At 37.6% G+C, this 108208-nt stretch overlaps 4 protein-coding genes and 1 pseudogene across 8 annotated transcripts; 2 read left to right on the top strand and 3 right to left on the bottom strand.

Annotated features, from left to right (window-relative positions):
* The first annotated feature begins 7883 nt into the window (after window positions 1-7883).
* ankrd1b (ankyrin repeat domain 1b (cardiac muscle)) lies at window positions 7884-13218 on the top strand. 3 transcript variants are annotated; one of them, XM_051667533.1, is made up of 9 exons: window positions 7885-7940; window positions 8853-8987; window positions 9084-9188; window positions 9306-9413; window positions 9502-9600; window positions 11241-11339; window positions 11440-11538; window positions 12099-12197; window positions 13080-13218. In XM_051667533.1, the coding sequence occupies exons 1-9, from the start codon at window positions 7914-7916 to the stop codon at window positions 13149-13151; spliced, it is 843 nt and encodes a 280-aa protein (XP_051523493.1). In that variant the 5' UTR covers window positions 7885-7913; the 3' UTR covers window positions 13152-13218. The 3 variants fall into 3 exon arrangements, with proteins under 3 accessions (XP_051523494.1, XP_051523493.1, XP_051523492.1); XM_051667534.1 differs by lacking the exon at window positions 13080-13218 and having other exon boundaries at window positions 7884-7940; window positions 8860-8987; window positions 12099-12442; XM_051667532.1 differs by lacking the exon at window positions 13080-13218 and having other exon boundaries at window positions 12099-12442.
* A 595-nt stretch (window positions 13219-13813) lies between these two features.
* Window positions 13814-20602, bottom strand: LOC127423331 (ribonuclease P protein subunit p30-like; annotated as a pseudogene).
* Window positions 20603-20770: 168 nt separating this feature from the next.
* kif20bb (kinesin family member 20Bb) lies at window positions 20771-42435 on the top strand. Of its 3 annotated transcripts, none has more exons than XM_051667528.1 (31): window positions 20771-20851; window positions 21085-21193; window positions 21295-21384; window positions 21787-21906; window positions 22011-22149; window positions 23413-23597; window positions 23694-23751; window positions 23856-24053; window positions 24200-24311; window positions 24403-24474; window positions 24555-24704; window positions 25180-25342; window positions 25459-25722; window positions 26807-26943; window positions 27035-27164; window positions 28301-28502; window positions 29595-29656; window positions 29773-29892; window positions 30808-31862; window positions 32013-32151; window positions 32388-32510; window positions 32601-32661; window positions 32770-32892; window positions 33935-34038; window positions 34133-34276; window positions 38222-38386; window positions 38487-38678; window positions 39109-39183; window positions 39306-39444; window positions 39548-39684; window positions 40118-42435. In XM_051667528.1, the coding sequence occupies exons 2-31, from the start codon at window positions 21086-21088 to the stop codon at window positions 40199-40201; spliced, it is 4851 nt and encodes a 1616-aa protein (XP_051523488.1). In that variant the 5' UTR covers window positions 20771-20851; window position 21085; the 3' UTR covers window positions 40202-42435. The 3 variants fall into 3 exon arrangements, with proteins under 3 accessions (XP_051523488.1, XP_051523490.1, XP_051523491.1); XM_051667530.1 differs by having other exon boundaries at window positions 39109-39150; XM_051667531.1 differs by lacking the exon at window positions 39109-39183.
* A 21369-nt stretch (window positions 42436-63804) lies between these two features.
* On the bottom strand, window positions 63805-66956 carry LOC127423258 (5-hydroxytryptamine receptor 7). The gene is made up of 2 exons (XM_051667413.1): window positions 66478-66956; window positions 63805-64558 (listed from the first exon to the last, which is right to left on the bottom strand). The coding sequence occupies exons 1-2, from the start codon at window positions 66954-66956 to the stop codon at window positions 63805-63807; spliced, it is 1233 nt and encodes a 410-aa protein (XP_051523373.1).
* Window positions 66957-76554: 9598 nt separating this feature from the next.
* Window positions 76555-101491, bottom strand: LOC127423273 (pancreatic secretory granule membrane major glycoprotein GP2-like). The gene is made up of 14 exons (XM_051667430.1): window positions 101444-101491; window positions 100867-100950; window positions 91028-91096; window positions 90439-90816; window positions 85857-86261; window positions 85678-85761; window positions 85298-85357; window positions 84013-84132; window positions 83716-83900; window positions 83415-83572; window positions 80819-81064; window positions 80258-80420; window positions 76952-77054; window positions 76555-76851 (listed from the first exon to the last, which is right to left on the bottom strand). The coding sequence occupies exons 2-14, from the start codon at window positions 100913-100915 to the stop codon at window positions 76832-76834; spliced, it is 2040 nt and encodes a 679-aa protein (XP_051523390.1). The 5' UTR covers window positions 100916-100950; window positions 101444-101491; the 3' UTR covers window positions 76555-76831.
* Between the last annotated feature and the right edge of the window lie 6717 nt (window positions 101492-108208).

Genomic DNA, 108208 nt, shown 5'->3' on the forward strand with positions numbered 1-108208 from the left:
GATCATATTTATGGGATGAGTGTAAATGAACACCACAATCCATAAAAATTGGAACACTGAAGGGGGGAGTTGAGTCATATTAGTGACCAGAACAGAGACTTGTGGAGGTGGGCTCTTTTCATTTGGGCCAATAAGCAATCACCCCGGCAACTGCATAGCAATGTGCTGAAACACAGTTAAAGCAACTTTACAACAGCATAGCAACAACCTGACAACCACCTAACACCCTGTAAACTGCAGAGCAATTTGCAAAAAACACAGAAAACAACTTAGCAACAGCATAGTAACAACTTGGCAACCACATACTGTAGCAATGCGCCAAACACACAGCAGAGATCACCTTGACAACTGCATAGCATGCCCTGCATCCATCCAGAACACCCTAGTAAGCACATACTGTAGCATAAATGTGCTACAAAGCAAATATAACACTTTAGCAACCACCAGAAAACTAGTTTTGCTTCAGCAAAGACCATTCATATCTTCATAAAATATAAAAATAAATATTTATGGACATTTTCATGAGAAAATATAAAAATAAATATTGTTGGACATTTTCATGAGTGCTAGTAATTATTCATACACATCATATCTTGTTTAAATGTAAATTGTAAACGCATGTAATTGACTTTTATATGAACAGGTCTCCTGGAAAGGCGGGAGACTGATCACACATAACTTCATTATTTAAAAGCTTTCATAATGTTTAAGCCTAAACTTATCAAATTTATTAGTAAAAAAAAAAAAAAAAAAAAAAAAAAAAAAAATTAACTTACATGAGCAGTTTCTTGTCTTCCCCAGTGGAGACAGACGACAGAACATGTAATCTTGCGTGCGCTTCGCTTGTGATTTTGATTCAGATTTGTGATTCGCAAAATGAATCATTCAGACCGCTGTTTGAATCTTTTTGTTCAGTTCAAAGGAATCAAACTTAAAAGATTCGACTCTTTCCATTTTTTTAACGAATCACACATCACTATCGACGATCTGCATGCATTTTTACACGTACAGCTGTTATTTTTTTTGCTGTGTTCAGTCGCAAAAGTAACGAAAGGGTCTTGAGAAATTAATCGGAGTAAAAGTATCAAATTTATCTTCAAAATGTAGTGAAGTGAAAGTAAAAATCCAAAGAAATATTTATACTCAATAAAGTAAAACAATTTAAAACCTGTACTTAAGTATAGTAACGAAGTATTTGTACTTCGTTACTATACACCTCTGCAAAAAATAGCACTTTGGCTGAATTTGATTTAATCATGGACAGTGAATCCACGTGTTTGAAATGAATTTTCTTAACTTAAAATTACTATGTAATCTCAACACAAACACTTTGTGTAGAAATAACCTAGTTGAATTGGGCAAACCCAACAAAATTAGACATGTCAATGCAACTCAAATAAACCCTTTTGTTTCTTTATGTACTAACTAGTGAATTTAAATGTTAGCATGACAGACTGCAGTTTAGTAATTATAATGTGGTTAGCACAGAATTTACTCAATGATGCGAGCAATCAATTTCAGGTCCAACATCTACCCATACTTATCTTTAGCTTAAGCTCCTCTCTTCACCATAATGGTAACCCCCAAAACTCCAACATAACAGAAACTCTTCTAAATCTTAACATAAAACATTAAACACTTACAAGTATCCCCTTTACATTCATCTTGCACCAAAATACACAAAATAACACTTAATTTCAACAATTACTCTTGCAAAGCATGCTGGAAAAATGGAAATTACTTGCCCGGTTTCATCAATGCTACATTAACACCACAAAAGTATTCATGTAGTCCCAACTCAAATGGATTCAGTAAACTTCCATTTTACAAATTTAAATGGATAGAACGAAATGAAATCACATTGTGACAAAATGTTCTAGAATTGTGTTGCTTTAGTTCATTTTAATTAAGAAAACCGAACAATCAGCAAAAATCATGTTTTTGAGGATACGAGTTAAGTTTATTTTATAGGCCTATATTAATTTTAAAATAAAAGAAATGGCATTTTCTTGTTATGTTTATTGTCTCACCCCATTTGCATTTCATCTTGCTTTAAGCATTCATCTTACAATATTCTAACAAAAATTATAGATTTAACAATTTTCCAAAGGGATGAGACATATACAGGTGCATCTCAATAAATTAGAATGTCATGGAAAAGTTCATTTATTTCAGTAATTCAACTCAAATTGTGAAACTCGTGTATTAAATAAATTCAATACACACAGACTGAGGTAGTTTAAGTCTTTGGTTCTTTTAATTGTGATGATTTTGGCTCACATTTAACAAAAACCCACCAATTCACTATCTCAAAAAATTAGAATACATCATAAGACCAATAAAAAAAACATTTTTAGTGAATTGTTGGCCTTCTGGAAAGTATGTTCATTTACTGTATATGTACTCAATACTTGGTAGGGGCTCCTTTTGCTTTAATTACTGCCTCAATTCGGCGTGGCATGGAGGTGATCAGTTTGTGGCACTGCTGAGGTGGTATGGAAGCCCAGGTTTCTTTGACAGTGGCCTTCAGCTCATCTGCATTTTTTGGTCTCTTGTTTCTCATTTTCCTCTTGACAATACCCCAATGATTCTCTGTGGGGTTCAGGTCTGGTGAGTTTGCTGGCCAGTCAAGCACACCAACACCATGGTCATTTAACCAACTTTTGGTGCTTTTGGCAGTGTGGGCAGGTGCCAAATCCTGCTGGAAAATGAAATCAGCATCTTTAAAAAGCTGGTCAGCAGAAGGAAGCATGAAGTGCTCCAAAATTTCTTGGTAAACGGATGCAGTGACTTTGGTTTTCAAAAAACACAATGGACCAACACCAGCAGATGACATTGCACCCCAAATCATCACAGACTGTGGAAACTTAACACTGAACTTCAAGCAACTTGGGCTATGAGCTTCTCCACCCTTCCTCCAGACTCTAGGACCTTGGTTTCCAAATGAAATACAAAACTTGCTCTCATCTGAAAAGAGGACTTTGGACCACTGGGCAACAGTCCAGTTCTTCTTCTCCTTAGCCCAGGTAAGACGCCTCTGACGTTGTCTGTGGTTCAGGAGTGGCTTAACAAGAGGAATACAACAACTGTAGCCAAATTCCTTGACATGTCTGTGTGTGGTGGCTCTTGATGCCTTGACCCCAGCCTCAGTCCATTCCTTGTGAAGTTCACCCAAATTCTTGAATCGATTTTGCTTGACAATCCTCATAAGGCTGCGGTTCTCTCGGTTGGTTGTGCATCTTATTCTTCCACACTTTTTCCTTCCACTCAACTTTCTGTTAACATGCTTGGATACAGCACTCTGTGAACAGCCAGCTTCTTTGGCAATGAATGTTTGTGGCTTACCCTCCTTGTGAAGGGTGTCAATTATTGTCTTCTGGACAACTGTCAGATCAGCAGTCTTCCCCATGATTGTGTAGCCTAGTGAACCAAACTGAGAGACCATTTTGAAGGCTCAGGAAACCTTTGCAGGTGTTTTGAGTTGATTAGCTGATTGGCATGTCACCATATTCTAATTGGAGATAGTGAATTGGTGGGTTTTTGTTAAATGTGAGCCAAAATCATCACAATTAAAAGAACCAAAGACTTAAACTACTTCAGTCTGTGTGCATTGAATTTATTTAATACACGAGTTTCACAATTTGAGTTGAATTACTGAAATAAATGAACTTTTCCACGACATTCTAATTTATTGAGATGCACCTGTATTTTACTGGAAAACAACACAAAAATATCAGAGGGTCATAGAAAAAAAGGTGACCAAAAAAAAAAAAAAATGGACATGGGTTTGATCTTGCAGGGGTGGTTCACAGTTCAAGGTAAAGTGATTAAAATTCTCTTGTAAAGCCACATATATAATAAAAAGTGGTCTTTTTACTGAAAAAACTGTTTACAGCATTGCCCATGGCAAAATAGGATGTCAGACATTAGGTCATGAAAGAGCAGGTAGGCTTTTATGAGGATCTGGTCCAGAAATGGTGGATAGGTATTCAGGCAGTGTGTTAAGTTACAGCTCATGTTTTACAACCATTTTCAGAACACTCTGAGAATGAAGACAGATAAAAACACAAGCTTCACCACATCTATCAGATATCCTACAGACCTGTGCCCAAAATACATGAACTTTAGATTATGATGTACTGTAGTGTAGATGAAAAAGTCTTTATTTTATCGGATTGGAATGATTTACTTTATTTGACTTGTTCTGCGAGATACATGCAATAAGATTAAATTGTTTAACATACAATCGTAAATAATGCTTGAACTAAGCTGAGGGTGAAAAAAGTTGTAAAAACGCTTTCTTTTTCAGACCCTTCTTAATGATACAACATTTTAAAGCATTCCGATTAAAAGCATGATATTAAGAACTGATCTTTATGGTGCCATCAAAGCTTTTGAACTTTACAATATGAGAATTTGTTATCTGGCTCCTGAATCTTATAGCTGAGAGCCTATACCTCGCGTTTATGGGATGAGACATGTCAAAGTATTTTGATGGGACAAGCACATCATTTCAGTCAGCGTTTGACATAAATAAATAAATAATAAAAAAGGAGCTCTGTAATCGGACAGTGTAAGCATGTAGCATTTCTGCAAAAGTTAAATAATAATTGTAAATGCTTAATAGATATTATATTATATTTTTATTTCAGGTACTCTTTTATATCTATAAGAAAATCTGTTTAGGAAAATTGCATGCTAAACACTTTTCTCATGAATTTTAGTTCAGTTCAATTCAAGGTAACACTTTACAACAATGTTCCATTTGTTAACATTAGTTAATGCATTAATTATTATGAACAAACAATTAACAATATGTTGTTTACAGCATTTATTAATCTTTGTTAATGTTAGTTAACAAATATACAATTGTTCATTGTTAGCTCATGTTAGTTCATAGTGCACTAATGTTAACAAACAACTTTTGATTTTAAACATGTATTACTATATGTTGAATTAACATTAAGATTAATAAATGCTGTAAACATATTGTTCATTGTTAGTGAACGTTAACTCTTATTATTGTTAAATAATGTTAACAAATGGAACCTTATTGTAAAGTGTTACCTAATTCAAATTGAACTCATTTTAAACATATTTTAGTAATGCTAATTACACTCATTATATTCATATTACGGTGGAATTTTACATTGACTAAAGGCCCCCCTTAAGGATTTCGTTCTTTCTGGTCCTAGAGTGTGACTATCAAGAGGATTTTTGAAGTGGTAACGTTTGTTTTGATTGAAAATCATTTAAATCTTAAAGTGGCGTATATGTACTGTATCATGTAAATACACAGTAGTGATGTGATATAGGCAATAGTGATAGAGCAAAATTTGTCACAATTTCTACAAATAGCTACTTTTGAAATAGCAAGATTTATTTTGAGTAAAAATTGAATAAATAAAAAATCCTCAAAATAAACTGTTCAGTAAAGGATGTACCATTTCTAGTTTATTTTAATCATTTTTAGCATTTCATAATATCTCAAGTATTTTATAACAACTTCTATATTATTCAACAAAAAGCTGTAATGCTATTTTTATTGTTAGCTACATACATGTTCAACAATTTAAAAATAATTATGTTAGATCAACCTAAAACAATCAATTATGCAGTGCCTAGGGAAAAACAGGTGTTTAGGAAAGTGTTTTGTGGTGTTTGTTGTTATTAAGGCTTATGGATAAAACAAAATCAAAAGGACCTTTAACCCTTTTGTACCCTATTAATAATATCATTCAGGGCTCAAGAATAATAATTTTTTTCCTGCTTGCCTAGTCAGGCCAGTTGTTCAAATTTGTCCTTGCCTTGCCAATATTTTGGCCCAAAAACTGGCCCATCAATATTTATTTATCATTATTTTATTTTTTTTACAAATGTACAATTATTTATTTGGTTTTAAAGCAATAATAGCTGGAAATGAAACCACTATAATGAGAGCTGTAAACACACTTTTACTGGAAATCTATGGCGTATGGTTTGTTCATGATTTTCAACCTATTCTAACTGGTGCCTTCAAGACTATCACAAATAATTCTCGCAATTTCGACACTTACAGTATTTAGTGAAGTATTTAAATCAGCAGATTTCACAACAAATTACACAAAGCTAAATAAGTTTGCATTGCAAAAACAAAAAACAAAAAAGCATATACATGATTAATGAATGTAAAATAGTAACAACACTGCACTGGCCCAACAGACCAGCAGGCCATCGTTACTGTTGAGCCGAGCCCTTTCATTTCATGCCCAACCTTAATACAGTTATTTAAACAGAAGCAAGATAATGAGACAATGTTCAATAATATGACTATATTAACTATACACAGCATTGCTGAATAGACCGTATTCACAGTAGCATCATATTAAAAAAAAAAATGTTTTTCAGGAATGAAAACAAGGATGTGAGGGATAGATTTCCAGCCTGATAGGTTGAACAGTTGTTTTAAGTGGTGTTATGCAATCGTTCAGCTGCTGAAACATTGAAAATACATCTTTCCTAAAATTTTCAGTAGAAAAACTACTCCAAGTGAAAAAGTCTATCCCTTTCAGCCTAATTTTTATTCCTGTCAAAAATACAGTGCTACTGTAAATAAGGTCTATGATACACAGTTTGTCTTGGCTGACAAAATGTTTTTAGACTAGTTTGCTCCAAGGTAAAAACAAAAACAAAAAATGAGTAATCTTTAGAGTGCTGAATAAAAAGAGTGCTATAGTAGCTACAATGCAATGCCTGTGTTGTGCACTGACCGAGTGGAACCCTGCAGAGACAGCCTACTGAATATCACTTTAAAAACACTTTTGCTTTTAGACACAATATGTGTATTGCAGAAGCAGCACACTTGAACCCTTATGTTGCATTACAGATGTCTCCACTGTAATATTTTGTCCTTGTTAGTGCTGAGACAACAAACAAATATTAGGTATTATGGCTTCTCAGGGCCGTTTCTGATATGGGGGCCCTAAGCGAAATCCTACTTGGAGCCTTACAGCTTTTAGTATATTTAGAAAATAAATAAATAAATAAATAAATAAAAAACAACCTTGCTTTGCAGGGGCCCCTGGTGGCTCGGGGGCCCTAAACGGCCACTAGAAATGGCCCTGTGGCATTCCTGTGTCTAATGCCAGTGGAAAACGCGTATTAAAAAGATGCCTCATGTGGCCTCCCACAGAGCTTTGAAAATGACACTCACTTAGACATGGTACAATGTATATATTGGCCAATATAATTTTTTATGGATAAATTCTTTCTGCATCATTTTGCAGTTTTACAGGACTTGATCATGTGGACATGCTGGTAAAATGACAGCTGTCATGCAAGACGACCACCCATATGACTCATTACTTTGAGTGATTTATGGCCGCCTCAGTGGAAATAGTCACAGGGTGTAACAATTTTACCTGCACTTGTAATAGAAGTAATGCAAGAGATGAAATCCAAGAAGAAATAAACGAAGACATCACCCTTAATATATGAGACAGTCAAAGCTAATTATGATGTTATGTATGTCCTCATATACATGTGGTGTTCTGTATCTTTGGCCCCTGGAGTCAGCTGCTGCATGTACTGTGAGTACAAGAAGGTCCTTTCATGTTCCACTCAGGTTTCAGCTCCATTCCTCCCAATACCTGAGGTATATCACCTCTGAAAATGGTTCTTTTTTTTTTTTTTTTAACTATCAGCCCCCTCCAAAATGCACCTGACTTTGGACTATGCAGAATGACACATGGAGCATGACTCCAATCCTTGCTCAGATGTGGGAGGGGCAGCCTGAACATCAGGGTGGGAGCATGATCTAATTTTTCAACTGTCGCCACAACATATATAAGTGATGCTTGGCTAAGATGCTTCAGAATTAACCTAAAGAAAATTTCTAAGGACAGCTGGACTATCATACAGATTTTAGTAAAGTCATGGGAATCCTACAGGGTGATGAGCTGGTAGGCACTTCAAATGTCTATTTCAAAAGGCAGTTATACTTTTGACTTTCAACATGCAGATCAGTGTTGGGTGTAATGCACTAAGTAAAGGGATTACTCTTCATTTTTCAGTAATTTAATTACAATCACTTCTGAGGTAATTGCATTAAATACGGTACAGACTACAGAACAATTCTATATGAAACAATAGTGAATTTAAAATCAAAATGTAATGTCTAATATTAAAATGTATGTTTTCTAATTCAAGAATATTTTATTTGATTTTATATGATTTATTTGAAAGAATTAAAAGAACAGTTTCATGTCTATACTTGTATTGTTTATCTAGTCGAGGTTGATAGGGGTTTTAGAAAGTAATTAGTAATAAGTAATGCAATTACTTTTCAGACAGCGTAATTAGTACAGTAATCTAATTATGCTCTAAAAGACGTAATTAGTAGTTAGTAATTAATTACTTTTTTAGAGTAACTTACCCAACACTGATGCAGATTGAATATTTTGCCTTTTTGTGAAGATTTCAGCTTGGTTACGTCTTAGATTTAGACTTTAAGGTCCTTATCACTTGTGTTATCTTTTTATTTTTGCTCAGATTTCTTACATTCGAAGAGAATTTTTTTCTGTCAATTCAAAAATATGCACTTTATCCTTGAGTGGTGATTTTAAATGTATTGTTTTATCATTTAAATCTAACAAACGTTTTTGTGAAATGTTTTTGAAATATAACACAAACATTTTTAAGAAAAAACATTTCACAAAAACGTTTGTTTGATTTAAATGATAAAACAATACATTTAAAATGCATTTACATTTAAATACATTTAAAATGTATTGTATATGCCACTTCGATATTGGACAGACAAGTCAATAATCATATTTGTTTCTGCTTTTAATTATATTGTTTTATTCTATTAGGATACAGGCATTACAAATGAAAACAAAAAGCAGGACGACACTCTCACACAGACATATCCAGCTGAAGAATGCAAGAGCTCTTTGGACTACAGGAAACAAGATCATGATGATGATGTTATTCTCACTGGATTTAATGTAAGATATAGATTGGTCAAACATACTGTATACTGCATTGGCATTCCTCAGCCACAGTGTATTTTCTTTTGTTTATTGCAATGGTTTTGCCATTAGACTGAAAACAGCACTGATGATGTTCAAGAGATTCTACAGGAGAGTCCAAAGGCAAAAACAGAAATGACACCAGACTACAAAACACAGACAGAACAAGAGATAGTGGTAAACAACTGTCATGTTTCTGCAAGCATCCACACTGTATTGGGTTTCAAAAACAATCATTATTACTAAGAGAGTGCAAACCCTCAAGTAATCATACTGTATGTTATTTTATCACAGAATGATTTTGTCGATGAGGATGACTTCCTGAAGGCAGCACTGGATAACAAATTGCCAATGATCAAGAGTTACCTCGCCAGGGGTGCAGACCCAAATGCATGTGATAATGTGAGTGCTTATCCAACACACTGAACACGTCAAAACTTTTCACTTGAATCTGAAGGACTAAAAGGCAAAAATTCTTTATTCTTTCTAGTTTAACCGTACAGCTCTACACAGAGCTTGCTCACAAGGCAATGTAGAGATTGTGAAAACGCTGTTGGAGGCTGGCGCTTCAATAGAAAATAAGGACAAGGTATTGGATAATGTCTACATTATTATTTCAATTTCAAGTGGGCCAAAAACGTATTTAACAATTTAACATTCATTAACAACATTAGTTTACATGAACTAACAATGAACAATACTTTTACAGAATTTATTAATCTTGGTTAATGTTAATTACAACATATAGTAATACATTTTTTTAAATCAAAAGGTGTATATGTTAACATTAATGCACTATGAACTAACATGAACTTAGCAATGAACAACTGTATTTTTATTAACTAACATTAACTTAGATTAATAAAAACTGCAAAAAATATATATTTTTTAATGCATTAATGTTAACGAATGGAACCTTATTGTAAAGTGTTCCCAAAATATTAAACCAAGTGCCATTTATCTGAAATAAATATAGCACAAACACAATTTTAAGCAAAACATTTAATATATAAAAAAAATAAATAAATAAAAAAAAACCTTATTAGATTTGAAAAGATAAAGCAATAAATATACTGTTCAGAGTATTTGGATCTTTCTGGTTGTCAGACATAGTGGAACATGTCCATAGTTAATGTGATAAAGTACATCATTGGTTACTCTGCTAGAACGCAAGTGTGAACTTGAGGGGAACTGACTTCATACAAGATAGTTCTGAAAGAAGCATGTAGCATAATTTGTTTGGAGATGTCACTTTGTTTGGTATTTCCTTGTATGCAATGGAATTCATACTAATAAAGGGATTATTATATATGTTATTATATACTTAAAGGGATAGTTCACCCAAAAATGTAAATTCCCATTTACTCACCCTCATGCCATCCCAGATGTGTATGACTTTCTTTCTTCTGCTGAACACAAAGATTTTTTAGAAGAATATCTCAGCTCTTTAGGTCCATACAATGCAATTAAGCCAGAACTTTGAAGGTCCAAAAAGCAGATAAAGACAGCATAAAAGTAATCCATAAGACTCCAGTGGTTCATTGCATATCTTCTGAAGCGATATGATAGGTGTGGGTAAGAAAAAGATAGATATTTAATTATTTTAAATTCTCTTCCCTGCCCAGTAGGTGGCAATATGCATAAAGAATGTGAATAGCCAAAAACAAAAGAAGAAGAATGTGAAAGTGAAAGTGGAGATTTATAGCAAAAAAAGGACTTAAATATTGATCTGTTTTTCCACCCACACTTATCATATTGCTTCTGAAGATATGGATTTAACCACTTGAGTCATATGGATTACTTTCATGCTGCCTTAATGTGCTTTTTTGGATCTTCAAAGTTATAGCCAACACTAAATTGTATTGTATGGCCCATACAGAACCGAGACATTCTTCTAAAAATCTTAATTTATGTTCTGCTGAAGAAAGAAAGTCATACACATCTGGGATGACATAATGGTGAGTAAATGATGAAACATTTTTCATTTTTGCGTGAACTATCCCTTTAAGTGTCCAAACAATTTTGGGGCCACTATATATATCTGCATTTTTTTTTTTTTTTAATTTTATCGTATATGAACACCGAAATGAGTGCATGCCATGTGGACACACAGCCTTCATACATCTATTCTGTAGATTCTAATTTTGAATGATTGGAGCTTTGAATAGTCACATATTATAGTCATTATGAATGGGCCACATTATTCTCATGGTTGTGTTTAACTCCTAGCTTCAAGCAACTGAAGTTCACTGGGCTTGTCGTGGTGGAAGCTTGCCTGTGCTAAAAGTACTACTTAACCATGGGGCAAAACGGGATTCCAGAGACAAGGTAAAAGCAATTATTTTACTTATTTGACAGCAAGCCTTTATAACATCTAGAAGACCATTTTAATTCTGTGACATCTCTTCCGGTCACATGATAACCTCAGCTTCGCAGCACTCCCCTACATGTGGCAGTGAGGACAGGACACTACGAATGTGCTGAATATCTCATACACTGTGGCGCAGACATCAATGCAAAAGACATGGTAAGAAATGAACCATCCATTCCAACACTGTTTAAACTGTTTATTTAATGATTCAAAGTCAGTGTCACATTATCATATGTAAGGAATGCTCACCCAAAAATACAAATTATCATTGTTTACTCACCCTGATATTGTTCCAAACCTGTATAACTTTCTACTGTTGAACACCAAAGGAGAAGTTTAGCAGAATGTCCGAGCTGCTCTCTTCCATACAATGAAAGTGGATGGGGGCCAAGGGCTGTCAATCTTCAAAATGGACACAAAGGCACTATAAAAACATCATAAAAGTTGTCCATTCAAATTGTGGACTAAATTCCAAGCTTTGTGTTAACTAAAATGTCATTATTAAATGGAAGTTTTGCTTGACAGCTGTGGTCACCATTCACTTTCATTGTATGGAAAAGAGAAGCTTAAGACATTCTGCTATAAATAACTCCTTTTCTGTGCCATATAGAAGCAAATAAGTCATATGGTTTTTGAATCCTATCTCACACAGAATTTTGGGTAAACTTGTATTAATGAACACTTCAATGGTTACTCTAAATGTTATTTTGTATCAGGAGAATGACACACCACTGCATGATGCGGTCAGGCTGAATCGCTTCAAATTCATCCAGCTGCTGCTTCTGCATGGAGCCGACTTAAAACTCAAGAATTACGTAAGTACTCTGAACTGTAATGCTCTCATACTTTATCAAGTTGCAGATGCACAGTATTATGTATACATTAATACAGATGTAACTTTAACACGGGCTTTATCAAAGTGTCCTGGTCAACCCCAGTTAAGGTGTGCACAGTGCCATCTTCTGGTGCATATACAGATATTCCTTTTGCTATATAATTTTAATGTAATTAGGCAACAACTCTCCAAAGTCATTTGTAATAGCAGTTAAGATATTCCACAACATTTCAGCAAAGGATCAGGATAGTATTTTTTTTTCAATATATACTGTATATACACTACCGGTCAAAAGTTTTGAAACACTTGACTGAAATGTTTCTCATGATCTTAATCTTTTGATCTGAAGGCGTATGCTTAAATGTTTGAAATTAGTTTTGTAGACAAAAATATAATTGTGCCACCATATTAATTTATTTCATTATAAATCTAAAATGTATTTTTTTTTAAAGTTTTTGAAATTGATGACTTGGACCAAATAATAAAGAAAAGCAGCCAATAAGTGCCCAACATAGATGGGAACTCCTTCAATACTTTTTAAATAAAGTATCCCAGGGTGATACCTCAAGAAGTTGGTTGAGAAAATGTCAAGAGTACATGTCTGCAAATTCTAGGCAAAGGGTGACTACTTGAAGATGCTAAAATATAACACAGTTTTGATTTATTTTGGATTTTGTTTAGTCACAACATAATTCCCATAGTTCCATTTATGTTATTCCATAGTTTTGATGACTTCACTATTATTCTAAAATGTGAAGAAAAAAATTATAATAAAGAATGAGTAAGTGTTTCAAAACTTTTGACCGGTAGTGTATATATATATTTTTTTTTATCACACTCACTGTTGCTTTATCTTCTCAAGGAGGGAAAGTCCCCGATGGACAGTGTTTGTGAGTGGCAGAATGGAGCCAAAACCCTCTTTGACAACCTTTAGGATGGTAACAAATAGAAGCAGTACAAGACACACTTGACAACCACACCTATTTTTAAGAACAGTTTTGAGCATAATACACATAAAGAGCAGAATTTTTAGATTGCCTACATATTTGAATCTGATTTGTTAGGAAGGTGTATTATGGCGCTCCGCATGACTACACCTTTATAAAAGGAAAAGTTATATGAAAGTTTGAGTTTCAGACAAATGAAGCATAGTACAGCTTTTTATTAAATCATGGATAAGGCAGAAAGGAATGAAAAACTTAACTGAATATTGTGCTTTGTCTTTTCACATGAAAATGCTCAAAATAGCTCCACTGCCGAGAATACGTTTGGCTTGGTTTTTGATCATGATGACGATTTAATGGCTTTTCTTTTTATAGTCTTTATGATAATTTTATGTCAGAATGTACTTAGTGAGGCATGGGTAATTTTGTACTTTGTTTAATTTATCTGTCAATTTTGCTTGCTATCCTTTCAAAGGTTAACTAAATAAATGCCATTTTGACCACATCTGTATTTTCTTTCAATTTAAAGTGGATAGCAAGACTTCGAGAATGAATCAAAAGACACTGGATCTGCAAAAAAAAAAAAAAAAAAGAAAGAAAAAGAAAAGAGCCTTCTATGAAACAACACAATGGTTATACATGTATAGTTAAAACCCCTTTCTACTGTAGAATACTGTCTATGCTATTTCTGTTTTGGCCTTTTTAGGTGCTGGACATTCTTCTTCTTGCTCCTTGGTAATTTGTGGTTTCTTCAAGGTGTGAACAACACCAGATGCAGTGGCTCTTGTCTCTGTTATAAAGGAACCACAAAAGCATGACATCATTTTAAACCTATATCCACATCTTATATCCATAAGAAAGACTGAAAATGAATACTACACATCTCACAGTAAATGCATACCCAGCTGAAAACAAGCAGCCTGACTGCAAACAACACCATGTCTCATAGATTTACATATGCCGGTGTACCAAAGAATTGGGAAAATAGTGGAGCCAGTTATTTACCTCCATGCAGAAAGACAGATCGGCAGTTGGAAGAAACTGCAGCTTTAGCATCTCCCTCAGACAGGCTGAACACAAGCCCTCTGTGATCTCAATTAAGTAGCATACCAACACACGTGCAGACAGTGCCTTAAAGATAAAGTGAGTAAATACTGTGCCACTACCAAATGGAATTGCAAAAATAATGATTTTCACGTTCAATAAAGTATAAATCTGGGTTCCAGTGAGGCACGTCCAATGGAAGTGAATGGGGCGAAGCCATTAACATTAAAATACTATTTCAAAAGTATAGCCACAAGACAAACAATACACTATGAGAACCTGCAAAATGATTGACAGGCAGAAAGCGTCAGGGGCCACGGCACGCATACACATTTTTATTTGCTGTTTACAAAGTCTAGAGCTGTCACAGAGACCGATGAGATATCTCATGGCACTTATTTCATTAATATCTTTCAGGGAGTAGGAACATTTTTTGCATAACTTTCCATAAATAAAATCGCTTACAGAACCTTTAATGCATACATTGGGTCATTAGTGATCCGGGACCTCATTCCACTCCTTGTACCTCATCCATTTTTTTGGAGTTGTGCCCACACTTCTTTAGTATTCCTCAATCTCTCTCTTATTGTGTATGGTTTGAGTACCTAAAGTGTATGGGGTCATTAAAGACCTAAGATATGCAAGAGTGTTTTTTTTTTTTTATTTTATTTGCACTTCCAGAAATTATATTTGTATGATTATTTAATATCTATAAGTTTATTATTACAGGATATATATTTATTTGTTTATTAAAATGGAATTGAATACTATATTCATACAAATAAATACTATATCACATTGATTTTCTGTGAAACAATGGCGATTTATCAGTATTCCATATGAGTGTACACATACATAATATACATGCGCTATACATCAAGGTGGTGCTGTTGTTTCAGTGTTTGACTTGATTTACATTTGACATTGCTATTTGATGAAGAAACAACATGGAAGTAAACTATAGCATGTTTAACACATGAACAGTTTGATATGACTATTGTTCTTTGGGTGTATACTAAAATTATGTACGTAAGTTGTGCAACTATTTAGAATCAATAAGTGCCTGATAAACTACTTGTGTATCTTATGTGTTATGTGTAGTTCAATATGAGTTAGACAGCCAGTTACATCTCATGAAATTTCAGTGTGAAAATAATTAATCCTGTTCTAGCTTTGTCCTGATTTGTACCATCTTCTCTTTGATATTTGAAAAATAAAACATCAAAATATACTTATTATTTTATTTTCTAATTGTCTTGAAAATGTGACACTATCTGGGCATATTGTAGATCCATTTGTGATATAAATAAGTGCTGGATCTCTAAAGACCTGAATATGTATGAGTGTTTGATGAAATTACCATGGATTTAAGGGTTAAACAACTGTACGGCTCAAATAATACATGAGTTTTAACAGAAGAATTAATGTAAGTGTTTTTATAAAATTATAAGCTTCACATTTCTGTCTTTAATCCCTCCAAAAATTGTCCCCATTCACTTCCATTGTACGTGTCTCACTGTAACCTCAATTTTTTCTTTTTCTTCTTTTTTTTTATTATAGACAATGAAGGATTACAAATCACAAATTATATTTGTAATTGTACAAATATAATTTTTGGAAGTGCAAAAAAAAAAGAAAAAAAAAAAGACACTTACATACCTAACATTATGCCATAGATGCTGTCGATTGAGCTTAACTTGTATTGAACCCGGAATATAAGCTGGGATAGGATAAATTATTTTAACATCCAAAAATTACACACTTCATCTTTGAAAGTACAATGCAACAAGACAATTTCTTTTCATTTTAAAAAGGATACCAATTGGCAATGTCATATGGGCCTCTTATCTCAAGAGGCTATAGAAAAGAGGAAGAGAAGATGACATGTCATAATGGCCACAAAACTTCAGTTTAAAACCAAAACAATACAATAGCATGCAAAATTAAATTTGCTAAAAAGAAATATTTTTTACCCTCTCGGCTCCACTGAACAATATGATATTCTATTAAATGCAAGAAGAAAATGTAATTGTTGAATCGGCTTAACACATTTCATGGGTGTTTATTCGTGTGTGAAAAGGGATGACATACTTTTTCTTTGCAGACTTCCATGAGGCTGATAGCACTGGCAATGGTGTATCTCCTCATGGTGCAGTCTCTGATGGCTGCTGCATAAGTTATCTCAAAGAACACTCCCCTGTCAATAGCCTGCAGTGACCAACACTGAATAATGACATCAATAATGACACATAGCAACTTAAATGTAGACCCTGTATGTAACTTCAGTTATTTTACAACCAAGCTGTTCTCTAAAAAATAAATGACAGGCTTTAGTTCTGCCATCAAACTTGGATATGGATGTAAAATGCTAATAACTCACCCCATAAACTGAAGGCCTTTTAAAATGGAAGGGCTGTTTTTCAGCCACTGCAATGCAGATAATATCAACATCAAATGTCATGCATGCTGTCTAGATCAGATGCGAGCAGAGAAAAACAAACACACACACACACACACACACACACACAAAGACAAATTTTTACATCACAACAAGTTGGTTGTCATCAAAATGTACAGAAAATAAACTGCAACCAATTCAGAAATCCAGTTACTTGAGAACAAATGATCACAGAATTATAGCGATGCGATATTGTTCTTCCTCACCTATCTGTTAATGACTATGGGTTTGAGGATGATGGCCAAATATCACAAATAGAAGCATTTTAGTTATTTTGTCGAGTCTTTATCCATCAATGGAAGAACCTGAGCAGACTAACCTGAAAAGCTATGTAGCCTATTAGCGCGTTCACAGCTGTCAAGTTGGACATGTTAAAGCATATATTGAGCCTAGTCAGAACCTGAAGAGTTTGTTGTACCAAGATTATTGCAGATACAGGAGAGGTCCAGACAGCAGGTTGCTCATGTATTACATGGCTCAGAGATGAGACTGTCATGCTGCCGTTTTTCAGATAAAATACAATTACTCTGCCTGAGATGAATGTGTAGTAAGCTCAATCTAGCTTGATAATTGTTAGTTTACAAACATAATCTCTGTATCTAAATGCTATAACCTACATGAAATGTTTCAGTGTTGACTGAACAACGGACCCTGTTGATAGATTGAATTTATTGTTCTTGTGTAGGAAATAACGATGTATTAGCATCCACAATAAACTGTACCATACAAAAGAACTACACGAATACAAATAAACATATTTATTTGGACATACATTATAAAAATTGTACACAAAAGTTCAACGTTCTCTGTAAAGCAACTATAAAACAGTATGTATTATTAAAAGCACTGTACAAATACATTTATTTGATACTGAATTAATGTCCACACTGTTTTCCAAACCACCATTTCCCCTTAAGACATGCACATTTTCACTACTCACAGACAGTTCAGGTAAAACACTGTCCATTTTTATACTCAGTAATGCCATTTCATGTGAGGCATTCACAAAAAAAGATGCTAAATAGAAATGAACAAACTCTCAAAATTTCTAATTAATTTTCAGCACACGAACACACACCTGTTATTACAATAATTGTTTATGTACAGTTGAAGTCAGAAGTTTACATACACTTAGGTTGAAGTAATTAAAACTCATTTTTTAACCACTCCACAGATTTAATATTAGCAAACTATAGTTTTGGCAAGTCGTTTAGGACATCTACTTAGTGCGTGACATGAGTAATTTCTCTAACAATTGTTTACAGACAGATTGTTTCACTTTTAATTGACTATAATCACAATTCCAGTGGGTCAGAAGTTTACATACACTAAGTTAACTGTGCCTTTAAGCAGCTTGGAAAATTCCAGAAAATGATGTCATGCCTTTAGAAAATTAGCCAATTAGCTTCTGATAGGAGGTGTACTGAATTGGAGGTGTACCTGTGAATATATTTTAAGGCCTACCTTCAAACTCAGTGCCTCTTTGCTTGACATCATGGAAAAATCAAAAGAAATCAGCCAAGACCTCAGAAAAGAAATTGTGGACCTCCACAAGTCTGGTTCATCCTTGGGAGCAATTTCCAAACGCCTGAAGGTACCACGTTCATCTGTACAAACAATAGTGCGCAAGTATAAACACCATGGGACCACGCAGCCATCATATCGCTCAGGAAGGTACGCACTCTGTCTCCTAGAAATGAACGTAGTTTGGTATGAAAAGTGCAAATCAACCCCAGAACAGCAGCAAAGGACCTTGTGAAGATGCTGGAGGAAACAGGTAGACAAGTATCTATATCCACAGTAAAACGAGTCCTATATCAACAACCTGAAAGGCTGCTCAGCAAGGAAGATGCCAATGCTCCAAAACCGCCATAAAAAAGCCAGACTACAGTTTGCATGTGTGCATGGGGACAAAGATCTTACTTTTTGGAGAAATGTCCTCTGGTCTGATGAAACAAAAATGTTACTGTTTGGCCATAATGACCATCGTTATGTTTGGTGGAAAAAGGGGTGAGGCTTGCAAGCCGAAGAACACCATCCCAACCGTGAAGCATGGGGGTGGCAGCATCATGTTGTGGGGGTGCTTTGCTGCAGGAGGGACTGGTGCACTTCACAAAATAGATGGCATCATGAGGAAGGAAAATTATGTGCATATATTGAAGCAACATCTCAAGACATCAGCCAGGAAGTTAAAGCTCAGTCACAAATGGGTCTTCCATATGGACAATGACCCCAAGCACACCTCCAAAGTTGTGGCTAAATGGCTTAAGGACAACAAAGTCAAGGTATTGGAGTGGCCATCACAAAGCCATGACCTCAATCCTGAAAAAGTGTGAGTAAGGAGGCCTACAAACCTGACTCAGTTACACCAGTTCTGTCTGGAGGAATGGGCCAAAATTCCAGCAACTTATTGTGAGAAGCTTGTGGAAGCCTACCCAAAACATTTTGACCCAAGTACAAACAATTTAAAGGCAATGCTACCAAATACTAACAAAGTGTATGTAAACTTCAGACCCACTGGGAATTCGATTAAAGAAATAAAAGCTGAAATAAATACTTCTCTCTACTGTTATTCTGACATTTCACATTCGTAAAGTTGTGATCCTAACTGACCTAAGACAGGGAATGTTTTCTACGATTAAATGTCAGGAATTGTAAAAAACTGAGTTTAAATGTAGCCGAGCCATAACGGTAGATAATATAAGTAATCCCCGTGGTTGACTTCTTGCCAATAAAGTGAAAAGAGCACACAAACAAATTATTCCAAGCTTTTTCAAACAGATGTTCCTAAGTCAATCATTCTGTAGGCAGCTGATGGAAGCAGCAGCATCTGGGACTGGAGCGCTGTGCTTTGCGAGTGGTTTCTGATCATAACATTTCTGTTTTAGACAAAACTTTAGTTTCGCTTGATTATTAGGATAACCATTAACTGCACACATTGTCTGGGAATTTTTTAAGATATTTTACAACATTTAATCTAACCGCATGACACGCAAGCAAGCAGTGACCCGCTACACACAAAACGCCAAACAATCGCACTTCCTAGCCAACCGGAAATTCCGCCCACCTTGAGAGAGAGACCTTTTTCACACTCGGGGTTTTGGAACTTTTATTTTTATTTTAAACTAATTCCAGGGTGATATAACACAAAGCATAATATTTTAAACTTACACTCAATATTTAAAAATATATATATATAATATAAAAAAATTGCGAGATTTACGTTGATAAATAAGGCGGAAACGCGTCATCACAGTCCGTGAAAAAGAGCTATACAGTGGACTCGCTGAGAAAATTGTGGATAGAGAAGTCCACTTGGGAATGTTTGCTCTGGAAAGATGCCAAGCAAAGTAATTTACCTGAACTACTGGGAATTTCTCATATATGTCTGATACACTCTGTGGCTTAGGAATCCCCTGAAATACATGAAATAAGACCATCAGCAAGTGAAGTTTCTCTCAAAGTTGATAGGTTTGTGTAACTCATTCATATCATACATGTTTCTTCTGCTGTGGTTCAAGAATATAGTTTACTGCGACTGTTGAGTAGCCAACTGAAAAACAATGGGAAGCGTTTCAATGAAAGTACAGCAAATGCAGACATTCGTTTAAAATAACGTTTATTCGTCTTATCAGGTACAGGTAAAACCTTCATAATCAAGAGTGAATAATTAAGGAACACCACATGGATAATTAATCACGTAAATACTGACAGAGACACGCCTTACGGTGAGCAGCTCTCTCTATGATGCTCCTGAGTCTGTATCATGACTGCTGAAGATGTTTAAATCCATAAATACAAACATCTTTCATACACTGACGCCTATCTGCAAAGTCACAGATTTACAGGGCGTTCACTTATTATCGCACAAAAACTTAAACTAATTCACTTAGAGCCGCATGCCATGTACAAACACACACTACCAAATCCTGAAGCATGGACTCCTGGAGAGGAGTTTATGGAGGTTTGTGGGTTTTGTAGTTCATATATCATTTTACTTCCGACAGTTTCTCACTTCTGCAAGCCAACAAAAACTACAATGCGTTTACTTCCGTCTTAGAGGCGGGGCTACGCATGTAGCGAATGCTCCGATTGGTCCGATTTGAACAGAAAACCGCGACAGCACGAACGACGCATGGCGTTGCCTAACCGTAGAAACAAAAGAAAATAATAATAGTAAAGCAGAAAGTAAGTGCAATTACGCAACGGTAATTTTACATTTAATAATGAGTTGTTACTTATTTTGAATGCGATAGCTATCTCAGTTAATGGCTCATTTTTGAAACAGTCAATGAGCAATGATTGTTTTATTTTCCGTTGTAGCTTCGTAAACAAAACGGTATTATCATGTAATAATATTGTTATAGCGTTTGTTATTTCTGCCATTAACTTAACATTACACGTACTTATATTTTCCTCAGAATGATGGAATCGTGTTTAGCATACAAACCTGAGAAAGTTGGCTCAATAACGGTTGAAGACCTCCGGAAGGATCTTTTCTCAGAGTTCTCCAAATTGTCTGAATCAAGGGTATATTATTTCTAGACCTATCTCATGATTAAAGCCATTCAATCTGATGTTGGTTGCAGTCCATCTTTAATGCTGCTGCACTATATTTCTGTTCTCTACAGAACTCAGTATTACCGGAGAAAGAACATTTGCAGGTCTATCTACGTGTACGTCCATTCACTGCTTCAGAGAGAGCAGAAGGAGAATCACAGGTGTTTACAAAGTTCCTAATGCTGTGAATGCTACATTTATGCTGTGACTCCCACACAAGAGTAATGTGGCAGTACCGTGGTACAGTGATGGTAATCCCATGTTACTTTGACAATTACCGTGTTCATGTACCAGGGTATTCACGTGGTATTCCAAGATACTTCAAAGAATACCATAGTAATACTATGTGAAACATTCACAAAACATGTTATTACCATGGTACTTTTGGGAACCCTTTTATTAGTGTCAAAACCTAGTAAGTTTCCTACCTAGATGAGAATTGTGTCCATCATAGACATGTTCCTAATTAGCCTTTGCTGTATGCACCTTTGATGTCTTGTTTATAGACAGCCTGTATGTTCCAAATGCACTTCATTTGTTTTGACCATACTCTCTACATACAGGAGTGCATCTCAATTGAGCCACCAGATACAGTGATTCTGAAGGCACCAAGAGCATCTGTGACAGCCAGACACAGCGAGAGACTCGGACCACAGCTGGCACAGCGATTCCAGTTCTCACAGGTATGACTATAGCCGCAGCCATCTCTGGCGTCACCATTGATTGTGAACAGGCCTTTGTAATGTTGTCATTTGTGTTTGTGTTTTTTTGTCATTTTTATTTTTAGGTATATGGTCCAGAAACATCTCAAAGAAAGATATTTGATGGGACAACAAAAAGCCTTGTGAAAGGAGTCTTGGAGGGAGGGAATTCCTTGATCTTTACTTATGGAGTTACCAATGCTGGGAAGACATTTACATTTCTTGGTAAGGATTTTGTATGAGATGTTTGTATTGACTTAACCCCCAAAAATTGCAAAAAAAAGTTTTGCAAAAAAAAAAAACAATAGGAGATGAATGGGAGAGAATCCGTACAATTTGTCAGGAGTGTTTGTTAAACTCATTTGCATTGTGCAGTTACAGCATTGCACTTGTACACGTTTTCTTGCCTTTCTGCACCCCATTCTATTCTAACTATTGCAATCATGGATGTATGTTATATAGTGGTCGTCGACCAATGTGGGTTTTTCAGTGAATGATGCCAGTACCGATATCTAGAGAGTAGGATGGCCGATATAAATGTCAATAAACATAATGCAATTAAACAACAGAAAATCAGATGTACACAACATTTCTGAAACACTTATTTTGAGCTGACACAAATTTGACACTCTTGTTAATCAGCCAAGCGATCACGGTTATTGGCCGATGCAGATAATCGCAAAATGGCCAAAAATCGTCAGATTAATCAGCCTGGCCGATATATTGGCCTATCACTATTAGTGGTCAACCGATATGGGATTTTCAATTGCCGATACCGGTATCTAGAGAGCGGGATGGCAGATATAAATGCAGATAAACATAATATAATTTAACAACAGCAAATCAAATGTACACAAAATTTCTTAAACGCTTATTTTGAGCTGACACAAAGTTGACACTCTTGTTAATCGCCCAAGCAAACATGGATATTGGCTGATGCGATAATCTCAAAATGGCTAAATATCGACCGATTAATCAACCTGGCAATATATCGGTCTATCACTAATAGTGGTCTACCTATATGGGTTTTTCAATGACCAACACCAATATCTAGAGAGTAGGATGGCCAAAATAAATGCAGATAAACATAATATAATTTAACAACAGCAAATCAGATGTACAAAAAATTTCTAAAACAATCACTTATTCTATGGAAAATTTCTTCAAATTTGCTTAAACTTGAAAAGCAAAAATTTTAAAAACAGAAAGTGTTGACTATCCATTGGCAAATCTATTGGTAGATTTTAAAACTGACCCAAGTGAAAGTTGACACTATTGTTAATCGGGCAAGAGAACACGTTTGTCAGCCAATGCTGAAAATTGCAAAATGGCTTAATATCGGCCTGGCCGATATATCGGTCTGTCACTAATGTTATATACTTGTTGCACTGAAATGTTTTGCACTGTCCAATACACTGTTTAACTGCACTGTATGTATAGTTGTCTATTTGCTCATTTATGTTTGATGTTGCTACTACTATGTTAAAGGCCCTGAGTCAGATGGAGGAATTCTGCCCCGGTCCCTGAATGTGATTTTTAACAGCATAGAGGGCAGAATTTATTCTCAAAACAACATAAAGCCACATCGATGTGTCGACTTTACAAGACTAACTAAAGAGCAGCAGGATGAGGAGGCTACAAATAAGAGAAACCTTCTTCGCAGATTTAAAGATGTAATTTTTTAAACTTTTTTATATAATCATGGTTTTCTAGCTATTAGAAGAATTTTACTAGTACTGACATCATTGCTGTTTCTTTTTCTTTATCAGAGTGACTCCCAGAAAACTCTGTCCAGTATGTCCAGCACCAGTTGCTCATTACTTGAAAGTAAGAATTAACATATGATTGTCATTTTTTTAGCATTTCAGCAATGTAAAGCATCAGCCAATGTGAGTTTCCTCATTTAATGTACATTTATTGTGTCATTCCAGGCTCCACCTCTAGTGACATTGATGGTGACAGTATCTGTTTGGATGAGGCCTCTTATGGTAAATTCTCAGTGTGGGTCTCCTTTTGTGAAATCTACAATGAAAACATCCATGACCTGCTTGATCTTATTTCAAATGGCTCTCACAGAAGAAGTGTTTTGCGGCTAGCCCAAGATATCAAAGGCAATGCTTTTGTCAAAGGTAACCTAAAAAAACAGGTGCAGATATTATTAGCCTAAATTTAGTCACACAGTCATGGTTATATTAAATAGTAAATATACTTTTGTCTGTAATTTCTTTATGAGCATATTATTATCTTTCTCAATTTTTATTTATTAATTTTTCAGATCTGAAATGGGTTCAAGTGAATAGTGCAGATGAGGCACTAAAAGTTATGAAAATTGGAAGGAAAAATCAAAGTTTCTCCTCCACTAAGCTCAACAACATCTCAAGCAGAAGGTACCTCATTTAAATATTTTCAGCATGAATATTTTTAAATTTAACTTACCTTTCTAAATGATCTAAAATATAATGTGTATTTGCTTCATAGCCATAGTATATTTTCTATTCGAATCTTGCGGATTGAAGACGTGGGTGTTCCTCGAGTTCAGACAATAAGCGAGTAGGTGACCTCAATCTCTACATACTACACACTAAGTTTTACATGGATGAATTGGTTTATTTGACACTGTAATTTGATAGGCTTTCATTATGTGATTTGGCTGGATCGGAGCGATGTGCAAAGACTCAGAACAGAGGAGAACGCTTAAAAGAAGCTGGAAACATCAACACTTCCTTGTTAACTCTTGGGAAATGTGTCAACGCTCTGAGACTCAACCAAACACAATCAAAGTGAGTCCGAAATACAATGGGGTCAAAAAAATCTGAAAATAATTTGTATTATCAGCGTAGCAATTAGACTGAAATTTCAACATTTCTTACAACTGGGTATGTCCCCCTTTAATGACAGCATCCACTCAAGCTGGCATGGACTCCACAAGTTTGTGCAAAACTTGATGATCCATGTTATCCAGTATGATTTGAAAATGTTCCAAAGAGCACCTTGTGTGCTTCAATAGAAGCAATGAAATCTTAAAATGTAAAAGTCCTAAAACTTTCTGTTTAATTTACTGGTTTAAATAAGAAAAAAAAAAACTTATTTTCAATGTGGTGTCAGACTTGGATCCCTCTGTATGTCTACTTCTAAACCAACAATGAACTTGTCTAAAAAGCTACCTAGTTTGTATTTGTTTTCTGTTACATCAGTCATTAAAATTTTCAGTTCAAATTTTAATTGTCAGCTAACCTGATATTTAATTTCAAACAGGTTTCATCAGCACATCCCCTTCAGAGAGAGTAAGCTCACACATTATTTGCAGGGTTTCTTCTGTGGCCGTGGAAAAGCCTGCATGATCATTAATATAAACCAGTGTGCTTCCATGTACGATGAAACCCTGAATGTTCTGAAATTCTCAGCGCTGGCTCAGAAGGTCAGTAGGAACCTTTTGGACTTGACAACTACAAATGATCTATAAACAGAACCACTTATCTAAGGCATTTTGTGATTCTTTGCCATTTATTTTGCTTTTTCCATTCACTGCCATAGGTAGTGGTTCTCAATCCAAAACCAGCACCTAGCATTGTGCTCAAAAGATCTGCCAGGGATGTGTCCATGATAATTAATAATGCAGACAAGAAAGACTGGACCAGGAGAAGCTCGGTGATGGGCTGGGAGATGAGCCTAGAGGATGTGCAAGAGGATGAAGATGATGATGAGGAAATAGATGAGGAAGAGGCGGAGACTGATGATGAGAGCATGGAGGAAAACACTGTACTAGATGCTGCAGAAGAAGATCAAGAGCTGCATGAGGTGTTCAAGGTTTCATTTTCTTTCATTCATGCATATTTTGCAGTTTTTTTTCTTTATATCAATATTTTCAGATTTTCGAAATATTTGAAATTGCGATGTATATTTATTTGTTTTGAAATTGGCAGTAACAAATCTAGTTAAAAATAATCAAGGCATGTTTTACACATGATTGAAGAATTATTTGTAATCATCTTCATTTATATGCACTATTATAAAAAATAATAAACTGCAATATTTAACAACTTGTATGTTATCTAAAACATTTGAATATATGAGAAACACCCCACAGATTCATTACTGAACAATTACGAGTGATGATGCAATCAAATCTTTGAATCAGAGTTGTGAATCAATTCCTTGAAATGAACCATATTCAGACTTAACATCTGTAGCCATATATTTACTACGGACGTCACGAGACAAGGAAGGATCGCAAAACTAGTCTAATAAGCGTTTAGGACACTTAATGACCAAATAGAATTTGCATTAAAATGATCATGATGTTGCTTAATTTTACATTGTCCCTAAAATTATTAAATATATCGCCCAGCCCTAATAAATGTCCTTTTAAACTACGTCCACATTAATCCGAATACATTTGAAAATTTCTCAACGTCCACACTGCCGTTTTCAAGCGTTTTTCAAAAGTTCTCATCCACACTGAAATGTATGAAAACTCTTAAATACCCTTACTATGCAATTGTCCTTGTGTTCCATCACCGGACAGCAATTCTGAGTAGATTCCCATCGCCTTTGAAGGAATGCAATGTGAAGGTTGTACAAAGTAACATTTATCTTTAACAACGCTATCACAGTGAATAGCAGGCACAACATCGCCGCCACAACATGTGCTGCCATCTTGATTGTTTTGGGTTGAATGGATCACATGACTGCATCACATGACAACAAATATGTCATCGTTTTCAGATATCTCAGTTTTCCTTCTCAGAATTGATGGAAGGCCATAATGTAGAGAAAAAGATGCATTTTCAAACAAAAACATTTTATTGTGGACATGGCCTAAGTTTTGTTTTGAGTTTTTACATTTTCAATATTATTTTGAACTGTAATGGATCTTCCACAGCTTCAGCTGAAAATTGAAGAGCTCAAAGAGAAGTTGTCCAAAGAAGAATCTGAAAAACTGACTCTAGAATCTCAAATTCGTGAAGAAGTCACTGCAGAGTTTATGGAGCTGTTCTCGAACATGGAAAAAGATTACAAGTAAAGCTAACACTACATTTTACAACAGAACAGTCAGTAAGCTTTTGATTAAAGATGCACTCATTTCTGTTGCTGCTTTTCAATATTTCAGTGAACGTCTCCAAAGAGAGAAGGAAATAGTGGAGGAAAGAGCAGAAAGGAGGCTGGAGATACTGAAGAATCTGGTCAACAGGACTATCCGGGAAATGTCTGTTGTAAGCGCTGATGAGAACGCAGAAAACGTGAGTGCTAATGGTTGCATAGAAGAATGGGGACCAAATCAAGTGCCTTTTGAAAACCTGCACAACTCGCCAATCTTATCACAAATGGGATGTACTCCTGGTAATCATAAGATGTCATTCTAATTTGACAAGGAATATGTTTTATTGCCGCTAAAATGTTCATTATAAAGGAGAAAGCATTTGAATATAAATTGCAGCAGGGCATTATGCATCATATGAACAAGATCAACGATTCTCAGTGCATGAATCGAACTCACTTAGAATGCTTGACAGTTTCCATGCATCATTTTATAATTATATCATTGCATGTGGGCATATATAAATCATATAGAACAGTGAAATCACTCACAGTAACATTAACTTCTTCACTTGGCCTGCCCTGCACTCGACTATAGTATATTACATGAGACGGATCTTGTGTGCTCCAATATCTGCACTCTTATCAGTAGTCGGTGCCTCACACCACTACTCATTTGTGTAAAATTAAACTTCTCAATTTTGCTGCCTCACTGGACATAGCCACAATGCATTGCAAATGGTCTCTAGCACTCATGAGGCCAACTCTCATTGAAAATGATTGACTTCTGGTCGCTTTGTCGCTGCAATGTGCGAACACAACTTAAAGCTTTCTGGTGGTTCTAAGGGAGTGTTTTGTATCCATGTACAGGACTTTATGATTATAGAAATACCTTAATATATTTACTTGATTGCTCTCTGAAATGGAAGGCTTTGTTGTGGAGAATTTAGCATTAGATCCTACTTGCTCTCACTTGCTTCGTTGACGTGCGACCGTTCAATCTAATGCCTCCACCCAATTATGTTTATCTTGACAGCCATGAATGAATGTCTTGAGAACATTGCAATCTGTGCAGTGTTTTTAATCATGGCAAGCAGCCAACATTATGATTAATGAATGAAAAGGAATGGCTGAGATCTAGGAGTGCAATAATGCGCAACAACAAATAGGCTGTTACGTCTTCATCAGCATGCGATAGACTGAAAAAGAGAGTGTTGGGAACCAACAGACCACATCTGTAGATAAGCACAACTTTTTAAATAATGATATACTGGAGCTATTTAAAGCAGAAAAGACTAATAATAGAAAATATAATTTCTTCTCCCTTTCATGATTCTAGGAGTCTAAGATTGAGCTTTTGGACAGCATGATCGAGACAATGCGAGATGATCTGCTGAAGATAAAGGGAGATGCAGAGGCTGTACAGACGTGCCTGACAAACGTCCCTGACTCACTCACAGTCAGTCATCTGAGGACACAGTTAGAGGAGATGACTGAGGAGCTTCACAAAAGCCAACAACTTCTCAGTCTTAAAACTAAGGGTGTGTTCAGTTGCCTTATAAGGGAAAGATTCAGATTATTTTTTCCCCTGCAAATAATCATAATCTATCAATTTGACAGACTAGGTTGTAAATTGTCTGTCATGCTCTTTTGTAATTCATCAATAAAATATCGTAACGCTTTCAATATGACATTGATTATCACAAGAATTTCTGTGGCAAGAACTGTTTTAGTTTTACCAAGCAATGTGTTGTGAATTAATGGCTTTTTCTTTTGCTCTTGCAATGTGAAAAAAACAACAGACTCAGCTGTCTCATCCATCTGATTTAATGAACAATTAATTTTTCTCCCAGGATTCTCACATCTCTGTCCCAATCTATTTTCATGAGGGTGCTATAAAACTTTTTTTTCTCCCCTTTCTTCACTTCTAATCCCTATTAACATCCTTTACTGTAGAAATGTTTATATTTTTTCTTATTTTTTTATCTTTTAAAATTTACGGAAATAATTTTGTATTATCAGTCAGCTTTTTTAAAGGGGTCATGACATGCCTTTTTTTAAATAATTGTAATATGTTCCTTGAGGTTCATTTATAATAGTAAAGTTTTTTTGAACAAATATATTTGTAAAACATGATCATTTTCCACCTTCATTCTGACCCTCTGTCAAAAACGCTCTGTTTTGGTCCTGCTTCTCCTTTAAGACTTGACAGTAAACGGCCACTGTTATGATTGGCTCTCTGCTCTTGGCTGACCTGCTCTCTTCTTGCTATTTCACTGCTCACCGCTGCTGGGCGGGCTACAGAAGTGATTAAAGGTCAAGTAGGCGTTGATGTGTTGTGGAGGCGGTCAGATGCAAATGTCAACCACAGTGTGACATCACAATGTGGAGGAAGTAGTGACATTTTGGCAGCTTGGTTTCAACAAATGCTCTTTTTGCAGTGAGGAGGATTTTTTGAGTTCTGAAACATACAGTATGTTTATAGCACAATGACCTCTTATATGTCAAAAGATCAAGGAAAATGTTATTCTTCATGTCATGACCCCTTACAAATTCTGTAAATGACTTTAAAAATATCTAAATAACACTATCTCTGCATATGAAATGTTTTTTTTTTTTTTTTTTTTTTTCAGAGATCGAAGCAATGTGTGTTCAGACACAGAAATCAGATGAACAGCTTCTGGAGGCAAATAGGGTACAAATGAACTAAAGTTTACCTTTTAACATCTGAAGTTATTGCTAATTGATTTTTGTTTACATGGACTGAATGGTTTCTTGTGTGAGGTAATGTTTGTTTTTTGTTCCTTTTAGAATTCTGAAAACCAAAAAGTGAGATGTCAGGAACTCATGTCAATCTGTCAGGAGAAAGATGACATGATCACCAAGCTGCAAGTTGCTTTGGACCAAAATGTTGAGGCAGCTACTAAAGATGTGAGTTTAGTCTTCATAGTAGAATCTCTGTGTAGCTTTATTAATAAGTTCTTAACAGGAGATGAGTGGCCCCAAAGAGAACTTGGACACTAAAGCCACACAACCATAATTTTCAAGCAAAACATTTAACAAAACAAAGTTTATTAGGTTCCATATGATATAGCAATAGATATTTTGTTCAAAATTAGAACAAAAAGTATTTTGACACTTTCTGGTGTCATTTTTGTGGTTTGAGTTGGTATGTGGAATCTAACTAAACTAATTTAATTTAACATATTATTATTATCTATAGAATTAGTTGTAATATTCTGACTGTACCCACGTTTGATAGATTCCCTCTTATAGATTATTTAATATGAAAGTAGTAAAATTTTTGTCAAAATATCACAGTTACTGTTACTACATTAAAATATTTGTATTTTAGTAAGGGTGATGATATGTATTTTGAAAAACCTTATAATTTATTCTTGTGAAACTAGGCTTCAATCTCGGTGCTCAGATGAGAAGCATATTTACCGCCAAACCCTAAACGAATATCATTACATTTGTTTCAGCGGCCACCCATGCGAAATTTCAGACTGTCGAAAAGCATTTCATTCAGGAACAACCCTGGTGAACTACACTTGTGGTTACTCCGCTAGGGCACCTGTGTGAAGCGAACTGACAATTTACATCCAATAAAAATCATCTCGGGGACAGTTTGTTAAAAATACATGCTAATAGCTAAGAAAAAGTATTTTTTTCTAAGAAAAGGTCTAGCATCTTGTGTTTGCAAATACCACTTGGTTCAATATTATGCATGTAATGCAGTTACATTTAGACATTTTTAGTGTAACAAAAGTGTCCAAGTACATATTTTATTTATTTATTTTTGACTGTAATGACCCAGTTTTTCTTTTCTTTCCACATTTATAGAGGGCCTTAATTAACAGTATCAAAGAGGAAATCCTACATTTCAGAAACAACTGTAAGTGTATGCTGATTGTTGATGGTGTTCCTAGAGTGGAGGAAATTAAATCCCAAGAAATTAAACAGCTCCAGCAAGAGCTGAAAATGAAAGACGATCTACTGAATAAACTTAAAACTGAGCAGTGTTCACTTGAGAAAAACGTGTGTGATCTCTCTGATAGACTGGCAAAGCAGATGCAAACACATGAAACTGTTGTTTCCTCTCTGGTGATGGAGAGAGCAGAGGTCACCAAAGTCACAAATGAGAACAAAGCTCTTGCCAGTGAGCTGCATCAACTTCAGCAAGCAGCCGATAAGACGAGCTCAAAGCTCAAATCTATTCAGATGGAATTGAACAGTCAGACCAAAATGGCCAATGACCTTTCAGAAGAACTTGATGCAGCCAAAACTCTGATTAAGAAACATCAAGAAGAATCCTGCAGTCAGTCCAAAATCATTGAATCCTTACGCCAGGACCTCAGTGCCCACCAGCTCTCACATGACCAAGCAGAGGCTCTCCATCATGATTGCCACATGATGGTGGAGTTATCTCAGGAGAAGAATAGACAGATCAATGACCTAGCACTGGAGGTCAGCCAGACCAGAGAGAAAATGTGCCAACTGGAAGAGTTCTGCAGTGAGCTTAGATGTGAACGAGATGCCCAGGTGAATGAGTACCAGAACCTACTGAGCCGTTATGAAGCTGAGAAGCTCGCCATGGCCCAAATAAGAAGTGACTCTGAGCTGTTGGAAGAGCTGACTGCTCTGAAACAACAGCAGGGGAGGCTGGAAGAACAGGAGCAGGACTCCACAGAGGATTGCTGGAAAACTCTGCTTGACAAACTCATGCAAACACTGAGAAAACTGAACCAGCATGAGGAGGTTCTGAATGTAGTGAGATTGATTGTAGAGAATGAGATCTCTAAGGCAAGAGGTAAAGCTGAGGGGAGAATAAGTGAGATGGAGAAGGATCTCACTCGTAAAGATGCAGATCTTGAGAATAAATCTCAAGAACTTTTGAAGTAGGTCCTCATTTCTTATTTAGACTTTCTGGTAAAGCAAAGCCAGTTTGGTTTTGTAATTACTATAAGTCATAATTAATTAAGTCAATAATTGTAGGATGAAAATCAAGAAATGAGTCTGAATTACTGACTATTTTGGTGTTTTTACAGGTCAACAGAACTTGTTAATGATGGACTCGATAAAATCAAGACATTGAGTTGTGATTTTCAGCAAGTGGAGAGAGAAAGATCAAGTATCAGAGATCAATTATGTGAGGCTAAAGTGCAGAATGAACAGCTACAGAAACAGGTTTGTAAAATTTTTACCGTACTTTCATAGTATGTACTGAACTCAAAGAAATTTGAAACTCAACCTTTGATGAAGTACATTTCTGGACATACTACATCTCGCTTACTGTATCATAAATACTTAGTATTACTTTTTTGTACTGTTTTTTGCATATTTGGACTCAAGGCCACCATTATTAGAGCGCTAACAGTGATTTAAATACGATTTTCAAACAGTGCTTTTTTTTAATTCTTAAGATTTTGAGCTTGAGTGAAGAAAACGAGCTGTTTCAGCAGAGACTATGTAAAGCAGAGGAGATGAGAAATCAGGCTCTACACCATTTGAGCTGTAAAGAGCGAACTATTGATCCACAGCAGACTGTGAGTGCCTCTTTTTCCCTCAACCTTTCTCTATGTGTGATATTATCAGGTATTAGACGGCTGGATTATTCTGTTTCTTTTCACTCACAGGCACAATCCAACCATGTGAAAGAAAAAGAGTATATACAGCTTTGCCAAACAACCTGTGAAGGTAACCAATATGTCTTTTAATTTAAACCCTTTTTTTTCTCACAGTACCATTTGGTGTTAATGAAATCGGCTTACGTTTTGTTCTAAGTAAGATCGATTTTGTTTGCAGATATTGTGCCAGAGCAGAAACTGATTGAGCAGATATGTGCAGACTTAAATAAAGAGTGCTCACAGACAGATCAAGAGGACTTGCTGGAGGCCAAACTGAATGAGATGGAATCTGTAACTGAAGGTGACTGAGTCTGTTTTATTTCTACTTCATGTAAATCTGCCAGTGTTGGGGAGTAAATAACTAAAAGTTTTCCCAACACTGACCTCTACTAGACAATACAATGCAGTTACAATACACTCACATTTACATGCAAATTAAAAGTTAGATTTTACTCAAAAACAAAAGTATTTTTTAAAAATGTAGTGTAAATGCTAATTAGCAGACTTAGATAATGCAAATGTAGCTCAGCTTCGTTCAGCGTGTATTCATGTTAATCGGACCGCAATTGGCTTCCTTGTTCTGTGGATGCTCTGAAAGTGACGAGGTGACATGCATTACCAGTAGAGGTCAACCGATTGTAGATTTTGCCGATACGATAACTAAGGTGGTGGAATAGGCCGATAACCGATTAATCTGCAAATAGATTCATAGAATGTTACAACATTTTCTTAGTCACCAGAATACAAAATAAATAAAATCCCAGATGTAGTTTATTTTTCAACCTAAATCCCGATAATAATCAGGAAAAAAAGAAAATATTGTGCATAACGTGGGACTTTTAACAGTAAACAAGCCTGAAACACACAGAGGACTCTTATTTTGAAATGATAGAGACTTGGCTCTGTTACAATGCTCTATTTTTAATAAGTACCGAATTAAGCTTTTTATAGCCTATATTATTATTCACGATGTATGTGCAGACGAGGGACGTTTCCATATAGCCGTGTTTTTCTTTGCATGCCCACACTTCAATTTAAAATACTTCATTATCAGAGGAACACGTTAAAAAAAAAAAAACTATCGGCAAATATATTTAAAGCAACTATTGGCACCGTTTTAATCAGTAAAAGCGATATATCGGTCTACATCTAATTACCAGCACTTCCTCAGTTGACCTCTTCCAAATATTTGATTATGCATTGTGTCATGTATACTTGGACAGATGAAAACTGTAGCTCTACTAGGCAAAAACCTGCTCGATTATTACTGTGCATGTAAACGTACTAAGTGTCTCACCTGTAATTGAAGCATAACACCACAAACATCTCACTGTTCTTCTCAGATCTTGTAAAACTGCAGGAGATGTGTCAGAAAGGAAGTGTTTGTGTCCATGATGAACCCCTTCAGGAGGAGCAGAAAGCATGCAGACCTGCGGAAAGCACAAAGGTAAGAACCTAGACATCTTTAATCCCTCTGACTTCTACATAAATGTGTGGGATCTGCCGGCAGTAATAGCAAATGGTTTCGTTTGATGTTTCAGCTGCCTAATGAGGTGCAGGCAGATGATAAGCGAGAAAAGAGGCAGGGAAAGGGGCTGGATGGAGCCATGGGAGAAGAGGAGAAAGCGGCCCAGACGACAGGGCGACTAGAGGGCGACCAGCATGGCAGGCTGCATCTGGAGCTGGTAATAGGATCAGCTTTTTCATCTCTTTCCCCGCCTCCTTATTTTCTTTATCGCAGGCTAGAGGGGAGGATTTACGCCAGAGTAGTCATTTATTTACACAGCAGGTTCCTGGGTTAATGTCATTCCTGCTTTTCAAGTGACCTGCAATCAGGAGGAATGACACGACTGCGGCAGAGAATAGCAGGGCAGAAAGAGGTTTTAACTGACTGCAAGCCCGTTAAATAGTGGTCTGCTTTTGAAAGTGATCAGCTCAGTTAATAAACACTCTATTCTTTCTGGACATAAGCCAGACTGTGGTTAAAATGAGTGGTCAACCAATATGTTTTATGGGCAGATATCGATATCCAGAGTGCAGGGTGGCCAATATTATGCCAGTATACAGTGCATCCGGAAAGTATTCACAGCGCTTCACTTTTTTCACATTTTGTTATGTTACAGCCTTATTACAAAATGGATTAAATTCATTATTTTCCTCAAAATTCTACAAACAACACCCCATAATGACAACGTAAAAGAGGTTTGTTTGAAATCTTTGCAAATTTATTAAAAATAAAAAACAAAAAAAATCGCATGTTCATAAGTATTCACAGCCTTTGCCATGACACTCAAAATTGAGCTCAGGTGCATCCTGTTTCCACTGATCATCCTTGAGATGTTTCTACAACTTGATTGGAGTCCACCTGTGGTAAATTCAGTTGATTGGACATGATTTGGAAAGGCACACACCTGTCTATATAAGGTCCCACAGTTAACAGTGCATGTCAGAACACAAACCAAGCCATGAAGTCCAAGGAATTGTCTGTAGACCTCCGAGACAGGATTGTATCGAGGCACAGATCTGGGGAAGGGTACAGAAAAATTTCTGCAACATTGAAGGTCCCAATGAGCACAGTGGCCTCCATCATCCTTAAATGGAAGAAGTTTGGAACCACCAGGACTCTTCCTAGAGCTGTCCGCCTGGCCAACTGAGCAATCGTGGGAGAAGGGCCTTAGTCAGGGAGGTGACCAAGAACCCGATGGTCACACTGACAGAGCTCCAGCATTTCTCAGTGGAGAGAGGAGAACCTTCCAGAAGAACAACCATCTCTGCAGCACTCCACCAATCAGGCCTGTATGGTAGAGTGGCCAGACGAAAGCCACTCCTCAGTAAAAGGCACATGACAGCCCGCCTGGAGTTTGCTGAAAGGCACCTGAAGGACTCTCAGACCATGAGAAACAAAGATTGAACTCTTTGGCCTGAATGGCAAGCGTCATGTCTGGAGGAAACCAGGCACCGCTCATCACCTGGCCAATACCACCCCTACAGTGAAGCATGGTGGTGGCAGCATCATGCTGTGGGGATGTTTTTCAGCAGCAGGAACTGGGAGACTAGTCAGGATCAAGGGAAAGATGAATGCAGCAATGTACAGAGACATCCTTGATGAAAATCTGCTCCAGAGTGCTCTGGACCTCAGACTGGGGTGAAGGTTCATCTTCCAACAGGACAACGACCCTAAGCACACAGCCAAGATAACAAAGGAGTGGCTACGGGACAACTCTGTGAATGTCCTTGAGTGGTCCAGCCAGAGCCCAGACTTGAACCCGATTGAACATCTCTGGAGAGATCTGAAAATGGCTGTGCACCGACGCTCCCATCCATCCTGATGGAGCTTGAGAGGTCCTGCAAAGAAGAATGGGAGAAACTGCCCAAAAATAGGTGTGCCATGCTTGTAGCACCATACTCAAAAAGACTTGAGGCTGTAATTGGTGCCAAAGGTGCTTCAACAAAGTATTGAGCAAAGGCTGTGAATACTTATGTACATGTGATTTTTTTTTTTTTTTTTTTTTTCGTTTTTTATTTTTAATAAATTTGCAAAGATTTCAAACAGACTTCTTTCACGTTGTCATTATGGGGTATTGTTTGTAGAATTTTGAGGAAAATAATGAATTTAATCCATTTTGGAATAAGGCTGTAACATAACAAAATGTGGAAAAAGTGAAGCGCTGTGAATACTTCCCGGATGCACTGTACATAGGGTGGCCAGACGTCCCGTTTCTCCCCAGACAGTCCCGTATTTAAGCACTTTTTCTAGGGTCTCGACTTATTCTGAAAAAATCACGTTTTGTCTCCTATTTCCTCTCGTGGGTATTCTAATCAAAGGTAGCCAAGGCTTGTAAAACCAATAAAATCACACCGTGTAATTTGAAGTACATGATTGGATTAAACTATCCAATCACAATCCCCTATCAATAGACGTCCAGTTAGTGAACTGATTGAAGAGTCAGTTTAAGAACACACGGATGAAATTGTGGCTGGAAAAATGTCAAGGAAGCGTGCATGTACATTTAATGAGGATCTTCAAAAATAGTTTACATTTCTAAAAAAGGAGTCACAGACGGAGCCTAGTAAAGTTAGGTGTGATATTTGTGGAGCTCACTTTTCCATCGCCCATGGAGGCCACACTGACATCGCACAGCATGTTCATACAAAAAAGCATGTGGATGCTGCTAAAACTAAGTGTGCCACACCAAGTGTTAGCAATTATTATTTTATTTTTGGTGAAGCAAAGTTCAGAATCTGACAAGGTGCATGCAGTGAAGGACTTTTTGCTTACAGTATCATTCTGTTGTGCACGGCCATAGTTTTCGGTCGGCTGACTGCGCTGCGAAATTGATCAAGAAATTGTATGATCCGAAATTTTCTTCTGCCTGCACCAAATCTGAAGCTGTCATATGCAACGTACTCGCTTTTGTGCAGCTGGACTATCAGAAATTACTGCAGTACTGCAAAACACGTTTCCTCTCTCTTGGTCCAGCTCTTGAAAGAATACTACACATTTTCAATGGTCAGCGTGCATACTTTCTTTCTCAAGAAAAATGCCCAAAGTTTCTAAGAGACATTTTCAGCGATCCTTGCACTAAACTTTGGATTGGCTTTGCACTCAATTAAACAGCCACTTTTAACCATGCTCTGGAGATAGTAGAGCAAGACCCACCTAAGTATACAGTATAATAGAGGTAGATCGATATATCGGTTTTACCGATTAATCGGTGCAGGGAGTTACATTTTGGAACTATTTGGCAAAAATCTATGCTGATAGTTGCAGATAGTTTTTTATTTGTATTATTTTTTTCTTCTGTGTTCCTCATCAGCCAGCACTAGAGGATTCTACTGTTAGAACGGCTTGGTTCTACAGTGTAACAGTGTCCTTTAGAGGTTAAATAAAAACAATCAAAAATAATAAACCTTTTTCCTCATTAAACCTCATCTGGTGAAATATATAGGTTATAAAAAGCATAATTTGGTAAATAGCCTACTTAACTATAGAGCCTTGTAACAGTGCCCTCTTTTTCAGTTTTGTTTATAGTTATAAAAAGTACCGCATTTTGCATCAGATCTTAATTTTGTTTTCTGTTTATTATTGGGATTTTGGTTGAACAATAAACTGCATCTGGGATTTTATTCATTTTGGACTCTTGTAGCATCTATGTCTGTACCCATTGTTGTAAGGAAAGAATATTATTTATTTTATTTTAACATTCTACAAATCAAGTTTAAAACTATTGGCTGATTAATTGGTGATCTACCTTTTCCTCCACCTTAGTTATAGGTATCTGCAAAATCCACTATATTGGCCAGTTAATTGACCTGACCTACGTATCAGTCTAGCACAAATTAGGATTTTGAATTATTACAATTATTAGGAGTTATTAGGCCATTGCCAAGAATAATATAGTTTACCAGTGGCTAGTCATGGTGAGAGAAACTGAAAAATCTAGCAGGATTAACTAAAGAAGCCCAAAAAATAGAATTAAAATATTAAAATGAAATAACCCAAGTTGCAGTTTGGAATGATGAATGATTCAGGTTAACATGTTTTTGTAGCGGTTTGATATACTGTAGAATTAAAACATTATATTTAACACTTCTTATATTTCTCACTTCCTTATACATGTTGATTACAGGAAATCTTAAAGCAACAGCTGGCTGAGAAGCAAGAATCCATTCTAAAATTACAAAGGGAAAAAGATGATTTGGCTGCTACTCTTAAATCTGAAAGCCAGAAAGACAACAGTCCTTCAAATGTGAAGACAGAGAATGAAGGCGACTCTTTTTGTCCAACACAAGAGGTCAGTAGAGTGATATTAAACAATGCAAAATGCATGAATTGATGTCTGTGGTAATCAGTTGCTGTGCATTCTATACTTGTTGATGATTTACTGTAAGCAGGTGGCAGTACATGACTCATCTGTCCTCTCCACGAAGAGTCTAACAGAAGAACGCTTCCCCAAACCTGAGCTTGAAATCCGTTTCACCCCACTTAAACCTGACCGAATGAATGTAAGAAGACCAGGAGAGGAAGAGTCTGTCACAATCAAACTCAGACGTACAGCCAGAAAGAGAAAAGGCCCAGGGATAGAGGTATACAGAAACCTTCTGTATTCCCACGGTCTTAAAAGTCATTGAAATTTCTATAGTGAATAGATTTGCTCTACTCTCTAAGCTATTTGATGTTTAATTTGTGAGCAAATTGTTCTCTCAAACAGTTCTTGTCAATGAATCAGTCGAACCTGTTCACAAATTGTCTAAATGATTCATTAGCAAATCTTTATAAGCAAAAAATGTTATCATAAATGACTGGAAAAGTCCTGGAAATTCATTGTTTAAAAAAAATTTTGGAACCCTCTGTCGCACTTTATTGGCCGGTTTCCTGAACACAAGTGAAAACAAGAAACTTGTTAGAAAAAATAAGAGTCCTAATATAATTTCTTAACTGTACATTAATCTATAATACTCATAATACATTACTTAAACATAGAACTTGTACTTTCATGAGTGTTTATTGTTTTAGAACTCGGTGGAGTCAGAAAATCGAAAAAACAGACGGCTCAAGGTGAACAACGGGGAGAACGTACAGTCTGTTGAGGTGTCAAGCGCATGACTTTTACTGCCCATTAATGTGCCTGTGATATTAAAAGCCTTTCTTGGTAATGTGTATTCCATAATACACTGAGTTAGTTGTGTTCTATATTTTTTACACCTTACCAGACTCCCACAGTGAAAGGCAAAAAGACGAGTCAATTAAAACAGCAAGACTCTCCAGCCAGCCTGAAAGGTAAAAAAGATGGAGCCCTGCAAAAGATTGGGGACTTTATCCAGAGCTCTCCAACCCTCTTTGGGAGCAAAGGTCAGCACTGCCTCTTCATTTTAGACTCGATTGATTGCAGCTCTCTGCCAAAAGTGTTTCATACTGTATTTCAGCATGACTGAAATTTTAACTCCCTCCTCAGCCAAGAAGATCATGAGCATGGTGAATGTTAAATCCTCCGAACCACAAAATCCTTGTGAGAACAACAAACCCAAGAGATCCAAACGAAAGCTCTTCAAAACCCAGATTTCCTCCCCTTTAGACATCCCCTCTCATCCTGTAAGTAATGTTTCCTGTGCATTAATAATGAAAGAGTGCATTAGAGAAGCATTAGGCATGTATGAAGGAATGAGAAGCATGTTAGAAGATTATGACAACTTGACAAATCAGGTTCAAAATCAATTTGTTTTAAAGGGAAAGTTCACACAAAATGAAACTCTGACATCATTTACTCACCTTGATGTTGTTCTAAACCCGTATGACTTACATTCTTTCATGGAACACAATAGGAGTTTTTTGGTGGAATGGTTGGGAATAATAGCATCAGTCATCATTCGGTGTCTTAGTATCTTTTTTCCAAAAATTAAAGGTGGATGGTAACTAAGACTAAACATTCTATCATCTAAGAAAGTCATATGGGTTTGGCATAACATGGGGGTGAGTAAATGACTTTTTAAGGAGGTTGTATTAAATTCAGTAAATTGTTTTACAGATCATTGGAGGCAGTGAAGATGATAAAGAGAGTGATCATCTGATTATCAAGAGAAAGCTCCGAACAAGAACTGTTAAGATATGATGCAACCCTTTATTTAGATGGCAAGAGTAATTTTTATTTTATTTTATTTTTTTATTCTTTGGTATTGTTTGTTGAATTGTATTTTTGTTTGTAATAACAGTGCAAAATGTTTGTAAATAATTTAAATGTTATTTACAGCAGGTTTTGGAATTTTTGTTTTGACTTTAAGTTCAGATTTTGATTTCCTGTGATTACTGAACAAAATATGACAAAATGCTGCTCATTAAAAATACTTTAAAAAAAAAAAAAAAAAAAAAGAGAGATTTCATTTGGGTTGCATTTCTTGTAAAAAAAAACAAAAAAAAAACATTGCAATTAGTTAACATGAACTAACAATAAATAATACTTTTACAGCATTTATTAATTCTCTGTTTGTTAATTTGACCATATTAGTAGATTTTGTACCTTTTGTGTTCCTGTCAAAAATGACCAGCCCACTAAGATTGGTGTTAATAAATCTCCCATATTGCATATATTACCCCAGGATATTGCATTAGATCTTTTTGTAAACTTTTTTTTCAGTAATTATGACAGGTTTTGTACCTCTTTTTTGAACATATTTTAATACACTGTATATTTTTACTTAAAAAATGATTAATTGAACTGAGCTTATGCCGAGCTAGTGGGGGCTCTCCCTGCAGAAAACATTTAAAATATCAATTATGTAATAAATTAATAACCACTTGCTTGATCTAAACAAAATAGGTGTCACTTTAAAGCTTAGAATCTGGACTTTACAATGCATATAGCTGATCCTACCAATACTTAAATTAATGCTTTTTAATTTGCTGACAAATTAGAACTGTTTTGTTATCATAACAATAATATTTAGAGTTGGTAAAACCATAAAAAAAGATGATAGCTATGTGTTATATAAAATTGGAAAGGTCTCAATTAGTAAAATGAGCAAATTTGTTTCACTCAGAGGCCAAACTGCAGTGAATATTAGTGTATGAAATTCCCATTGACACACATAAATATAATAAACAGGAGTCTTTTTTTTTAGATGTTTTTCCTTATTACTTCCTGAAACATATATAACATTGACAATGACATATCGTAACTTATAGCAGACTATCTTGATTCAAACGAGCCCAAACACAACATAATATGATGCGTAGATCTTGAAATATTCCTCAAAGAGTGTACATGGAAAATCTATGCACAAAAGGGCACGCAACATGTTTTGTGTGTGAGTTGCTTTTTGTGGTTTGAGGACATTTTTTCAGGTTACAAACTAGTAAATATGAGGGTATTATGCTATAAATGTGGTTTATAAGGACACCGCTAGTGTCCCTGTAATTCAAACGGCTTAAAAAACATCCTAAACAATGTTTTTTTGAAAATGTAAAAATGCCAAAAGATTTCTGTGATGTTTAGGGTTAGGGTTGGAGGATAGAATGTATAGTTTGTACAGTATAAAACTCATTATGCCTATGGAGAGTCCTCGTAATTATAAGAGTACCAACGTGTGTGTGTGTGTGTGTGTGTGTGCACGTGTTCAAGGACTTTGTGTGTGCAAACACATCCACATACTGTATGTGCTCATCTAAAGGATTGGGATGCTCCTGAACACTTTATATTTCTTTATGTTGTAGTTTAATCCATTCATTTCCAGTGGCCGGTCATTTTTGACCGGGAACACAACAGGTATAACAAAGTGAAATAAAACCAATAAAATGTATGGAAAATGGTCAATTTTGTGTGTGTGTGTTTTCAGATACCATATGTGAACAAAGTCAAGCAATTGTATTCCAATTGGATTAAGTTAAAAAAAAATTTTTTTTAAAACAAAATCTGGGTCAAAATGGCTGGAACACAATATAAGGGCTTACCAATATAATAAATGCTGTAAAAAAAAAAAAAACATTTGCTCATTTTTAGTTCATGATCCCTAATGCATTAACTTATGTTAACAAAAGCATCTTATTGTAAACTGTTACCAATTTGCGTTATGCATTATTTTTGGTTAATATTGTATTTCACATCATGATATCCTTTAAAAAAGCAGTTCCAAACAAGCAGAGTGGAGGATATACAGAATGTTCCAAATGAAAGTTTGGGGTCAACTTGTTGTATGATGGTCATTTATTACCACTGTCAGTAAATGGAGGGTAGCTGTCATCAGAGAAGAGTAAGTAATATATTTTACCAACACCTCTTGATCTCTACAATAAGACAGGTCACACCTGCACTATACACTCCTCACTTTCTGAGGTTAAATAAATGTGACACTGAAAACATATCCAATTTTGTGTGTATTTGCACGTCTATATACTGTTGCACAATAAAAAATGTGTGTGTTGTTTGCATTTGCATCCCTGCTGCCCCAGAGTTGAAGATGTGGGATCTGGTTTTAAAAGTGTGCTGTCCTTTTCACATTCAATAACAGTTAGATTATACTGTTCCATTAAATCTGGTGTGATGTGAGCTTTAATGTGTTAAAATTGCATTACAGTGCTCCATGATATCTTCATAGTTTTAACAGCCTTAAAATAACCTGGAAGAGCTTTATAATTGGCCATTCTGAGGAGTGCGGAAAGTGCTCTTGTCTTTGGTCTCCATCCGCCACAGTGTGATGAACTGATTGGCATCTTCTCTCTGTCGTGGCCGCTCATTAGTGCGGTCTCTAGGCAGCAAGTGGTCCGTTAAGTGAAAGTGCTTGTGTTTTTGACCACTGCTTGTCCGGATTGCTGAAGTGAGAATGGACAATGCTGCATGGAGCCATTTGCTAATATGGTCATTTGAAAATTGAGGGATAAATTTGGTGACAGCTGGCTCATTTCGATGCAATCTGACCTAATTTTGTTTTATTTTAGTTGGAGACAAATCAGTACAATGCAAACATTTTCTTAATCAATACTTTTGTTTTGTTTTACAGAAAAAATATACTTAATACAAGATTATCGAATGTATCTTGAATTAATATTACCCTACTAGCAGACTATATTTTTCTTGTTTTAAATTAATGCATTTCTACTGACCAAAGATAATTATTTCAGGCAACAGTGTCTATTGTTTAAAGGGATAGTTCACCCAAAAATGAAAATTCTCTCATCATTTACTCACCCTCATGCCATCCCAGATGTGTATGACTTTTTTCTGCTGAACATAAACAAAGATTTTTAGAAGAATATCTCAGCTCTGTAGGTCCACACAATTAAAGGTGCACTTTCATGAAAGTGAAAGTCGAGATCTGTGGTAAAAAAGGACATAAATATTTATGTTTCTCATCATATTGCTTCAGAAGACATGGAAACCACTGGAGTCTTAAGCCCCGTTCACACCGCCAGCGACATCACGTGAGTCAGTGACATGATCCCATTCATTTTCATTGAGAGCACAGCGACTTCTGGCAACACGAGCTGTCGTGGCCGCTGGCAACAGAGATCACTGTGGAGAGCAACAAGACAAGTTGAGAAAATTTCCACTTTATGCAAATGACAAGCGACATTCACGAGCAACTACCATTGAGAGTGAAGACAGCGGAGCTTACTCCATCTGTCTCCTGGCAGACTGGAGACAAGTGCAGGCAAGACAGAGAAGTTTCAGCGTTGTGAGGGATTTTTACAGTTCTATATCATTTGTCTGTAACCACATGCATGGATATAATAAAACAATGATGCATGGAAAAGTGTGTCAGAAACGGTCTGCAGTCCAAGTGAGTTTGATTCATTCATTCATAATAGATTGATCGTCTTTTTAATGATTCATTTTGATAGATTGATCGTCTTGTTAATGATTTAATGCACTGAAACACTGTACACTAAATAATGTGTATTTTTAGAGCCAAGAGAACTGATTCCTTGTCAAATTGTAATGATATCTTAATTTTACCGGTATTAGGTCTCATCCGTGATCAAATTATCAAAAGCTATGGCCAGATTTGCAGTCCTCAATAATGTTACAGCGACAAATAGTAGGAACGCCCACTAGCGACACCTAACCACAGAGTGGCTGGCGGTGTGAACGGGGCTATATGGATTACTTTTATGCTGCCTTTATGAGATTTTTTTTTTTTTTTTTTTTGCTTCAAAGGTCTAGTCACCATTCCCTTGGATTGTATGGACCTACAGAGCTGGGGTATTCTTCTAAAAAATTGTGTTTGTATTCAGCAGAAGAAAGAAAGTCATACACATCTGAGATGGCATGAGGGTGAGTAAATGATGAGAGAATTTTCATTTTTGGGTGAACTATCCCTTTAATGTCTTTGATTGTCTGTGGGTGACAAGGATTAGGTACAAAACATATGGCTATTAATAAAGAGAAATGCTTTTGATTATTGGGACTAAAAGCTCCTCTGCACCAATATAAGCTTGACAGAGGTGAACCAAAGTGTGCTCACAGTGCTTTCATTCACGAAGCACTTTGGAGGCCTAATGTAAACACTGTCAAGATGGCTGGTTTTACAGACTGCAGAGGGCAATATGACTTATGAAAGTGGCATTAAATATTGAAATCAGAGCAAGCATGTCTGCTTTCATTTTCTACTTCATTTGTTTTAGAGTGAAAATCCCCTCCTCCTCTCCCAGCCGCCTTCTGACATTTTTCAGGAGTGCCATATTGAGCTTCATTGCTCCCTTATCAGAAGGGTCACTGCACCAGCCCAACAACTGCACTCATCAATTACCTCATACCAGTGGGATCCTCTGCAAAACAAGCAACTCATCACTCTTGTTGGAAATAGCTTTTTAAATGCAACTGCATATTGAGCATCGTTGCTCTAGTCGCATCTTTTTTCAAGCCATTGTAACCTGTGAATAAATAACAAATCACTGCCATCAATGCAAACATAATCTGCTCAGGAATTTATACAGTAGGGTCCAAAAGTCTTGTGAATTGTTTATATGTTTTGTGTTTTTCTTATTTAATAAATTTGTTCTTATTAAAAATGATACTATGAGCATAAACAATTGAGTGTCATGTTGAATTAAAAAATGTATATGAATTTTGGATATCTTATATATGTTTTGTCCCCTTTTGCTTCAGTGACAGCATGCACTCGAGCTGGCATAGACTCATTATTTGACTCTTTTAAAGAGCATCTTGTGTGCTTCAAAGGAAGCAAGGAAATCTGACCTTTTGTACAAAGGTCAAAGTTGCAAATTTGCATATATTTAAAAAATGACCTTCAAAAAGTGCAGAATCTTAAATATTTCTTCTTAATTTAGCTTCTTAACATTTCTTTGTTGCAAAATCCTAAAACATTGTTTATTTCTGAATTTAAATGAAAAAGAAAATCCCAGATTTTCAATGTTTTATTGAAAATAAATTTTCAGATGTTGTATTCACAGTGCGATCTCAATCCAAACCTTTTAGTTCTACAACAGATCTCTATGTTTTCAAGACATTAAAAACTACTAAACTGACAATGCTTTCTAGTTCTTTAACATTTTAGAATGGAGAGAAGACCTGTTTTAGTGCTGTGAAAAGTAATTTAAAACATGGTGAAAATATTGTGGTGACGCTGACTTTACTGTTATTTACAAAGGCATAGATGAGCACAAGGATGCTCGAAATGTCTTATGAATGTCAATGAGTGGCTCCAACACATATACACTGATCCAGATTGACTTTGTGATATGGCAGGTGCTAAGGGGCTGTTTTAGACCTCTGCTTTAAAAAAACATTTAAAATGATTAGGATCATCTGGAATTAAATTCCTACCGGCTTGATTATTATTAACTGTCATTGGAATTTTCAAGGGCTTGGTTCTGTAATGCATACTGCACATGTACATTATAATCCTCAAGGAGAAAGTATGTTTGGTTCATAACATGTCTTGCACATCAAGTTCTTGGTTGATTTTCTCAGTGATGGCCTTCAAAAATAATTGCTTTTTTAAGTACAAAAATATAAACAGACAGAACAGGCTTTGCTGTATGCTGATAGTGCATTCTTTGTTCTTGTTAGTTTGTTAACTTCTATATTTAATTCTTTGGAACAGCACCGAACTGGTTCAATTAGATGAGGAGACCATGTTCTAATAAGAAATGCTGAAATTGAATTAGTCTGTGGCTGCATACCACACTTTTCTTGTGCATGAACATAAGTATATTTTGAGATTGTGAATTGTGAGTTAGTGTTAGCAACCTCAAATGTCAGCACATAATTAAAAAAAAGCTGAGCCGGCAAGCCGCAGGGATGCTTCTTTTTTATTATTCTAACACACAAAGCTCTCTGCAAAGAAATAGGGTGAATAAGGGATGTGTTTTGCACTTTCAACTTCTGTTATTTACAGTGATGTCACCCAACACTTCAAACCATCAAATGAGATATTGTGGGAATTAAGATATTTTCTTACTGATGGTAACAGGTCAGATTATTTTCTTACTATTTAGAAAGGAAAATATAAAAAGTAGGAACAACATACTGTATTATGCTACTACTTTGTCACCACTTTTAATACGCAAAACCCATTTTTTTGCTTTTCATAATTTGGGACAGTACACTTTGAAATTTGGGACACTTACTAAAGGGATACTTCACCCGAAAATGCAAATTCTGTCACACAATAGGAGATGACAGACAAACAGCCAACCATACCACATCACAAACATCATCTGATTAAAGTTTGGAACATTGTTTTCGTTATGACAGATTTGTGTCTTAATTATCTTTGAAAATCTTTTTTCATTCCTTTTTAAAGGAAACATTAACTCACCTCACCTTAATCACACGACAACTGAGCTAGAATCTGGTGACGTTTACATAGACTTGCTTGTGATATATCAAGAAATGTACACATCAGAGCTTATAGGTCTCCCAATGTCCCAGATTACCCAAATTCACCCCAAGTTTCGGCAGTTTCATTATGTATTCTTTTCAGCTAATTTGAAAAAAGGGGTCTCAGCACATCTAGGTACTTTAATAGAATAGAAACCATTTTGGTTCAGTTCTACATTAATCTCCAGTGCTGTCTCTGCAAGGTCAGTGAACTGATATTAACCCATTTCTTTTCTTTTAATTACTCATACAAATTATACAATTAAAAACCTGCAATAAAGCCTAGGATAAAACAGAGCTTTTCACAAATCATGACACAAATAAATGTAATGAAAAAGTATGTATATAAAACATTTTATATCTGGAAACGCTTAATTTATTTCCTAGACTGCATTAACTTTGAGTCTGCTTTTGCAAGTATGAAGACTGACTTACATAAGCATCTATGAATAATTTTTGAGCATCACTGTAAATGACTGTGCTTCTTACAGTGAGGTCTATTCCATTAAAATGTAAAGTACATCGAGAGAGGATTTTGTGACCCAAAGCCTTGGTCAGGATACTGGATTGGTCCAAAGGGAAATTATATCTGTCCTGCTTGAAACAAGAAGAAATATTTTGCAGATTGCTAACAAGTAAAATCCTGAGAGTGATGTTGAGAGTGTCTTTCAGGGGCATTGCTTGACTTTAGTAATATCCAGGGCTTAGCCCACAGGGCATATTAAAATATAAAAATAAGAAGAATCCTTCCTTCCATGACTTAGAATATGGCCACCCTACCTGTCAAATAACAATTAGGGCCTATATTATGCACACAACACTGACACCTGTTCTGAACTTTATATGAGCAAACGTCAGGCACACAATAAACGGATAAAACACACTTTTAATTAAAATTGCAGATAAAAGCGAAAATTACAACTTGTCGGCTCATTTGTTAATTGTGCAGAAACTAATGCTAACAATAAAATCAAAGTAATTTAACAATTTAAATTTGCAATTATCATTTATCATAATATTTTGAGAATAAAGTAAAAATGATGAGAAGAAATTTGAAGCAATATGAGAATAAAGTTGTAATATTTTGAGAATAAATCGAAAGGAAAGTGATGTGGTGGACAACAGCAAAGTGGAGCATCTGGGTCTTTACATACAACACCACTAACCAGGGAGATAACTTGGCTATGCAAATGAGCTGAATTTGTGGGAAGTTTTTGCAAGCTCTCTGTTCATGAATAAGGTGTGCATTAGCACAGGAGTTTTCAACATGGGCGCCTGTCAAGGGAGGCACGAGATTTAGGCTCACACTCAAGTGAAGCGAAAAATTATTGGAACTGCTGTGAATTATATAGGTCCATTTCAAGCTATTGTATGTGGTAACATCCCACCCTCAGTTACAATATGGTTTAGAGAGGAAAACCCAGCAACAACGCCAAGCGGGACTGCTCGAATCTGTCTGGTTCTTCTTTCTCCTGAATAAATTACATTTCCTACATAACCGCTGCAGAGTCTGGATACTAATAACTCAGTACTGATGAGCCAAAAGACCAAAGGATTCGTTATTGCTCAATCTTAAACTAAAGTAGGCCTATGATTTAACTACATCCTCCACATCCATCTCTTGCATTAATGAAGCTGCAGGCTCGGCATCTGTTCTATCGTTGTGATAATGATGCTCTGTTTATCCTAATATTCAGGTTTTTTCCCCCTCTAATATACTACTTTATTCTCACAATGCAACGACTTTATTCTAATAATTTTTACTTTATTCTCAAAATATTATGACTATAATCTCAAAAAGCTATGACTTTATTCTAATAATTTTGACTTTATTCTCATATGAAATGTAATATCATAATGCTATGATTTTATTATCAAACTATTACGACTGTAATCTCATAATGCTTCAACTTAATTCTCGTAATTTTTACTTTATTCGCAAAATATTAAGACTTTATTGTCAAAATTGTTTTTTTTTTTTTTTTTTTTTTTTTAAACGTGGCAATAAAACGGCATGGTGGGATCACCGAGTTAACTAAAACATAACTTTCTTTTTTTCAAACGCATCTCGAAACACCTCTGTTGGGTTTCATGATTCTAGGTTCTTTTTAACAAAGCAAAGTTTCAACGCTTGATAAACGGTAAGACAGTGTTTCCCCCCCCCTTTTTGCTCTGGTGTGCACTTAAATACAATAAATAGACAAGTTCAATGTCATTTGATTTTAAACCATTTAAAAATCAAGGCACCCCAAAGAGGCTATTTAAACGCAGCAGTTTAATCCACGCACTTGACATGGAAATGTGAACCAGCACGGACAGAGCGCATGTACAGGCAGTGACAGTTTGATCATTTTTGTTTGACTTTAATGTGATTTTTATCATTTTAAAACCTTTGTATTGTGCTATTTATACTTATAGCTCACTGTTCTGATATTTTGAGTTGCGTTTGAGGAAATGCCATTGCAATAAACATTCTTTATGCCTGCATAGCCTACTGACACCCGACTAAACCCGAATAACCAAACAAGTTGACTGGTGCATGCATTAAAATCTACTTGGTGTGTGGATTGTTAAAAGCAAATGAAGATTAGAAATTAGGCTTGTAGATTATATATTTAGAAATAAGGCTTGCGTAATAAAACCTCAGTGCCTCTGATAGAGAAAAGCTGCACCCCTGTGAAAGAAAATAGAAAGCTCCCACTTGAGGCGCTCGTTATGATTCATCTGATGAATTTGAGCACGAACAGCAGGAAAAAGTCAAAGCGCGAATTGTCAATTTATGCATGTTGGGCTCACTGATTGGAATTAATTTACATGTGAAGCCAGAATTGCAGCCTGCCTTGTTGCTTTTGTATGCTGATGTAATGAACATTAAGCCTCACTCTTTTTTTTTTTTTTTTTATCACAAAAAAACATTCAGTGCTATTAATAAAAGATCCGGGGCTTCAGCCCCATCAGCCAGGGTCTAGCTACGCCGCTGGTGTCTTTCATGAGGGAAGGTGAACAATTTCACAAATGTGACCTTACCTTGAAAAGACAAAGTCAAACGTGTCACATTTGATTGCAATTTGCACCCTGTGTTTCTGGCAGCCAACACACATATTCTCACTTCAATCATCAATCTCACACTCACACACAGAAGACCTGCAAGAATAAACTAGAAAGAGTTATAGGGTTCCTCATCTAGTTCCAAAATGCCTCTTAAAGGGATAGTTCACCAAACATTAACATTCTGTCATTATATACTCACCCTCATGATGTTCCAAACCATGGTATAAATTAGTGATGTGCCCGAAGCCGAATGCCTTATTTGTAAAGGCACGAATAATGACTTCAAAATGAATAATGGATTAATCCGAATAATATAAAATATATCGTATGACTGATTATCCAAGAGGCACAAGGATAAAGCGATATTTTAAATAAACAAATGAGGAGAATTTATGAATCTGTGCAGCCAATATTTCTAAAGTGTAAACCTTATTAATGAAAATGTGCACGGTGTGATTTCAGATTGGATGGGCGTGGTCTTGACTCTGTTTGCGGTCTCTGTTAATTGTGCGCATCTGGAGCTTATCAAGTGTAACATTAAGATACAACATCATATACACTTTCCACTTCTTGAAATGTCTTTGTTAAAGGAACGCAAACGATTGATAATTTTTAGAAACAAAACAATAATTATATACTTTTTAACTACAAATGTTCACTTCTGTACATCTCTGTGACGCGTTCATGAGAGGGATGACGTAAGCTTGTTGGTAAGGTCACGCATCACGTGGAGGAGGAGGCAGGAAGAGCATCATTGTTTACAAGAGCAGCAGCGCTGTACAAAGTTTAATTGTCTTCGCTGTCGATTTGTATTTGTACAAGTGTATTGTTCAAAATGGTCGTTTGGTGTGTGTATCCTGGATGCTTCAACCTTCAGAAACCCCAAAGAAAATGCACGCCGGGAAAAATATAAACTTTTCATCAATTGCCTATACATGATCATGAGCGACTGAAGCTCTGGCTTATCGCGCTGAACCTGGATATCAGTACACCCCTACATTCTCTCAAATATTGGAGGGTGTGCAGTGAACATTTTACCCTTGAGGATTTCAGACCATCGAAAGAAACAAAGGGTCGATATCTGAATTCATCGGCTGTGCCCGTGCTGTTATTCCAGCGAACTCAGGTATGTGTGAAAACTTTGTCATTGTTACGCCTCCCTCAGTGCTCCATTCCTCATCGCCTGATTTCTAATTCACCGCACCTGCACTCAATTCACTCGCCCATCACTGCCTGCATAAATAACTCACCTTCACGTCACTTCACTGTCAAGTCTCACACAAAGGCCTCGCAGTGTTTATTAACCTGTCTGTATTTGCTCTTTATCTTCGTCGATATCGGTTTAGTGCTTACCCTGCTGTTTCGCCTGTTACCTCTTCAGTTTGTGAAGCTTCTCTTCTGTGTGATATCACCTGTACCACTGATCTCATTGTGTAAACCCTGTAAATCCTGTGAATCTCAGTAAATGCTCTCGCACTTGGTTTCACTAACTACAACTTGTGTGGCTTGAATTCCTGACAGTCATATAGCCTATATATTTCTGCTAAAGAAAAAGCACAAGTAGATAACGGCATTGCTCCGAAATAAAGGATGGTTATTTACTGCAGTAATGTTTTTTATTATTATTTGGAAAAAAAAATTATATTATTTTATATTGTTTTGAAATTGTTTTGGACTGTTTTGGTTTGTGCTCTGTGCAAGTGTCTCTTGTAAACAATGACGCGCTTCCTGCCTCCTCCTCCACGTGACGCGTGACCTTACCAACGAGCTTACATCATCCCTCTCATGAGTGCACGTCACAGAGATGTACGGAAGCAAACTTTTGTAGTTAAAAAATATATAAGTATTGTTTTGTTTCTAAAAATAATCAATTGTTTGGGTTCAGAAGAACTTTATTTGTCGACTGGAGTCGTGTGGATTATTTTGTTGCACCCTAAATATGTATTTTGAACCGTCAAAAAAATGGAGTACATTCACTTGCATTGTTTAGAGGATGAGGCCTGAAATGAAATCCTAAAAGTCTTAAATTCTGTTTTGATGAAGAAAGAAACTCAGATACTTCTTGGCCTGAGGGTGAGTAAATTATCAGCAAATTTTCATTTTTGGGTGAACTATTCCTTTAATGTATTACACGATTCACACGTGATTCCCATGTATCCCATGTGTAGCCTAAACCTGAGCGTGGTGATACATTTCTGAAGTGATGATTTCACGGCGGAGCCCGACTATTCGTCTCTTAAATTGGACCACATTTATATTCACATCAGTGATTAAGAAAATTATCTGGTTAAGACTTAATTTCTGAAAAAAAAAAAACAACAACAACAACAAAAAAAAGATAAATTGCTCCATATAGTATTCATCTATTCTGAATATTCCTCCTTACGTAAAACGAATAAACTGAAACTCCGTCTTTTTTTCATCTTCTTTAAACTGTGCTACCTCTGGCAAGGCGCTATATAAATTTAACATTATAATTATTTTTATTATTATTATTATTTAACTAAATAATGATTTCTTATCGTAAACATTTATAGACTTACAGGACTTTCACCTGTTTGTAGGATATATTGATTTATTTTACTTTCTTATAATGTTTTAATTTGTATTTATTATTCACTGCAAAATGTGTGCTTGACATTTCACATTTTACTTGACACCTCCTGCCTCCAGAATAATGTTGTTATACATGCACAGACAAATGAAAATTCAGTTTCGTGCAGAAATTAATATCAGAAATACCAGGAGAAACCACAGATAACAACATATTCCACAGTTAATGTAGCCTACAAATTCAGCTTCATCTGGTAAGAAAAAAAAGAATAATGTTTTTTTTAAATAATTGTATAATAATAATAATAATAATTATTATTATTATTATTATTATTAGGCTATTATTATGAAAAAGCATATTCTATTAATAGAAACTATAAATGTAAGAGTAACATTTAAAAATGGGCATTTCATTTAGTTTTGAAGCACTTCAGGTTTAAGCCCCACCCACACTCAGTTATATCCGAATACAGAGACAGAGACAGATAATTCTGTCATAAGAACAGATACAAATACAGATAATGCATTTGCTGCACACCCCTTAGTATAAATAATGGGGCGGTGTCCTTGTTTGTTTTGAATATTGGGGGGATTAACCCCATATTACTTTTTTCCTCGTGGAACACAAAAGGAGATATTAAGAAGAATGTTTAAGCTGCTCTTTTCCATACAATGGAATTGAATGGTGACCACAGCTGTTAAGTAAGATTTGTCTGCCAGTATTTTCCTCACATAATGCTATCATATGTCTTCAGAATACTTGGAATATAGTTCATGAATCATACGGAATGCTTTTACGGTGCTTTTTGTCCTTTTTTGGAGCCCCAGGTCTGCATCCGCTTTCATTATAAGGAACAGGCCAGCATGGAATTTTTTTTAATCTTCTGTATTTGTGTTCCACAGAAGAAAGAAAGTCTGATGGGTTTGGAACAACATGAGGGTGAGTAAACAAGGACAAAATTTTCATTTTTGGGTGAACTGTCCAAACAGTTTGTCAGTGTATAATGTAAGATAAAGTGGAATTTTGTTTCTGTAGTACATCTCAAAGTGTGGAAAAAGTCTAAATCCTCATTTTTTAAGTAAAACCATCTCAATCACAAACATTGAATTCAGAATGTAAAAAGAGAGGAAATAATTTTTTTACATTTTAATATGTTTAATCAACTGGTGTACTGCTATATTATATCTACACATGTAATAATCTAACTGAAAAACATTAATTTGAGATGGAAGTGCTAAAACTTGTTTTGATTTGTTTTACTTAAGGGCTTAATTTCTTATTATAATTTTTACATTGTGACAGTCGAACTCAACAGAAATGTTGCTATTGTTTTTTGTGACCACATAAGAATCACACTAAAATTGATTTGGAAGAAAAGATCATTTATTATGTTATCTAATTTTATTTGACATATATGGAAGCCTCCTAAATTATTAATAGAATATCCTGATTTTATTTAGGACAAATCATTTTTTAATTTAATTGTTACTAAAGAACTTTCCTTAACAATACACCAAATGGTGGTACAAACAATATTTATGATATGATCAATTACAAGAAAAGAGGAAAATCTTTTACCTTGGGAGCCCCTTGCATGAGCCACCATATACAAATGGCAAATATATTAATATATAATAAATTAAGATATAATAATTATCTTAATCAGATTTTTATCCTGTTTTCCTGTATAAATGTCTACACAGCCTTAAAATATACAAGACTGTCTTGGGCATCATTTTCTTTTAAAAAGTGAGGGGGACAGTTGGTGGTTGGGGGGTGGGTGGGGTGGTTACCGGACTGAGCAGAGCATGCGTCAGGGTGCATGAGAGAACATCGCTGCCCACAGTCGCAATAAACACTAATTTACCTATGACAACCTCCAGTGCTGGATTACCACTTATTATAACACACACAAACAAAATGAAAACTCCTGCTGAAGAATTGCATAGTGAGGATTTCTTCAAAAATAACGCCATACAAAGTCCAGTAAACATAAAAAAAAAAAAAAACTCTAAATCAATATTTGGTGTGGCCACCTTTGCCTTTAAAACAGCACTAATTCTCCTAGGGATACCTGGACACAGTTTTTCTTGGTTGTTGGCAGATAGGATGTTCCAGGCTTCTTGAAGAATTCACCACAGTTCTTCTATCTATTTAGGTTGTCTCAGTTGCTTCTGTCTCTTCATGTAATCCCAGACTGACACGATGTTCAGTGGGGGTGTCTGTGGGGCCATGCTATTTGTTGCAGGGCTCCCTGTTCTTCTATTCTAATCTTTTCTATTTGCCAAATTTCATGTTTGGGAGTATAAAATGTATATTTCCTTAAGCTGAAGATATAAATAACTATCTTATGTGCCTAAGACTTTTGCATAGTGCTGCATATAATTTTTGTTATAAGCATAAATCTGACAGTTTATGGTCTAACTGGTTTATGCATAAAACAATAATATTATTTTTTTAACTTAATTCGAGATATATTTTGCGAAATTAAATCTTTTACTAAATTTTTCTTCTCAAGTGTGGAATTATTTTGTTTCAGTCATGTTTGCAAATTTTACTAGAACACAAGATAAAAATATGTATTATTATTATTATTTATTCAACATCTTAAGATGTTTTTGTGTGTGTGTGTGTGTGTGTGTGTGTGTGTGTGTGTGTGTGTGTTTAAAAAAAAATAAATACAAAAAATAACTGACACCCTGAAATAAATTATTTCTGGCAAAAATAAGATTTAAACAAATTATTTAAATTAGATTTATTTAAATATACTTAACTTTGCTAAGTATAAAACGAGTTCAAGAAATGCCCAAAAGAAAAGTGTAGCTGCTTTGCCATTTATCAAACTGTATCATTTAAAACCTATACAATTTATTTACTAAGTTTTTAAAGTACATACTCCTCATTCCTTTTAACTGAATACTTCACATGTGTCATGAATTCATAATATGTACAATATTTCAAGATTACTTAATTCAGTTTTATGAAAATTTGTGATATGTGTAAAATGTAAAAATAGGATAAACATTTTTGAATGTATGGTTTTGTTTTAAAGTTAGTCAGTTTGCTCTACAAAAATGTAAATATATGGTGCATCATGTCAGTTGTGTAAAGAGACCACTATCTCAGATGAACATATAAGCATGTGCGATAGAGCTGTGTTTCAAGGATCAGTGGAGAGTGAGATTAAAGCAATATTGCAGCCAGCCTCTTCACATTAGAACAGGACATCAGCTAGAACTGCTGTGAAGCTGGCCAGTGCTGGGGAACTCCAAAACCAACAAATCAACCTCTTTTAATATCCAGGTCAAGGGGTGATAATCCTATCCACCTACATACTGACAACAACCTAGGTGCTATTTGCCTATTAGCAAATAAGTCTTTCTATAAAATATGACATTTTTCGTCTCCTCCTAAGGGCTATTATAAAACAAAGAATGAGAGAATATCGATGGTCCTCTGCTCCTGCTCAGAGGAGAGCTGTAAAAGCCACATGCAATATACCTTTATTTTGTGAAGATTACAGCTCATTAGATTGGTTCAAAGGGTTCCAGTTCCTATTACAATCAAATTCATTACCATTGGGGACATTTAAGAAACTGTCATTTTGAATAACATCTCCATACAGGCTTAGAACAGCATGAGAGTGAGTAAATGATGACAGTTTTCTTTTCTTTCTTTTTTTGGTGTACAATCCCTTTAATGAGAATACCTTTTTAGTCTGCAAGCCCATTTTGTATGCCATAGCCCTGATGATGTCAGGCTAATAATATCCCCTCCTCTCACTTTCAGTGCTTTTGGGACTGTCCTTCAGGACCGTATGATTTATTAGTCGTGAGACCTCTTTGTTTCAAAGGTAACGCTGTGTGAAGAGCATGTTCACATGGAGCGGCGTATTGTGTGGAATCTGCATGGGGCCACCAGTGTACTAAAGAACAACTGACGGGAGGTTCAAGCTCTAGTCCTCATCTGACAGGGTCATTTTAACTTTCCTTTGTAAGTTTAGGCTGCAATTAAAGTGATGCCAGGTGGAATTAGCGGTATTAAACTTCAAAAGACATTTTGTCAGCCTGATGGAACATTCTACTTTGCTTATGTTGTATTTTATATGAGACACTGGTAACATTTTACAATAAGGTCCCATTCGTTAACATTAGTTAATGCATTAGGTATGACAAACAAACAATGAACAATATATTTTTACAGCATTTGTTGATCTTTGTTAATGTCAGTTCATAAAAAAACAATTGTTCATTGTTAGTTCATGTTCATAGTGCATAACTAATGTTAACATTTACAACTTTGTATTTTTAAAATGTATTACTATATGTTGAAATTAACATTAACCAAGATTAATAAATGTTGTAAAAGTATTGTTCATTGTTTGTTCATGTTAACTAATCTTGTAAACTTATGTTAACAAATGGAACCTTATTGTAAAGTGTCACCAAGACACTTTACAATAAGATTGTATACATAACATTTCCTAAACATACAATTGTCAATACATATACAGCATTTAGCAATCTTAGTTAATTTTTACATATATTTTTAACATCAAAGTTCATACATCATAGTTCACCCAGAAAATGAAAATTGTGTCATCATTTACACACACTCATGTTGTTTCAACCCTGTATGGCTTTCTTTCTTCCATGGAACACTAAAAGAGATGTGAAGCAGAATATTATAGTTTCAGTCACCATTCACTTTCACTGCATATGTTTTTCCATAAAATGAAAGTGGAAGTTGACTGAGGCTAACATTCTGCAGAACATCTCCTTTGTGTTGCATACTAGAAAGTCATATTTTTGCACCAACATGGGGGTGCGTAAATTATGACAAAATTTCTCCTTGATATTCCGGGTTCAATACAAGTTAAGCTCAATCGACAACATTTATGGCATAATGTTGATTACCACAAAAAATGATTTCAATTTCAAAAAAATAAACAAAATAATTTTTGGAGGGTTTAAAGGTGTAAATGTGCAGCTTATAATTTTATAAAAGCACATACATTAATTCTTCCTTTAAAAATCAGTTAAAAAAGTATTATTTAAGCAGTAAAGTTGTTTAAATCACTGTTGTAACTGTCGTTTTAGGGTTTACAGTGTTACGTCGTCATAGCATCAAAGTTGTAAAATTGACTGTAACTTTACACAGATCAGTTTAGTAAGTGATTTTATCACACTAAAATCATGTTTACACGAATATTGTTTACGTCTTGTAGCTATACTTTTGAAACAGTGAGTATTTTAACGTTTACGGATTGGCCCCATTGACTTCCATTGTAAGGAGCTCACTGGAACCCAGATTTCATTTATTTATTTATTTTTTAAGAAAAGGAGGGAGGAGTCAAAATTTATTTTTGTTGTAATCAACATTATACCACAAATGCGGTCAATTGAGCTTAACTTGTATTGAACCTGGGATATTCCTTTAAATTTGTGAACTAATATGCACTATCAATGACCAGCAGTATATTTATAAACTAACATTAATCAAGATTAATAAATTCTGCAAACAATTGTTCATTGTTAGTTCATGATATAACTAAAGCATTAAGTAATGTTGACACATACAAACTTGTTATAAAGTGTTACCAGAAAACTTCAGTTTGACAAGCAAGCTATAACTTTCATAAAGAAGAATATGAAGAAAGTGGCTCTTTGCTCCATCACAGAAATGTGATAGCATACAGAAGATCAGTACTTGAAGACAAACAAGCCTGTAGTTCTTGCTGGAAAACATCACTCTTTCATTTTTTCTAGCTGAAGAACATGTGTCTCTGATTGAAATGATGTATGCTCATTCTTCTTAAACTGCTTTAGATTTAAACATTGCCCTGATTGTGTTTGCAAGCAGCCTCATTAGAAATGCTGTACAAACAGGTGACTAATAAGCATTCTTCATATTCTTAAAAACAAATAATGATGCTCAAACAAACAGAGCAATGTTTTGATAACACAACATAATAGTTGTTTTTGCATATTACACTGGAATAAAGTGTTTGAACATGGAAAAACAATACACACTTCACTTTTAAAGTTGCTATACCTGTCTATGTGTGACAATGAGTGAATCTGGAGCAAGAAAAATCATTTATCAATCTCCTCACAAAATGACACTTAGTACACCATCTTTACTGTGCAAAACAATATATACATTTCTTCAGATTAAAAGATTACATATTGAAATTATACAGTTAGTCAAGCTATTTTAGACTGCATGGTGCATTTGAAACACAACCGTATCAGCAGCAAAAAGGGTAAAGTTAATCAAAGTCCATTCTCAAGTGATCGCTGTCAAATTAACCATTTCACACCATCTACATGTCTAGAATTAATCTACATTATATTAGGATTAAACTCTTTAACCTCAAAATTTACAATATAAAATGTACAGCTATATACAGTAGTACATGTGTATTCTGCATCACAATGAAGGCTAAAAATCTGAAAAAATGTAAAAAGCACATTGAGGGTGCAGCGTGTCACAGCATTCAAAAAGAGATACAATTCATGGAGCAGCCGTTCATGTGCAGTTGAGGTGTAACATGAGAAAAAAACCTCTTGACCAGTCGAGACTCCATGCAAAGCTTTCTTTTTGCTTTTCTTTTCTTTTCTTTTCTGTTTTTTTTTTTTTTTTATGTGACCCAGTCTAACCCATCCTCAGCATATTGCTCTTGGAAGCTAGACATATTCAGCTGATAACATCCCCATTTACTGTATTTCCCCTTCTGTTTATCTGACAAAGGACAATATATGACCTCCATTGGATGCATACAAAGCATTACTCTCAAATGCTTTTAAAATGAAAATCAGGGCAGTAATAAAAGCTGAATGTGGACTTTGATTCATGTAAAATATTATTTAAAAATATTGATGGGCAATCTTCCTATTAAATTCTATTACAATAGCCATCTTACATATGCCACTGTGAATGAGCTTCACATACATTTCACATACAGGCATTCTCGCATAATTTGGCATCTTCTATAAATCCAAACGACAGCTGGTTGATTAGAACGGTTTCATTGCTCTGTGCCTGTTTGGTGCCCCTAGCATCTCAATGATTCACTTCCAATGCTATATTTCCATTTACCACTCATATTTTCGCTTCTCCTCCGGACCTGTAATTCTGTTTAATGATATGCATGCATAACATTATCCTCTGTATCTAGAAGGAATTTTTTTACAGGTCATTGTATACTCTGTTCTACACTGCTTTGCTTTAAAGTTTTGTTCTGGGACAAATTTCCAATTGCATCACATCAGTCTGATTCATGTACAGAATCTGATGGCAATTAGAGTGGTCAGCTATGATATTTCTGAGGTTGTCTGAATGCATTATGTTCTACTGTCTTATCTCCAAACCCCATCTAATCACATTAATGTAGCAACTGATAACTGCCTTCTTCCAAGTTCTCTCCTCAGTGAGCAAAGATCATCCCACACATCTTTCTGTAGTAATGGCTGTTTTACCTAATCACTTTTAATAATCTATTTCAAACTTCATGCAACATTATTTGAAAATTAATTTGCAAAGAGGTTTCATTCTCAACGAATTTGCAGGGGCACTTACTGTTGTGTTGCTATGTTATTTACCATCTGTTGGTCAAGCACGTTGACAGAAATGAAAGGCACCTGCATTATCTTTGCCCTACCCTGCCTTTCTCACAGCTTGAAGACAATAAATGCTTTGCTTCTATTAATAAGACTATTGGTGAGACATGCCCAGTTTGCTGTCACATTATTTGTGCCAAGCAGGTGACTGTTTGGAGGGCAGAACTGACGGGACTTAAAACAAAGACAGATATTACGTACTGTGTACAATATAAACAGCACATACAGTGATGTGAAAAAGTATTCCTGATTTCTTCTATTTTTGTGTATTTTTCATGCTGAATTGTTTTAGATCTTCAAATGAGATACCACATAAAACAAAGGCAACCTGTGACAACCACAAAATACAGTTGTATATATATATATATATATATATATATTTATAAGCAAAAAATGTTATCCAACACCTATAACACCCATGTGAAAAACTAATTGCCCCTTAAACTTAGCTGGTTGTGCCACCTTTAGCAGCAACAACTGCAACCAAACGCTTCTGATAACTAGAGATCAGTCTTTCACAACACTGTGGTGGATTTTTGGCCTCTTCTTTGCAGAACTGCTTTAGTTCAGCCACACTGGAGGGTTTGAGCATAAACTGCCGGTTTAAGGTCCTGCCACAGCATCTCATTCGGGTTCAAGTCAGGACTTTGACTAGGCTACTCCAAATCTTTAATTTTGCTTATTTTGAGCCATTCAGAGGTGGACTTACTTCTATGCTTTAGACTATTGTCTTGCTCCATAATCCAGTTGTGCTTGAGCTTCAACTCACAGACTGATGATCGGACATTCTCCATTTTCTGGTAGAGAGCAGAATTCATGTTTCCCTCAATTATTGCAAGTCGCCCTGACCCTGAAGCAGCAAAGCATCCCTACACCATCACACTACCACCACCATGCTTAACCGTAGGTATGATGATCTTTTTGTGGAATTGTGTGTTTGAATTACGCCACATGTAATGGGACCCCTGTCTTCCAAACAGTTCCACTTTCGACTCATCAGTCCACAGAACATTCTCCAAAAAGGTTTGAGGATCATCAAGATGTGTTTTGGCAAAATTCATACAAGCCTTAATGTTCTTCTGGGTTAGCAGTGGTTTTCGCCTCACCACTCTTCCATAGATGCCATTTTTGGCCAGTGTCTTTCTGATAGCGGAGTCATGAACAGTGAGCTTTATTGATGCAAGAGAGGCCTGCAGTTCATTGGGTGTTGTCCTTGGCTTTTTTGTGACTTCCTGGATGAGTCATCTCTGTGCTCTTGAGGAATTTTGGAAGGCTGGCCACTTCTGGGAAGGTTGACTACTGTGCCAAGCTTTCTCCATTTGGAGACAATGGCTCTCACTGTGGTTGTTTGGAGTTCCAGAGTCTTTTAAATAGCTTTGCAACCCTTCCCAGACTGATGTATTTCAATCACCATTTTCCTCATAATTTCTCCTTGGCATAGTGTGCTACTGGGTGAGACCTTTTAGCCAACTTCATGCTACTGAGAAAGTTCTATTTAGGTTTTGATCTGATTGAACAGTGCTGGTAGTAATAAGGCCTGGGTGTGTCTAGTCCAGCTGAACCCCATTATGAATGCAGTTTCATAAATTTGAGGATTTAGTAACTAAGGGGGGCAAATACTTTTTCACACAGGCCCAGTTGGTATTTGATAACTTTTTTTCTTCAATAAACAACATTATCATTTAAAAACTGTATTTTGTGTTTACTCAGATTGCCTTTGTTTTATGTTAGATTTTGTTTGAATTTTTGAAACAATTTAGTATGAGATATATACAAAAACAGAAGAAATCAGGAACAGCACTGTAAATAAACAACACAGTATTCACCTTATTCAGCCCCGCCTGTTTTCCACGCTCCGCTTGAACACTCACCTGAACAATAACGCTATGGGTGAATGACATGAGAAGATGGTCAGAGGTGTATTACAGACATATTTTTAATGATTTTGTGTTGTCTCTTGGAGTTTCATGAGCATGGAGGCATATCAGTACGTCCACAGGGTGAAGGTAGGATCCTGTGTGATATGAATGAAGTACTCTTTTTTTTTTAAATCTCCATGCTCTGCTTCCAGTTCTTCTGACATTCCCTGAACACTTTAAAATACAACTATACAACCCGTAAATCCACTTCGCTAGCTAATTACACTTTGACATCAACACCATAGATATCTATATAGAACCGCTACAACGGAAGTTCTGAGACAAAATGTTCAAGATGGCTGCGCATTAGTTTCTCTGTTGCATAAGGTGAATACTGTAGGAAAAAGATGAGTATTCAGCTCTCAGTGATAGCTATTACCATTTCCAACTTCAACAAAAATGTTGTAGTGCAATAAGATCTAATTTATAAAGCATTTTATAAAAGATTCTAGAAGTTTTACAACTGTTTCAATTTTACTTAAAAAAATATTCTGGGACGACAGCATTTGTGGCATAATATTGATAGCATAAAAAAATACATTTTGACTTTTCTTTAAAAAAAGCAGAAATCTGGGTTAGAGTGAGTCACTTACAATGGAAGTCAATGGGGCCAATCTGTAAACTTTAAAATACTCACTGTTTCAAAAGTATAGTCTGTTTACAAGACATAAACAATATGCATGTAACATGATTTTAGTGTAATAAAATAACTTACTAACCTCTTCTGCGTAAAGTTATAGCCAATTTTACAACTTTGTTTCCATGACGATGTAATGTCAACAAACCCTAAAACGACAGTTAAAACAGCGATTTAAACAACTTTACAGCTCAAATAACACATGAGTTTTAACACAAGAATTAATGTAAGAACTTTTTTTTAAATTACAAGCTTCACATTTCTGCCTTTAAACTCTCAAAAATTGGCCCCATTCACTTCCATTGTAAGTTGCCTCACTGATTTTTGCTTTTTTTTTTTTTTTTTTAAAGAAAAGGAGGGATGAGTCGAAATAATTTGGTAATCATCATTATGCCACAATCCTGTCAGTTGAGTTTAACTTGTGTTGAACCAGGAATATTCCTTTAAATCGAGGTTACAGTGAGGCACTTACAATGGAAGTGAATGGGGTCAATTTTTGGAGGGTTTAAAGGCAGAAATGTGAAGCTTATAATTTTATAAAAGTTCTTACATTAATTCTTCTGTTAAAACTCATGTATTATTTGAGCTGTAATTTGTTTGAATAATATTTTTTTACGGTCGTTTTAGGGTGTGCGGTGTTACGCCATCATGGCAGAGTTAAATTGGATATAACTTTACACAAAAAAGGTGAGGAAGCAATTTTATTAAATCATGTTAACATGCATATTGTTTACATTTTGTAGCTATACTTTTTAAACAGTGAGTATTTTAACATTTATAGATTGGTCCCATTGACTTCCATTGTAAGTACCTTATTGTAACCCAGATTTTTGCAGTTTTTTTATTAATTTTTTTCAAGAAAAGGACATTATGCCACAAATGCTGTAAATTGAGCTCAACTTGTATTGAACCCAGAATATTTCTTTAACTGAAGCCATTCCAATAGTAACTCATTGAAGTGACTGAAACGCACCACTGTGAGAGCAATGAAGAGTTAATCAAATGTGTCTTGGTAAAACGTTCTCTCAGCTTCAGTGTGATTATAACAGTACCGTCCTCCCTGTCCCAGGACAGACATGAAGGGTAAGAACAGCCTACAGCACTAGGTCAGGTCTTTCAGCTAGCTTCAAAGCCTCCTGCATGCTGGCCGCCGAGAGCTTGCGGTTGATGTTCCGATAACGGCAGCGGATGAGGTTGTGGTAGGTGGTCCTGAGGTCCCGGTTGAAGAACGCATATATGAAGGGGTTGATGAGCGAGTTGGCATAGCCCAGCCACAGCAGGGTCCTCTCCACCCACAAAGGCACACAGCTGCACCTCACCCCACAGATGAACGGACGCGCAGTGGAGAGCACAAAGAAGGGCAGCCAGCACACAGCAAAAGCCCCCACGACGATCCCAAGGGTGGCCGCTGCCTTCTGCTCCCTCTTGAAGATGGAAATATTTTTACGGTCATTTTTGAGGAGGCGAGAAAAGCTCACACACTCCTCCATCTCTCTCTGCAGCTTTAGGACAGCAGTCACACAGTTCACACTGTCCTCATCTTCGGCTTTGGGAAATCCAGCAATAGTGTGTTTGGCGACACTCACCTTTGCCACCCTGTATATCCGGTAGTACATAATGAGCATCACAGACATGGGAATGTAGAAGGCCACGGCAGTGGAGTATATAGTGTAACCCAGGTCCTGGCTGATCAGACACACCTTATCATCGTTGACATTCTGAGCCCATCCGAATAGTGGGGGTAGGGTGATGGAGGCAGAGAGAAGCCAAACAGACAGCACTATTTTGGCCATGCACTTTCCACTCTGTCTCACAGGATACGTCAGTGGCTTAGTGATGCCCAGGTACCTGAGAAAACGGAGGGAAAAATTAAAAAGAACTGTTCAAGCGCATCAGTGTCAAAGAATGCATAAAAAGTGGTCAATTTCACAGTGACTTTCATTATTCTTTGGAATATTACAATCAAAGCTTGAAATAGCCATATATCTTAGTTTTAAAAAAGTGTTAAAGGAATATTCCTGGTTCAGCACAAGTTAAGCTCAATCGACAGCATTTGTGGCATAATGTTGATTACAGTATCACAAAAAAATATTTTGAGTCATCCCTCCTTTTCTTTAAAAAAAAGCAAAAATGTAGGTACAATGGAAGTGAATGGGGCCAATTTTTTGGAGGGTTTAAACAGAATGTAAAGCTCATGGTTTTATAAAAGCACAAATTAATTCTTCTGTTAAAAACTTGTGTATTATTTGGCCTGTAAAGTTGCTTAAATCGTCATTTTAGGGTTTACACAGAGGTGCAAAAACCATATATGCAAGGTATGCAATGCATAGGGGCGCCATGTAAAGGGGGGCACCAGCGGCTCACTAAAGGTGGTGCAATCAGTCTCCTTGACCTCTCCAACAATGCTTATAATGGATGGCACTCCACCCCCTCCTCGCTTGACAGATACATGGGGCACAAAATTTTGTTTTGCATACCCGCTCGGAAATGTGTAGTTGCACCCCTGGGTTTACGCATTATGTCATCATGGCAACAAAGTTGCAAAATTGGATATAACTTTACAGAAAAGATTAGTAAGTGATTTTATCACACTAAAATTATTTTGACAGGCATATAGTTTACATCTTGTTGCTATACTTTTTAAAACATTTATGGATTGGCCCCATTCACTTCTATTGTAAGTGCCTCACTGGAACCCAGATTGCTTTTTTTAAAGAAAAGGAGGGTCAGTGACTCAAGCCAGGTCTCCTAAGCAACCAAATTGGCCCGGTTACTAGGGAGGGTAGAGTCACATGGGGTAACCTCCTCGTGGTCGTGATTAGTGGTTCGCGATCTCAATGGGGTGCATGGTAAGTTGTGCATGGATCGCGGAGAATAGCATGAGCCTCCACATGCTGTGAGTCTCTGTGGTGTCATGCACAACGAGCCGCGTGATAAGATGCGTGGATTGACTGTCTCAGAAGCGGAGGCAACTGGGACTGAGGTGAGTAACCGCGCCACAACGAGGACCAACTAAGTAGTGGGAATTGGGCATTCCAAATTGGGAGAAAAAATAAATAAAAGGAGGCTCAAATCGAAATGTATTTTTGTGGAAATCAACATTATTCCACAAATGCTGTCAATTGAGCTTAACTTGATATGAACCCAGAATATTCCTTTGAACCTATATATCAAACATTAGGCTACTTGTAGTACTATTAGTGTTTGTTGTTATTATTGTAGCGATTGAGATTCTTATTATGATAATGATGAAAAGTATGATTGGATTATGATTTTCTTTTTTTCCGAGAAGAAACTTAATACTCAATAAAAAAAACTATGATCACAAAAAAGTATGTATTCTACATTTATGTTGCACAATGGCAGCTACTTGAAATTTACACTTGGTCACTCTATATCATACACTGTAAAAGTAACCTGCAATTATTGTGTTAAGGAGCTATTTCCACATGACCTAACCTTTAAATTGAGTTTTGTTGGTTTAACCTAATGTATTAAGGTTGATTTAATAATGTTAAATACTATTAAATACTACTTGAATAAAACCACTTAATTTAGATGTTACCACATGAAGCACATTTTTAGGTTTACATTTTTTTCATTATACATCAGTCTCCCTTATTTTACACTCTTGATTCAACTCATCAGCTCATTAAAAGAGGCTCCAAGACCTGAACTGGGTGTGTCAGATAAAGAATCGTGCTGAGGACCTCCAGGATTGAGAGCCACTGGCATACATGAGGCATAATACCATCTGAGAAACCTACCTATCTATACTTATGACACAAAGTGTCATTATTGAAGCGGTACAACACATCACGTCCATAGCGATGAAAACGTTGCAGAAAACACGACCAAAGATCCACTGTCCTCCAATGAGATCAGTGATGCTGACAAAGGGCATTACGACCACTGCCACCGAGAGGTCTGCAACAGCCAGGGATACGATTAAAAAATTTGAAGGTTGCTTGAGTTTCTTGACAAAACACACCGATATGACCACTAACAAATTCCCGCAAATTGTTAGAAAGGTGAGCAAGAGAAGAACCCCTCCGATGAGCACTTTCTCAACATGTCCGTAACTCAAAATCTGCTCTCCGCATCTGGTCTCATTATCCGTAAAACTCGCCGTCGGCAAAGTTGTAGTAGTGTCGTGCATCTGATTACGCAAGCGTACGTCCATCACTTGAGATGTCAAACTAGTCATGAGTTCTTGCACGCGATCCTTCGTCAACGCCGAGATCATGTTTTCTGTTGAGAGCTGTCCTTGGTACTGAAATGATCTTTCTCTCATTATCCATCAGATCTCCAAGTCCCCGTTAAAAAAACTTTATTTTTAATTACACATAAATGATATCTAGAATGTGTTTTCATATATTTTTCTGGCTTATTTGTGGAATAATACCACAGCTACACGCGCTGAGGGCCACTACAGTAAGTTGAGAAGTTAACTCTCACAGAACGAACCGCGCGCTCTTCATGGGTTATATGTGCGTCTAACTTGTGCGTAATGACGTTCAGATGTTGTGGGCGTGGCTGAGTTTATTATACTGTACGAATACAGATTGTGTCTTGTGAGACAAAATAATGTGGTTAATATCAGATATTTGAAGAGAAAACAGAGCAATACCATCTGTTTTAAAAAGAGCAATGATTTTAAATTTTGAAATTAAGTGGTAGACGTAACAGCACATAAACAGCTGATGATTTAAGAATTGTGGGTTGATGTAAGCAAACAAAAAAAGTAGGCTACAATGGTTTTGTGAGTTGGTATTAAAGGGATAGTGTGCCCAAAAATGAAAATTCTCTCATTTAGTCACCCTCATGCCATCCCAGATGTGTATGACTTTCTTTCTTCTACTAAACACAAACAAATATTTTCCGAAGAATATTTCAGCTCTGTAGGTCCATACAATGCAAGAGATTGGTGGCCAGAACTTTGAAGGTCAAAAAAGTACATAAGGACAGCATAAAAGTAATCCATAAGACTCCATTGTGGTTTAATATATGTCTTTAGAAGCGACATGATAGGTGTGGGTAGAAACAGATCAATATTTAAGTCCTTTTTTACTATAAATCTCCACTTTCACTTTCACATTCTGAAAGAGAAAGAAGAGATTTATGGTAAAAAAAAGAAAAAAAGGGATTTAAATATTGATCTGTTTCTCACCCGAAGCGACTGCATTGCTTCAGAAGACATACTGAACCACTGGAGTTGTATGGGTTATTATTATGCTGTCTTTATGTGCTTTTTTGACCTTCAAAGTTCTGGCCACCATTCAATTGCATTGTATGGACCTACAGAGCTGAAATATTCTTCTGAAAATCTTTCTTTGTGTTTAGTAGGAGAAAGAAAGTCATACACATGTGGGATAGCATGAGGGTGACTAAATGAGATAATTTTCATTTTTGGGCACACTATCCTTTTAAAGAGGATTGCTTGCGTCTCTACCACCATCGCATGGCCTTACATAGAATTACACTTGTTACTTAGTTTACACTTGTAGAATTACAAGTTGTTAGTGACCTTAAAGGAAATATTCCGGATTCATTACAACTTAAGCTCAATCGACAGCATTTGTGGCATAATTTTGATTACCACAAAATTTTATTTCTACTTGTCCTTTCTTTTCTTAAATTAAATAATAATAATAATAATAATAATAATAATAATAATAATATGGGTTACAGTGAGGCACTAACAATGGTAGTGAATAAGGCCAGACCGTAAACATTAAAAAACTCACTGTTTCAAAAGTATAAACACAAGACATAAACAAAATATGTTAAACTCAATTTTTGCTTTTTTTTTTTAAAGAACAGATGGGATAAATCAAAATTATTTTTTGTAATATCAACATTATGCTAGAAATCCTGTTGATTGAGCTTAACTTGAACTGAACCCAGAATATTCCTTAAATGGTGTTTATTTTCTCATGAAACTACAGTTTGCTCTGAGATTACAATGATTTATATTATTAATAAAGATAAGACATTGGCTATTGTGTAGGCCAGATGGCATGACATGAAATTGTAACTTATGAAATGCATATGTAAATGAAATCAGTTTCAAACAATTTACACCAAAGTGACCAAATTGCTGTACAATTTTCTCTGATTTTCCCATGTCAAAATCTGAGAATAACTTTTAGAGGTTCTCTTTTAGTTATTTTCCCTGAATCAGCAGGTTGATTAACAAAACAAAGAGTTCACTGTAACACTTTACAATAAGGTTCAATTCATTAACATTATTTAATGCATTAAGTATCATGAATTAACAATAAACAATAAATTTTTTACAGCATTTGTTAATGTTTGTTAATGTTAGTTAATAAAGTACAATTGTTCATTTTAAGTTCATGTTAGATCATTAACCAATGTTAACATATACAACATTTGATTAAAAAATGTATTAATATATGTTTAAATTAATATTAACCAAGATTAATAACTGCTGTAAAAGTAACATTCATTGTTAGTTCATGTTAACTATTGTTGTTAACTAATGTTAACAAATGGAACCTTATTGTAAAGTGTTATCTAGTTCAGAACAGTGTGAAAACTTGAAGATATGAAGAGTGAATTAAACAAAACCTGTAAATTGCAGTGTATAGCATAAAAGATTATTTAAATATAGGATATTTTCCAGTAATGATCTAGATATACACAGATAGCTATTAAGGTACAGTATTTGTGAATAAGGCTCCTAGAACTGGGATAAACACTGAGGCACAGAAACAATGGCTTGATGTAGTATCTGGCTTCTAGTTATCATTTACTCATCGAGCCAGTATATGGAGGTGTGTTCTCCCTCTAGAGAGTGACCCCAGCTAACATTACGATAAGAGAGAGCATAAAAGGATGGTGGTCCCAAAAACCCTGCAGAAGAGAAATAAAAAGGTGAGGTGATGTATTATTCAAGAAGAGCAAAGGAAAAACACTGGAAAGTGGGGAATAGAGCGGACAGGCATGAGAAAGTCACTAGAGAGAAAGGAGAGGAGTTGAGTAAATGGGAGGAAAAAGAGAGTGTCAGGAGAAAGGAGATATATGAATTTAAGGACACAGTTTAAGCATGTTTGTATATTTAAAAGGATAGTTCATCCAAAAATAAAACATTCTCTCATCATTTACTCACTCTCATGCCATCCCAGAGGTGTGACTTTCTTTCTTTTGCTGAACACAAGCAAATATTTTTAGAAGAATATTTCAGCTCTGTCTGTCCTCACAATGCAAGTGAATGGTGACCAAACTTTTGAAGCTTCAAAATACACATAAACGCAGCATAAAAGTAAACCTTTAAGAGGGCACTGTAGAGTCATGATTTATTATGTAATGTCAAACTAACAGATGATTTTTATTAACAGCAGATTGTATAATATTGTGATAAACTATACTTAACCTTGATTACACATTCATCATTCAAAATAATATTTAAAACATCCATAATTTTTCAAAAATAATGTTGTTTTTGTCATGAAAAGACAAGTTAATGAGTATGTAAGAACAATCAACCTTGATTTTAAACACTGCTTTAAAAAAATTATCAGCAAAAAATGGGGGATTATGTCATCTTTTTCTAAAATCAGTTGGATCGGCCAAACTGGTTGGATCGCTTCAGTATTAAACCACTGGAGTCTAATGGATTACTTTTATGCTGCCTTTATGTGCTTTTTGAGCTTCAAAGTTTTGGTCACCATTCACTATGTCCTATTCTCTACTATTCTGTTGTAAGCACAGGGAAGTTTTAAGTGTCTACTAGCTGTTAATATCTGTACTATTTTCAAAGTAAACACATTTTTAACACAAGAGGAGGGTTAAACTGCTAAAAGAAAAATAGAAATGTCTCTCTCTCCAAAGTATAATTAAAGCATAGCGCTTATGGGGCTAAAAGAACAATATGTTTGTCCTATTGACTATACAATAAGAATGAAAGTATTGTTAAGCTGTTTTTTAAAATATTATATATTTATCTCAGTCTTCAAGGTCGCATTAGACATATTCATGAAGATTATTCACAGGTGTAGACCAATGTGTCAACCTCTGTGGCAAACTGGAGACTGTCAACTCACTCAACACAAATATCCACTGTTATACACTGCTCCACTTATACAACTTACACAATTGGGGTGGAAAAACCAGCATGCTGCCTGATCTATGACCCTCGATCAGATTTCAGTGTTGTGAAAACTTTATAATTATAACTAAATGTCTTCTTTGATTAGGGAGACTATCCAGGGGTTGTAAATTATGTGGATTTCCAAAACATTTTAGAGGTGTCCTTGAGCTGGAGCCAATTTGTCAGCTGAATTTATTGAACGTCTTCTCTCCGGAGGATATCTATATGCATGGAAAATGTCTGGGTTTAGAGGTGTTTAAAGAGAAGAAAGGTAGCTTCAGGAGTCTTTTTCTACTGATGAAAACTTTTATTGATTCTGCCTCCCTGTGAAATGTAAATACACAAGAGATTGGGATTCTTTTAAAAATGCAAATGATAGTACTGACAGTGGTTCCTAGATTTATACAGCAGAATGAATTTAATGATAAGAGTCAAGGTCAGGTCTTCTTACAGACACAGCTTTGGACCCTATTTTTATTCCCACCCTATCTCATTCATCCACAGAGTATTCTGCATTGAGTTCTGCTTAAGGACAGGTCAATGCTAGGGAAAGAAAATTATATTGTCACAAACATCCCTCTATTAAACCACATTGGTAATAACTGTGTTCCAAAAACATGGATAGTGACAAAAACATTCAAAATCACAGTACAATAAGAAAATGTAACAGCATTGTAAACCCCAGTTTATGTAGTATGCAATATACTATGTAAAAAGCAAGAAAAGCCAATGAGTAGCATTACATTACATTATCACCAGTTTGACATGGCATAGTTAACTGATCTGCAGATGAATAGATGACTTATAGATACCATATAGGTTTACAGTAATTCTGTCTAATAGCCACTAGATGACGTCGTCCAGACATAAACTCTTAATTTCACTTCATAATTGTTGTTGTGTACGCTTGACTTCATTTAATTGTTTAGCCCTGTTTAAGTTAATTGCTGAAGCCTTTTTTTTTAAATGATAAGTTTGTGCTTGCCTTTAACTTTCTGTGAATTTTTGAAGTTTGGTTCATTTTATTCAGGTGATCATGTACGGCCTGTTCTACACTTAGGTGCACGTTCTTCAGTTCTTCCATAGAGGCTTGGGGTTAGATGCCTAGTTTCTAATTCCAAAGCCTTGAGATCAGTACACCAGAGTAGTGACCTCCTGTTTTGACCTTTATCTTTATTGAGCATTCAGGGGCATAGATTTACACAAATCGAGTTACCAAAGAGGTCTGACCATGTTTGGTACAAGAAAGCATAAACATACACTTGTAAATCTAACACTTTTAATAGAACTTAGATGACACATTATGTACATTTGTGATGCAACATTCAAAAATGGTTACTTCCGGACTGTTTCTGTTGTGATTTGAGATCAAATTAGTGCTGAGCACATTGATTTAATGAAAAACAAAATAAACTGCTTGTCCTATATTTTGATTTCTGCTCAAAGAATGAACTTGACTTCCAGGCAAAAATAATGCAGCTGACTGATTGAAAGAGTTTTCTGGAAATTGGTAATAGGTAAGAGGTTAGGTGTAATAAGCAATGTCTGGCAGTAAAGGTCAAATATAATCAATATGATCAGGCTTTTCATATGTTTTTAAGCAAAACAACTTTGACAACTTTTAAGACTTTCCATCACTTTTTTTTTTTTTTTTTTTACTCCTGGTACATCACATATTTTAAAGGATTCTTATCTTGTCAGTTGTTTTGTTCTCTGTCCATCTGTGTCTTGTTTGTTAAAGGTGCAGTAAGCAACTTTTTAATACCACACATAAAATATCACTATTGCCCCATTTTTTTACCCAATGGCCAATAACAAACACTCGCTGCCAGTGAATCATTTTGTGCGTGCGGAATTACTGACATCAGGTTGGCTGACATGTCTTTGGTAGGTGGAGTTTTGGAGAGAGGGCGTGGTTTAAATTAGCAAAAATCATGAAAGTTGCAAATGTATGAATTATTAACAGCACCATTAAAACCCTTTAAGCTCTGATTGACCTGCCGGCGGGCCTGCACACACAAAAAATAATTATCAAAATATTAATAACTACAGTCTTGACCAACACAAAATATGTATTATTTTAAAGCTTAGAAGCTGTACTTTACAATACATATTACTGTGATCGGTAAAAACATCAGACTGATGAAATAGCCATGTTTCATATGTTGTTGGAAAGCTCTCAAAGAGTTGAATACAACCAGCGTATTTGTTTTACTCACAGACACATATAGCAAGTAATAGCTAAGTATATGTCTTTGATATACAGTACATGTTACATGTAAACAGGTGTTTCTTATCAGGGGCGTAGCAGTCATTTTATAAGTGTGTAAATACAGTGCAGTATTTATATATTACAGAATATATTAATATACATGTCTGATATAAGAATTACATTAATATATATGTATAATATTCTTGTAGTATTTTAAAGATTCAGGTATTGCAAATTAAGTGCTAAATTTAGGTAAATTATCTGCAAAAATAAAGGGCATCTTTTGGAGCACTTGCTTCTGTTTCACACGTGACAATAAAAGACTGAGCACAAGCTGGTCCTGAATAAATTATTAAATCAATTACAATAACGACAATCGTGCATGTGCACAATTTTATTTTTTTACTCTGTGCCTGTGCATTGTGGGATTTAAATTTATCCAAATGGCTTGAGTGTTTTGACTACGTTCACCTAAATTAGTTCAGATCCATTTAATGATTCAGTGACCATTTCTGGTGATGCCACCTGGTGATGTCTTGTGTGAAATGAGTTAGTCACTGAATCAACGATCAAAAGTAAATTTGAATCTGTAAGGGGGTTTAGTGGAAGGGAGGAGGCGAGAACCGGCTTGACAACTTAAATAACAATTTATTAAATTTGCCCTCCTCGGCTCTACACTCCTCCCGGCGTTGCCTCAGGCCGGGGAGCCCCCGGCATGACGTACATCCCCCCCACCCTTCCTCTCCGGGGGGGGGCGTGCCTTACACCCCGACTGCCGGCGGGTCCTCCCCGCCTTCCTCGACCTGGGAGGAGACAGGAGGGGAAAAAAACAACACAAAATGGCGAGGGAAAGGCCAACACGAAGCGACGGAGAGAGAGAGGGGAGAGAGAAAAAGAAACTCACCGGTTCTCTGATGCGCCGTCACGTGGTCCTCGATCACTACTCCACCCTCTCAGGCGGACTGCAGCCGCTCCTCCCCGGGCGGACCGGAGTCAGACCTCCGACCCCCAGTGGACAGAACGCCCCTCTGCGTTCCCGGCATCCCGTGGGGACTCTCCTCCGCCCCTGGCAGCGGCCCTACCACTCCAGGCGGTCGGGGAGTCGCTTCCCTCCTCCCCCCGCGGAGGGCGGTCTTCTCTCGACCCCTCCGCGTTCCCGGGGGACGGCAGGGCACTCCTCCGCCCCCGGCAGCGGCTCCCTCGCTCCAGGCGGTCGGGGAGTCCCGTCCCCACTCGCCTCGCGGACGGCGGCCGTTCCCCGCGTCCGGGTGGTCGGGCTACTCCGTCCCCTGTCGGACGGCAGCGGCGCTCCCCTGGGTGGACGGCAGTGTCGAGGACCCTGCGACGGGAATCCCTCCTCCTTCCCGGGTTTCGGCACCAGTGTAAGGGGGTTTAGTGGAAAGGAGGAGGCGAGAACCGGCTTGACAACTTAAATAACAATTTATTAACCAAAAATCACAACCAAAACACACAACTAAAAACACACAGTACAGTTGCCTGCAATTCTCTCTCTCTCTCGAACTGTCGTCCCCGGCCGCCTTTATCCCTCGCGCGCCCCATCAGGCTGATTGGGGACTGGGTGTGTCTCATTCCAGCCCGGCCCCGCCCTCCTCGGCTCTACAGAATCCTTTAAAATTTTTATGTCTACAGACCTACAAAGAGACATTAGTAGAGGTTTTATGCATTATAAGAACAAAGCAAATCTATCATTTCCCTATAGTTTGTGGGCTGCTCAACATGACTTTTATCAAAAGACAACAATAATAGTCTTATATTATTATGAGTTTCAATAACATCCATATGTTTTCATGTATAAAAAAGCGCATCTACATCTATTGACTTCAGTAAAATGCATGTGTCGTAAGAACACAGCAGATCTATCTTTTTATTACTGTTTGTCGACTGCAAACCAACATAGTTAAAAAAAACAAGAGCTGATATTAAAAATAGCTTTACATTTTTGACACAAATCTAGTAATCTGATTAAATTGGCAAAAAGAACAGATCAAACTACTATATTACCTCACAAACATAATGTAAAAAGCATAACTTAATGAAGACTCAGGTGCTGATATAAACTCCATTTACAATGTGTGCTTAAAAGAAGGATTGTCCTTTGCTTTTGTTTCTGCAGTGCTTTTCATGTAATGCTGCCAATCAAGAACGATATGCCGATAAATAACTTGTGTGTACTTGTGTGTACTTCATCTCTAGATTATTAGTTTAGATCAACAACAACGCCGATAAAAAAACATGGATAAATAAGCATCGTTGAAAGCAACTGGCTGGATGGTTGCTCAATCAGCCCAAAGTAACAAAACGCAAAGAATACTGTATACAAATCCACCATTTGGACTAGGTATGGGTTTAGCTTGGAAAAGTGTGGGGGACCGAATCACATTTTTTAAAGAGTGTGGGGATGTGCCCCCCATGTCCCCCTGGCTGCTACGCCCTTGTAGCTTATAAGCCAGGTTTTCACTTATAGCTTCATGTAAAATACACAGAATGTAAATATAACACAGTGTAATCTGATGCATAGATCATTAGATGTTCCACACAAAGCACAATGTGCACACAGCACATAATGTGCTATCTGGCTAAAAACATGTTAGCTTTCATGGATCAGATGACTTCATCGGAAATGATGTAGTACATTGTTCAGCGTCATGGAACACTAAACCAATCCTATTATGATTCTGATCGCTGCAACCAGAGGTGAAAGTCATCCAAATATGGGCAGAGAGGATCCTTCACGCTAATTACATATGGCTACCAGGAGATGGTGCCAAGTTCATGACACAGATTCAGTGATGGTTCAAAAGACACAGAATGGAACTGAATGAGATCTTGTTACTCATGCCTGCATGCTTTGGTGAGAGAGCTTACCTTTAATCATTGTTGTATTTGCATGTGTAATTAGTTCATGTGTACAATTGTTACGTTTTATTTGTTAAGAGGTCTTTTGGAGACTTGGAGGTGTTTTTGGACACTCGGATAAATTATATTTGTAATGCTATAACTTTTGATTGCTTTGTCATAGCAACACAAACTTTTACTCAGTTACAGGTGACATGACTAGGAACAAGTTTTTCTGAGCTACCTTATTTACACCAGGAGAAATATAATGTAAAATCAGAAAAATAATCAAATAAGTAACTTTTTGGCTCACTTGAACCTGAGGATGCCTAACAAGAAGTGAAGCTGTGCCTTGCAATGCTTTTGCTTAAGCAACTGTTGCTTCCAGCTATATTTAGGGGGCCAAGCAGCGAAGCTGCTGGAACCCTATTGTAATTATACTGATTTTCTTCTTTTTCTTAGGATTCACAGGATCTTTTCTGTCAAATAGTCACGGCTATATTTATACTTGTTTTTCGCTCTTCAATACAACAAACTGAACACACACATACTGTAAACTTTGATCTGACATTTCATGACAGTAGTAAAATATTAGCAAAGGTCTGTTAATATTTTAACTTTCAAAATAAAATGTATAATTTATTTGAATTTATGGCATGTAATAATGAAGAATAATCAAGAATGTCAGATTCAGCAAAAATAAATAAATAATAATAATCACAGTTTAACAATGTCAAGTAATTTTTCAAATAGTGAGGCCTTGTAATTAAACACACTAAGGCCATATAAACATGTACAGTGTATAATTCAATCTGATCTATCTAAAATGTTTCCTAATATTTGTTGAAATATACTAGAAGAGGATCTGGACAGTCAAGAGGTACACAAGCAAAGCCATCAAAGAACCACACAGAACTGAGGCCCTGGATTCCCTCACTTAGTCTGTGGCCCATTTATCTGTGAACAGATATATTGTAATGCAGTGATGTTTAATGTTGATATATAATGAATAAAGATCACATACATATAAGTCATTTTTAAAAGTAAAAATTCTTACCTGTTTTCCTTTTAGTCCTGATCAGAGGACCCACAGATATGGAAGCTGTGTCATGGAAGTCCAAAGATCTGCGTATTCTCCTGTGGTAACCAGGGTCACAGTGCTAAAAGACAATATTTAAGCAAATGTATTTAAAATTTTAAGATGTTTGAAAATGTATAATATTATATTTACAGATTAGTCACAAAATAGCAGACTGAACAAGTATCTTATCAATCTAAAATTGTGCTTTCGACTGTACATGTTGCAAAAGAACGTGACCATCATACTGAAACTCTTGTATTTCTGGCATTTGATTTATCCATCCAATTCTCATGAAATCAACTGCTCACTTTTTTGGTAATCCAAATGTCTATGGGAGGACACCTAGAGTTCAGGGAAATAACCAACGATCTACTGCTTGCCGCTGTCAATGTTATAGCAGCCATTCCAGGTCTCTAAGGTTTAATCTGGAGTCTAAGAATGACTAGAACCCTGATTAATTTGTGGTGTTGTATGGACAAAAGATCCCTGTACCCATCAGCAGAAAAGTTTGTTTTATGCTGTCTTCTTTAAAATAAGTGCCACTTGGTTTGATACTCATAATTTTTTTTAGGTGTGTCTAAACTGATTCCTATTTTGAGGTCAATAATAGGTTAGACTGGCAAGCAAAATAGAACTATAATGTAGGTTATCTTTCTTATGTCTCTAAGATTCTCCGAGAACGAGGAGGGAAAAATGGCGGTGTGAGGTTGATAGCGTGGGTGAATCAGTCCTTGAACATTTGTCTTTTAACTTGTAATTTTAAGTGCATTTCGTTCAATATTATATAATTTTAACTCGGAAGCACTTTCTGGCCACATAGGGGTTCATTTTGGTTCATCTTGTTACTTTTGTACTTTTCATTTTTTGCTTTTCTCAAGTTCATTCACGTGAACTTCTGTTTTATTTAGATTGTTATTAGCTAACACATCTCACTTTCCGTTGTCAGTTTCATCTTTCTCATCAGTGCTGTGATTGAACCCTCTGGAGGGTTTTTGGACTATGACAAAAGATAAGAAGCGCAAATCTAAACCGATGGATTCATCTTTAAATCTCGGTGCCTGTGTTACAGTGCACTTTGACTCAGACTCATCTGCAATCGTTCCACTGCCTGAAACTCCGATAAAGGATACAATGCACAAAAAAGGCAGGAATGATGATTGTGGTGATGAAGATTTACAATCTCCTCTTGCCACTATGATAATAATATCTCTCAAGTCCATCATCAATGAAAGAGCTGACATCCTTGATAAAGGCATCGAAAAATTAAAGATGTTAAGGGAAGGTTGGGCCTGGGTAGCTCAGTGGTAAAGACGCTGGCTACCACCCCTGGAGTTTGCTAGTTCACTAGTTCAAACAAGCCATAGCTATGGCATATCACACCCAGGACATGCCGCCCCCGGTAAGGCTACGAGCCCATTCTACCAGGGGTGTAGCGGCCTCCTGGGCCCTGACCAGGGGTGCCTCTCTAACAGACATTTGCAGAGCAGCAGGCTGGGCAACACCCAACACCTTTACAAGGTTCTACAACCTCCGGGTGGAACCGGTTTTATCCCAGGTAGTGGCACGCAATACAAGCAGATAAGCCCGGGATAGCCGGCCGGGTGTATCGCTAGCACATAGCGCCTTCCACCTCCTTTTGAGCTGAAGACGTGCGCCAATAATTCCCAGTAGTGTTCACAAACTATATTCCCTGGTTGACTTCCTCCGAGCCCTGTGGCAGTCGAGTTTTCAGAGAGACTCGCTGCCGGCCCAGTACACGTGCTAGCTAAGAGTCCTGTTCTGGGGTAGGTGCTCCGCATTTGGCGGTTCCCTGTAAGGCTAACCCCATGCGATATATATCTTCCGCTAGTTCATTTCCCTGTTGGCAAACTGTGTCTTCCTTGGGCAGAGCCCCTCTGCCCCAGTCTCCATGTTTGTAGTAACTCCTCCCCCACTGGGTAGGATCTACCTTGAAGACTCTCCACATGGTCGGAAAGACCATGTGACATATTCTTCCACTTAAATATGCCCCCCCTCTTTGGGCGAGGTGTGGTCTCCACGGTGTCATCCCCTTGGGAGGGACACCCCCCGTCTAGACCTGGCGGCCCAGTCGGATAATCCCCCTTCTTTTTTAGGGAGTGGAAAAAGAGAAGGGGAAAAGAGGCCACGACTGGGTTAGCCTGTCTCTATCTTTTGGGTAGTCGACTTGTCCCCAAAGGGCCGTTCGACACTCATAACTATGTTGGGGGAGGTCATGTGTCGACCTGGTGTGTTGGCTATGAGGCACACAGTAGTCTGCCCACCACACACCGCCAGTTCATGTAACACAGTTCAGCCAGTTGTGGCGTTTCGTATAGGGACTCCTAGTGTCACTACATCAACACAACGTCTCGTTCCCTCCATCAGGGAACGGAGGTTACACAAGTAACCATGACATTTTTTATGCTTGCCTCCTATTTTTGACAACACCAATTTATTTGTTGACCAGTGCCTTTTCAGTAGCATGTCAAATACATTTTTTTTTAAATTCTTAACAGATCTCAGATTTCTCTACCTGCATGTAAGTTTTTGGAATAATAAGTTTAGTGATATAGAATGGGAATATTTCTGGCTTCTACGACAATTTTTTTTTTATCTAATAAAGTTGCTGAAGTCTCTATTAAAATTATACATAATTGTTACCCAGTAAATTATAAACTTGCTAAATGTAATAATAATATTTCCCCCATGTGCTCCTTCTGTCATCAGTTTGAAGAAACAATTATTCATTTGTTTTGGGACTGTACTTATTGCAAAGTATTTTGGGTTGAATTTTCAAATTTTGTTAAAAAGTATTTATCTTCAAACTTCTGTATAAGCCAAAAAAAAACAAACATTTTTGGTGAATCTCTAAAATCAGACCCTTAACATTTTAATTTGATAATTAATTTATTACTATTTCTTGACAAATTTTACTTTCATAAGTGTAAATTTTCAAAGAAAACTCCTTCCTTTTTTATTTTCAAGAAAGATATTGATATATATTTAAATTCTTTAAGGAATTCTAAAAATTCTATTGCATGTAAGACTCTTTTCATAATGTAATGTAACCCTTTAAAAAAAAAAAAAAAAAGATACTCCGAGAACTGTAACAACCTATTTTTTTTTATTATTTATTTATTTTTTCCAAAATAAGTATGTTACATTTTCTAATTTTAGACATATATTCACTATAATTTTGTTGAAAAATGATCTGTTGAAATAATCCCATCTATTAAGAATGAAACATTAAAGACGCAAATTAGAGAAGTTTCACAAACTCACCACTGAGCAGTCATTGTTTTTCAGATGGCAAAGGTGAACGGAACAGTGCAGGAAAACCTTATCAGAGTCTGCAGTGAAGGTAAACATCCTGAAGGAGAAACGACCTGATGTGGACACACCATTCTGCAGCAGATCCACTGTGTCATCTTTTGGATTGGGGCACCTAAGAATATTTGAACAATAATGTTATATATCATTATCATAAATTTCAATAACTATGTGTGGGACACAAATGAATTTGAAGAGTATAATGATGCAAGCTAGTGGAAAAAAAAACAAAAAAAAAAAACAAAACAGAAAAGACAAAGTTTAAATTGGTGCATTTTTGATTGAATTTCCAAGAGCTGGTGGTTTTAAAATATACAATGTTTAGTCCTAATTCAAGCTATATGTTAATCATATCAGCAGAGCATGTTTTTAAAATGTTAAACAGTGTTAAATAAGGATACCTGAATAAAATAAAATATCAAAAGCTTTCATCCCTGAGCTATATTTTCATATGCTCCATACATTTTTTCTGTTACTGGGCAAATAAAATAAAATAAAAGCATAGTCTCTTACTCTCCAACAATGAGGTCCCAGCGGACATCATAATGAGGGTCATTCACAGGTGTTGCCCAACATGCATCTATCAGCATTGCAAACTGTTGGCCGTCAATCCCATCTATGACAACTTCCACAAAAATCGGTTGATCCACCTCCACATTCACACTACCAGTGAAGGGTTGGGAGAACTCAGGATCCTGATATGGAACTATCCTGACCTTATATGTGCCTTGACCAGCAGGAATCTTCCTGTGCAAAACGCTGTAGAAATGTTAAGAGAAAACATTATACAGTTGTTTAACACAAACATAAAAATGTTTATGTAAACCAGTATGTTTTGTGGATAATATTGTTCTGTTCCAATCCCTAGTAAACTGCCTTTAGGCCTACAGGCTGGTTACATATACCTTCTGAAAGCAATATTAAACTTCATGGAAACTCACAAGTTATTGATTTGGAAAGCTCTACAGCAACTCACCACACATAAAACTTCACACAGGAGATCTGACTCAACTTCTATAGAGTTTACGCCAGCATGTTGCTAAGCTAACAATGATATACTATAATAAGCATATAAAATAGATGTGCTACACAACTTTTTGGTAAAATATTCATTTTTAATGACACAACTATTTTTATTGATCATTTTCAGTTTTAAAGGAAATATTTATTTAAGCCTCGTCTGCAGTCTTGAAATGTTATTTGTAGCTTAGCTTGTTGCAGTGCATTCTGAAATAGAGTGGAACAGTGTCCACCCACTTCTTCAGACGTCTTGGTTCCAGTATTGTTTTTCTCATTCATTTTTTCCATAGGGATTTCAGAAAAGAGTTCTAAACCATGAACCAAACCAATCAGCTCAGAGGTGAATCACAACATTACAAACTTTGATTTTAAGCAAAAAGTTATTTGAAAATCTGACAAAAAGACAAAGATACAAGACTGTGTACTAATGTCTTTTTAAGAGGGAATGAACAATCCTATGAAGCAAATTATATAATTGAATATAAAATGATGGAAATACAACCAAGATTTAATTAGGACAATCCATGTCAATTATGCAAAATAATCCTGCGTCATCCAGTGATGTTTGTGGCGAACCTGAAGACATCTAAAGGTATAATTCTTTTTTAAATTCTGACCATATTGAATTATGCACATTCTTTCTTATAAAGCCTATTTGATTAAGTTTAATTCCTAATTCTAATTAATGCATTAACTATAAAACATATACTAACATGGAATTAAGGTGACCGTTATTAATGCATGAATTCATATGACTCATGTTGTAGTTAATGTTAGCTCTTCATTAGTTCCTGATTAGTCCATTCCTTAACTCATCATTCATTTATGCAGAAGTGACTATTAATTCAGGTATTAATTCATGATTATTCATGTACTGTTATCATAAAGTGTTACCTCATTCTCCAATGAAGGAGAAAGGGAGCATCCTATAGCTTTCATATGCAGCTGCAAGTGCATTCAATCCAAACTTCCTATTTAAAGTTCAGTTTCAGGCTGCAGATGATGTTTTGACCACTCAACATGTTTGGCAGACATGGGACAATGATAATCAGTACATAGATTCAGAATTTATTATGTATAATTTTATTTTAACATGATTGGTGGTGATTGGATGACGCTGGCCATTATTTTGAATCAGAATTATTTATGTTAAATTCTGATGTAATTTCTGTAACGCCTCAAAAACATGAATAACCAACACTGCTGGAAACAAACAATTTTATATAAAAAAACATTCTATAGCTTGATATTATTTAAAATTTCACAACTTAGTCCACTGTCCACAATTTTTAGGAATTTTTATTTTTGGTCTAAAAAAAAACATTATTATTATTATTTTATATATATATATATATATATATATATATATATATATATATATATATATATATATATATATATATATATATATTTCTTTTTCTTTCTTTTTTTTTTTTTTTTTTTTTTTTGCATGTTTCTAAGGGGCTACTAGTTACAAATCAAAAGGGGAAATGGAATATGCACACAACAGTCACCCTCAGATCTCAGGAGGTTATATTCATAAAAGGCTGTTCATAACTATATTGCTTTCTCTGTAAAAGATGCATGCGGTGCTACCTTAGAATTTGGGTAAAAACTAAATATATTTTGGGTAAGGAGGCACAGTTATGCAAGGAGCAAAACAAGGTAATAAGGCAGCATAATTACATTTAATTAATTTAGGAACAGCCTAAATTAGCATTGCTAATGTGCCTGTAGCGTGCTGGCACTTCTGGTTGAAAAAAGAAAAAAAATAGTGGAAAAGCTTATAAATTAATTTGATAAATTAATATAAATTAATTACAAACTATATTATCAGCGTAATAATTCATGTTATGTTCAATCATGTTATATTTCGCCTTGGTCAACAGAATCACCACCCGATTTTGGAGTTCCCCCACCTCTAAAATCCCTATTTAACCACTGCTTAAAATGCCTAAAATACTGCCTCCGTAGCCAGTTCACATGGTTTGGCACAGAGCATATGTATGTTTTGACCAGTAATAGTTATAGTAAACAGACCAGCTGTATGTATGAAGTATGTGAGCAGTCAGTCCCAAGTTAGTCCTACCTTTCCAGAGGGTTGATGTGCACGTTCATGGAAAATGTTTGGCTTTGAGAATATATGCAGGAGAAAGGCAACTTCAGATGACTCTTCCTACTAATGACTTGAGTTGATTCCACCTCCCCCAAAATAACATTCTCATAGATAAAGTGCGTGCCATTAGCCTGTATAGTAGTGAAGATATATATGAAAAATTCAGCATACTGGTCATTTGAATCTGAGTGGTGTTCTTACCAGAATTATTCTTTGAATTTTGTGAAAAGACATGAGAGACTGTTATACTGTATGGAAATTGAATATAGCCTACCATAAAATTTGTACCACAGAGGTGGTCATTTCTATCAAAATGGAACTCCACTCTGCCATTCTGGACAGTTCCTTTGCAGTTAGAATCACTGAGGTGTAGTTTTTCAGCAGGAAAACCATCCTCAAAAAGCTGACAGCGGGACAGAGAGAGGAAACCAGAGCTGCTTTCACAAATTTCAAAGGAATCTGAGAAAAAAAGAAGATACAAAATAGATTGCTTGAAAACCTTATGAGAAACAAAGTACTAAATAAGAGTGCAGAAAAGGTATTCTAATATTTATTGTAGAGCGAATCCAACCATAAATGTTGCAGTTGGGTCGGAGATGGTTCTCGTTACATAAACAACCATAGATTCCATCTTTCTCTCCACACCTTTCGCCATCAGTACAATTCAGCTCAACACATGGGTCTGTTACGGCTAAGGTGCAGTGGTGAGATTCATGATAATAATGAATTAATTTATGCTTTATATAATATATATATATATATATATATATATATATATATATATATATATATATACATATATATATACATACACTACCGGTCAAAAGTTTTGAAACACTTGAATGAAATGTTTCTCATGATCTTAAAAATCTTTTGATCTGAAGGCGTATGCTTAAATGTTTGAAATTAGTTTTGTTGACAAAAATATAATTGTGCCACCATATTAATTTATTTCATTATAAAACTAAAATTTAATTTAAATGTTTTTTTTTTTTAAATTGATGACTTAATAAAGAAAAGCAGCCAATAAGTGCCCAACATAGATGGGAACTCCTTCAATACTGTTTAAAAAGCATCCCAGGGTGATACCTCAAAAAGTTGGTTGAGAAAATGTCAAGAGTACATGTCTGCAAATTCTAGGCGAAGGGTGACTACTTTGAAGATGCTAAAATAAAACACAGTTTTGATTTATTTTGGATTTTGTTAGTCACAACATAATTCCCATTGTTCCATTTATGTTATTCCATAGTTTTGATGACTTTACTATTATTCTAAAATGTGAAGAACATTTTTTTATAATAAAGAATAAGTGTTTCAAAACTTTTGACCGGTAGTGTGTATATACGTATATATATACCTGTAGTATACATCACTGAGCACTTTATTAGGAACACCTGTACACCTACTTATTCATGCGATTATCGAATCAGCCATTTGTATGGCAGCAGTGCAATGCATAAAATCATGCAGATACAGATCAGGAGCTTCAGTTAATGTTCACATCAACCATCAGAATGGGGAAAAATTTGATCTCGATGATTTAGACTGTGGCATGATTGTTGGTGCCAGACGGGCTGGTTTGAGTATTTCTGTAACTGCTGATCTCCTGGGATTTTCACACACAACAGTGTCTAGAGTTTACTCAGAATGGTGCCAAAAACAAAAATGCACATCTCAGAATGCACATCGAACATTGAGGCGGATGGACTACAACAGCAGAAGGCCATGTCGGGCACTTTATTAGGACCACAGTGTTCCTAATAAAGTGCTCAGTGAGTGAATACTATATATGTATTATATAGTATATATATATATAAACATGCTTATGAGCATTCTAATATCAAGGAGTTCTTTACCCGTGGTTGTGATGGACATTGGCATTGTCTCTGTTGTTGTAGTTGTTGAGCTTAGGACCTCTGACAAGAGGGGAACATTTTATAATACCATGAGTCACATACAAATTGGAAATTCAGTCATTTTACATGAGTAAGTGTAAGCCTTTGAATAAATTTCACAATTATTTTATTTTTACATTTCCAAATGTAAAAAACTTTGGAGTACTCCATTTGTGTAGTAGTAAAATGATTTGTAAAAATGAATTAATGAAAATGTGTTTCAGGGAAAAATAAATAAATTATAGAGAGAGAGAGAGAGAGAGAGAGAGAGAGAGAGAGAGAGAGAGAGAGAGAGAGAAAGAGCACTAATGCCAGATTAAGTAATTAGCCAACTACTTTACCAGTGGTTGTGATGGGCAATGATGTAGTGGACTCTGTGATTTTCGTTGTCTCTGTTGTTGTTGAGGTGTTTAGGCTTCTAACTTCTGAAAAGGGGAGCATTATATATTTACCATCAGTCAACTTCAAATACAAACCAGATCAATCAAGCAAGACATTTTGTATGAGTAAATGTGTCTACCTGTACAGTAGGCCGAACAGAGTGTTGGACTAACAAACTCATAGACATAGTAATTTCCAGGACAGGCTTTCACTTGTATGGGATAGGACCTGTAACCACAACAGTCACTCCAAGAATAAGCACAGACTTGCCTTGTGACCACTCCATCTTCCAACTGTGGGTGAAGGCCATTGAGCCACAGTGGGTGATAAGTGCCACATGAGCCATAATTTACACATGACTCAGGCATCTGTGCACTCTGACCCTGATTGAAAAGTCTGTACCAGCCATTCCAATTGACATTATAATCACACACTGAATAGTAATAGTTGTAATAAAAGGACAAAGTATTGCTGGTGGATCTCCAAGGCTCGTCCAGACTGGTATAGCTGTCACAAGGGTCAACAGTTGGACTGTAGAAAGTGACTGTTACGAAAAAAAAAACAATTTGTTGTTAAAAAATAAAAAGCATTTTTTCCCTCATAAATTACTGAGTCAAGAGATAGCTGAAAATGAAAATGTTCCTTTGCTGTTACTGGGTCTGTTCCAAAACCTATGAGTTGCCCCGCTGCCTACATTGGCAGCTGCCTTCTACTGCATCATGTGAAATGGAGACCAATGTGGAACGCTCAACATATGCAGCAACTCTGCGCACCATACAAATAGCACTCCTCAAGTGCATCGCAGGAGAGACCCGACTCACAATTGCTTTTAAAGCTACACTATGTAAGATGTTTTTGTTAGAAATGAACAACGTTTTATTAAATACATCAATAATCCGTCTTCCAAAATATGTTTTTGCCTTACGTCGATGCGTGTTCACGTCACGTCCGTTAATAAAGAAAATAGGGTCCAGCTACGACAGCGCATGCATATGTGCGGTGATAGGTGTGTTAGTAGCTTGAACAAATGAGCGACATTGACCATGGATCATTCAAAAAGGCAAACCTCTGGGGGATCACCCATTTTCAAAATAAAGAAACCTTGAACTGAGAAGAGTCTGCAAACAAAAAGGGAAAGCGACAGAGTCCCTAAAAAAACACAAAACAACATCGGATTGGCTTTTCAGAGGTGGCAACAACTCCGATATCTTAAAGGATTTAAAACCGACCCAGAGATGGAGTTTTTCTTGCTGGACAGCTAAGATATATTATTGAACCAATAGTTAGCCAGGTAGCTCTCTTAGCGCAGTGAGCTTAGCTGCAGTGATTTCAATTTAATTTTCGAGGAAGGAAGGACAATGGAAAAAATTTAACTTTTATGCTGGTAACAATGCCAATCTCTAAACTAGTTACTACCTTGGTCTTTTTGCCTGCTAGCTAAGTTATAATGGTTTCCACTGTTTTTATTTTATCTGACTAGCAATCGTCATGTCTAATGTCACTGTTGCCTAACTTTTGTAACACTATTTATTTTAAAACAACTGTTTTCGATAAGTCAAAACAACAGAGGAAAATATGTTACTTATCTGCTCATAAGACATATTTTCAGTTATCTGTCTTTTTCTTCCTTTCTTTCTTTTTTTAGGGGAGGGGCGAGTTTTGTTGTTGTGAGTGACATTCACTCTGATAAGATGATCACCTGTAATCATGGTTACACTGGTGGTATTCAAACCATCAGATTAATCCACGCAGAAGAGCAGAGTCGAAGCCCAACTCGCGTAATTACCAAAACAATGTTGCTTCGCAAGTAACTTGCAATTTTATGCTTCAACCGCTAGGGGGCCAAAAATGACATTGTGTAGCAATACGAAATATATCCACCTATATTTGTGTGTGGGTTCTTTTGGGGAGATAGTATGGATACATAAATAAACACATTGACACTCACGAGTTCTTTCTTACTACTTTGCTCAATGGGTGGCGCTAGGTGTGGGCTACCTGGGCTTAAGCCCTGAATGTTTTCAGTAAAGCCCCATATGTTTTTATCATCTTGTATTGATATAAAAAATACTAGTGCTTCGGTATCAAATTGATTGTACTTTGTTCGTTACGGGTGCATTTCTTAGTGTTTGGGGTCAAATTTGACCAGAAACAATAAACGTGTAATTTTGTAACATAATCATGTTTTTTTTTTTTTTTAAACAAATGTAATAATACTTGGGGTTTGGGGTTGTGGTATTTTTTTTTTTTACCTTCTTAACCTCTAAATTACTAAACTACACCATTCATTTTCATATAAAATAAGATTAAATTACCTTAAATTACAACTATAACCAGTAGATTGCAGCAAGGTTCACTCATTTGCCTGGTTGTAGCAAACTGTAGCAAACTTATCACAAGTTATGCATTTGGATATATATTTAGACATTATCAAAGACATTAAAAAATCACTATTTTTGTCTAAGTTTAGCATTTTTGGTTTGAGGTGTTTTGAAGTGTCAGTTTTTGCAATGATGCCACATTATGATAACCGATCATAGTGTTACAAAGAGAAGACTTAAAATGAATATGTTTTATTATTAAGTAATGTGCATATAAGTTAATGATACCGGTCCTTCTACTGCATAATACCGAAAAAAGTCACAATTCAGTACACGCACTTACTATGTCCGAAATCTCACCACTCATATTTCCTATATAGTGGATGTCAGTGTGCACTTAATAAAGCAAAGAGTGATAATAAAAGTCCTTTCAGAAACATCATGAAACCCATTACTCAAATACAAAATAAATGAGTTTTTTATTTAACATAAATTCAGAAATATTTTCTCAGCATACAAATATAAAAATATCTTAATATATTAATATTGTTCAATACAGATGATGCGAGAGGAAAGACGTGATTCTCTAATGAGCAATAGTCCCGCAAAGTAGCTGTTATTAAGGTTAGGGTTAGATGAAGTGGTAGGTGTGGTGTTTCTGTGGGAAAATAAATGTTTAAAAAACAATAAACTCAGTGAATTAATTACACATGTGACTCTCACAAAACTATCCCCAGCCAGATGGTTACGTTCTAGACACGACCAGGAAGATACATACTATGTTACCTTAGAATTTGGTCAAAATGAAGCATCATACACTCACTGAGCACTTTATTAGGAAGATCTGTACACCTAATTATTCGTGCGATTATCTAATCAGCTAATCGTGTGGCAGCAGTGCAGTGCATAAAATCATGCAGATACGGGTCATGAGCTTCAACTAATGTTCACATTAATCATCAGAATGTGGAAAAATATGATCTCAGTGATTTCGACCGTGGTATGATTGTTGGTGCCAGACGCTGTCACAGTTATTCACCATTCTGTTCCTTGGACTCTTATTTTGATATGGTTTTTGTGTCATCCTTAGTTTCCCCTGGACTACACTTCCCATAATGCACTGCCTCATCACTGCCATCTGTTCCCAATCTTCCTCACCTGTCCTCCATTTCCATCAGCACCTGTGTGTATAAATACCCTCCAGTTTTATTCATTCCTTTGTCAGTTCTTGTATTGTTATGTTGGTGAAGTGTGATTTAGTTGATTACGAATTGCTATGTTGTTGTGTTTTGTGTGATGTTCCACTCCAGCATCCACTCCAGCATATTTCCTATGATGTTCCACTCCAGCGTATTTCCTTATTAAAGACTTTAAAGTTAATCTACTCCTGTGTCTCCTGTATTCCTCTCCATGAACCCAACGTTACAATGGGCTGGTTTGAGTATTTCTGTAACTGCTGATCTCCAGGGATTTTCACACACAACAGTCTCTAGAATTTACTCAGAATGGTGCCAAAAACAAAAAACATCCAGTGAACGGCAGTTCTGCAGACTGAAACACCTTGTTGATGAGAGAGGTCAACAGAGAATGGCCAGACTGGTTCGAGCTGACAGAAAGGCTACAGTAACTCAGATAACCACTCTGTACAATTGTAGTGAACAGAATAGCATCTCAGAATGCACAACACTTCGAACTTGAGGGCGGATGGGCTACAACAGCAGAAAACCACATCGGGCACTTTATTAGGACCATGGTGTTCATAATAAAATCTGCCTATAATGCCTTAAAATGCTGCCCGCAGAGCCAGCTCACTAGGTTTTGGAACAGACTCAATATTAAAAGCATCCATTCACTAATACTGTAGTAGTACAATTCTGTTTCATCTTTAGGGCAATAATTGAATCGGGTCTTCGTCAAGGTTAAACTGTTTTCTGAAAACTAATATGCTTTCAGAATTACAAAACAACGAACAGAAATGTTATATTTAAGGTATTAAGCTTTGTTAATCTCAATTAAATTCCAGTCAAAAACTGTGTTTTGGAATGCCTTTTTCTTCAAATCTTCATTAACCGTATAACTAGGAAACATAGCAAACCAATCACAGAATAGGAGGAGGATGTTTGAACAAAGATAGACAACTAATAGTGTATTTAAATATTTATCTAAACGTTATGTAAACATTTACTGTATCAAAAACCTTTACAATTAAAAATTTTCTAAATTCTAAAATAATTCTTAAGGTTGTTCAGTTATTTGTTCTTATAATGTCTTTCTTGTTGTTTTTCAATTATGGCTCTAAGAAATACATTAAAGTACAATTTGACCAGGCAATAAATGTGGCCCATACTAAAAAGATTTTTAAAATCTGATAAAATCAGAGTATGAGAGTTGAGACATTACCTGCACAGTATGAAGGTAAGTAGATCGACTCATCTGGCTTGACAAGTTTATAGACATAATAGTCTCCAGGACATGCTTTGATCTGGATAGGGTTGGAGCTGTAGCTATGGCAGTCATAGGAGGAAAATCCCAAAACTTCACGTGTCACCACTCCATCCTCAAGATGTGGATGAGAACCTTTGAGCTTTAGTCCATTATTACCACCACATGAGACGTAATTCACGCACCATTCAGACAATTGAGCAGGTTCTCTGTTTAGATAGAACCGATACCAACCATTCCACTCAACAAGGGTGTCATCATGTCCAAAACTGCCATATTGACGTATGTCTCTCCAGTAATCATCCAGAATATTATAGTCATAGCATGGGTCAGTTGCTGTTTGGGAGAATCAAAAGGACATTAAAATAATAATGCCTAAAAAAAAAATTAAAGTGACAAACAACTTTATCCTATATATGTAAATGTCTATATATATTATGTGTGTTGTTATAAATAGTAAATGAATTTTCATAGTTCCATCTAGTGCATTGTGCATCTTCAGCACACATTGATTGAGCATTGTTGAGCACTCTAAGTGGTAACACACCGGTTGCTATGCTGGTTGTCATTTCTGTAAAACTGTCCTTGTTTGATGGTGTAGTAGTGGTGTAAACTTCTGTGAATACAAATTAAAGACAAAATGTCATGAAAGTTATTGAACATCATACGCATACTGTACAGCTTTACACTCACAATAAACTGATAAAAATGGATGTGCATGTCAGGATTCCAGGGTAAGCTGATGGTAGGTCTGCTCTATTGTCTTCGTGTTTCTGTTTCCTCATGTGTCATTTGTGTTTGTTTTTAGGTGCCATGTGCTCACCAGGAAAGCGGGTTTTCCCGCATCGGCAGCAGCCTCATTATCCCTATTAGCAGCACCTGTTAATCACCTTCACTATTTAATCCCCTTGTGTCTGCTGTCTTGTGCCCGATTGTCTTGTGTTGTAGAGCCGAGCAGGCCAGCCTCTGAGTGTTCTCTCAGTCCTGGCGGTGTGTTTTCTGCCTGATAGTCTTCCTTTTGTTTTTGTGCCCAGACAATTCCTCTCCTGCATCAGCATGACTCCGGTTCTCCCTCTCTTCATGGTTCTCCCTCCTGGCTATCAATCCTACCACCACCTGCTCCTGCGTTAGTCGTGAGCCCCAGCCAGCCTTTTCCTGGGGGTTCCCAGGCCCACCTCACGGCCCCCCGTCCTGTTTTCTCTGTGGCCTCCAACTCTCCTTCCGGTTCCTCTACCTGGATATCACCACTTCACCCCTCAGCCTTAGCCCACTGCAGCATCCATCAGGTGTTCTGCTCAGCCATCTTTCCTGCTGGTTTAGTATTATTGCTCTCTTGCTCCTTTCTTACCCTTTACGTTTGTCAATTAACAGACTGATACTGATACTCACCTGTTTGGGTCCTCCTTCCAGCACCTGACCGTAACAGTGCATCTTCTGTTGCCATTTAATACTAACTTATTACAAGTTAAAGCTAAGAAATTAAGTAAGGGATAATGTCCAGTTAGGCAGTTGTTATAGCAAAATAAACCCCAACAGGGTGATCAGACAGATGTTGTATCAACCTCAATACCTTATTAGCAGCTGTCTCTATGGACTGCGATCCATCGGCACGACCGCCATATTGGATAGGTCAGAGCCATCCATCAACACATGAATGTAAATTGACAGATACGGTCTGCAAAAGTCTTTTGTCTTTTCCAGCCAACTTTCAGATTATCTGATTTTCCATAAACATTGGGCAATATTTTAGATGATATAAAAAATCCTGACTTCACTTCTAAAACAGGTTATTTTCCCCCCGGTAACAAATTGCAAACAAAGTCCTCTACAAATGGACATATCATGGTAAACTGAAACTGAAAATGAGCACCCAGTCTGTCAATTAATTACATGATGAACTGTTTCCACACAAAAGCAGTTTATGCAATGGTCTGAGGTTTCATCTCCATTCACTTTAATTCAACAGCTCTCCTTGTTGATTGTTCCAAGATGGCGCCGCGGTTGACGTATCTGAACCAGCCGAATGAGGCATCTACGTATGTATATCTACATGTATGTTCCTCACAGCCTTGTTGTCATTCCCATCAAAAATCAAAGATGTCACTGCTCGCAGCAATGACATCTCAGTAAGGTAAGGTATATGGAGTCAAATGACTTGTTTACAGTATCAGTGCCATGTCCGATTAGAATTAATGTTTTGTTTAGTTTCTTATCTACATCTAACTGTAAAGGGTAAACTCGGTGCTGAACTCATGAGTGAAACCCATTACCAGGCAGTGACTAATTACAGACATATGTGAGTGATATCCTCTCATTGTAAAGGGGTGCACATAGAGTAGGTTATAGCAAATTTTTTTTTTGCGGGGGGGATTTTTCCCCTTTTTCTCCCAATTTGGAATGCCCAATTCCCAATGCGCTCTAAGTCCTAGTGGTCGCATAGTGATTCGCCTCAGTCCGGGTGGCGGAGGACGAATCCCAGTTGCCTCCGCATCTGAGACAGTCAACCCACGCATCTTATCACATGGCTTGTTGAGCGCGTTGCCACGGAGACATAGCACGTGTGGAGGCTTCACGCCATCCACTGCGGCAACCACGCTCAATTCACCATGCGCCCCACCGAGAACAAACCACATAATAGTGACCATGAGGAGGTTACCCCATGTGACTCTACCCTCCCTAGCAACCGGGCCAATATGGTTGCTTAGAAGACCTGGCTGGAGTCACTCAGCACACCCTGGGATTCGAACTAGCGAACTAGCGCTGGTAGCCAGCATATTTTACCACTGAGCTACCCAGGCCCCATAGCACATAGATTTTAAGAATTGATGTAATCAAATGAAAACGTCTTGGTTACTGTCGTAACCTCCATTCCCTGATGGAGGGAACAAGATGTTGTGTCAATGTAGTAACGCTAGGGGTCGCTCTTGGGAGCCCCAAACACTCTGATCTTTGAGAAAAGGAATTTGCGTGCCACTCCCCCGGACATACAGGTATAAAAGGAACTGGCTCGCAACCACTCATTCAGGTTTTGCGCTGAGGAGCCAAGACAGGGTCCTGGCCATTTCAGGGGTTAGCTCAGCATTGTGGCAAGAGGGACATAACGTCTCATTCCCTCCATCAGGGAACGGAGTTTACGACAGTAACCAAGATGTTCCCTATCTGTCACTCACTCGACGTTGTGTCGATGTAGTGACACTAAGGGTCCCTGTACAAAACGCCACAACCAGCTGAACTGTGTTACGTGGACTGGCGGTGCAGGCAAGCCACTGCGTACCTCGTAGCAAGTGCACCCAGCCCCCACATAACCTTCCCCAATGCCCCACGACTGTCGTACGGTCCCTCGCACCCTGGGGACAAGACGAACTCATAGTGGGAACAGGCCGCACCAGCCGTGGCCTCTTCTCTTCTTTTTTCTCCCACAAAAATGAAAAATCATTCAGTTGGGGCCATATGTATCTGCGTCGGGGACGGTGTCCTTTCCCATAGGGTAAAGACACTGTGGAGACCACACCCTGCCGAAGGGGAGGTAACATGTGGAGAATACGTCACATGGACTTACTGACCGGCAGTATCACATGTGGAAGAAGTCCCCACGGTAGGTCCTACTCGGAGAGAAGCACGGCAACCGGTGGCAGAAGGGGCTCTGCCCAAGGTAGATGGGAAACCATACCGTGGAAAATACATCACACGAGGTTACCCACGGGCAACCAGCACATGTGGAGCACCTATCCCAGTACAGGGCATACTAGCACACGTACTGGGCCCAGCATCGAATTTCTCTGCCAAATTCGCCTGCCACAGGGCTGAGGAGGAGAGACATGCAGGGTTCACCAGTCTCGGGAACTCACATAGGGGAAAAAGCACACGTATTCCCCTCAGGGAGGGGAAAGGCACTGTACGCAAGCGGTACACCCGGCCAGCTGTCCCGCATACTTACCTGTTCATACCTGACAACACACGGGACAAAACCAGCTCAACCTGGAGATTATAAAATCTCGCAAAGGTATTGGGTGTCACCCAGCCCGCTGCTCTACAAATGTCTGCTAGAGGTGCGCTGTTGGTCAAGGCCTAGGAGACCGCCACACTCCAAGTGGAGTGTGCTTGTAGTCCCAAAGGGGGCAGCACGCCATGGGCCTAGTATGCCAAAGCGATGGCATCCACGATCCAATGGGCGATCCTCTGTTTGGAGACAGCCCTCCCTTTCCGCTGTCCCCTAAAGCAGACAAAGAGCTGCTCAGAGCATCAAAAGCCCTGTGTGCAGTCCAAGTAGATGTGCAAAGCACACACTGGACACAGCAACAACAAGGCTGGGTCTGCCTCCTCCCGGGGCAGCACTTGCAGGCTCACCACCTGATCCCTAAAAGGGGTTGTGGGAACCTTGGGCACATAGCCCGGTCGGGGTCTCAAGACCACGTGAGAGTATGCCTGACCGAACTCCAGGCAGGTCCCCAACCCTCTTGATGGACATGAGCGCAGTCAGGAGGGCAGTCTTCAACAAGAGAGCCTTTAGCTCAACTGACTCTAGAGGCTCAAATCGGGCTCTCCGCAGGCCCAGCAGGACAACGGAGAGATCCCAATAGGGAATGAGGCACGGTCTAGGAGGATTCTACCTTCTAGCACCTCTAAGGAACTTGATGACCAGGTCATGCTTCCCCAGGGACTTACCGTCCACCGTGTCATGGTGCGCCGTTATAGCCGCCCCTCCAGTCTCTCCTGCAGGAAGCAAAGCACCGACCTGACTGCACATCTCTGGGGGTCTTCACCTTGGGAAGAACACCAATTCATGAACAAACGGCACTTCAAGGCATACAGCTGCCTCGTAGAGAGAGCCCTGGCCTGAGTGATCGTGTCTATCACCGCCGGTGGTAGGCCACTTAGGTATTCTGCTTCCCATCCAGAGGCCAGACATGGAGATTCCAGAGGTCTGGGCACAGGTGCCAGATGGTGCACCGTCCCTGAGAGAGGAGGTCCTCCCTCAGGGGAACTCGCAAGAGAGGGGCTTTTGCCAGAACCAAGTCTGGGTGGGCCAGTAGGGCGCCACCAGGATGACCTGATCCTCGACCTCCCTGACCTTGCACAAAGTCTGTGTAAGCAGGCTCCACCCCAGCCTAACTTGGAGGTGTCTGTCATAACGACAACACGCCTGGACACTTGCTCTAAGGGGACCCCTGCCCGCAGAAATGCAAGGTCTGTCCAAGGGCTGAACATGCGGCGGCAGATTGGCATGATGGCCACGTGATGCATGCCATTGTGCCATGCCCATCTCGGAACTCGAGCCTGAAGCCAGTGCTGGAGCGGTCTCATATGCATCAACCTGAGCGGCGTGACCACTGCCGAGGATGCCATATGCCCCAGAAGCTTCTGAAACTGTTTCAGTGAGAACACTGTTCTCCGCCTGAGCGACTTCAGGCAGCCCAGCACCGACTGCATGCACTCGTTTGTGAGGCGCGCTATCATAGAGACCGAGTCTAACTCCATCCTGTGAAAAGAGATGCTCTGAACCGGGGAGAGCTTGCTCTTTTCCCAGTTGACCCAATGTCCCAACCGGCTGAGGTGCCTGAGCACCAGGTCCCTGTGCACACACAACAGGTCTCAAGAGTGAGCTAAAATCAGCCAGTCATTGAGATAATTGAGGATGTGAATGCCCACTTCCCTTAGCTGGGCAAGGGCTGCCTCTGCGACTCTTGTGTACCTTGTCAGCATCCTTAATCTCTACCAGGTTAAGCCACAGGTGGCACTCATGGACCACCAAGGTGGACATCGCCTGCCCGAGAGGCCGCGCTGTGAACTTTGTCACCCAGAGCGCAAGGTAGGTCGCCAAGCACAGCTCCTGCTTCACTCCCTAGTCAGGACTACCCTCGTGCAGCTCTTTCAATGCCTGCATGCAGGGCAGAGGCAGCCTGTCCAGCGGCACTGTAAACCTTGGTCACCAAGGTCGACGTGGGCTTACAGGCCTTGGACGGGAGTCTCGGGCGATTCCGCCAGGTGGCGGCAATTTATGGGCACAGGTGCACCGCAACCACCTTGTCCACCTGGGGAATCTCCGTGTATCCCCTGGCCATCCCACCATCAAGGGTAGCGAGAGCGGAGAAGCTCAGAGGTCGGGTCCGGACAGTAAAAGGTGCCTGCCACGTGAGCTCCTCGTGCACCTCCGGGAAGAATGGAACCGGGGCGGGGGCGCAGCCGTGAGTGGCGCTCTGAGCCCAGGAACCATTCATCAAGCCACGAGGGCTCAGGGCAGGGTGGAGGGTTCCACTCAAGCCCGACACTCGCAGCAGCCCGGGAAAGCATGGCCACCAGCTCCACGTCGGCCTCAGACTGGGCGACCACACCTGAAGGTGGGAACCCAGTTGAGTCCTCCACGTCCGACTGCATCAGCCCACTCTCCGATGCTGCGATCGAGAGCTCATCTCGCTCTCGAGCCCCGAATGAGACATCAAACTCACCCTGGGGCAAGCCGCCTGTCTCATCCCAGAACTCGACCAGGGCAAACGAGCGTACTGGGGAATGGGAGGTCTGTGGGGGATTACCCGGCGGAACCACTCCCATTGGGGTCCCCAAATCACCCCCAGCGCTAACCGTCGCAGCCTCGTACCCGTAGGTAGAAGGACTGGGGCGGGGAGCAGCTGGAGTGGCTTTCCCCCTTTTGAAGAAGGAAAGCTGCGACCGCAATGTTGCCATGGTCATGCTCTCGCAGTGAAAGCATGAGCCATTCACGAACGTTGTCTCAGTGTGGCTGCGGCCCATACAGGTGAGACAGCGATCGTGGCCATCAGAGGCAGAGAGGTAACGACCACAACCAGGAACTATACACAGACGGAAAGGCATCTTTAAAAAGACGCTCTCCATCAGTGGCCACTCTTTTAGTGGAAAATGCTCTTTTAGAATATACTCTCTTTTAGTTGAAGCACCCAGGGGCGTTCTCTGTCCTTTATCTGTGCATGAGGGGGAGAAGCCACTGAAATGCGCTGTGTATCCAACAGCATACACACTCGAGGTGAATGGAATGGCCCCTGAGCGCCCAGCTGTGGCACAAATCCGCCCCCGATGTGACAGTCTCCATGGGTCACGAGGACAGGCCTCTTCCTCCCCTGTCCCAGGCTGTTCCAGGGGTGGTCACAAGGAGCCAGGTAAGTGCTTCAATGTCCTTAGACTCAGCACGGCCACGACGTGGTGTGGCACCTCGAGCTCCGCCTCCGGTCCCCCTTGCACGTAACTTGGATGCATGGCTTGTGCTTTCCAATCCGTCGCGAGGGCTGGTCCGGACCGTCCGACATGGCTACGCGATTCACTTCGCCGGGCGTCTGCCCAGGTTCAGCAGTGACCACTTCACCTTGGTGAAGGACGAAAATGCTGCTACCTTGCGCGGAGATCGCTACCCTCCTGCGGAAGTGCACGATAGAACCTGTCCCTCCAGCCGAGATGAAGAAGGGGTTTTTCAGCCCCTACTTCATTGTACCGAAAAAAGGCGGTGGGTTGCGGCCAATCTTGGACCTGTGAGTATTGAACTAGGCTTTACACAGACTCCTGTTCAAGATGCTGATGCAAAAACGCATTCTGGTGAGCATCCGGCATCAAGATTGGTTCACAGCGGTAGACCTGAAGGATGCGTATTTCCACGTCTCGATCCTTCCTCAACACAGACACTTCCTGCGGTTTGCGTCCGAGAGTCAGGTGTATCAGTACAAAGTCCTCCCTTTCCGCCTGTCCCTGTCTCCTCACGTCTTTACGAAGGTCGCAGAGGCTGCCCTTGCCCCGTTTAGGGAGGTGGGCATTCGCATTCTCAACTATCTTGACGACTGGCTAATCCTAGCTCATTCTCAAGACATGTTGTGCGCACACAGGGACCTGGTGCTCTCACACCTCAGCCGACTAGGGCTTTGGGTCAACTCGGAAAAGAGCAAGCTCCTCCCGGTTCAGAGCATCTCTTTTCTCGGTTTGGAGTTGGACTCAGTCTCCTTGACGGCGCGCCTTACGAACGAGCGCGCCCAGTCGGTTGTATGTCACAACTCACCCGCCGTCTCCTCCTCTGGAGTCAGCAGCACTTTAAGTCGCTGCAGGCCACTCACATCCTGGGCAACCTCAACACTACAGCGGACGTGCTGTCATGACAGGTTACCCTCAGGAGAGAGTGGAGACTCCACCCTCAGGTGGTCTAGCTGACTTGGAGTCGATTCGACAGGCACAGGTGCACCTGTTCACATCCCAAGAATCCTCCCCACTGCCTGCTCTGGTATGCCCTGACCGAGACCCCCTCGGCATAAACGTGCTGGCACACAGCTGGCCCCCTGGCATGCGTTTCCCTCATCGGACCTCTCTGTAGTTCTTCAGGGTCTACAGAGAGCCCCCTTTGAGCCTTTGCAGTCAGCCGAGCTTAAGGCACTCTTCTTGAAGACTGCCCTCCTGACTGCGCTCACTTCCATTAAGAGGGTAGGTGACATGCAAGCGTTCTCTGTCAGCGAAACGTGCCTGGAATTCGGTCCGGGTTACTCTCATGTGATCCTGAGACCCTGACCGGGCTATGTGCCCAAGGTTCCCACAACCCCTTTAGGGACCAGGTGGTGAACCTGCAAGCGCTAACCCAGGAGGAGGCAGACCCAGCCCTGTCGTCACTGTGTCCGGTGCACGCTTTATGCATCTATTTGGATCGCACGCCGAGCTTTAGAATCTCTGAGCAGCTCTTTGTCTGCTTTTGTGCATAGCGGAAAGGAAGCGCTGTCTCCAAGCAGAGGATCGCCCACTGGCTCATTGACGCCATAACTATGGCATATGTCACCCAGGACATGCCGCCTCCGGTAGGGCTACAAGCCCATTCTACCAGGGCTGTAGCGGCTTCCTGGGCCCTGGCCAGGGGTGCCTCTCTAACAGACATTTGCAGAGCAGCGGGCTGGGCAACACCCAACACCTTTGCAAGGTTCTACAACCTCCGGATGGAACTGGTCTCGTCCCAGGTAGTGGCAAGCAACACAAGTGGATAAGCCCGGGATAGCTGGCCGGGTGTATCGCTTGCACATAGCGCTTTCCACCTCCCTTGGAGCTGAAGACGTGCGCCATTAATTCCCAATAGTGTTCACAAACTTTGTTCCCTGGTTGACTTCCTCCGAGCCCTGTGGCAGTCGAGTTTTCGGAGAGACTCGCTGCTGGCCCAGTACACATGCTAACTAAGAGCCCTGTTCTGGGGTAGGTGCTTCGCATGTGGCGGTTCCCTATAAGGCTAACCCCATGTGATATATATCTTCCGCTAGTTCGTTTCCCTGTTGGCAAACTGTGTCTTCCTTGGGCAAAGCCCCAGTCTCCATGTTTGTAGTAACTCCTCCCCTATTGGGCAGGATCTACCTTGAAGACTCTCCACATGGTTGGAAAGACCATGTGATGTATTCTTCCACTTAAATATCCCCCCTCTCTTTGGGTGAGGTGTGGTCTCCGCGGTGTCTTCCCCTTGGGAGGAACACCCCCCGACTAGACCTGGCAGCCCAGTCAGATAATCCCCCTTCTTTTTTAGGGAGTGGAAAAAGAGAAGGGGAAAAGAGGCCACGACTGGTTTAAGCCTGTCTCTATCTTTTGGTTAGTCGACTTGTCCCCAAAGGGCCGTTCAACACTCATAATTATGTTGGGGGAGGTTACATGTTGACCTGGTGTGCTGGCTATGAGGCACACAGTAGTCTGCCCACCACACATCGTCAGTTCACGTAACACAGTTCAGACAATTGTGGCGTTTCGTATAGGGACCCCTAGTGTCACTACATCGACACAACGTCGAGTGAGTGACAGATAGGGAATGTCATGGTTACTTGTGTAACCTCCGTTCCCTGATGGAGGGAACGAGACGTTGTGTCCCTCCTGCCACAACGCTGAACTACCCGCTGAAATGGCCGGACCTTATATCGGCTCCTCAGCATAAAACCTGAATGAGTGGTTGCATACCCAGCTCCTTTTGTACCCGTATGTCCGGGGGAGTGGCATGCAAATACCACTCGCCAATTTTCATTGGCCTTTTATCAAAGACAAGAGGTGTCTCGGGCTCCCAAGAGTAACCCCTAGTGTCACTACATCGACACAACGTCTCATTCCCTCCATCAGGGAATGGAGGTTACACAAGTAACCATGACATTTTCCAAACATAATATGGGTGTTACCTGACCAACCGGTATTTTAGGATTCTCCACATTATAAATGCTCATACGTCTGAACACAACAGTAAAATCACACCTGTATTGGTATGCATTCAAACCTTTGGTAAGGAACAATGCAGTACAGTAAGTTTTATGATTGGTTAATATGCAGACTGAGAGCCCTAATTTGAAATTTGTCACTTGATTTCATAAAATAAAAATATAAAATTTATTTAATATTAAAATACTCTTGAATTGAAGTTGAAAACCTCACCATTATTCATCAGTAGTAGCACCACACACAATGGGATTAGAAACCCCATTGTGTCTAAACGCTCTTGGAGACTTTCTAAATGATCTGAAAAAAGAAAAATGACAGTTTTATAAATGTTAATATTCTTATGAAGGTTATTCTATGGTAAATGTTCTAAACTATGTTGGAGAACATAACAAAAAAAAAAAACAAAAAAAAAGAAATATAAAATGCTCAGAAATATTCTTTTCAATGAACAATTACTACTGAAAAAAATATGATTTTAATTAAACGTTTTTTCCCCCATTTACTTCTATTCTACTTATGTTCAATAGATTAGACTATCTGATACAAACATCTCACTTTGAATCATGTTTGTTGCTCTATCCTGTTTCTTTTTGCTGTTTATTGCTTTATACCTTTATCAAATTGCAACCATTTTGCAGTTTTAACAAGTTACATAAGCTATACAGTATGTCCATAAGTGCAAGAATCAAATCAAGAATCAAATATTCCAACAGAATTAGTACAGAAGAATTTTTATCCATAGGAATATAGCTCCATATATCTGAAAATAATGTAGAATGTGTAACTTTACCTGAGATAAAATATTACTGCATTAGCTACCTCAGAGAGCCTCTCCCTTCATTAGATTCACCAGAATGCACTGATGCAGTCAGCATCCGAATACTGCCCACACAGTTAGGCCAGGCAGGTTCTATGAACCAGTTTACCTTTCATTTCACGATACATGAAAGAATACCTTATTGAATGGCTTTTAGAAATAAATGCTTCAATCTGCTGTATGCCTAGATTTGAATTCATTTTTTGCATAAGCAGTAGATTCCCTAGTCTATGTTATGCATTTTGAAACACTAATGATTTGTAATTCTTTAGTAAACACTGCATTTTGAATGTGTCCCTATTTTACACACCGAATTTAGGGTCACGGACCACTTTACATATAAAACGTGCAAAATGTGAAGATTTGGTGGGGAGTTTTTAGATTCCAGAATATTTATTATTTATTAGAGACTATTTTTTATTGTTTCTTTCTATGGAAGTTGACAGTGTTGCTTAACTGACCTGTTTGTGGGGTTTTGCATGTTTTATTGCTTCTGGGTGATGTGAAAACTAACATTCCTCTTATTGTTTTCTTGATCTTTTGACATACTTGAAAATTTAAAGACTTCAAATTGCTGAAAAACAAATTAGGAAAATAAACCCAGAGACTGATAGACAGACATACAGATACATGTACATTATACATGTGTTGTTGGGAAATTCAGATTCAAAACAACACCACATCTAATGTTAAGTGTGCAAAGAAACACCAATATGAACAATTAAATACTATCAAACTGGATAGTACAAGACACAACACAGTGCAAATGAAATACAGGTTGAAAAACATTGCAGTACTTACTGGTAATGCTGTCGGGTAACATCGAACTGTCTGATTGCAGCAGGTAGGTGTGATGCACTGGTGGTTAAAGGACCTCTAAGAAAAAAGTATTATAGAGAGACAGTGAAGGATTGCAACTATTTTCTTCAGTTTCAACACAATTCTTTTCCTTTCTATTGCCTCCAGTGCTTACATGGTAAGCTGGAAATGGAGCCAGACTTCTTCATGAATCCATGATCCATGTCTTCTGAGCCAGGGTCTGGATGACATTTTAAATAATGATAAAAAAAATAAAAAAATAAAAACAAATAAAAAAAAAATAGGCCGCAAATATATAGGCTAATAAATAACAAAAAAGGTTATTACACTACACACAGCAACCAGGAATAATATAAATATATAAATCTCCTGCTTTGAATGTAATGAAAAATTTTTTGATTTCTGTATTGACAAACAGTAGTACACTGTAAAAATAAATAAACAAATAAAAACAACTTTTTTTTTCAGGTAACTTAAAAATGTGCTTCATGTGGTAACGGATTTATTTGGGTAAAAATATTACGTAGTATGTCTAAATCAACATGACTACATTAGGCTACACCACCTAAAGTACAGTAATCTTTAGGGTTAGATCAGAGAGAAATAGCTCCTTAAGGTAACAACTGCAAGTGTCCACTTTAACAGTATATGTTTTTTATTGTTGTTCTAATCTATTATTAACCTTTCACATAGTCCTGCAACAAACTGAAAAAGAGTGACCAGAACACAAACACTCCCTTCGTCCTCTAAATTGTCCTCCAAAGCATTTGAGGCCTCATGAGAACTCACAAAGACAAGTAAGTCTCTATTTCAGAGACCAAGGAGAGGCCTAAAACACCCTTGTGTATGGCAGGCATAAAAAAACAGCAAAGAAAATATATACGATTTCATGTGACAAAATGGTTCCATGTTGAAAAGTATGACAGTAAGCATCTACAATAAACAGACATTTCTCAGTTACTCCGTTTTGAGAAATGCTTGCAGACCCACACTCTAGTTTATACACATTTAAACTAGCACTTACGACAGAGACCATCACTCTAATAAACCCAGAGGAAAACTGTATTGCTCTGAGTTCACCCTTTCACAGCTCATAGTCATGTGTCATTTAAGTGTAATTTTCCCTTAGTAGTTTCTTCTAGAATTTATTAAGAGATATAAAAATGGAAACAGATGAGACATGTGAGATTACTGAAGTCTTTTTCTCAATAGAAAAATCTGAAATGCTGCATTTATTCATTTTTATTCATTTACACATCTTACGATGCACTTGGACACATCATCAGTGATGTAACCTGGGGTCATAGGGTATTTCGGGTCTTTCAGCATCAGACACCTTTGACCAGTCGAACCCACCAGGGTTGATCAGGCCTCAGCTTATGTCCAAGTTGCTTGTGTGGACCACGTCTCACCCCACTTGATCCACAGCCATCTTGATAGTCTCTCTGTGGCCTCAGTGGTGTTCCTGATGGATTTTCTTCTATTCTGTCCTGCTAAGCCAAGGAGCTTGAGGGTCCTATAGAGAGACTGGCCCGCAAATCCCCGGAAACCCCACTTCAATAGCTACGTTTCCACTATTGGACCGAATGAGACCGTGCCAGTGCATGCCAGGGCCAGTTGTGTTCCCACTGTCACTTCCAGGGGGCTTCATCGTGCCTCCTCGGGCTTCCTCAAGGCCAACAGCCAAGCACTTTTGGCTTGCCGATTACTCTTGGGCCAAAGAAGGCCAACTGCATTTTGAGGAGGGGTCAGCGTCAAAGGCCCTTTGAGGTCACACAACAAGTAGATCTCGATTATGAGGTAAAACGAACAGATAGAGGTGATGCCCATCAAATATACCATCTCAACCTCCTGAAATTATGGAGGGAGGCGGTCCCTGTGACGTTGGTGACGGTGGTTCCAGAGAGGGCGGAGCTCGGGCCAGTCATCTCACCCCGGTCATTTGTGGAGACCACCTCTCTCCGTCTCAACTGCAATTGCAGAAAGAATTTGCAGATGTGTTCTCACCTCTATCTGGTCATACAAACCTCATACAGCACCACATCAAGACTATGCCCAGGGTAGTGATACATATTCGTCCCTACCGACTTCCCGAGCACAAGAAAAAAAGTGGTACGAGAAGAATTAGATACAATGCTTGAGATGGGAGTGATAGAAGAATACCACAGTGACTGGTCCAGCCCAGTAGTGCTGGTTCCTAAGAGCGGCAGGTCGGTCCGGTTCTGTGTGGATTATCGAAAGTTAAATGCAGTGTCTAAATTTGATGCATATCCAATGCCTCGTATTGATGAACTGCTCAATCGGTTAGGCACAGCTCATTTTTATTTGACGCTGGATTTGACAAAGGGCTATTGGAAAATCCCCTTAACCCCAATATCCCATGAGAAAACGGCCTTCTCCACACCGTTTGGCTTACACCAATTCGAGACGCTTCTGTTTGGTTTGTTTGGGGCAAGTGGTGTGCAGGCCGGATGGCTCCCTGGCCTAAGTCCGGCAGGGGGTGGGGCGAGGGCATGGTTGAGTGTCCGTCAAGGGAGAGGAGAAGCGGTAAGGATTCATCCCTTGGTGACAATTAGGTCTAATAACTGTTTCTTGTTGCAGTAATCTGGGAAGAGCAATAAGAGGAGCCCACGCCAGAGCCCAGGGAGAGAGAGAGTGATGCACAGCAGCGCGGCACATAAGTGTGTTTGAAGAAAGCTATCTATGAGTCATTATTGTGTGTGAATAAAGAGTTGAACTTACTTAAACCTCGCTTCCTCCTTCCCATACTGACCAGTCCTACTACAACCTGTTATCATGTTTTCTATTGTTAGAATTGCAGAGAATTGAGACAGTAAACTCAATTCAACTTACAGCAAAACATGCAAAGGAAGATGCTTTTGGACTGTTGATTGGATTGTCAGGTTTGCCAGTTTAAAGGTGCACTCAGTAACTTTTTTGTTTGTGTCATCTTGGACTTACACTGATGTCATTGTAGAAATGTACTATTCACAGTCAGCCATGATTAATTTAATCCTTGAGTGAAAGTGTCAAATAATAGAGCGGTGACTGAGATTAAGTGTGTAGTATTCTGTTGGTCATGTGATTCTAACATGGCAGAATTTTACAAGTGTCTATTTTAGTAAATGGCAATACGTTTTTTTTCATCCATATATTTCTAAAAGCATAGGAAGTTGCCATGTCCTCTGGTGTGACACCATATCCTCATTTTAAATCGGGCAATTCCACGGACGACTTTATTTAGTTTCTATAACCCCATTCAAGGTCATGTTTCTGAAGCCCCCTGTGAAGGCCAGGACATGTGCACATAGTATGTTTTTGTCTCTAAATTGTTCAAATATTTAACTTGTTTCAAAGCTCTAAAAGTGTTTACGTTTTGTTGTCCTTTGGTGTGACACGCCTAAATGTTAAACTTGCATAATTATAGAAAATTGTGCAAATGTGTCTTGCTAAATGCTAATGACATGTTAGCTAAGAATAGCAAGGTCATTAACTCTGAAACATCCTTTGGTGTGACAGAAAATGTCCTCTGGTGTGACAGCTGTACTGTCACACCAAAGGACAAACATGTCACACAAGAGGACAAGGTCTATTAAAGAAGCATTTTAAATAATTAAATAAAATTTGTTTAACTCATTTGTATTCTTTTTTTTACCATTTTCAGTGTTTTAATTGCAGTAATTAAACTACTTTCTGCTGTTTTTGCAGAACATTTGTACTGTTATAGTGATGATATGATGTATGATGATACTGCTATTCAGTGTCATGAAAATAAATAGTTATAAAAGTTAATTAACAGAGGTTCGGGAGGAGCATGCCAATTTTAATTTGACAAATCACAGCCTGCGAGCAGGAGTATATAATCCAGCCGCAGCATACTTGCTTCCCATGACGGATTTTCTTGGCATCCCGCCTCCTCCCAATCTCCACCTATTTTCAAATATTCACTATTCATCTAAGGCCAAATATGCTTGACTCTATTGAAGATTACATTTACATACAAAAAAACAAAACAAAAAAAAAGTGGTCCTTCATTCTTTGGAGTCTTTCATTTTTGGACAGAAAGAATTGAAGGAGAAAAATGATTTGGAGAGAGAGAACACGACAGTATAGAGAGAAAATTAACAGGGATCCACACAGAAGGGATGAGATCCTAAGAGAACGATGAAGAAAGTAAATAGTTTAAATGTTGCTTTGAAAAATGCAACAATTATATTTAAAAATTTAATTCATCTTTCATTCAGTTAAATAAAAATGCTTGAATGTAATACCTCTTACTTTCTCTTTAATCCAAAAACTACCATTTCTGTCCTTTAGTGTGACATAATGTCCTATGGTGTGACACACATAAAAGAACCAAAAATGTATTTTTTAACTCAAAATATGTTTAAAAAAAAAAACTGTTGAATGTCGCATTAGGGTAGATATAATCACTCATCTTAAAATGGTATAATTTTCAACATTTTTGAAAGGATGACAGCAAAGTTTGACTTTTAATTTAATGAAAAAGTTCAACTAGTTCAACAGGTAATGTGTGAATGTGTGTAATGTGGGGGGGGGGGGGGGGGGTATTCATAATTTCATAATAAATAAAAAACACCATATGAAAATAAGTGTCTAACAATTAAAATAAATCTCTCTCATGCTCTTTGTATATTACTTAACTTTTTTTTTCTTCATTTTGTTACGTCACACCATAGGACACATTTACAGTGCAGTTCAGTGAAAATGTTCAAAAAACAGTGAAAGAACTGACAAAGTTAGTGACCCCTTATATTTTCTAAAATATCAGACTTTACACTACATAAATAGATGTGTGTGTGTGTGTGTGTATATATATATACCCAATTCAAAATTACAATTAAATTCTTTAGGAGTAAAACTTTAGTAAGGAAAACATTACTGAGTGCACCTTTAAACAACTTTAGTTTAATAACTCAAGTTATGAGAAATAAATAACAACGGAGGTCGCATGACATAAACATTGTATTAATTAAATTGTTTATTCGCAAGCAGCAGCAGTGTGTGGGATTTTGTTTATTGTTTATTTACTTCAGTTATTTTTCCACGCACCCGCTGATAATTTATCAGGTGTGCGTTGGTTTTTTCTTCTTCTTTAATTTGTCAAATAAAATCAAAAAATCAGCCAATGCAGAACATACACTCACACACACACACAGAAATGAAGGGGTGAGACCATAACACATCCACAGTGCAGAACACATGCACCCCCCCACCCCCCCCACACACCCCACACACACACACACACAAACACAGGAATGAATATGTGAGACTAACATCGAGCATTTTTTTTTTGGAATTTGTCAAATAAAATCAATAAATCAGCCATGATGCAGAACACACACACACAGAAATGAAGAGGTGAAACCATAACACATTTACAAAGCAAATTGCATAACACAAACATGCAAACAAATACACACACACACACACATTCAGTTTGTTACAACCAGGCATGAATTAGTGGATATCTGCAGTCATCTACTGGTCATTTCATGTATTTATTTATTTTTCAAGCAGATGGCAACAATCCGACCCCAATGCGTGCACACACACATACACACACACTCACACAAATTCAGTTTGTTACAACCAGACATGAATCACTAGTGGATCTCTGCAGTCATCTAGTGGTTATACTTGTGATTACATGTGATTTTCTTTTTTCCCCCAGCAGATGGAAGCAATCTGCCCCCAATGCATGACACACTTGATATTTAATTCATGTATGAACTTGACAAGTGCATTAAGTTACAGTAACTTAAAATGTGTTATCTTATATGAAAATAAATGTGTAATTTAGTAATTTTGAGGTAAATAAATATACATATACATACATACATACATATATATATATATATATATATATATATATATTACACACATAATAATACATGT

Source organism: Myxocyprinus asiaticus, chromosome 32 (genome assembly GCF_019703515.2).
Source record: "Myxocyprinus asiaticus isolate MX2 ecotype Aquarium Trade chromosome 32, UBuf_Myxa_2, whole genome shotgun sequence".
NCBI lineage: Eukaryota > Metazoa > Chordata > Actinopteri > Cypriniformes > Catostomidae > Myxocyprinus > Myxocyprinus asiaticus.

Coding starts and splice junctions, on each gene's coding strand:
- ankrd1b (XM_051667532.1), top strand. CDS start 7,914: ATGGGAATCCTACAGGGTGATGAGCTG. Junction 7,941..8,852: donor TCCTACAGGGTGATGAGCTG/GTAGGCACTTCA, acceptor TTATTCTATTAG/GATACAGGCATTACAAATGA. Junction 9,414..9,501: donor ACCCAAATGCATGTGATAAT/GTGAGTGCTTAT, acceptor TATTCTTTCTAG/TTTAACCGTACAGCTCTACA.
- kif20bb (XM_051667528.1), top strand. CDS start 21,086: ATGATGGAATCGTGTTTAGCATACAAACCTGAGAAAGTTGGCTCAATA. Junction 32,152..32,387: donor ATGAACAGCTACAGAAACAG/GTTTGTAAAATT, acceptor TTAATTCTTAAG/ATTTTGAGCTTGAGTGAAGA. Junction 38,679..39,108: donor GAAAAGGCCCAGGGATAGAG/GTATACAGAAAC, acceptor TTATTGTTTTAG/AACTCGGTGGAGTCAGAAAA.
- LOC127423258 (XM_051667413.1), bottom strand. CDS start 66,956: ATGATCTCGGCGTTGACGAAGGATCGCGTGCAAGAACTCATGACTAGT. Junction 64,559..66,477: donor TGTGTCATAAGTATAGATAG/GTAGGTTTCTCA, acceptor CCGTTTTCTCAG/GTACCTGGGCATCACTAAGC.
- LOC127423273 (XM_051667430.1), bottom strand. CDS start 100,915: ATGGGGTTTCTAATCCCATTGTGTGTGGTGCTACTACTGATGAATAAT. Junction 85,358..85,677: donor ATTGCCCATCACAACCACTG/GTAAAGTAGTTG, acceptor CCCTCTTGTCAG/AGGTCCTAAGCTCAACAACT. Junction 84,133..85,297: donor AATGTCCATCACAACCACGG/GTAAAGAACTCC, acceptor ACTGCACCTTAG/CCGTAACAGACCCATGTGTT.